This window comes from Oncorhynchus mykiss, chromosome 15 (genome assembly GCF_013265735.2).
Source record: "Oncorhynchus mykiss isolate Arlee chromosome 15, USDA_OmykA_1.1, whole genome shotgun sequence".
NCBI lineage: Eukaryota > Metazoa > Chordata > Actinopteri > Salmoniformes > Salmonidae > Oncorhynchus > Oncorhynchus mykiss.
Window position 1 is genome coordinate 35,701,974 of NC_048579.1, and position 132,588 is coordinate 35,834,561.

The 132,588-nt window shown below is 42.3% G+C and overlaps 1 protein-coding gene across 3 annotated transcripts; it reads left to right on the forward strand.

Moving 5' to 3' along the window:
* Positions 1 to 34,408: 34,408 nt before the first annotated feature.
* On the forward strand, positions 34,409 to 113,642 carry LOC110490019 (enhancer of polycomb homolog 1). Of its 3 annotated transcripts, XM_021563098.2 has the most exons (15): positions 34,409 to 34,677; positions 50,618 to 50,725; positions 76,292 to 76,451; positions 88,953 to 89,098; positions 89,271 to 89,477; positions 89,787 to 89,935; positions 91,261 to 91,417; positions 94,795 to 94,953; positions 98,923 to 99,012; positions 99,211 to 99,359; positions 103,452 to 103,876; positions 110,596 to 110,750; positions 110,978 to 111,113; positions 111,320 to 111,743; positions 111,981 to 113,642. In XM_021563098.2, the coding sequence occupies exons 2-15, from the start codon at positions 50,657 to 50,659 to the stop codon at positions 112,051 to 112,053; spliced, it is 2,499 nt and encodes an 832-aa protein (XP_021418773.2). In that variant the 5' UTR covers positions 34,409 to 34,677; positions 50,618 to 50,656; the 3' UTR covers positions 112,054 to 113,642. The 3 variants fall into 3 exon arrangements, with proteins under 3 accessions (XP_021418773.2, XP_021418772.2, XP_021418774.2); XM_021563097.2 differs by lacking the exons at positions 34,409 to 34,677; positions 50,618 to 50,725 and adding an exon at positions 63,124 to 63,568; XM_021563099.2 differs by lacking the exons at positions 34,409 to 34,677; positions 50,618 to 50,725; positions 76,292 to 76,451 and adding an exon at positions 83,725 to 83,914.
* Positions 113,643 to 132,588: the final 18,946 nt, after the last annotated feature.

Here is a 132,588-nt window from a genome sequence, read left to right on the forward strand (position 1 = left end):
CAGGTAGGGGCGAGGAGAGGGACGGAAGCTATACTGTTACACTGGCAATGCTAAAGTGCCTATAAGAACATCCAATAGTCAAAGGTATATGAAATACAAATCGTATAGAGAGAAATAGTCCTATAATTCCTATAATAACTACAACCTAAAACTTCTTACCTGGGAATATTGAAGTCTCATGTTAAAAGGAACTACCAGCTTTCATATGTTCTCATTCCTTCCTGAGCAAGGAACTGAAACGTTAGCTTTCTTACATGGCACATATTGCAATTCAGCCTTCTTCTCCAACACTTTGTTTTTGCATTATTTAAACCAAATTGAACATGTTTCATAATTTATTTGAGGCTTAATTGATTTTTATTGATGTATTATATTACGTTAAAATAAGAGTTCATTCAGTATTGTTGTAATTGTCATTATTACAAATAAAATGTAAGGCCAATTAATCGGTATCAGCTTTTTTTGGTCCTCCAATAATCGGTATCGTTATTGCCGTTGAAAAATCATAATCGGTCGACCTCTAGTATAAACTATGGCATAAGGGGACGACAAGCGTATAAGAGGCAATCCGTAATTTCGATTAAGACAATGAGCGAGCTAGGACAGACGTAACGTTTCTCAATATAACTATTTGTTTAGCACTTTTGAAATGTACAGCGACAGAATTCAGAACATGGGCTGATGTTACTGTGCTCTCCCTGTATACCATGTTAGAAACGTAGGATAAATAAAGGGGGCATATAGAAGCAGACAATGAGAGCTTGTACAATATTCAATGATTGCATTTTTCTTAAACAGGTTATAGTCTACAATAGAACAGTCAGAACAGTAGGCAAAATTATGAGGGGTAAATAGACCAAATTATTAGGGTGAGGCACATGGGCTACTAACATTTTACTACACAACATACACTTAGTACCTTTCTTAGCTACAGTATACATATCTCCCTGGCATATTACGTAATTTATGAAGGAGCATGCAATACATTTTTGGACTCCCGTTGTTGTGATCAGCTCACTTGAACAGGAAGGTGGCTCAGCGGTCCTCTGAGTTGAGCGCGGCACAAATCATGGTTCATTGACAGCATGGCCAATGTTGAATGTTGATCATTTTAAACTTGGAAAACAGCCCCTTAATCCCAGATTTGGGACCACACAGCCACCGTCACTGATTTCTTTCAAACTACTGATTGAATTAGCGATTTCCAACTTCTTGTGTAATGTTTATGTCCAATGGCCGATGAGCACCGATACGTTTTATCTATTATTTCTCTTCATATAATAAGGATTAAAAATGATTTTACAGTAGATTGTTGACTTGATTGATGATGGTGACTGCTAGCTAATATTGTGAAAGTATGATGTTGACATGATCAGCCTTATCAAAGCTACTGTACATATAACGTGATTTGATGTATTTACAGTGCCTTGCGAAAGTATTCGGCCCCCTTGAACTTTGCGACCTTTTGCCACATTTCAGGCTTCAAACATAAAGATATAAAACTGTATTTTTTTGTGAAGAATCAACAACAAGTGGGACACAATCATGAAGTGGAACGACATTTATTGGATATTTCAAACTTTTTTAACAAATCAAAAACTGAAAAATTGGGCGTGCAAAATTATTCATCCCCCTTAAGTTAATACTTTGTAGCGCCACCTTTTGCTGCGATTACAGCTGTAAGTCGCTTGGGGTATGTCTCTATCAGTTTTGCACATCGAGAGACTGAAATTTTTTCCCATTCCTCCTTGCAAAACAGCTCGAGCTCAGTGAGGTTGGATGGAGAGCATTTGTGAACAGCAGTTTTCAGTTCTTTCCACAGATTCTCGATTGGATTCAGGTCTGGACTTTGACTTGGCCATTCTAACACCTGGATATGTTTATTTTTTAACCATTCCATTGTAGATTTTGCTTTATGTTTTGGATCATTGTCTTGTTGGAAGACAAATCTCCGTCCCAGTCTCAGGTCTTTTGCAGACTCCATCAGGTTTTCTTCCAGAATGGTCCTGTATTTGGCTCCATCCATCTTCCCATCAATTTGAACCATCTTCCCTGTCCCTGCTGAAGAAAAGCAGGCCCAAACCATGATGCTGCCACCACCATGTTTGACAGTGGGGATGGTGTGTTCAGCTGTGTTGCTTTTACGCCAAACATAACGTTTTGCATTGTTGCCAAAAAGTTCAATTTTGGTTTCATCTGACCAGAGCACCTTCTTCCACATGTTTGGTGTGTCTCCCAGGTGGCTTGTGGCAAACTTTAAACGACACTTTTTATGGATATCTTTAAGAAATGGCTTTCTTCTTGCCACTCTTCCATAAAGGCCAGAATTGTGCAATATACGACTGATTGTTGTCCTATGGACAGAGTCTCCCACCTCAGCTGTAGATCTCTGCAGTTCATCCAGAGTGATCATGGGCCTCTTGGCTGCATCTCTGATCAGTCTTCTCCTTGTATGGGCTGAAAGTTTAGAGGGACGGCCAGGTCTTGGTAGATTTGCAGTGGTCTGATACTCCTTCCATTTCAATATTATCGCTTGCACAGTGCTCCTTGGGATGTTTAAAGCTTGGGAAATCTTTTTGTATCCAAATCCGGCTTTAAACTTCTTCACAACAGTATCTCAGACCTGCCTGGTGTGTTCCTTGTTCTTCATGATGCTCTCTGCGCTTTTAACGGACCTCTGAGACTATCACAGTGCAGGTGCATTTATACGGAGACTTGATTACACACAGGTGGATTGTATTTATCATCATTAGTCATTTAGGTCAACATTGGATCATTCAGAGATCCTCACTGAACTTCTGGAGAGAGTTTGCTGCACTGAAAGTAAAGGGGCTGAATAATTTTGCACGCCCAATTTTTCAGTTTTTGATTTGTTAAAAATGTTTGAAATATCCAGTAAATGTTGTTCCACTTCATGATTGTGTCCCACTTGTTGTTGATTCTTCACAAAAAAATACAGTTTTATATCTTTATGTTTGAAGCCTGAAATGTGGCAAAAGGTCGCAAAGTTCAAGGGGGCCGAATACTTTCGCAAGGCACTGTATCTGTGTCCGATGACCTTGAGCCTTCTTGGATGGGCACGTCTATGGCAGCAGCCGAAGGGCTAGAATTTTCAATGTCTACTCTTACACTTGGCAGTGACCTAAAGTCCCCATGAGTGACAGAACACTGAGCCAATCACTGCGCAACACTCCGTATTTTCTGCTGGCTTGCCCCAACACCACAGAAAGCACTGAGCTAGGCTTTAACACATGCATTTTGGAGCTGCCTTAACTCAAGAAAACAAACTAAAAAGACCATGTTTGTATGCGGCTTTATTAACTCAATGGTATGTATAGGTTATTTTACATTATTTGCAAACTGATATGTGACACGTACACAAACTCACACACCTTAGCCAAATTCCTGACATTTAATCTTAGTAAAAATCCCCTGTCTTAGGTCAGTTAGGATCACCACTTTATTTTCAGAATGTGAAATGTCAGAATAATAGAAGAGAGAATGATTTATTTCTGCTTTTATTTCTCACATCACATTCCCATTGGGTCAGAAGTTTACATACACTCAATTAGTACTTGGTAGCATTGCCTTTAAATTGTTTCACTTGGGACAAATGTTTCGGGTAGCCTTCCACAAGCTTCCCTCGATAAGTTGGGTGAATTTTGGTCCATTCCTCCTGACAGAACTTGTGTAACTGAGTTAGGTTTGTAGGCCTCCTTGCTCGCACACGCTATTTCAGTTCTGCCCACAAATTTTCTACAGGATTGAGGTCAGGGCTTTGTGCCACTCCAATACCTTGACTTTGTTGTCCTTAAGCCATTTTGACACAACTTTGGAAGTGTGCTTGAGGGCATTGTCCATTTGTAAGACCCATTTGCGACCAAGCTTTAACTTCCTAACTGATGTCTTGAGATGTTGCTTCAATATATCCACACCATTTTCCTCCCTCACGATGCCATCTATTTTTAAAGTGTACCAGTCCCTCTTGCAGAAAAACACCCCCACAACATGATGTTGCCTCCCCCGTGCTTCACGGTTGGGATGGTGTTCTTCGGCTTGCAAGCCTCCCCCTTTATCCTCCAAACATAATGATGGTCATTATGGCCAAACAGTTCTATTTTTGTTTCATCGGACCAGAGGACATTTTTCCATAAAGTACAATCTTTGTCCCCATGTGCAATTGCAAACCGTAGTCTGGCTTTTTCATGGCGGTTTTGGAGTCGTTTTACTGTGGATATAGATACTTTTGTACCTGTTTCCTCCAGCATCTTCACAAGGTCCTTTGCTGTTGTTCTGGGATTGATTTGCACTTTTCGCACCAAAGTACACTCTAGGAGACAGAACGCGTCTCCTTCCTGAGCGGTATGATGGCTGCGTGTTCCTATGGTGTTTATACTTGCGTACTATTGTTTGTAGAGATGAACGTGGTACCTTCAGACGTTTGAAAATTGCTCCCAAGGATGAACCAGACTCTCCATTTTTCTCTGAGGTCTTGGCTGATTTCTTTTTATTTTCCCATGATGTCAAACAAAGAGGCACTGAGTTTGAAGGTAGGCCTTGAAATAGATCCATAGGTACATCTCCAATTGACTCAAATGATCTCAGTTAGCCTATCGGAAGCTTCTAAAGCCATTACATAATTTTCTGGAATTTTCCAAGCTGTTTAAAGGCACAGTCAACTTAGTGTATGTAAACTTCTGACCAATTGTGATACAATGAATTGTAAGAGAAATAATCTGTCTATAAACAATTGTTGGAAAAATTACTTGTGTCATGCACAAAGTAGATGTCTTAAACGACTTGCCAAAACTATAGCTTGTTAACAAGAAATTTGTGGAGTGGTTGAAAAACAAGTTTTAATGACTCCAACCTAAGTGTATGTAAATTTCCGACTTCAACTGTATTAATGCCAAAATAACATGCAAAACAGGTAAGTCCTACCTGACCTGAATGACGGCTCACCACTGGATCTAAGCATCATGAAACCTATAACACAGTAAATTCATATTACTCTGTGAAAATCAGTTTTTTGGGACCTAAATTGCTTAGCATTTCCACTTATTCCTTCACAGACTCCATGAAATGAGGACCTCTTCCTGAACATTTGGTCATAAACATTTGTGCATAGTTTTCTAGAAACAATGGGTGGTTCATCTAACCCTTTGGCACGACTTACCCCACTCTCCCCTACAGTAAATGGTGAGGAGAGAGGGCTAGAAAGGGAGAGAGAGAGGCAGAGGTAGAGAGTGAAACACAGAGAGAAATGGAGACAGAGAGAGTAAGATAGCAGGGGAGAGACAGAACGAGAGAAGGAGAGAGAAAGAAAGAGAAAGAAGGGAGACAGAGAGGAGGAGAGAGAAAAAGCTGGGCAGGAAATGGTGGATAGCCCAGGTGTCACCCAGGGGGCAAACAGTGAATAAAAGGTGAGACCTGCTGGGTTCTGTGCAAACAGCCTATAGTCACCTGGCCTGAACCCCAGTCCTCCTTCACACACACACACACACACACACACACACACACACACACACACACACACACACACACACACACACACACACACACACACACACACACACACACATAGTGTGCAGGTTATCGCCTGGCTCTGTAGTAGAAACTCACATGTACTATATACCCTACTGAACTGTAGAAGGGAAGGAGGATGCAATGAGGGATTGAGGACAGAGGCATGGGGGGGAAGTTGCCTCTGGGCTTTTTTGCACCTTATCACTCATGCAAGATGGAGTGTTACTCATGCCTAACCTGAGCATCTTTTGTGTGTGTGTGTGTGTGTGTGTGTGTGTGTGTGTGTGTGTGTGTGTGTGTGTGTGTGTGTGTGTGTGTGTGTGTGTGTGTGTGTGTGTGTGTGTGTGTGTGTGTGTGTGTGTGTGTGTGTGTGTGTGTGTGCAATAAAGCATGAAGTAAAGCACGAGTTTGACAAAAGCCACACAATACTGACCCAAACATCAGTATGGTAGATTTAGCAGCAAGAGCTATGCATGCTTCTAATGGTTAGCCCAGACTGCCACCTAGTGAGGGGACTGTAAATTAATTCAGCAGTCTATACCAGGACCAAGCTCCGCACCTTGGGGGATCGGGCTTTCAGCTCGACTGCCCCCAGACTCTGGAACGTTCTGCCTGACCAGCTGAAGGCACCACAGACGCTGGGCTCCCTTAAAATGGTCTTAAAGACCTTTCTCTTTAGGAAGGCTTTCTGTTGATAGCTGTACACTTTGGTGTCCTTGTCCCATCAGCTGTGTTCTTTGTGAAAGTTGCCTGTCTAGTTGTGTCCATTTATTTTATTATTTTTTTATTGTATGCAAATTATTCTGTATAATGAAAATCGCTTTACAAATGTAATACACTATTATATATAAAATCAATCTCCTCTCTATATTGCACGATAGTCATGACATTAAAAAAAAATACCACCCAAAAATGCTATTTCGTTTTTAATGGTAATGTATGTTTGGCATTAGCAATGGTGGGCAATTCCAGTTCTCGAGGGCCTGATTGGTGTCACAGTTTTGCCCTAGCCCCAACTAACGCACCTGACTCCAATAATCACCTAATCATGATCTTCAGTTAAGAATGCAGTTTGATTAATCAGCTGTGTTTGCTAGGTATGGCCCCCGAGGACTGGAGTTTCCCACCCCTGCATTAGAGTATACATGCAGGCTAGTTAGATAGTTGATTTAAAACACCAGGCTACATAATTCCAATGGCCTTAAATTACAGTGCTATTATAGTGGTATATACAGTATTTACTAATGTGGTATATATATGGTATAAATGTACTAATGTTATATAAGGTTGTCTTTGTTGCTATGGGAAAACCCTGCTTGGCTTCGACTTCCCGTAACAGCAGCTAATAAATCTTTAGCAGTGAGTGTCTGAGAGGCTTGCATGCAGTTTTACATTATTCAGAGTGTATTATCCACACATTCACATCAGAGCTGTAATCCTAGCCTCTAGCGTTTCCTTCATTTGTTGTAATTATATGTTTGTCAGGTGAGAATATATCCTGGTGCTAACAAAGCTAGCTTGAAGTGAGCAACTGACACTCCACATCCTCCTCTCGCTCTTTAACAGCTAGATGTTGCTCAATAAACCTTTCTCCGTAGTTTTTTCTCCTATTAGGTCACCTCCCAAATGGCACTCTATTTCCTATGTAGAGCACTACTTCTGACCAGGGCCTATAAGGCTCTGGTCAAAAGTAGTGCATTATGTAGGTAGGGAGTAGCGTGCAATTTGGAGTGTAGGCTTATTGTCCCTTTCTCTCCTCAACTGACTTTCTCCTAAGCAATGATATATGGTTCAGGCTCTTGCCCCTTCCACCAAACCTAATAAAGCAAAAAAAAAATTACATGGAAAATGTACAAAATAAAACAAGAAATCAACTTCTACTTCAGGTGGCGGTAGCCCACTTCCAAAGATAAGTTGACACGATTTTTCTCTCTGAACAGTGTATTTATTGTATTGATGTTGGGAGACAATACTTGGAGAAAGTATAAAGATCCATCATTTTGTACAGTATATAGACCCTCGGTCATATTAGTTGGTTCATGTTGTTTTAACTTTAAACCCATGTGTGAGTTACTAATATTGTATGTGTTGATAATGTAGCTTTCACCTCCATTTTTAGTTAGAAACCCTGTTTTGACCAAGACATATTGAATGTATACAAGACATTAACAATAAATTATCAGAACAACACATTGATTAGGAGGAACAAACAGTGGTCTTTAGTTGTGACTGAGCTCAATCAAATCCTGTTTCTCCCTCCAGGCAAAGTGACTATGACTGACTTCTCTGCCTCCCAGGTGTGAAATAACATAATAAAAGGAGTCTGTGAGGAACATGTGTAAGTTGCTGCTTTGTGCGCAGTAGACTACTCTGCTCAGATACAGACAGACTTCTCTCTCTGCTCTCTCTAGTTTAGTACACTGTGTCTATGTGAGACCTGCTTCTCTTTGAATTCCTCTTGCTGGCAACACTCACGATTGTCAATTTCATGGTTGATTAATTGTCATTACTGGGTGAGAGACAAAAAAGGAGAAATGCATTTATGGATAAAAATGGGGAGGAGCGAGACCTTCCCTGAAGAGTGATGTTTAGAAAGAGAAACAATAATTCAAAGGTGTTCCTTGGGTTGTTGGCGTTGACCCTATTCTAGTCAGCTAGTCTACTTGATACAGTTCTTTTTTTTTTTATATTGTGGAAATTGTGAGTGAGATGAAGTTGATTAAAGTCATCATTCTCAACTTAGCAATAAAGTTAGTGAGGGCTGGGCAAGCAAACCATATTTTATATTTTCACTTAAGTTTGCTAAATGTAAAATTTGGTTTGTTAAATTTAACAAAAATATAATAACTGAGTGATGAAACTTGAAAAATTATGTCAATCATCCTTTCTTACCACCAGACATTTTTTTTGGTACCCTTCCACAGATATGTGCCTCGACACAATCCTGTCTCAGAGCTCCACAGACAACTCCTTCAACCTCACGGCTTGGTTTTTGCTCTGACATGCACTGTCAACTGTGGGACCTTATATAAACATGTGTGTGCCTTTACAAATCATGTCCAATCAACTGAATTTACCACAGGTGGACTCCAATCAAGTTGTAGAAACAGCTCAAGGATGATCAATGGAAACAGGATGCACCTGAGCTCAATTACGAGTCTCAAAGCAAAGGCTCTGAATACTTATGTAAATAAGGTATTTCTTTATTACATTTTTTTTTTATTTGCACAAAAATTATTTTATCCATTTTAGAATAAGGCTGTAACGTAACAACATGTGGAAGAAGTCAAGGGGTCTGAATACTTTCCGAAGGCATTGCATAGAGAAACTAGTGGAGGCTGCTGAGGGAAGGACGGCTCACAATAATGGCAGGAACAAAGCAAATGGAATGGCATCAAACACATAGAGGCCATGGGTTTGTTATATTTAAAACCATTCCTCTTATTCTGCTCCAGCCATTACCACAAGTCTGTCCTCCCCAATTAAGGTACCACCAACCTTCTGTGATAGAGGTTAGTGGGAGATAAATTACAGTCATCATTTTTTTTCTCCTCCCTCTTCGTTGAATGACATTGACATAAGTTTGTTCTGTCGTGGTTGTTAAGGAAACAAGTCGATTGTGTTCTTAAAGTATTTCTAAAGTATTATAATCAGTCTACTGTACAGTGGCGTGTCGTGGGCCTGAGGCCTGGGCCTTCAGTGAGGTCCTACACAGTCCCACCCGAATTAATCCACCTCTTATTACCATCTTTATGATGCCATGGCTCTAGACACTATACATTTAGACAGAAACGCAGTATAACCAGGCGTCACCCAAAAACATGACACAATCAATGAGTCTTTTAAATATTTCCCTATTTTTCTTCACCTTTTCATTGTGCGGCTCCGTTGCCCTGAGCGCTTGTTCGTTGAGCTGTAGATCCACTCGGGTGTCCCCAAAAGTTTTCAAAAGCACCATTGCTTGTAAGTGCCCAGCCGTACTTTGGTGTCTCGTTACTGCCTTGGTTAGACAACTCAAGTTTGCAAAGCCAGTGTGGCTCCAAACACCAAATCCATCACTTGCAAATAATAGGCATTCCCAGCAGTACAATTTACAGTGCTTCTCGGAGCCTGTGAGCCATTGATAGCGCTCGTAGTTGGAACTTTGAAAGTGGCGAACGAACCCCTTTCCCACCTGTGACAGGCTTTGAATTAATTAGTTTATCAAATTCAGTTTCCTAGTTCTGAAGTTCTGCATAGACATGCCCATAGGACCTGCCTCTCAATATTGGTAATCCAATCAAAAGACGTGCACGCACTACGCCTGCTAGCTGGCTCCTGTGTAACACTGGAGCCAGCCAGCAGGCGTACAATAGCCAACTCTAAAGCTGATTGGTTGACACAAAATTTTCATTTCCATTCACTTCAAGCTACAAGCGCCCGCACTGTTGATTCTGAAGGCCTGAGGGCAGATTTTAGACCCCTGGCAACTCATGATGGCTGAATATGATTGGATAAAATATCTAACATAAAGACCAGCCCTCCAAATCTCAACCTGGGGCTGGAAGCAGTGCATTTGAATTGAAGGTAGTAGAGTTTAATTCAAACCAATTCAAACCAATTCAACTGAGAAGTGAAACTTAACATTTTCATTAATTTGACAAATCTTTTATCAAAAGGATATGCCACCTATTAATGCAAAGAATACAAATATTATACCACTCAAATGTCAAACAGTATTTTTCTTTGTCGTGAGATGGGTTGATCCACAAAATAAGTGCCTTTTGCGTCCATTTGATATTTTAAGTAGAAATTGTGCACCAATATTACATTTAAAAAGTATGTTATATAAAATGAAGTGCCCTTTAAAACCTCTTAACGATCGGACCATTTTTGTTTTTCAATTTTCGCCTAAAATGACATACCCAAATCTAACTGCCTGCAGCTCAGGACTTGAAGCAAGGATATGCATATTCTTAATTTGAAAGGAAACACTTTGAAGTTTATGGAAATGTCAAATTAATGTAGGAGAATATAACACATTAGATCTGGTAAAAGATAACACCAAGAAAAAAACGTGTTTATATATAATAAACAAAAAATTGTCATCTTTGAAATGCAAGAGAAAGGCCACACTGTATTATTCCAGTTCAGAAGCAATTTAGATTTTGGCCACCAGATGGCAGCGTTGTATGTGCAATGCTTTAGACTTATCTAACGAACCATTGCATTTCTGTTCAAAATGTTGTATCAATGTCACAAATATTACCGAAGGTGACTCCCCTTCTTGTTCGGGTGGCGCTCGGTGGTCGTCGTCGCCGGTCTACTAGCTGCCACCGATCCTTTGTTCTGTGTTTGTTTGTTTTTGTCTATTGGTTTCACCTGTTTCTTGTTTGGTTATTAGGGTGGGGTTATATAAGTTAGTTCAGCCCGCTTCTGTTTGTGCGGGCTTGTTCGTATGTATGTGTTCGAGTGGTTTGTGTTTGCTTTTCGGGTTCTCGCTGTCCTTTATTTTTTCACATTATTTGTTCCTGTGATTTATTTCTGGACATTAAAGCGTGTTTTTCCCGCATCCTTTTGCTCTCTGCGCCTGACTCCACACCTATACACTCATTGAGCGTTACAATCAAGTCTGCCCAAATGTGCCTAATTGGTTAATTGATACATTTTCAAGTAAATGTGCACTCTCCTCAAGTAACTGTGCGTGGTATTCTTTCACTGTAATAGCTCCTGTAAATTGGACAGTGCAGTTAGATTAACAAGAATGTAAGCTTTCTGCCCATATCAGATATGTCTGTGTCCTGGTAAATGTTCTTGTTACTTACAACCGCATGCTAATCACATACGTACGTTAGCTCAACCGTCCCATGGGGGGGGGGGGTCACTGATCCCAAAGAGGTTAGTATAGACCATGTGGAGAATTCAATGAATCATATTTTCTACATGAATAAAGGCTTGATAAAGTGCGAAAATTCAGCATTTTGACATATAGGAACATTTTAACCAACTTAAAGATAGAATCCTCAGTAGTGGGAAACAGAGCCACTATCCGCCCCACAGTTGTTTTTGTTGACACGCTGAGGTGAGGAGCACTAGGGGAGCGTAGCGTAGTACACATGCTGCTGTTCTATTGTGTGCGCAATGATGTCCGAAGGAAAAACGTCTTTGTTGTTGTAATATTGCAAACCGACGTTGTGATTTCACTATTAAGGATTCCAGCTTTAGCCCCAAAATGTCTCCAAGTTTTCACCGTCATTGTAAAGCCCTAGTTATTTTGTTGCGTTGACAAAGTCATTTCTGAAGAGCACTTTTTGCCAGTCCTGTCTGGTCCAGCGACGGTGGGTTTGTGCCCATAGGCGACGTTGTTGCTAGTGATGTCTGTGACCTACCTTACAACAAGCCTACAAGCCCTCAGTCCATCCTCTCTCAGCCTATTGTGGACAGTCTGAGCACTGATGAAGGGATTGTGCGTTCCTGTGTACGCTGTGTAACTCGGGCAGTTTTGTTGACATCCTGTACCTGTCCCGCAGGTGTGATGTTCAGATCTACCGATCCTGTTCAGATGTTGTTACACGTGGTCTGCCACTGCAAGGACGATCAGCTCTCCGTCCTCTCTCCCTGTAGCACTGTCATTGCACTGACATTGCAATTTATTGCCCTGGCCACATCTGCAGTCCTCATGCCTCCTTGCAGCATGCCTAAGACACGTTTACGCAGATGAGCAGGGACCCTGGGAATCTTTCTTTTTGTGTTTTTCAGAGTCAGTAGAAAGGCCTCTTTAGTATCCTAAGTTTTCATAACTGTGACCTTCATTGCCTACCATCTGTAAGCTGTTCGTGTCTTAATGGCCATTACACAGGTGCATGTTCATTAATTGTTTATGGTTCATTGAACAAGCATGGGAAACAGTGTTTAAACACTTTACAATGAAGATCTGTGAAGTTATTTGGAATTTATTTAATTATCTTTGAAAGACAGTGTCCTGAAAAAGGGACATTTCTTTTTTTTTTGCTGAGTTTGTCATTAGTGATTAATTTACCTCTGTCCCTCATTTTAAGGTCAACCCTTTTACATTAACTGAACTTTCATTTTAATATGGTGGAACTATTCCTTTTTAAATCTATTTTTTAAAAGTAAATCTAATAGTCAAATCGTATTGGCTCTCTTCATTGAGAGCCTCTTAGAGGTGGATCCTTCATCTCGCCTCACTGCCACCCAGTCCCTCCGCCATCCCTGGGTGGTCACCATGGCAGCAAGCTCCTCCTCCATGACCAACCTGCACCGCTCCATCTCCCAGAACCTCTGGCGAAGGTTGTCTCGGGCCTCAGTCCCCTCATCCTCCTCATCCTCCCAATGCCCCAGCAGCATGGGCTCCGAGGCTAGCCACAGTCGATTTCAATCTACGGGAGAGAGAGCTGCTGGAGAGGAACCAGACCCAGAGACCCACCACCCAGAACCAGAGACGACAGCCAGGGAATCAGGGAATTAGGACAGTCTCTGAAGCCCACCTCCCAGCCCCAGAAGCCCCCTGAGCAGGTTCAGCCAGCGGGCTCCTCCCCCACCAACACCACCCGGCCAGGGCTGCTCTGCCAAAGACCCAGTCAGAGTAACATCAGCAGCACAACAGCTGTTCAGGCTAAGTCTTCTGTCTTACTGCTGCAGACATCGGAGTGTCTCCATCCCCAGTCTGAATCATAGGCTTTGTCCCAAACGGCACCCTATTCCCTATTAAGTGCACCACTTTTGACCAGAGGGGGTGCCATTTGGGACGCAGATATAGTCTCCAGCTGTGTCTGTGGGTCAGGCTGAGGCCTTAGCCTGTTCTGTCGCTGCCACTCTGTCTTAGTTACAGACCCATGCTCAGCTAGAAGACTTTGATCCCTCTATGGCTCATTCAACACCTGCTTGCTCACACCACAGACTGATATGAGGGTCAGAGGCTTTTTCTAAGACTTAACCCTCTCCAACCCCAATAGGGATGATCAGACTTTGCCTTGAAAAAAATAGGCAAAACAACAGATTGTTTTTCAGGTGTAGTATAAATGAAACTTTAGTACAGGCCCTATGTTCCTCCAGGAACGAAAAGGATGAAGTAAGTATAAGTGAAACTTTGGGGGGGGTGAGGCTTAACAGACAGTGACATCTCTTGACACACCCTGCTCTGTGACAATGTAATAAGCCATCATAAATATTTAAATTGAGATCCTGAAAAATGTTATTTCAAATCAAAACAGTTCAAGGAGTAGGCTAAAGGGAGATGAAAACAAAAAGAAAATCAAAGTTTGAAAGTGCATTAAAATGCAAATAGGATGGGAAGAAAAATTGCCAGTAAAGCTTCATTTCATCTGGCATTATCACAAATTACATTCATGATATGTTGTTTTGCATTAATATTGATGATTATTTTTTTCAGTTGAGATTACTTGGATTGCATCCAAAATGGCATCCTATTCCTGCACTACTTTCGACCAGAGCCCTAAATGGGCCTACTAAAGTAGTGCACTATTAAGGGAATAGGGTTTAGGGACAGCCTTGCTGTCTAGCTCACCTTGCTAGTTTCCACTGTGGAGAGGAAAATGTACAGAGGACATTGGGTCCTTATCACTGACGCTGGTCCAGTAATGGAGTCAGATGTAACTGATAGCCTATTTGTGTGGAAAGACCTCACTGGATCACCTCTCTACGCCATTGATTGGCTGTAAATATAAATATTAAATGTAATCTGCCTGACACCTGTATGTTTGTTTTCCACCCCCCTTCCCCTTCCTCCAATTCTGACCTAAAGGTGAAATGTCACTCCAATAGGTTAATGCAACAAAAGTGTTTAATCAAATTAATATTTGATATAATTCTACGTCATCATGTTTTGAGGACATATAATGTTCTGTTTTATTTGTCCACAAGGTGCCACTAGAGGGTAAGAACCCTGTGCCAGTGGGTGAATGAATGCATTAAAATAAATTATGAGAGGAAATAATGTTAATTTTTACATTGCCCACTTGAATTTTTTCTGAGAATGAGTACATTTTTCTTGAGTTGGTGGCAACACGTCCATCATTAAGCTTTATACTTGGGATTGGCAACAATTATGGCACTCTTGTAGAGCGGGTTGTCACCTTGCAATGGAACAGAGGAAGAACAATATCAGTAGGTCTACATACGATTCCCAATGATTTATCTCATCACAATCCTAAATCAGACAGTGAAGAGACAAACATAACTACTGTACTGTACTGTATATTCTCCACAAGTAAGTTCCCTTGAGTCTGGTGAGACACTTGTCCTGATACGGCTGTAGCCTTCATGGCATCTACACAACAGCCATATCAGGGAAAGCCAAACCCTGTCTGTGTCCCAAATGGCACCCAATTCCCTATATAGTGCACTTCTTCTGACCAGGTTCCATAGTGTCAAAGGTGAGCCAGAGCACCCGCACCCTGTCCCAGGTCATCGCTCCCAGTTCTTTATGGAAGTGGCTGAACTCCATCCAGTCGTGGCTGGGAGGTAAATAGTTTCCAGAGCAGTAGAGAGACCACATCCAGGACCATCATGGAGCCAGACACCACTGCAGTCACCAGAACCACATCAGGACCTGACGGGCACTCCGGGAGGAAGAGAACAATGTCAAAGTTTAAAGCCACAATCTGCCATTTCAACAGCCTGACTTTTCCATTATGAACAATCATTGGGTCGTATGTCAATAATTCAAATGGTCTTTAAACAGCAGGAATATGACAGAGTGTGGTTAGAGGGTTAATCTGGGATTCAAACAGCAACAAACTGGTTACCCACCACTCTTTTGGTAAACAACTGAGGATTGTAGCTGGAGAAATGTAGACACTTTCAAATGACTGACCATTCATGAGATTAAAATGATAATTATAATTTTTTGACAAAAAAATTGTTCCCACATACAGCAGCTTAATGGTTGAGTGAATGTGGGCAGCGCCCCGTCTCTGTCTGGCCAGATACAGGAAATTAACTAAGCACCCGTCTGTGTCCCTCTCATTACACCTGTGGAAGCCATGCCCAACAATGAGTATGCAAACCAGGTATTGAAAAAGTTAGGTCCGAAGAGTTGGTTAGTAGACTATTTGTGTTGTGAAATTGTCATCATGGCTGTTTGCATCAGGGGCCTAGGCATGGGTTGGCCTGTGTGGACACAGCCCCACCCACTGGGGAGCCAGTCCTTGACAGGCCCACCCAATCAGGTTGATGTGGTTTAAGCATTTTTGTGGACTTAGAACATCACATTTGTATTTTTGTTTTTTCAATGGGAAAACATTTAATTTTTAACACAGGTTGGGGACTTTTTGCCAAAATTAGAGTACACCCACTTCTCCAGGCACCACTACACAACTGCATAGGGCCGATAGAAAGACACCAGTCACAGACAGTATGATGTTAAAGCGTAAGCATTCACTCGGACATAATAAGTCAGTAGGTCCCAATCATAAGAATACAAAAACACAACCATTAAGCATTTCCCGATGGAAATATACAACCATTACTTCCCATTGCAAAAAGCATTTCACGTTTAATATACAAAGTAAATGTTGACCTAAAGTTGAAATGTTTTATTTTATTTAATTTATTTTATTTCACCTTTATTTAACCAGGTAGGCAAGTTGAGAACAAGTTCCCATTTACAATTGTGACCTGGCCAAGATAAAGCATATGTAACAATGTTTCACACAAGTAAGTAATTTTAAAGAGTTAGTGAGCTGCAATAAAAAATACAGTTCCACTCACCATGCTCAGCAGTTGTACATTTGGTTTGCTAATTTAGTAGCTAGTTATCTAGCTAAGTGGCTAGCTTCTTGCAAAATCAAGCTTCTCTTGGTAACAGCAGAGAATCCCCTCCTGGATCAAGAGCCTTGTTGTATAACATTTGCTTTGTGTGTGCAGCACATTTTTGAGTTACTTATATAACTTTAGGAGCTGGGATGTCTGTCCAGCAAATAGTTTATGTCAGACACTGTATAAAATATTTGCAATGCGCTCTTAAGCATTTAGCTAGCATTCGCTATGGGATTTTACATGTACTTTTTAGCATTGCTAACATTCGGATTACAACGTTCCTAGACGACCAGCAGGGTCAAATAATAATAATCACAGAGGTTGTAGAGGGTGCAACAGGTCAGCACCTGAGGAGTAAATGTCAGAGTTAGAGACGGCAGGTGCAGTAGAGCGCGAGAGTCGAAAACAGCAGGTCCGGTAAACAGGTCAGGGTTCCATAGCCGCAGCAGAACAGTTGAAACTGGAGCAGCAGCACGACCAGGTCGACTGTTGTAATTCTACTGCTTTAAATGGGCAGGTCAAGACAAGGGGCGCTATTTAACTGTGTAAATAGTGCCACTTGTCTTGACCTGCCCATGTAAAGCAGTAGAACTGTTATAATCTCCACCCGGCACAGCCAGAAGAGGACTGGCCAAGGACTCCGAGCCTGGTTCCTCTCAAGGTTTCTTCCTAGGTTCCTGCATTTCTAGGGAGTTTTTCCTAGACACTGTGCTTCTACATCTGCATTGCTTGCTGTTTGGAGTTTTAGTCTGGGTTTCTGTATAGCACTTTGTGACATCGGCTGATGTTAAAAGGGCTTTATAAATACATTTGATTGATTGATTGATTGATTGATTGATTGATTAAACAATATGCCAGATGTCAGAAAGAGAGCACAGACCTATCTCCACATGGTAAGCCCCGGTACTGGTCATAGTGGAAGTCACTGCACTCACAGAACTGCCCATAGTAAGCATGCAGGGTGGGATTTCTGTGGCTTTTATGGAACACACACTTTCCTGAAACACACACGCCATGCCCACTGCACTCCTCTGAGGTGTTGTCATGGCGACAAAGGTGTCTCCCATGATTCTTCATGCTCGGCTTTACTTTCTCACACAACGCTCTGACATGCCACACAACTTTTCTATCCCTCTGACATGGACAGTCACATATGTTCTTCAGCATGGTCTCCACCTCCTCACTGTAGCCCTGGGGCTTGATGACCACCCGGGACTATCCCGTACTGGTGCCAGACCCACATTGAGGGGCAGTGATGATTACGTTAAAATTCACATCAAGCATCCAGGCTCCCCTCTGTTGAGTCCAGTTTTCCTGAGATCGGCTGTCCCCCCATCAGCTCAATGAACAGGCTTATATTTGCCGTGAGGCCCAGGAGGTCATGGTAAGTGAAAGGAAGAACTACCCTACGCCTTGACCTCTTTCTCCCCTCTCTCTCCAGATGACATCCTGCAACTAGTGGTCTGGCCGACCTACAACCTGGTCGCTCGACCGCATCCCCTCCTCCAGACCATCTCTGGACATTCTCCCATTCCTCACTTTCCTCATCGCTGACCACTGGCTGCATCCCCTCTGACTTCAAAATGGCCCAAGTTGCTCCCTCCTTAATAAACCAACACTCAACTTATCTGACGTCAAAAACTACAGACCTGTATCCCTTCTTTCTTTTCTTTCCAAAACACTTGAGTGTGCTGTCTCTGATTAACTTTCTCGTTATCTCTCACAGAATGATCTTCTTGACACTAACCAGTCAGGCTTCAAGACGGGTAAGTCAACCGAGACTGCTCTTCTCTGTTTCACGGGGGCTCTCTGCAATGACAAAGCTGACTCTCTCTCTCCTCTGTTCTCATCCTCCTAGATCTATCCACTGCATTCGACATCGTAAACAATCAGATCCTCCTCTCCACCCTCTCAGGGCTGGGCATCTTAGGCCCTGCACATTCTTGGATTGCATCCTACCTGGCAGACCGCTCCTACCTTGTGACTTGGAGAGGATCTGTGTCTGCACCACGTACTCTCACCACGTACTCTCACAAGTCTAGGTCCAAAAGGCTTCTTAACAGCTTCTACCCCAAGTCATAAGACTCCTGAAAAGCTAACCAAATGGCTACTCGGACTATTTGCATTGACCCCCTTCCCTTTTTACGCTGCTGCTACTCTCTTGTTATGATCTATACATCGTCACTTTACCTCTACCTACATGTACATATTACCTCAATTACCTTGACTAACCTGTGCCCACACACGTTGACTCTCGGAACCCCCTGTATATAGCCTTGTTACTGTTATTTTATTGTTGCCTTTTAAAACCTCTTAGAGATCTCTTCACACGCCAATCCCTTCAGCGGGATCGATTTGACAACATCCAGTGAAATTGTAGTGTGCCAAATTCAAACTACAGGAATATAAATATTCAACATTCACGAAAATATAAGTGTAATACATCAAAATAAAGCTTAACTTCTTGTTAATCCAGCTGCTGTGTTAGATTTCAAAAAGGCTTTACGGCGAAAGCATACCATGCGATTATCTGAGGACAGCGCCAGGAACACAAAACCATACAAACATTTACCAGCCAAGTAGAGGAGTAACAAAAGTCAGAAATAGCTATAAAATTTATCAATTACCTTTACCTTTGATTACAATTACCTTAGATTTTTTTGAGGTTGATCTTGAAGATCATATGAAGATCATCTAACTGCTCTTCCTCCTGTGGAAGGCCTTCTCGCTCACCTATCCATCACAGCTGATAGCTTCACAGTGTCACCCTCCCAGAGTGCAAAGAACCTTGGCGTGACCCTGGACAACACCCTGTCATTCTCTGCAAACATCAAAGCAGTGACCTACGGAACAGCAAGAGGAACTGTCCCTCCCTACCTTCAGGTTATGCTCAAACCCTACATCCCAACGGGGCACTACATTCTGCCACCTCAGGTCTCTTGGCCCTCCCACCCCTATGGGAGGGCAGCTCCCGCTCAGCCCAGTCCAAGCTCTTCTCTGTCCTGGCACCCCGATGTTGGAACCAGCTTCCACAAGAAGCTAGAACAGCAGAGTCCCTGCCCAACTTCCGAAAATATCTGAAACCATACATCTTCAAACAGTATGTTAAATAATCCTCCTCCTCACCTCGACCCCCCCCCTTCTATCGCTGACTCTACTGATAGCTACGTTATTGAGGCTGTGATATGTGGTTGGCCTACCTAGCTATCTTAAGATGAATGCTGTAAGTCGCTCTGTATAAGAACGTCTGCTAAATGACTAAAATGTCAATGTAAAATGGAAGTGAGCAGGGCCAGGGCTCAGTCCTTTTGCATGGGTTCTGGAGCATCCCCTCTGTGGTTCTATTTTGTGTCTTGTCCACAAATGCTCCAGAGCCTTCAGGGAAATAATGCAAAATACTGTTTAGCAGTAATGATTACACAAATCTGGGCCAATCAGCACAGCCAGGCAGGCAGCCAGGCAAGCAGGCAGGCACGCAAACACACACATACCCATTTTGAAGTCGCTGGTGGTGCTCCTCATCTCCTCAATCAGGTGTGTCCCCAGCCTCTTGACATTGGGTAGGTCATCCTCCATGAAGAAGCAGATGTCCATGGTGGTACAGGTCTATGGGGTAGTCCCCCATGTGCTTGAACTTCAACTCAAAAGTCTGTACTAAGAGGTAACCACTCACCTTTGCTGACATATTGGGGGGGGGGGGGGGGGGGGGATACCTAGTCAGTTGTACAGCTGTTTTCCTTCAACTGAAATATGTCTTCCCGCATTTAACTCAACCCCTCTGAATCAGAGAGGTGTGGGGGACTGCCTTAATTGACATCCACGTCTTCAGCGCCTGGGGAACAGTGCTTTGCTCAGGCGCAGAACAACAGATTTTTACCTTGAGGGATTCAATCCAGCAACCTTTCAGTTACTGGCCCAGTGCTCTAACCACTAGGCTACCTGCAGCCCCACAGTGCCAGTCAAAAGTTTGGAGACATTCAAGGGTTTTTCTTTATTTTACTCTTTTCTACCATCGTGGAATTATTCTAATCATAAGGAGATACTTTTAGATTTCTTCAAAACAATCCAACTTTATTATTTAATTACTGCAGAAAGGAGCTTGTCAACGAGCCTCCTGTAGGTAATTAGTTGAGAGCCCCAGCAAGCGGATATGACCCACAGCATGTTATAGCAAAGTCCATGACAAACAACAGATGTATGGAATGGGTCACAAGGTTGCTAATAATTCACTGCAAACAGTATATGCTGTAAATGCTGTTCTCATTGTGTAGAGACCAGGGTCTGGCCCTGGAGCCATCTAACCCCTGGTACCCCAGTACAGAAACATTAATGCATGCTATGGAATGCAGTCTTGTTAGGCTTATCACCCAAAGACAACGTAAATCTTCTGTCAGTGTTACATCTCCCAAAGGTCCACTTTCAGTCCACACAGACACAATAGAGTTATAAGAACACTTTATTATGTTGCATAAAACAACCATTTGATGCAATTACAGTATTATAACATAATCTTGCAATTTTCTCCACCATACTACATTGTAGAATAATAGTGAATATATCAAAACTATGAAATAACACATATGGAATCATGTAGTAACCAAGTGTTAAACAAATCCAAATATATTTTAGATTGTTCAAAGTAGCCACCCTTTGCCTTGATGACAGCTTTGCATACTATTGGCATTATTAGCAAAAGTTTCAGTCTTCCAGAGATTTGAGACTGGGACTGAGGTTCACCTTCCAGCAGGACAATGACCCTAAGCTTACTGCTAAAGCAACACTTGAGTGGTTTAAGGGGAAACATTTAAATGTATTGGAATGGCCTAGTCAAAGCCCAGACCTCAATCCAATTGAGAATATGTGGTATGATTTAAAGATTGCTGTACACCAGCAGAACCCATCCAACTTGAAGGAACTGGAGCAGTTTTGCCTTGAATAATGGTCAAAATTCCCAGCGGCTAGATGTGCCCAGCTTATAGAGACATACCCCAAGAGACTTGCAGTCGTAATTGCTGCAAAAGGTGTCTCTACAAAGTATTGACTTTGGGGGGGGGGGGGGGGGGGGGGGGGGTGAATAGTTATGCACGCTCAAGTTTCTAGTTTTTTTTGTCTTATTTCTTGTTTGTTTCACAATAAAAAAATATGTTGCATCTTCAAAGTGGTATGCATGTTGTTTAAATCAAATGACACAAACCTCCCAAAAATCCATTTTAATTCCAGGATTTTAATTACTTTCTTAAGCCGCTCTTTATATGTCACTCCCTTTGGTTTCTTCTCCAGTCGTCATTGTTCCTGTTTCTGTTCCTGTGTCATGTCTAAGCGTTGCTCGTGTTTCTTATTTTGTGTTATATTTTGTTTATTTATCAAAACACTCACTCCCTGAACTGCTTCCCGACTCTCAGCGCACATCGTTACAGAATGACGATTCAACAAAGACAAGCATCAGGGAGTGGTTTTTTTTGTGTGTTGGGGGTGATGTCGGGTGTTGGAGTCGAAGCTACCTGGGAGGCCTCAGCCGGTTTGTAGGCTCCCATGCCTCAGCGGGTTCGATAGGCTCCCATGCCGAAGCAACCAGGGAGGTCTAAGCTGGCTCGCTCTAAGTCGTCATCCTCCCGTGCCTCAGCCAGATCGACAGGCTCCCGCGCCTTAGCAGAGGTAATCGGTCTGCTCCTGATCCCTGGGATCGTCATCTTGGTCGGCGTCCTGCGACTGGAGCAGCGCGTCGGGTGGGGGTACTGTCATGTGTGCTCCCTTTCTGGCCTCTAGGTCACCAGGCTGCTCGTTAGGGCGCACACCTGTCACCAGCGTTAGGCGCATAATGACACTCACCTGGACTCCATCACCTCCTTGATTACCTGCCCTATATATGTGTTGATGGAATTTATATGAATGACTATAATCGTATGAGTATGAAATTGATTAGAATTATGTATGACCATAGTCTGTACAATATGTCTATAAACCGTGCCTCTGATACATCAGAGAGTGTATTTTGTTACAAAATACAGCACTGAAGCAGAGAACATTAAAATAATAATGACAAATTATTGGGGAATAATCCAAAGTGATACGCTACTACGCCAAGTCTTTCCTGAGCCACCAGTAGTAAGATTTAAGAGATGTCCTACCCTATATGACAAATTAGTCCACAGTTAAACTTGGCTTGACCACAAACCCAAGGGCTCCTTTAAATGTAACCATTGCAACCATTGCAGTAATATTGCACAGAATAAGTATTTTGTTGACACAGCTTCCAAAATGGAGTATTACGTCAAGCATTTCATTAACTGTAAAACCACTCATGTCATCTATAGATTGGAATGTCCACAGATTTCTCACCCTTCCTGTAAGTTTGTGATGGGTCCATTTGCTGTCATCCAGTGAACATTTTGCTTAATTTGCCCTCAGCTATGGTTAGACTGTTGTTGTTCATGTTTTGCTGTGTTCTAGTGTACTATGGAATATATTGCTTTCTTATTCTTGACACTTCTCCCAGTCATATTTATGGTTAGAACTACCTTGTAGTCTTCTGATACTTCTAGCTTGGAGTTGTATTTTTAAGATAACTTAGCTACAGTATTTCACCTTTTAATGTGTATAGTATTTTTTGTACTCCCTTACGAAGGCCATGCAGCCGAAACGCGTCGGTTTAAAAAAAACGTTGTTTCTATTGAACATTCCATACTAATAAAGGCATTTTAATTCATTATATGAAGAGTTCCTTGGTCCTCCTTTCTTTTGATGTTTATAAACCTTATTTGAATAACAGACAGACTCTCTGAGCAAGATTCAGTGCCGACCTTGACTGGGGCCACTGACAGTACTTCCAAGTCTCCCTATCTTGAGGGAGGAGGGGGAGTAAGTCTCACAGAATCCCCTAATCTTTGTCGGCTGGGTAGCAGGACATTGTGTGCGTATGTTAGTGTGAATATGTGTGCGTATGTTTGTGTGAATGGGTGTGTGTGAGAAGCCAGTGTAAAATTAATTGTTTTGAACAATAGAGCAGCGCGCTCTCGGAAATAAATGTTCTGACTATCGTAGCTGGGCCTCCGTCTGATTCATTTCAACCAGTTTCTCACAAATTCTGGGTTTCAGGCTGAGTAGTTAATTGAATTGGGTTTATGAACATTGAGAACATAATTCTCGTGACATTATGTCACTCCCTTTGGTTTCATCCCCACTCGTTATTGTTCCTGTTTCTGTTCCTGTGTCATGTCTGTGCGTTGCTCGTGTTTCTTTTGTTGTATTGTGTTGTGTTTATTTTGTAAAACACTCACTCCCTGAACTTGCTCCCCACATCTCAGTGCACATCGTTGCACAAGTGGTCACCAAAATAATGATTTTATAATATTAGCCTTACGTTGTTGTTGTTTTTTAAATTAATACTAATGCTGTTTTCCATGCTTGTTTTCACTTAAAACTTTGGGATACTGATGCACTTGTAGTCAGAAAGGCCCTTTTTTCGTGTAGGAGTAGGCCTACACGATTTTATTTCGTGGACCCTACATTACACAATTTTCTTCATAATGCATTTAATACAAGGCCCCACTTTTTTTGTGTACATTACACCATTTATTTCCTAATGCATTTTATTCAAGGCTATGTCAAATTTTATGAGGGTTGCCAGATTGGAGAAAAAAGTACAGAATTTTTGTTTTTGAAGTTGATGAAGGTATTTGATTGGGTAATGGGGATACATTTTATGATGGGAAATTATTATACACACCATAATACACACACACACACCATAGGCGGCATTCCCAGGGGGGACGGGGGACACACAACCCCCCCATCCTGGGAAAAATATGACTTGTCCCCCCCAACATATCACTGTAAACATAACTATGTAATTTAAATAATATTAATAATACGCAATGAGAGCAGTTGTGCTGATTATAGACACTTAACAGCGCGTTTTTAAGTTTCAAAAGATTGCGTCCCCCCGCCCTTTGCCTCACAATGGTTTGATCCACTGCCTCCCACCCTCACCAGCCATCAGCAGTGGCACATGATGCAGGTACTGTGCATGTGTGGGAATCTGACAGAGTCTATCGTTGATGGCTGACCTCCAGTAAGTAGTTCAAACAAAGGATATGTTAGACATTTCTTTACTTCTACCACTCAATACAAGAAAACACATTTATAACCGTCACCAGTCTCCTCCTACATTTATGACCAAAGCCCATCTCCTACTGTAAATAACCTGCACACTGTGTGTGTGTGTGTGTGTGTGTGTGTGTGTGTGTGTGTGTGTGTGTGTGTAGCCAGCCAGACAGGTAACAAAATGGCAGAAAAAAAAAAGCAGAGCTGTCACGTTCTGACCCTAGTTATTGTGTTAATTGTTTGTTTTAGTTGGTCAGGACGTGTGTTGGGTGGGCATTCTATGTTTTGTGTGTCTAGGTTGTTTTTCTGTGTTCGGCCTCGTATGGTTCTCAATCAGAGGCAGGTGTCGTTAGTTGTCTCTGATTGAGAATCATACTTAGGTAGCCTGGGTTTCACTGTTGTTTTGTGGGTGATTGTTTCCGTGTCTGTGTTTGTTTCACCACACAGGACTGTTTCAGTTTTCACATTTATTGTTTTGTATTTTTGTAGTGTTCTCGGGTTATCGTCTATATTAAAGATGTTTAACACTAACCACGCTGCATTTTGGTCCTCCTCTCCTTCAGCGGAAGAAAACCGTTACAGAATCACCCACCACAAAAGGACCAAGCGGCGTGGTAAGCAGCAGCAGCAGGAGAGGCAGCAGCAGCAGCAGCAGGAGAGGCAGGAGAGGCAGCAGCAGCAGAAGGAGAGGAAGCAGCAGCAGGAGAGGAAGCAGCAGCAGCAGCAGTGGGAGAGGCAGCACTATTTGGAGAAATGGACTTGGGAGGAGATCTTAGACGGGAAAGGACCCTGGGCAGAGCCAGGGGAATATTGCCGCCCCAAAGCAGAGCTGGAGGCAGCGAAAGCAGAGAGGCGGCATTATGAGGAGCTAGCACGGCAGAGCGGCTGGAATCCCGAGAGGCAGCCCCAAAAATGTATTGGGCGAGGAGGGGGGGGTGGCACAGGGAGAGTGTGGCAGAGACAGGAGTCAGACCTGAGCAAACTCCCCCTGTTTACTGTAAGGAGCCATGGATGGAATCAGAGCAGTCGGCGAAGTTGAGGTGTGCGTCTGGGAATGTTGAGGAGGTATTGGATAGAGTAGAGAGAGAGCTGTTGGTTTGGCGTAGTATGCACGGCATTCGCCCTGAGGAGAGTGTTAGCTGTCTGATGCCACCTGTGTCAGTTCCTCGTACTCAGCCTGAAACTTGTGTTAGAGTTCCGGAAGATTTGATTCTGGCTATACAACCAGGTCTCCAGTACACCTTCACAACCCGGTGTGTCCTGTTCCTTGCACTCACCCTGAGGTGCGTGTCCCCAGCCCGGTATCACCAGTGCCGGCACCCCGCACCAGGCTGTCTCTCTGTTCCATCAATACAGGTGCTCCCGCCTGTCTCTCTGTCCCATCAATACAGGTGCTCCCGCCTGTCCGGCGCTACAAGAGTTTCCGCCCCTCAGGCCAGATGCGCTAGAGCCCCTCAACCAGCCTGAGCTACCCCTCAGTCCTGAGTTACCCCTCAGTCCTGAGCTACCTATCAGTCCTGAGTTACCTCTCAGTCCTGAGTTACCTCTCAGTCCTGAGCTACCCCTCAGTCCTGAGTTACCCCTCAGTCCTGAGCTACCTGTAAGTCCTGAGCTACCCCTTAAGTCCTGAGGTGTCCCTCAGTCCGTTGGGCCTGTTGTTTAGGGTTCCCAGGTCAGGGTTGGCGGCAAGGGTCGCCGTTCCTAGGAGACCACAGAGACGGACTAAGACTATGGTGGAGTGGGGTCCACGTCCAGCACTAGAGCCGCCACCGCGGACAGATGCCCACCCAGACCCTCCCCTATAGGTTCAGGTTTTGCGGCCGGAGTCCGCACCTTGGGAGGGGGGTACTGTCACGTTCTGACCCTAGTTATTGTGTTAATTGTTTGTTTTAGTTGGTCAGGACGTGAGTTGTGTGTCTATGTTTTGTGTGTCTAGGTTGTTTTCTGTGTTCGGCCTAGTATGGTTCTCAATCAGAGGCAGGTGTCTTTAGTTGTCTCTGATTGAGAATCATACTTAGGTAGCCTGGGTTTCACTGTTGTTTTGTGGGTGATTGTTTCCGTGTGTGTGTTTGTTTCACCACACAGGACTGTTTCGGTTTTCACATGTATTGTTTTGTATTTTTGTAGTGTTCCCGGTTATCGTCTATATTAAAGCTGTTTAACACTAACCACGCTGCATTTTGGTCCTCCTCTCCTTCAGCGGAAGAAAACCGTTACAAGAGCATTTGTCAGTACACCAAAACGCAAAGTAAGAACACTAGTAGCCTAATATCTCAAAGACTAGTTGATAAAATGTTCATAGGAAATAAGTGAAATGCTAATGGAAAACTGTCATAATGATGTAATTAGGCAGAGCAGGCAACAGCTGGCACACAGACAGCAGAGCTGGTGACAGATAGGCAGGGACAGACTGGAAGAGACAGTGAGTTTCAGGTAAGTTTGTTGAGTCTTTGTTTGGCAACATTGTGAAAGGTTCTCTCTTTTTTAGACTTGTAAAATAGGGACATCATTTGAAAAGGCCATGGATATCCCCCACTCTCAACTTAAACTGGTGACTGAACTAAGATTTGTTTAAGGCAATGGTATTAGTGTTGTGATTAATTGTGTAGTTTTGGGTACCAGTAGTTAAGAGTATGGCAAAAAACGTATTTATTTTCTAGGTGACAGACTGTGTGTCAGTGAGGGTGGTGAATGGGAAAGAGCCAAGGAGAGAGACTTCAGAGGACAGTGTCACAGCTACGGCAGGACCAGATGTCAACTTTGTTGGCAGCAGCACCAGTATAGGGGACAGTGGCACAGCATTGTGGCACAGTGGCACAGCCTTTAGAGGCCACACGGATGACAGTGGGAATTTATACCAGCTTTTGAAACTTAGGGCAGAAGAGGATGATCCCATTTTATTGACATGGTTAACAGAGCGTACCACAATGTACACAGGCCCCAAAGCACAGAAGGAAATTCTGAACATCATGGCCAATACAGTCATTCGAGGCATTGCAGCTGAGATTTGGTCTCTTCCGATTGTACAATTTTCAGTAATTGTTGATGGTACTCAATATGTCTCTGGTGCTGAACAGGAGAGTGTCTGCCTGCGTTATGTTGACCATGACCTTGTCCCTCAATAGGAGTTTATTGGGCTATACAGGGTGTCAAGAGGCAACAGGCGAGTGCATTGCAAAAGTGGCAACTAAATGTGTTGTTGAGGCTCAATTTGCCAATGTCTGGCTTCGTGGGCAGGGTTACGATGGTGCCTCAAAAATGGCAGGAAAATACACAGGTGCACGGGCAATTGTGAGGAGGCTGCAGCCATTAGCCCTCTATGGGCATTGTGGAGCATACTGTGTAAATCTGATTACACAGGCTGGCTACTCAGCCTCCACTGATCCCGGATCCCTTTCTTGGGTCCATCAGTTAGGTGTCCTCTATGGCCAGTGAGGAAATTTTAAGAGCATGTTTGAACCAATTGCCACGTCCAAAGATACACATCTGGCCACCCTGAAACCCCTATGTCCAACAAGGTGGACTGTGCGGAATACTGCTTTTAGAGCTGTGGTAGGGCAGTATGAGCGGGTACTAAGCAGCCTGCATTATCTTGGCCATGTGCTTAGGGTTGTTGTCCTGTTGGAAGGTGAACCTTCACCCCAGTCTGAGATCCTGAGCTCTCTGGAGCAGGTTTTCATCAATGATCTCTCTGTACCTTGCTCCGTTCATCCATCCTGACTAGACTCCCAGTTCCCTGTCAGTGAAAAACATACCCACAGCATGATGCTGTCACCACCATGCTTTACCGTAGGGATGGTGTCAGGTTTCCTCCAGACATGACACTTGGGATTCAGGCCAAAGAGTTCAATTTTGGTTTCATCAGACCAGAGAATCTTGTTTCTCATGGTCTAAGAATCTTTAGGTGCCTGGCCGGGCGGCCAGCTTTGGGAAGTCTTGGTGGTTCCAAACATCTTCCATTTAAGAACGATGGAGGCCAAGGTGTCCTTGGGGACCTTCAATGCTGCAGAAATGTTTTGGTACCCTTCCTCAGATCTGTGCCTTGACACGATCCTTTCTCTGAGCTCTACGGATAATTCTTTCGACATGGCTTGGTTTTTGCTCTGACATATACTATCAACTGCTGGACCTTAAATAGACAGGTGTGTGCCTTTCCAAATCCTGTCCAATCAATTGAATTTACCACAGGTGGACTCCAATCAAGTTGTAGAAACATCTCAAGGATGATCAATGTGTCAAGACTTCTAGAAGTAGTGGGTGGAGGAGTCAGGTGCAGAGAGCAGGGTAGTTAGATACGTGGATATATTTATTCCCAAAGCAACAGAGTGTCGATCAACGCCACACACACGGGCGCTAAAAGACCCAGTCCAAAACAAACAGCACGAAACGGTTCGGGAAATAAAATCCACCAAAATCACACACACCAATAACAGAAAAACAAGCCGCACAAAAGCCGCCGGGCCTACCGGGTTTAAATAGCCCAAAACCTAAACAAGAAACAGGTGCAACTATTCAGACAACACTAAATGAAACATAAAAGCGGATCGGTGGCAGCTAGTAGGCCGGCAACGACAGACGCCGAGCGCCGCCCGAACAGGAAGAGGCACCATCTTCGGCGGGATTCGCGACATTGCCATTGCCATGAAAGCCTAGTAGGCCATGAAAGCCTAGTAGGGTTCTGGGCAGAGGCAGTAGGCCTATTATACCTTGTTACAATAGCCTGATTGACGCGACCAATGCCATTGCCATTGCCATGAAAGCCTAGTAGGCCATGAAAGCCTAGTAGGGTTCTGGGCAGAGGCAGTAGGCCTAATATACCTTGTTACAATAGCCTGATTGACGCGACCGTAATAATAATCATGAAACGGCCTTGGAAGTGCCATAAGTGTAAGCCAACATAACTCATTATTTTGCATTAACCTGTTTAACTGCATTGATATAGCTTAATTGATCATAGTCCAGACTCGTTATAGTTGCAAATACCATGCAGTAGCACCGGCGGAATATAAAGCAAACAGATTTTATTGGCAGGTCCTCTGATTCCCCACATTTGTTGATTAATGAATTCCCCATTGTGAAAATGTATCCCCATTCCCCAATCAAATACCTTCATCGATACCACAAATGAAAATAAGAAAAATGCAGCTTTTTACTCCAATCTGGCAACCCTCATTAAATCTGACAAAAACAAGCATAGGATACAGCATTGACATTACTACAAAAAAAAAAAAAAAAAAATACATGAGGCTCCTCTTACAAGTATTTCTGTGACAACTTGGTTGATTATCAATATTGGGTTGTTAACGTGTTTTTTATATATATAAATAAATGTGGGAGACAAAAAAAGGCAGTGTAGAACACCATTGCCTGAAATGCATTGCTCCCATAACTTTCAATTATATTGTTCCGAAGTTTGCTCGCCCAAAATGTATTTTCCTATGAAATAATAACAAGTCTCTTTAGAAATAGAATGGCAAAAGTCTTACCACAATTGATACATATCAATGAAACAGGGTTTATTAAAAATAGACACTTACAAATACAAGAACATGTTTCAGTTTAATACGATATGCTAAAGAACTAGATATAGATCTTTCAATAATGACCGTTGATGCCGAAATTATGTCTTGAATGACCTTTTCTTGTCAGAAGGTGGGTGTAGCTGGTGCATGAAGTCAGGCGCAGGAGAGCAGAATGAGTGAGCAATGTACTTTCTCAAAATAAAGGCACAAGGTAACAATACACTTCACCAACAAAAAACGGTAATCAATTACGCATGGGTGAAAACAGTACCCATCGAAAACCAGCCAATAACGTACCAAAAGAAACAATCACGCACAAAAACATGGGGGAAACAGAGTGTTAAATACATGAACAGTGCCTTGCGAAAGTATTCGCCCCCCTTGAACTTTGCGACCTTTTGCCACATTTCAGGCTTCAAACATAAAGATATAAAACTGTATTTTTTTGTGAAGAATCAACAACAAGTGGGACACAATCATGAAGTGGAACGACATTTACTGGATATTTCAAACTTTTTTAACAAATCAAAAACTGAAAAATTGGGAGTGCAAAATTATTCAGCCCCTTTACTTTCAGTGCAGCAAACTCTCTCCAGAAGTTCAGTGAGGATCTCTGAATGATCCAATGTTGACCTAAATGACTAATGATGATAAACACAATCCACCTGTGTGTAATCAAGTCTCCGTATAAATGCACCTGCACTGTGATAGTCTCAGAGGTCCGTTAAAAGCGCAGAGAGCATCATGAAGAACAAGGAACACACCAGGCAGGTCCGAGATACTGTTGTGAAGAAGTTTAAAGCCGGATTTGGATACAAAAAGATTTCCCAAGCTTTAAACATCCCAAGGAGCACTGTGCAAGCGATAATATTGAAATGGAAGGAGTATCAGACCACTGCAAATCTACCAAGACCTGGCCTTCCCTCTAAACTTTCAGCTCATACAAGGAGAAGACTGATCAGAGATGCAGCCAAGAGGCCCATGATCACTCTGGATGAACTGCAGAGATCTACAGCTGAGGTGGGAGACTCTGTCCATAGGACAACAATCAGTTGTATATTGCACAAATCTGGCCTTTATGGAAGAGTGGCAAGAAGAAAGCCATTTCTTAAAGATATCCATAAAAAGTGTCAGTTAAAGTTTGCCACAAGCCACCTGGGAGACACACCAAACATGTGGAAGAAGGTGCTCTGGTCAGATGAAACCAAAATTGGCAACAATGCAAAACATTATGTTTGGCGTAAAAGCAACACAGCTGAACACACCATCCCCACTGTCAAACATGGTGGTGGCAGCATCATGGTTTGGGCCTGCTTTTCTTCAGCAGGGACAGGGAAGATGGTTAAAATTGATGGGAAGATGGATGGAGCCAAATACAGGACCATTCTGGAAGAAAACCTGATGGAGTCTTCAAAAGACCTGAGACTGGGACGGAGATTTGTCTTCCAACAAGACAATGATCCAAAACATAAAGCAAAATCTACAATGGAATGGTTCAAAAATAAACATATCCAGGTGTTAGAATGGCCAAGTCAAAGTCCAGACCTGAATCCAATCGAGAATCTGTGGAAAGAACTGAAAACTGCTGTTCACAAATGCTCTCCATCCAGCCTCACTGAGCTCGAGCTGTTTTGCAAGGAGGAATGGGGAAAAAATGTCAGTCTCTCGATGTGCAAAACTGATAGAGACATACCCCAAGCGACTTACAGCTGTAATCGCAGCAAAAGGTGGCGCTACAAAGTATTAACTTAAGGGGGCTGAATAATTTTGCACGCCCAATTTTTCCGTTTTTGATTTGTTAAAAAAGTTTGACATATCCAATAAATGTCGTTCCACTTCATGATTGTGTCCCACTTGTTGTCGATTCTTCACAAAAAAATACAGTTTTATATCTTTATGTTTGAAGCCTGAAATGTGGCAAAAGGTTGCAAAGTTCAAGGGGGCCGAATACTTTCGCAAGGCACTGTAATTGGGGAATGAAACCAGGTGTGTAGAAAACAAAGACAAAACAAATGGAAAATGAAAGGTGGATCAGTGATGGCTAGAGTCCGGTGACATCGACCGCTGAACGCCGCCCGAACAAGGAGAGGGATCGACTTCGGCGGAAGTCATGACATTTCTATTTAAAACTTTGGAAGCTTTCAACTTTCCAGCTAAAATAATACATTTAGTAAAAATGCTATATAAATGTTATGATGTTAAAATGTTAAATGCTATATAAATGTTATAATATATTATTTGATGAAACTGCTTTAGAAAGTGGCACAGGACAGGAATGTCATCTCTCCCCCCTCCTGTTTGCACTGGCAATTGAACCGCTTGCAGAAAGAATTAGACAGGACCCAAATGTAACAGGTAGCAGTATTGGTAAACATTCATATAAACTAAACTTATTTGCAGATTTATTTTTTTTAACCTTTATTTAACTAGGCAAGTCAGTTAAGAACAAATTCTTATTTACAATGACAGCCTACCGGGGAACAATGGGTTAACTGCCTTTCTCAGGGGCAGAAAGCCAGATTTTTACCTTGTCAGCTCAGGGATTCAATCCAGCAACCTTTCGGTTACTAACCCAATGCTCTAACAACTAGGCTACCTGCTGCCCCAAAATTTCCTGATATACCTGAACAATATTGAAAACTCACTGCCCCTCTTGCTAAAAATATTTTCAGAATACTGTAAAGTCTCAGGATATAAGGGCCTCCCGAGTGGCGCAGTGGTCTAAGGCACTGCATCGCAGTGCTAGCTGTGCCACTATGGACTCTGGGTTTGAGTCCAGGCTCTGTCGCAGCCGTCCGCGACCGGGAGACCGGGGAGGTGCACAATTGGCCTAGTGTCATCTGGGTTAGGGGAGGGTTTGACCGACATTGTCCCATCGCACACTAGTGACTCCAGTGGTGGGCCGGGTGCATTGCATGCTGACACGGTAGCCAGGTGTATGGTGTTTCCTCCAACACATTGGTGCGGCTGTCTTCCGGGTTAAGTGGGCATTGTGTCAAGAAGCAGTGCGACTTGGCTGGGTTGTGTTACAGAGGACGCACGGCTCTTGACCTTCGCCTCTCCCTAGTCCGTACTGGAGTTGCAGCAATGAGAGAAGACTGTAACTACCAATTGAGGAGAAAAATGTACTGGAAAAAATTTATATTGGGCAACAGGAAAAAGAAAAGTAATAACTCATGATCTACAGTGGACGACAAAAAATATAAAGTACTTAGGATGCTTAATAAGTGACAACCAACAACAAATATGTAAAGATAAGTTTACTCAACAATATGAAAGCAGATCTAATTAAATGGAACAATCTTCCCATAAATATTACAGGTAAAATAAACCTCTTCAGAATAGCTTGGCTCCCAAAGTTTTTATATTCATTCTCGGTAATAACAATTACCACACTGAAGATATTCTTTATAAAAGTACACCAGAGCAATCTTGAAATAATTATATTTGAGAACAGTCTAGGAGAGATGATTGTGGCTGAGACAGGTCAATGGGTTTGTAAAGGAGAGACTAAATCTGTGTCCCAAATGGTATGTAAGAAATAGAAATAGGGTGCCATTTGGGACATAGTTTAGTGTCTCCTTTACAAACCCATTGACCTGTCTCAGCCACAATCATCTCTCCTAGACTGTCTCACTGTAAACCACAGGGCAGTGCTAAAGAGGGATCTCTTTGTGATCACATGACACAGAATTGTTACAGTAAATTTCTCATAAACATTTGTATAAACCCAGATGGCTGCTGAAGACATTGCTGAGAATGTGATATTAATCACTATGTTCTACCCTCCCTCTGTGACACGGTGCAAACATCTAGCTAGCACAGAACTCTGTAACATGCAAAGTTTTTTACAGTCAAGAGGAGGTTTATTTCTAGATAATTCCATAGGCTTCCTCTGACTCTCTCTCTCTCATCTGTGTCTGATGGGCAATATGGGCTGCAGCATTAGCCCATCCCAGAAGCAGCTGAAAGCAGGACAGATCTTTGCACAAAAAAAGCTGTGAAGGGAAAGGGAGAGAGGGGATGGGGGTGGGGTAGGAATTTGCAAAACACTCCTTTACCTTGAGTGGGGAAGGAAAATGTTGCATCTCATTGCAACAATGTATTTCATATGGAATATTGTCACTGTGTCTGTCTGCGTGGTAAATGAATGTGTCTACACTACTGCTCCAGCAATACATTTCCACACTAAATTCATATTATCAGGTCAGATTAAATGTTCCATGTATATTGTCTGGCTGCAGGGAATTTACATCAAATGAGCCATACGTGTACACAATTCAATTTTAGTACAATACATGCACACATTTCACAGTCTTACTATTGGCCTTCATCAATAATTAATGAAGTATAATATAATATTAATCTAGTTCAGTGATGTTTTTACTAGGTCCACTGGAGTAAACCAACAGTGAGCTCATCGTCGCCACAGGTGATTGGTGCCACTCAAACTGTCCAATCACAAACCGTCTGTTTGACAATGCAAATTTTGGCTTGGTCAGCTGAGCTGTAATCTTTTTGGACATATTTTTCGCAACAGCTATGATATCCCTTCAAGTTCTGATGTTGGACAGCAAAATATTGATCCAACACACAATTTACAATGACAACCGATAGAAATGTTCTAAATACTGCATAGTGTTTGTGGATTGCTGAGCTAAAGCTAGCAACTAATAATGCGGACGGTTTCCTATGGCTAACGTTAGCTGGGATATTCGACTCATCGTCCTCCCTGGTGGTTTCTCTGGTAAGTTCATTTTCTAGTGTGGGGTTTGTCTCTCTTAGACTATATACTAGAATAAATATTGTAATGTACATTTGACAAGTTTTTGAATGTAACTAGCCAAAGAAAAGGAAGACATTGGCTAATGTTAGCAAGCTAACGACGTTGGCTATCGACGCCCATGTCTTAATTCACAACTCTCGTTTTTAAAAACGCTGGTGTAAAAGTAACTTGGATATAAAATGCCCTTCCCCACAAGCTAGGCTGCTAGATACGCACATTTCTTATTCATCTATACATTTGTAAAGTTATTTAACTTAGCTGTTAACATTAACTGTCCTCGTTCTTGGAAAAAAACGAACGTTAGCTAACTAAGTTAGCTCCGCAACATCTGCCTGGACTGTGTGACCAAACATTCGCTAAGGTCAAGAATTGAAAAGCTGTTATTAAATGTAGATTTAAAAAAAAAATGTATCGTGGGCGTAACGTTAACTCGACAAGTTGGTTAGCTAACTTACCTAGCCAGTCAACTAGCTAACGGCGCTAGTTACGTACTTTTTTTATAACTGCAAATTATTCGACATTCTTAACCAAGTCAAGTGACCACCAAGCAAATCTCGCTAACGTACGATATTTTTGTACCATTTTGTGTCTCTGAACACTGCATTCTCTACCAGAAAGTTGGTTGGCCCTCTTTGATGTCACGTAGTTTGATGGATACTTCTGTGTATATATAGTTTAGTAATATATGTGGACACGCCTTCAAATTAGTACATTCGGATATTTCAGCCACACCGGTTGCTGACAGGTGTATAGAATTGTGCACACCGCCATGAATTCTCCATAGACAAACATTGGCAGTAGAATGGCCTTACTGAAGAGCTCAGTGACTTCCAACGTGGCACCGTCATAGGATTTCTTCTTTCCAACAAGTCAGTTCCTAAAAAATTCTGCCCTACTAGAGCTGCCCCCGTTGACTGTAAGTGCTGTTATTGTGAAGTAGAAACGTCTAGGAGCAACAATGGCTCAGCCACAAAGTGGTATACCACACAAGCTCACAGAACAGGACTGCCGAGTGCTGTAGCGCGTAAAAGTAGTCTGTCCTCGGTTGCAACACTCGCTTCCGAGTACCAAGCTGTCTCTGGATGCAACGTCAGAACAAGAACTGTTCGTTGGGAGCATCATGAAATTGGTTTCCATATCCGAGCAACCGCGCACAAGCCTAAGATCAACACGTTCTCTGGAGTGATGAATCACGCTTCACCATCTGGCAGTCCGACAGAGTAATCTGGGTTTGGTGGATGCCAGGAGAACTCTACATTCCCCAATGCATGCATAGTGCCAGCTGTAAAGTTTGGGGGATTTTTTTCATGGTTCGGACTTGGCCCCTTAGTTCCAGTGAAGGGAATTCTTAACTTTACAGTGTACAATGACGTTCTAGAGGATTCTGTGCTTCCAGCCTTGTGGCAACAGTTTGGGGAAGACCCTTTTCTGTTTCAGCATGACAATGCCCCCCGTGCACAAAGTGTGGTCCATACAGAAATGGTTTGTCGAGATCGGTGTGGAAGAACTTGACTGGCCTGCACAGATCCTCGACCCCATCGAACACCTTTGGGATGAATTGGAATGCCTACTTTGAGTCAGGCCTAATCGCCGACACCCGTGCCCGACTTCAGTAATGCTCTTGTGGCTGAATGGAAGCAAGTTCCCGCAGTAATGTTCCAACATCGAGTGTGGGGGGGTTGTTATAGCAGCAAAGGGGGACTCTATATTAAGGCCCATGATTTTTGAATGAGAGTTTTGACAAGCATGTTTCAACATACTTTTGGTCATTTAGTGTGTTTTCATTTATAAAGCCCTTTTACAAAAAAGTCCCACTTTACCTAACATCTTTACTAAACATTTGGACATACGAGTAACACACGTGGTCTCGGGTATCTATCGAAATCTTGATATTCCAGTTGTCTCTACTGAATTAAGTAAATCAGCTTTTTGTTCCACAACTAAGGTCCAAAAAAACCATCTTAAATGTTCTTACATTTGATGTTTTAGTACCTTAAGGACAATTCAGAAAGCTAATAGAGGATCTTATTACTGATGAATGTGTTTGTATTTTATGACAGTGTTTGTCTTTCTGCATGCATTTTATATTTTGTGTGTATCTTTTGTAATTGATGTAATTCAGGGCCCATCTGTAAGAGACCTTGGTATCAGTATGACTCCCTGAACCTTTATTGTAAATCAAAAATAACTAGCTAGCTACTAGCTGAAACGTTTAATACTTCTGATTCTACTTATCTATCAAAAAAAAATTGTACTTTGTAAACAAAAGGTGTAGACTAACAGCGAAATGCTTACTTACTGGTTCTTTTCCAACAATGCAGAGTTGTACAATGCAGAAATATATACACTCACTACTGTAAGTCGCTCTGAATAAGCGCATCTGCTAAATGACAAAAAAAAGTTACAGATAAGAAATGTTTTAATAGTGACAGTGAATAACGACAAAAAATAACCACATATGGTTCGTTTTTCAGGGGGACTGATTATTTCCCACCCCACTTTAGCTGAGATGGGTAGAAAAGTTCTCTCTCTACATGCCAATATGTATAAATCTATTACAATGTATTGCATTGGGGGCTATGGAGGGGTTGGAGATAGGGATATGTATGACACAGTCCCCTTCAAACTACCCATATTTGGTTGGTAGAGACCCCACTGAGTATTTCCCACCCAATTTTAGCTACAAGCCAATATGTATTCTATGTACAGTCTATAGTGTAATGCATTGGGGGCTATGGGGGTGGAGTGAAAAGCCAGCAGCAGGCTGTGCAACAGTACCCTTCAAAAACAAACAATATTTGTTGAGTAGAGACTAGTGTTGTCACGATGCCAACATTTTACTTACGATACCAAGTGAAGTATCGCAATACCACGGGGGGAAATTCAGTGGTCTCGTGTCCTGTTTTCTAAACGTAATGCTCATGTGCTACACATCTGGCACTGATATTCATACTTCTACTCAATACAACACATTAACTTCATACTGTTAACTGTGTAATATATTGAACAAAAATATAAACGCAACATGTAACATGTTAGTCCCATGTTTTATGAACTGAAATAAAATATCCCAGAAATTTTCCATATGCACAAAAAGCTTATTTCTCTCAAATTTTGTACAGAAATTAGTTTATATCCCTGTTAGTGAGCATTTCTACTTTGCCAAGATAATCCATCCACCTGAAAGGTGTTGCATATAAATACGCTGATTAAACAGCATGATCGTTACGCAGGTGCACCCTGTGTTGGGGACAATACAAGGCCACTCTAAAATGTGCAGTTTTGTCACACAACACACTGCCACAGATGTTTTGAGGGAGTGTGCTATTGATGTGCTGACTGCAGGCATGTCCACCAGAGCTGTTGCCAGAGAATTTATTGTTAATTTCTCTACCATAAGCTGCCTCCAATGTCATTTGAGAGAATTTGGCAGTATGTTCAACCGGTCTCACATCTGCAGACCACGTGTAACCACGCAAGCTCAGGACCTCCACATCTGGCTTCTTCACCTGCGGGATCGTCTGAGACCAGTCATCTGGACAGCTGATGGAACAGGAGTATTTCTGTCTGCAATAAAGCCTTTTTGTGGGGGAAACTAATTGTGAATGGCTGGGCCTGTCTCCCCAGTGCCCAGTTATGTGAAATCCATAGGTTAGTGCCTAATTTATTTCAATTGACTAAAATCCTTATGTGAACTGAAATTGTTGCGTTTTATTTTTGTTCAGTATGGAATACTACATAGAATGGCTACTTTGCTAATATTTGCTGAGGCCTACCTGTGATTTGGTTGGAGGAAGGAATATATATGATGATCTGCATGTCACTGTGGCAGTAGGGGGGAAACACTGCATGAAACTTACTCTAAAGTTAACACACTCCCTAAATCACACACTCTGTCTCCCAAAACAAACAAACACACGCCGGCGCCGACAGAGATGGCCGCCTCGCTACGCGCTCTTATTTTTTTAATGTATTATTTCTTACACTGTTACCCCAGGAAATCTTAAGTCTTATTACATACAGCCGGGAGGAACTATAAGAGCAACGTCAACTTACCAACATTACGACCAGGAATACGACTTTCCCAAAGCGGATCCTCTGTTTGGTCCACCACCCAGGACAATGGATCGGATCCCAGCAGGCGTCCCAAAACAACGGCGCCGCAGAAGGGGTAGACGGAGCGGTCTTCTGGTCAGGCTCCGTAGACGGGCACATCGCCCACCGCTCCTGAGTATACTACTAGCCAATGTCCAGTCTCTTGACAACAAGGTAGACAAAATCCAAGCAAGGGTTGCCTTCCAGAGAGACTTCAGAGATTGTAACATTCTCTCTTTCACGGAAACATGGCTTACTCGGGATACGTTATCAGTCGGTACAGCCACCTGGTTTCTTCACGCACTGCGCAGCCAGAAACAAACATCTCTCTGGTAAGAAGAAGGGCGGGTATATGCCTTATGATTAACGAGTGTGGTGTGATCATAACAACATACAGGAACTCAAGTCCTTTTGTTCACCTGACCTAGAATTTCTTACAATCAAATGCCGACCGCATTATCGACCAAGAGAATTCTCTTCGATTTATAATCAGTCGTGTACACCCCAGCAGCCACCTCAACGACCCTGAAAGAACTTCATTGGGCTCTATGTAAACTGGAAACAACATCCCGAGGCTGGGGATTTTAACAAGGCTAATCTGAAAACAAGGCTCCCTAAATTTTTATCACCATTTCAAATGTGCGACCCGGGCTGGAAAAATTCTGGATCATTGTTACTATAACTTCCGCAGCGCTTGCTAAGCCCTCCCTCGCCCTTCTTTCAGCAAATCTGACCACGACTCCATTTTGTTGCTCCCAGCCTATTGACAGAAACGCCCATACTCAGGTCTGGTCGGACCAGCGTTGAATAATCTGATTCCACGCTTCAAGATTGCTTCAATCACGTGGACTGGGATATGTTCCGGATAGCATCGAACAACAACATTGATGTACAGTGGGGAGAACAAGTATTTGATACACTGCCGATTTTGCAGGTTTTCCTACTTACAAAGCATGTAGAGGTCTGTAATTTTTATCATAGGAACACTTCAACTGTGAGAGACGGAATCTAAAACAAAACTCCAGAAAATCATATTTGTATGATTTTTAAGTAATCAATTTGCATTTTATTGCATGACATAAGTATTTGATACATCAGAAAAGCAGAACTTAATATTTTGGTACAGAAAGCTTTGTTTGCAATTACAGAGATCATACGTTTCCTGTCGTTATTGCACACACTGCAGCAGGGATTTTGGCCCACTCCTCCATACAGACCTTCTCCAGATCCTTCAGGTTTTGAGGCTGTCGCTGGGCAATGTGGACTTTCAGCTCCCTCCAAAGATTTTCTATTGGGTTCAGGTCTGGAGACTGGCTAGGCCACTCCAGGACCTTGAGATGCTTCTTGCGGAGCCACTCCTTAGTTGCCCTGGCTGTGTGTTTCGGGTCGTTGTCATGCTGGAAGACCCATCTTCAATGCTCTTACTGAGGGAAGGAGGTTGTTGGCCAAGATCTCGTGATACATGGCCCCATCCATCCTTCCCTCAATACAGTGCAGTCATCCTGTCCCTTTTGCAGAAAAGCTTCCCCAAAGAATGATGTTTCCACTTCCATGCTTCACGGTTGGGATGGTGTTCTTGGGGTTGTACTCATCCTTCTTCTTCCTCCAAACACGGCGAGTGGAGTTTAGACCAAAAAGCTCTATTTTTGTCTCATCAGACCACATGACCTTCTCCCATTCCTCCTCTGGATCATCCAGATGGTCATTGGCAGACTTCAGACGGGCCTGGACATGTGCTGGTTTGAGCAGGGGGACCTTGCGTGCACTGCAGGATTTTAATCCATGGTGGCGTAGTGTGTTACTAATGGTTCTTTGAGACTGTGGTCCCAGCTCTCTTCAGGTCATTGACCAGGTTATGCTGTGTAGTTCTGGGCTGATCCCTCACCTTCCTCATGATCATTGATGCCCCACAAGGTGAGATCTTGCATGGAGCCCCAGACCGAGGGTGATTGACCGTCATCTTGAACTTCTTCCATTTTTTTAAAAGAATTGCGCCAACAGTTGTTGCCTTCTCACCAAGCTACTTGCCTATTGTCCTGTAGCCCATCCCAGCCTTTCGCAGGTCTACAAGTTTATCCCTGATGTCCTTACACAGCTCTCTGGTCTTGGCCATTGTGGAGAGGTTGGCGTCTGTTTGATTGAGTGTGTGGACAGGTGTCTTTTATACAGGTAATGAGTGGAGAACAAGAGGGGTTCTTAAAGACTCTTAAAGAAAAACTAACAGATCTGTGAGAGCTGGAATTCGTACTGGTTGGTAGGTGATCAAATACTAATGTCATGCAATAAAATGCTAATTAATTACTTAAAAATCATACAATGTGATTTTCTGGATTTTTGTTTTAGATTCCGTCTCTCACAGTTGAAGTGTACCTATGATAAAAATTACAGACCTCTACATGCTTTGTAAGTAGGAAAACCTGCAAAATCGACAGTGTATCAAATACTTGTTCTCCCCACTGTATAAGCTAGAGGTCGACCGATTTTATAATTTTTCAACGCCGATACCGATTATTGGAGGACCAAAAAAGCCTATACCAATTAATTGGCCATTAAAATATATATATATTTATTTGTAATAATGACAATTACAACAATACTGAATGAACACTTATTTTAAGTTAATATAATACATCAATAAAAATCCATTTAGCCTCAAATAAATAATGAAACCTGTTCAATTTGATTTAAATAATGCAAAAACAAAGTGTTGGAGATGAATGTAAAAGTGCAATATGTGTCATGTAAGAAAGCTAACGTTTAAGTTCCTTGCTCAGAACATGAGAACATATGAAAGCTGGTGGTTCCTTTTAACATGAGACTTCAATATTCCCAGGTAAGAAGTTTTAGGTTGTAGTTATTATAGTATTTATAGGACTATTTCTCTCTATACCATTTGTATTTCATATATTTTTTGACTATTGGATGTTCTTATAGGCACTTTAGTATTACCAGTGTAACAGTATAGCTTCCGTCCCTCTCGCCTCTACCTGGACTTGAAGCAGGAACACATGGACAACATCCACCCTCGAAGCATCGTTACCCATCGCTCCACAAAATCACAGCCCTTGCAGAACAACCACTCCAAGTCTCAGAGCGAGTGATGTCTGAAATGCTATTAGCGCGCACCCCGCTAACTAGCTAGCCATTTCACATCGGTTACACCAGCCTAATCTCGGGAGTTGATAGGCTTGAAGTCATAAACAGCGCAATGCTTGAAGCACAGCGAAGAGCTGCTGGCAAAACGCACAAAAGTGCTATTTGAATGAATGCTTACGAGCCTGCTGCTGCCTACCATCGCTCAGTCAGATTGCTCTATCAAATATCAAATCATAGACTTAATTATAACATAACACACAGAAATACGAGCCTTTGGTCATTAATATGGCCGAATCCGGAAACTATCATTTCTAAAACAAAATGTTTATTCTTTCAGTGAAATACGGAACCGTTTTGTATTTTATCTAACGGGTGGCATCCATAAGTCTAAATATTGCTGTTACACTGTACAAATTAGTTTGCAACGAGCCAGGCGGCCCAAACTGTTGCATATACCCTGACTCTGCGTGCCATGAACGCAAGAGAAGTGACACCATTTCACCTGGTTAATATTGCCTGTTAACCTGGATTTCTTTTAGATAAATATGCAGTTTAAAAATATATACACTGCTCAAAAAAATAAAGGGAACACTTAAACAACACAATGTAACTCCCAAGTCAATCACACTAATGTGAAATCAAACTGTCCACTTAGGAAGCAACACTGATTGACAATAAATTGCACATGCTGTTGTGCAAATGGATTAGACAACAGGTGGCAATTATAGGCAATTAGCAAGACACCCCCAATAAAGGAGTGGTTCTGCAGGTGGTGACCACAGACCACTTCTCAGGTCCTATGCTTCCTGGCTGATGTTTTGGTCACTTTTGAATGCTGGTGGTGCTTTCACTCTAGTGGTAGCATGAGAGTCTACAACCCACACAAGTGGCTCAGGTAGTGCAGCTCATCCAGGATGCATGCTGTGGCAAGAAGGTTTGCTGTGTCTGTCAGCGTAGTATCCAGAGCATGGAGGCGCTACCAGGAGACAGGCCAGTACATCAGGAGACGTGGAGGAGGCCGTAGGAGGGCAACAACCCAGCAGCAGGACCGCTACCTCCGCCTTTGTGCAAGGAGGAGCAGGAGGAGCACTGCCCTGCAAAATGACCTCCAGCAGGCCACAAATGTGCATGTGTCTGCTCAAACGGTCAGAAACAGACTCCATGAGGGTGGTATGAGGGCCCGACGTCCACAGGTGGGGGTTGTGCTTACAGCCCAAAACCGTGCAGGACGTTTGGCATTTGCCAGAGAACACCATGATTGGCAAATTTGCCACTGGCGCCCTGTGCTCTTCACAGATGAAAGCAGGTTCACACTGAGCACATGTGACAGACATGACAGAGTCTGGAGACGCCGTGGAGAATGTTCTGCTGCCTGCAACATCCTCCAGCATGACCGGTTTGGTGGTGGGTTAGTCATGGTGTGGGGTGGTATTTCTTTGGGGGGCCGCACAGCCCTCCATGTCCTCGCCAGAGGTAGCCTGACTGCCATTAGGTACCGAGATGAGTTCCTCAGACCCCTTGTGAGACCATATGCTGGTGCGGTTGGCCCTGGGTTCCTCCTAATGCAAGACAATGCTAGACCTCATGTGGCTGGAGTGTGTCAGCAGTTCCTGCAAGAGGAAGGCATTGATGCTATGGACTGGCCCGCCCGTTCCCCAGACCTGAATCCAATTGAGCACATCTGGGACACCATGTCTCGCTCCATCCACCAACGCAATTTCCCTAGTTAAAATAAATTCATGTTAGCGGACAATATTAACTAAATATGCAGGTTTAAAAATATAGTATTGTGCATTGATTTTAAGAACGGCATTGGTGTTTATTGTAAGGTACACGTTTTAGCAACAGTCCTTTTTCGCGAATGTGCACCTCATCTATTATATGCAGCGCAGGACACGCTAGATAAACTAGTAATATCATCAACCATGTGTAGTTAACTTGTGATTATGATTGATTGATAGATTTTATAAGATAAGTTTAATGCTAGCTAGCAACTTACCATGGCTTCTTACTGCATTCGCATAACAGACAGGCTCCTCGTGGAGTGCAATGGGAGGCAGGTGGTTAGGGCGTTGGACTAGTTAACTACAAGATTGAATCCGAACTGACAAGGTAAAAATCTGTCGTTCAGCCTCTGAACAAGGCAGTTAACCCACCGTTCCTAGCCTTCATTTAAAATAAGGATGTGTTCTTAATTGACTTGCCTAGTTAAATAAAGGTGTAAAAAAAAATCTGATTTGTTATGAAAACTTGAAATTGGCCCTAATTAAATCGGCCATTCCGATTAATCGGAAGTATAAGCTGATTTGGTGAGCGAGTTTATTAGCAAGTGCATTGGTGGTGATGTACCCACGGCGACAATTAAAACCTTCCCCAACCAGAAACCGTGGATTGATGGGAGCATTCGTGCAAAACTGAAAGCGCAAACCACTGCTTTTAATCAGGGCGAGGTGACTGGAAACATGGCCAAATACAAACTGTGTAGCAATTCCCTCCGCGGGAATCAAACAAGCTAAGCGTCAGTATAGAGACAAAGTAGAGTCGCAATTCAACGGCTCAGACACGAGAGGTATGTGGCAGGGTCTACAGTCAAATCACAGACTACAAAAAGAAGCGGGCCACCGACACGGGCCGCTACCAAAACCTGCTGACTCTCCTTCACCGCAGCCAACGTATGTAAAACATTTAAACGTGTTAACCCTCGCAAGGCCGCCGGCCCAGACTACATCCCCAGCCGCATCCTCAGAGCATGCGCAGACCAGCTGGCTGGTGTGTTTAGGGACATATTCAGTCAATCCCTATCCCAGTCTGCTGTTCCCACATGCTTCAAGAGGGCCACCATTGTTCATGTCCCCAAGACAGCTAAGGTAAATGAGCTAAATGACTATCGCCCCGTAGCACTCACTTCCGTCATCATGAAGTGCTTTGAGAGACTAGTCAAGGATCACATCACCTCCACCCTAGACCCACTCCAATTTGCTTACCGCACCAATAGGTCCACAGACGACGCAATCACACTGCACACTGCCCTAACCCATCTGGACAAGAGGAATACCTATGTAAGAATGCTGTTCATCGACTACAGCTCAGCATTTAACACCATAGTACCCTCCAAACTCATCATTAAGCTTGAGACCCTGGGTCTCGACCCTGTCCTGTGCAACTGGGTCCTGGACTTTCTGACGGGCCGCCCCCAGGTGGTGAGGATCAGCGGGGTGGAGATGTTGTTTCCTACCCTCAACACTGGGGCCCCACAAGTGTGCATTCTTAGCCCTCTCCTGTACTCCCTCTTCACCCATGACTGTGTGGCCATGCACACCTCCAACTCAATCATCAAGTTTGCAGACGACACTACAGTGGTATGCTTGATTACCAACAACGACGAGGCTGTCTACAGAGAGGAGGTGAGGGCCCTTGGAGTGTGGTGTCAGGAAAATAACCGCACACTCAATGTCAACAAAACAAAGGGGATGATCGTGGACTTCAGGAAACAGCTTCGGTTTTAAGTTCCTCTGCGTACACATCATGGACAAACTGAAATGGTCCACCCACACAGACAGGGTGGTGAAGAAGGCGCAACAGCGCCTCCTCAACTTAAGGGGGCTGAAGAAATTTGGCTTGTCACCAATAACACTCACAAAATTTTACAGATGCACAATCGAGAGCATCCTGTCGCCCACTACCCCAAGGCTCTCCAGAGGGTAGTGAGGTCTGCGCAACGTATCACCGGGGGCAAACTACCTGCCCTCCAGGACACCGACGCCACCCGATGTCACAGGAAGGCCAAAAAAAAAATAATCAAGGACAACAACCACGCGAGCCACTGCCCGTTCACCCCACTATCATCCTGAAGGCAAGGCAAGACAAGGTCAGTACAGGTGCATCAAAGCTGGGACCGAGAGACTGAAAAACAGCTTCTATTTCAAGGCCATCAGACTGTTAACCTCTCTGGGATATTCGGGACGGTAGCGTCCCATCCCAACAACAGCCAGGGAAAGTGCAGGGCGCCAAATTCAAAACAACAAATCTCATAATTAAAATTCCTCAAGCATACAAGTATTTTACACCATTTTAATGATAGACTTCTCGTTAATCCAGCCACAGTGTCCGATTTCAAAAGGGCTTTACAGAGAAAGCAAACCAAACGATTGTTAGGTCAGAGCCAAGTCACAGAAAAACACAGCCATTTTTCCAGCCAGAGAGAGGAGTCACAAAAAGCACAAAGAGATAAAATTAATCACTAACCTTTGATCTTCATCAGATGACACTCATAGGACTTCATGTTACACAATGCATGTATGTTTTGTTTGGCGCGTTATGTTCAGTGGTTCCAAAACATCCAGTGATTTTGCAGAGAGCCACATCAATCATTTAGTACACAATCCAAAATCACGTCCCGGCAAGTCCATGCTAAAGTTCAGATGAAAAGTTATATTACAGTTCGTAGAAACATGTCAAACGAAGTATAGAATCAATCTTTAGGATGTTTTTATCATAAATCTTCAATAATGTTCCAACCGTAGAATTCTTTTGTCTTCAGAAATGCAATGGAACAGAGCTCGCTCTCTACCGTGAACGAGCTCATGGCAGTCTGCCAGACTCTGCTCAAACAGCCCTTTATGAGCCCCCACTTCACAGTAGAAGCTTCAAACAAGGTTCTAAAGACTGTTGACATCTAGTGGAAGCCTTGGGAAGTGCAACATGACCAATATCCCACTATCTTCAATAGGGCATGAGTTGGAAAAACTACAAACCTCAGGTTTCCCACTTCCTGGTTGGATTTTCTTTCTCTGGTTTTTGCCGCCATAGGAGTTCTGTTATACTCAGACATCATTCAAACAGTTTTAGAAACTTCAGAGTGTTTTCTATCCAAATATACTAATAATATGCATAAATTAGCAACTGAGCCTGAGTAGCAGGCAGTTTACTCTGGGCACCTTATTCATCCAAGATACTCAATACTGCCCCCCAGTCCCAAAGAAGTTAAACAGCCATCACTAACATTTAGTGGCTTCTGCCAACATACTAACTCAAATCTCTAGCCACTTTAATAGTTACAAATTGGATGTAATAAATGTATCACTAGCCACTTTAAACAATGCCACTTTATATAATGTTTATATACCCTACATTACTCATCTCATATGTATATACTGTACTCTATACTGTCTACTGCATCCTGTCTATGCCGTTCGGCCATCGCTCATACATATATTTATGTACATATACTTGTTCATTCCTCATAAGGTAGGTGTTGTGAAATTGTTAGATTACTTGTTAGATATTACTGCATGTTCAGAACTAGAAGCACAAGCATTTCGCTAACGTCTGCTAACCGTGCGTATGTGACCAATAAAATCTTATTTTGACACCACCCTCTCGCCCACAAACATACACACACACACTGCTCCCAACTAAAATGTTTGGCACCAGAAATATATTTTTAAATATAATTTAGGCCTATATGAATCCTACCTTTTTTTTATCATTCATGAGTGGCAGACACTTTTCCTTTTAATTCCTGTGCAATAAAAAAGAACCTAATGTGACATGGTTTGTGAAATTCTATCAAATGCGTGCAACATCCTGCAGGAAGAAAATAGGTGGCTCTGGTTATGATTCATTTATTTATTTTGAGCTAGAGACAAGCCGTTTGCTATGCTGTAACGCTGCAAGCATGTCTGTTGCGAAGCTGTTTTTCTTCTCTGGCACTGCTGCTTGACAGTGAACTTGCAAAGCCTATACTCAGACTGGCTTGTGCTCTTGGTTATACCAGGCATTCAATTATATACTGTATCACAGTATCACAATATATATTGTATCACTTTAGCTCGTGCTGCTCTAATGTAACAGCAGAAGACTGATCAGGGTCTCCATCCTCGCTCTCCATCACCGCTAAATTATATATATATTTAAAAACTGATGGCGGAATAGATGCGGACGGAGAGGAGCAAGTGAGTGAGGGCTGGTACTGGATGCAGCTGGCTGTTCACAGCTGCCACACATGATATGTGCGTGAAAGTGAAGTGGACATTATTGGAGCGGTGCATACGAGACTAGTTGCTGTTCCTTCAACAATTTTATAACAGGCGCCAGCGGGTTCTTTAGATGGATAGGGACACGTTATTTTATAAAAACATTTTATATAAAGTTTTGGTACCGTGATACAAACGTGGGATTGGTATACCGTGCAACACTAGTAGAGACCCTACTGAGTATTTTCCACACCTCTTTAGCTGAGACAGGTAGACCAGTTCTCACTACAAGCCAATATATCCCATTTAAAGTCTATTAGCTTATTGCATTGAGGCTATGGAGAGGGTGGCGAACAAAGTGCTGCTGGATATGTACGACACAGTCCCCCTCCAAAACTACACATTTGGTCAGTAAAGACTGCTGAGTATTTCCCACCCCACTTTAGCTGAGACGAGTAAAGTGTTTTTTTCTTTCCTCTACAACCCAATATGTATAATGTGTATTGTATTGCATTGCAGTAGGGTTGGGCAATATGGTTTAAAAATCATCTCAACTGTTAGTTTTTTTTTTTTTTGTTTTAAACGTAGAACTTAAAGGTCAAATACACAGCAATAGTCGAATGAATTGAGGGCTTGTGAAGTTATACCTAGGCTAAATATAGGCCTTCCACAACCACAAGAACCCCTAATAATAAAATTATTTGAACTTGCTTTTTTTTGCAATAATCACTGATCTGGCTTTTAAGTTTGAAAATGTTTTTTTTTTGTTCCAAATTTAACTAGAGCCATGCATAATGCACATTCACTAATGATGACTAACTTATTGTAGCAGGCATTAGGCTATAGACAATTAATATAGATCTCATGAACAACCTCTCAAGCCCACGTGCTGGTGATTAGCCAGCTAGTCTTTATATTTCAAGTTTAGCCAACTTGGATCTATTTGCTAGCTAACAAGGTTGAACAGTTGTTGTTATGAACACATCCTGTCTCCAACTGTTTGGAAAGCATGTTAGCCTGTCCACTTTGTTCAGATGTTGAAATCAAGAGGCCTGCCTTATTTGTAAAAATGAGAACAAGTTGCCAATTTCTTAAATTGTTGTATGCTTATTGCACTTTCATATAACAGAATAGACAGCTAGTAAAACTTTCTTTGGCTAAAATGCGTCTAGCTGTAAACCGAGCATTCATTTTCAGCAATTCATGTAAATTGATACTATCATTTTAGTTGTCTGTACTGCGTGTAATTTGAGTAGGTGAGACTTAAAAAGTGTATTGTTTAAAACAATTAACTTCTCTATTTCTGTCAAATAATGTCTCAATGCGTTTTGGTGTCCATATTAGAGATTATTTTGGACCAAGCCTCAAATGGAAATAGTGAGTTGAAACTGCTTGCCAGAGAGAAAGATGTGGTCTCAACTTTGTTGGAGTGAGAGACAGGGGGATGGGCTTTGTGTATAAACCGAAGAGGTGAAGCGAGAGGTTTCCCTTGCTAAAATATGTTCAAAATAAGGGCAGTGTGTTTCTATTGGCTTATTTTGGAATAATCTTGTCGCTTTGGGACAACTTAAATTGTAAGTGCGGAGACGTACATCTCTCGAGTAGTGCAGCGTTCTAAGGCATTACATCTCAGTGCTAGAGGCGTCACTACAGACCCTGGTTCGATTCCAGGCTGTATCACAACCGGCCGTGATTGGGTGGCGCAGAATTGGCCTTGCATCGTTATGGTTTGACCGGAGTAGGCAGTCATTGTAAATAAGATTTTGTTCTTAACTGACTAAGGTTACATAAATAAATAAAAAATCTTGTCATTATATAAACATCTCTGGTGTGAATGGGGACACACAGCATGGAGAAGCAAATGAGACGAGACCAAAAATACAACATGAGAACAAGCAGACACAAACTCTCATAAAAAGGGAAAATAACACAACCTTGATTCTTGCGATACAGGCTTTTGAAATATCACACAAATATAAATTCAAATTAATTTGAACAATTGCCCAGCCCTACATTGCAGTGGGTGGAGTAAGGAGTCACCAGTACTCTGTATTAAACCCGTTGCCCAGCACGAGACAAATGTGAAGTTTTCAAGTCTATTGAGTAATTCCAGTAACTTATATTTTATTAAGTGTATTTCTTCAAATACAGCCTACACTATCTGTAGTATAATTTGACGAATTTCATTTATCAATAGATTTTTTTCGAAGGTGGTTGCAATACTGGGGAAAACTATTTGTTTTTGATATTCCCAACATTTAGCATGTCTTTGCAGGGGGACTCTTAAATCTGTTATCGTGCTCCCAGCATAATATCATACTGCTAAGTGAAATGGTTGACTGGCTAGTAGCCACACATGCTGATGCTCTTGCTGGCTACATTAAATCAAATGTTATTAGTCACATACTCATATTTAGCAGATATTATTGTGGGTGTAACAAAATGCTTGTGACTTGAATCTAGATAGTGACAATACATCATCTACAGTACAACTCCAAACATGGGTATATCCCTGGGACAACTCTTACCCTACGAGGTCGGAAAACTGCTTGTTTTCTGTTCTACCTAATGAATTGCACTGACTATTAGTCCCTAATAGTGGGGAATAATGGGGGGGGGAGAAGCAGTGGAACTTTCTTTAAGATCCAGATTTTGAATTTGAGGGTATAGGTTTAACGTCCTTTGGACAACATGTACACAATGACATCAGTTTCATTTCGGTCTCTGCTTTCCAGGCCACTATCCCATTCCCAAATGGATGATAAGCATGGAGTATGTTCTTCTCGTGTGGACTACACACCCCCACTCTACAGGCAGGAGACCACACCCTCCTATCAGTACAGGTGAGATTAAGCTATATGCATTCATACAGTGCCTTCGGAAAGTATTCAAACCCCTTCCCTTTTCCCACATTTTGTTATGTTACAGCTGGGGATGCATGATATCGGAATCTATTTCAACGCCGAAGTTAAAAACCGATGTCAAAGCTACCGTGCATACCTATATAACGTGATGTAATGACACCACATACATTTTTGCTCTACAAGTGCCACACAGCATTCCTAACCTAGTCCACAATGTCTGCTGTGTGGATCGAGCAGTCAACAAGTCGAGCAGTCATTTGAAAGAGTAAGAACATTTCAGCGAGACAACTCAAAAGATAAAATCCATTAAGGTCAAGATAATGTAATTCATTGCCCTTGACAATCAACCGTTCTCTCGTGGGTGATGTTGGCTTTCGCCCACTGGTCGAGCTCCGGTACACACTACCCAAGTGCGCTATTTTTCAGATGTTGCCCTACTGGAGTTACACAGTAATAGCGTCACTGCTATTGGCTTCTCAGCATACAGTACATACTATGGAACGCTGTTTGGGTCTTTGCGTGTAAAAAGATACAGTTGCACTGTCAAGGCTGTACAAAAAAGTCTGCAAACAAGCAAACCCCGGACACGAACAATGTGTACACAATACCGTGTTGGTAATAAAGCATAATTTGTTTGACCGCAACTTCTAGGGGAGATAGCTACAGTGCCTTACTTTCGCAAGGCACTGTATATACCAAGCTAAAGCTAGCACCAATACAACCAGCCTGAAAACAATGACCAGTAGAAACTGCAGTCATTTGCTGCTGGTGATTCTCTGATCCACCTTTACGCAGATGACACCATTCTGTATACTTCTGGCCCTTCTTTGGACACTGTGTTAACAAACCTCCAAACGAGCTTCAATGCCATACACCACTCCTTCCGTGGCCTCCAACTGCTCTTAAACACTAGTTAATGCATGCTCTTCAACCGATTGCTGCCCGCCCGACTAGCATCACTACTCTCATCACTACTCTACATATTCTGACTTAGAATATGTGGACAACTACAAATACCTAGGTCTCTGGCTAGACTAGAGACCTAGGTCTCTGGCCAATCTCCAAAACAAAGCCTCCTTCACTCATGCTGCTAAACACCCTCGTAAAACTGACTATCCTTGACTTCTGCGATGTAATTTACAAAATAGCCTCCAACACTACTCAGCAAATTGGATGCAGTCTATCACAGTGCCATCTGTTTCATCACCAAAGCCCCATGTACTACCCACCACTGCGACCTGTATGCACTCGTTGGCTGGCCCTCGCTTCATATGCGTCACCAGACCCACTGGCATCAGGTCATCTATAAGTCTTTGCTAGGTAAAGCCCAGCCTTATCTCAGCTCACTGGTCACCATAACAACACCCACTCGTAGCACACGCTCCAGCAGGTATATTTCACTGGTGATCCCCAAAGCCTCCTTTGGCTGCCTTTCCTTCCAGTTCTCTGCTGCCAATGACTGGAATGAATTGCAAAAATCACCGAAGCTGGAGACTCATATCTCCCTCACTAACTTTAAGCATCAGCTGTCAGAGCAGCTTACCAATCACTGCACCTGTACACAGCCCATCTGTAAATAGCCCACCCAACTACCTCATCCCCATATTATTTATTTTTACTCTTTTGCACCCTAGTATCTCTACTTGCACACAGGAGGAAACCTGGCACCATATTGAAATTGAACTTCAGTTCATGAAGATAAATAGCTAGCCAGCTACTTAACCCTGTTGCCCAAATCTAACGTTGTAAGCAGCCACCGAGCTTCATCTGGCTACTAAGGCTCGACCTGACCGGGTTATGTGTTGTTAAGCTAGCTACAATAAGGATTAGGCACAATAGTGGAATTTGCAGTTTGTCTTCAAAATAAAAGTGTCATTGACAGTAATACAAATAGTGGAATTATGCCATACTTTTATTTTGAAGGCTAACCGCAAAGTCCACTACAGGGACTGGGAGACTTGTCAGGATTGAGGCAAAGATGAATGGAGCAAAGTACAGAGATCCTTGAAGAAAACCTGCTCCAGAGCGCTCAGGACCTCGGACTGGGGCGAATGTTCATCTTCCAACAGGACAATGACCCTAAGCACACAGCGAAGCCAACCCAGGAGTGACTTCGGGACAAGTGTCTGAATGTCCTTTATTGGCCCTGCCAGAGCCTGGACTTGAACGTCATCGAACATCTCTGGAGAGACCTGAAAATAGCTGTGCAGCGACGCTCCCCATCCAACCTGACAGCGCTTGAGAGGATCTGCAGAGACAAACTCTCCAAGTGTGCCAAGCCTGTAGCGTCATGCCCAATAAGACTCGAGGCTGTAATTGCTGCCAAAGGTTAAAGTACTGAGTTATGTAAATGGGATCTGTTTTTTTATTCTTAATACATTTGCAAAAAAAACAAACCTCTTTCTGCTTAGTCATTATGGGATATTGTTTGTCAATTGATGTTTTTTTTTATTTTATTCATTTTAGAATAAGGCTGTAACAAAATGTGGAAAAAGTCAAGGGGTCTGAATACTTTCCGAATGCACTGTATATACTTTGTGGTGACTTTATAAACTAATGAATGTGTTCTTGACAAGTATTCCCATACCATCTATTGTCTAATTTGGAGATCTGGAGTGCAGGTAATTGTTTTAAAAGCCTTATGACGTGATAGTGTGTTATCCCTAGTAACGAGAACCATGTAACCATGACACATTCCTACACGATTTCCTTATTTCACAGATGGACCACTTAGAAGTTAAATCATGGGGGAAATTATTTTACCCACTGATAGAACTAAGGCTTTCACCAAATTGACAAGCGTTGCATGATTTTTTATTTCTGGGGGTGGATTATCCCTTTTAAGGAGCAAATATCCACACCTGATTCTATCAATCAGCATAGGCATACATGGTTACCAGCATTAGGTCATAGAGAGAGATCGAGGACTCGTCTTTGTATCTGTGCCATTATAGCATCTGTGATTGAGGCTATCTCCATTTGGAAGTAGCACATTTTCTTGCTTACAATTGGCTGATCTCTCCTGAAGAACCAGTTGGACATGACTCCAACAGGGTCACCAGGAGTGATCAGCCAATGAAGTTGGAAGTCCCACCCAGTTGACTAAATTAAAATGGTGGAAGCCCACAATGGTGCTGAAAATGTTAATCAAAATAAAAACTTTTTTTAAATAACTAACCCAAGATGGACCACAACCTGTCGTTTCCAATGGGAGCAAATTAATCAGTGCCAGAACAAGCAGAGAGGTGGACAGAGCCAAGAACGAGCTAGCGAGACCATATTTGCGCGTTCTAGCATGTATTTCAATCAAATGTATTTATAAAGCCCTTCTTACATCAGCTGATGTCACAAAGTGCTGTGTAGAAACCCAGCTTAAAACCCCAAACGGCAAGCAATGCAGGTGTAGAAGCACGGTGGCAAGGAAAAACTCCCTAGAAAGGCCAGAACTTAGGAAGAAACCTACAGAGGAACCAGGCTATGAGGGGTGGCCAGTCCTCTTCTGGCTGTGCCAGGTGGAGATTATAACAGAACATGGCCAAGATGTTAAAATGTTCATAGATGACCAGAAGGGTCAAATAATAATAATCACAGTGCTCGTCGAGGGTGCAACCTCAGGAGTAAATGTCAGATGGCTTTTCATAGCCGATCATTCAGAGTATCTCTACCGCCTTGTTGTCTCTAGAGAGTTGAAAACAGTTGGTCTGAGACAGGTAGCACGTCCAGTGAACAGGTCAGGGTTCCATAGCCGCAGGCTGAACAGTTGAAACTGGAGCAGCAGCACGACGAGGTCGACTGGGGACAGCAAGGAGTCATCAGGCCAGGTAGTCCTGAGGCATGGTCCTATGGCTCAGGGCCAGAGTGAGAGAGAGCATACTTAAATTCACACAGGGCACCGGATAAGACAGGAGAAATATTCCAGATTTAACAGACTAACCCCAGCCCCCCGACACACAAACTACTGCAGCATAAATGAGCATATTTCCATTTGGGAACGCCTACTCTCTGAAATGTGCATGCGCAATAACTCGATTTGCGCTAGCACTGTTTCTCAACAATGCAATAAATTGGCCCATTCTGTTCGTAACAGATTCAAGTTTTGTGAACAGAAAGCTGTATTGAAATCAAGTGTTTCATCAATAGGAAAATTAGCATAATGTCGGCCAAAACCTATCTTCTCCCACTGCCGGCCACTGGGCTTCCTCTCATCACCATATTTGGTGGTGAGTGGTAATGTCAAACGGATGCTTCAGATTTAAACATCCTGTGAAACATTTGGGGCCTCCTTTTATAACCGTTGTGTAAAATTTACACAATCTACTTACACCATTTCTGTAAATACTTAGCAAGCACAAACATATTGATTTACTAACTTGGCGCACGCCATATACACATTGTTCCGGTTATAAATCAAACCTGTCGTAAAACCGCTTGTGAACGAGCATTGTCGCCCGTCATTCACCTTTTATGGTGACAATAACACCCTTTTATTTTCTGTATATTTTGGAAGTAGGCAAAGACACAGTATCTAATGGAAATATCAATGGGGAACATCAAATGTTTTTGGGGATGCATACAGAATATTTTATTTTTCAGGCTACAGCAAATGTCACTCACTGACTGTTTCTGAAAGACAAAATGATTGCAAATTGTTGTGGACCTGTAAACAGTTTAAATTCATGTTTTGTATTTACTTTTCCCCAACCTAAATAGGCTGCACTGCCTGTGAATTCTGAAACTTTGTCTACTCAAAAAATAATTAAACTACAGTACTCAATATTTGGAAGGTGTTCTTAATGTTTTGTACACTCATTGTAGATGCCTGTTAATAATTATTTTAGAATGCAAAGATTAAACAAATGACCAGGACCAACTCCAGGCTTTTTCACCTGGTTTTACTGATTTTCCTTATGAACTGTAACTCATAACTTTTGATATTGTTGCATGTTGCGTTTTTTAAATATTTTTGTTCAATATAGAAGACCAGTTGAAGTATGACAAAACCAACGCTTTGCAGTACTTAGGGAATGCCACAAGAGGGTGACATTGACTAACATATAGGTCCCCTAAAATTACAGTACACTGAGTCGTGGTTTGCGTTTCAAATTTGGTTAGCAAATAATTTGGGGAGGTGCGTATATTTGTCCTGTTACAAGTGTCAGTAAGACCAAGGAGCTGATCGTGAACTATAGGAGAAAGAGGGGAGAGCACATCCACATCGACTAGGCTGTTGTGAAATAGGTTGAGAGCTTCAAGTTCCTTGGGGTTTACATCACTAAGGACTTAACATGGTCCACACACACCTGCACGGCAGTGTCTTTTCCCCCCCAGGAGGCTGAAAATATTTATGGACCCTTGGATCCTCAAAGTTCTACAGCTGCACCATCGAGAGCATCTTGACTGGCCGCATCACTGCTTGGTATGGCAAATGCACGCCCTTGACCGCAAAGCGTTAGAGGGTGGTGCGGACAGCCAAGTACACCACTGGGGCTGAGCTCCCTGCCATCCAGGACCTCTATATCAGGTGGTGTCAGAGGGCCTGAAAAATTGCAGAAGACTCCAGCCACCCAAGCCATAGACTTCGCTCTGCAACTCTCCGGCAAACAGGTTCTGAAACAGCTTCTACCCCCAAGCCATAGGACTGCTAAATAGCCAGACTGGTGAATAGTCAATTAATGGTACCCAAACTATCTGCACTGACCCTACCTACACACACACTCACTAGACCATATTATATATCTACATATCGCCATCTACACACACACACACACACTACATTGACACATTCACAGACACTACATACACACACGCATACCAACAACACAAACACACATTACACACTTTTTACACATCATTTGCAGCTGCTACTCTCTTATTTGACTCTTATCAACCCTGATACCTAGTCACTTTACCCTGCCGTCATGTACATATCTATCTCAAATACCTTGTACCTCTGCACATTGATCTGGTACTGGTATTCCCTTTTATATATAGCTCCATTCTTGTATTTTATTTTATTCCTCTTGTGTTACCATTTTATTTTTAAACTCTGTATTGTTGGGAAGGGCTCTTAAGCAAGCATTTCACGGTAAGGTCTACATCAGTTTTATTAGGCGCATCTGACAAATACAATTAGATTTCTTGCCTAACCCAACTTCCCCTGAGACACCCGCAGGGAGTGAGGTCACGGCCAGGGTCATCATTTCTCACACCAGTCTGCTGCACTTGTGTTCAACTTCTCAAGTAGCCCATCTAGAGTTTGTGCATTCCTTGTAACGTGTAGAAACTTTTGTTTGTTTTACACTACATGACCAAGTATGTGGACCCCTGCTCGTCGAACAACTCATAAAAAATCATGGGCATTAATATGGAGTTAGTCCCCTCCTTTGCTGCTATAACAGCCCCACTCTTCTGGGAAGGATTTCCACTAGGTGTTGGGACATTTGCTGCGGGGGGACTAACTTCCATTAAGCCATTAGCATTAGTGAGGTTGGGCACTGGCTTGCGTCGGCGTTCCAATTCATCCCAAAGGTGTAAGATAGGGTTGAGGTCAGGGCTCTGTGTAGGCCAGTCAAGTTCTTTCACACAGATCTCGACAAACCATTTCTATATGGACCTCACTTTTTGCACATGGGCATTGTCATGCTGAAACAGGAAAGGGCCTTCCACAAACTGTTGCCACAAAGTTGGAAGCACAGAATCGCCTAGATAGAATGTCATTGTATGCTTTAGCGTTACGATTTCCCTTCACTAGAACTAAGGGGCCATGCCCAAACTATATATATATAAAAATTAAAAAAATGACCCAGCCCATTATTCTTCCTCCACCAAACTTTACAGTTGGCACTATGCATTGGGGCAGGTACCGTTCTCTTGGCAATCGCCAAACCCAAATTTGGCCATCGGACTGCCAGATGGTGAGCGTGATTCATCACTCCAGAAAATGCGTTTCCACTGCTCCAGAGTCCAATGGAAGCAAGCTTTACACCACACCAGCGAACTCTTGGCATTGCGCATGGTGATCTTAGGCTTGTGTGCGGCTGCTCAGTCATGGAAACCAAGTTTGTGAAACTAACGACAAACGGTTATTTTGCTGATGTTGCTTCCAGAGGCAGTTTGGAACTCTGTAGTGACTCTTGCAACCGAGGACAGACTTTTTTACACGCTTCAGCGGCCCCGGTCTGTGAGCTTGTGTGGCCTACCACTTCGCGGCTAAGCCGTTGTTGCTCCTAGACATTTCAACTTCATAATAACCGCATTTACAGTTGACCAGGGCAGCTCCAGCAGCACAGAACTTTGATGAACTGACTTGATAGCCAGACTGGCTATTTGATAAGTCTGACCATAATTATATCCTCCTGATAACTGCTTTCAAGCAAGAAGCACCAGTGACTCGATCAATAAAAAAGTGGTCAGATGGAAAGCAACAGGACTGTTTTGATAGCACAGACTGGAATATGTTCCGTGACTCTTCCGATGGCATTGGAGTACACCACATCAGACACTGGCTTCATCAATATGTGCATCAACGATGTCGTCCCCACAGAGACTGTACGTACATATCCCAACCAGAAGCCATGGATTACAGCCAACATCTGCACTGAGCTAAAGGCTCGAGCTGCTGCTTTCAAGGAACGGGACTAACACGGAAGCTTATAAGAAATCCTGCGATGTCCTCCGACGAACCATCAAACAGGCAAAGCGTCAACACAGGACTAAGATCGAATCATATCACACTGGCTCCGACGGATGTGGCAGGGCTTGCAAACTATTACAGACTACACAGGGAAGCACAGCCGAGAGCTGCCCAAGTGACACGAGCCTACGAGATGAGCTAAATTACTTCGATGCTCGCTTCGAGGCAAGTAACACTGAAACATGCATAAGATCAGCTGTTCCAGACGACTGTGTGATCACGCTCTCCGCAGCTGAAGTGAGTAAGACCTTTTAAACAGGTCAGCATTCACAAGGCAGCAGGGCCAGACAGATTACCAGGACGTGTACTAAGAGCATGCGCTGACCAACTGGCAAGTGTCTTCACTGACATTTTCAACCCCTCCCTGTCAGTCTGTAATACCAACATGTTTCAAGTAGACCACCATAGTCTCTATACCAAATAATACTAAGGTAACCTACTTAAATGACTACCAACCCGTAGCACTCAGGTCTGTAGCCGTGAAATGCTTTGAAAGGCTGGTATGGCTCACATCAACACCATTATCCCAGAAACCCTAGACCCACTCCAACTTGCATACCGCCCTAAAAGATCCACAGATGATGCAAGCTCTATTGCACTCCACACTGCCCTTTCACACCTGGACAAAAGGAACACCTATGTGAGAATGCTATTCATTGACTATAGCTCAGCGTTCAACACCATAGTGCCCTCAAAGCTCATCACTAAGCAGAGAACCCTGGGACTAAACGCCTCCCTCTGCAACTGGATCCTGGACTTCCTGACAGGCCGCCCCCAGGTGGTAGGGGTGGGCAACACGTCTGCCACGCTGATTCTCAACACGGGGGCCCCTCAGGGGTGTGTGCTGAGGCCCCTCCTGTACTCCCTGTTCACTCATGATTGCATGGCCAGGCACGACTCCATCACCATCATTAAGTTTGCTGATGACACAACAGTGGTAGGCCTGATTACTGACAACGACGAGACGGCCTATAGGGAGGAAGTAAGAGAACTGGCATTGTGCCAGGACAACAACCTCTACCTCAATGTGAGCAAGACTAAGGAGCTCATCGTGGACTACAGGAAAAGGCGGGGCAGAACGAGCTCCCATTAACGGGGCTGTAGTGGAGAAGGTTGAGAGTTTCAAGTTCCTTGGTGTCCACATCACCAACAAACTATCATGGTCCAAACATACCAAGACAGTCGTGAAGAGGGCTCGACAAAACCTTTTTCCCCTCGGGAGACAGAAAAGATGGAAAGATTTGGCATGGTCACCAGATCCTCAAGAAGTTCTACAGCTGCACCATTGAGAGAATCCTGACCGGTTGCATCACCGCCTGGTATGGCAACAGCTCGACATCTGACCATAAGGCGCTACGGGGGTAGTGCGTATGGCCCAGTACATCACTGGGGCCAAGCTTCCTGCCACCCAGGACTGAGATCATGGGCAGTGTCAGAGGAATGCAGGTAAAATTGTCAGACTCCAGTCACCCAAGTTATAGACTGTTTCTCTGCTACCTCACAGCAAATCACCACCGGTGATAAAGGTAACAAAAAAACAATGCCACTTAATATAATGTTTACATACCCAACATTACTCATCTCATATGTATATACTGTACTCGATACCATCTAATGCATCTTGCCTATGCCGTTCTGTACCATCACTCATTCATATGGGGCGGCAGCGGCAGCCTAGTGGTTAGAGCGTTGTGTGGACTAGTAACCGAAAGGTTGCAAGTTCAAATCCATGAGCTGACAAGGTACAAATTGTCGTTCTGTCCCTGAACAAGGCAGGGGCTGTTCCTAGGCCATCATTGAAAATAAGAATTTGTTCTTAACTGACTTGCCTGGTTAAATAAAGGTAAAAAAATAAATATGCTATGCTATATATACTGCTCAAAAAAATAAAGGGAACACTAAAATTACACATCCTAGATCTGAATGAATTAAATATTCTTATTAAATACTTTTTTCTTTACATAGTTGAATATGCTGTCAACAAAATCACACAAAAATGATCAATGGAAATCAAATTTATCAACCCATAGAGGTCTGGATTTGGAGTGACACTCAAAATTTAAGTGGAAAACCACACTACAGGCTGATCCAACTTTGATGTAATGTCCTTAAAACAAGTCAAAATGAGGCTCAGTAGTGTGTGTGGCCTCCACATGCCTGTATGACCTCCCTACAATGCCTGGGCATGCTCCTGATGAGGTGGTGGATGGTCTCCTGAGGGATCTCCTCCCAGACCTGGACTAAAGCATTCCCCAACTCCTGGACAGTCTGTGGTGGATGGAGCGAGACATGATGTCCCAGATGTGCTCAATTGGATTCAGGTCTGGGGAACGGACGGGCCAGTCCATAGCATCAATGCCTTCCTCTTGCAGGAACTGCTGACACACTCCAGCCACATGAGGTCTAGCATTGTCTTGCATTAGGAGGAACCCAGGGCCAACCGCACCAGCATATGGTCTCACAAGGGGTCTTAGGATCTCATCTCGGTACCTAATGGCAGTCAGGCTACCTCTGGCGAGGACATGGAGGGCTGTGCGGCCCCCCAAAGAAATGCCACCCCACACCATGAGTGACCCACCGCCAAACCGGTCATGCTGGAGGATGTTGCAGGCAGCAGAACATTCTCCACGGCGTCTCCAGACTCTGTCACATGTGCTCAGTGTGAACCTGCTTTCATCTGTGAAGAGCACAGGGCGCCAGTGGCGAATTTGCCAATCTTGGTGTTCTCTGGCAAATGCCAAACGTCCTGCACGGTGTTGGGCTGTAAGCACAACCCCCACCTGTGGACGTCGGGCCCTCATACCACCCTCATGGAGTCTGTTTCTGACCGTTTGAGCAGACACATGCACATTTGTGGCCTGCTGGAGGTCATTTTGCAGGGCTCTGGCAGTGCTCCTCCTTGCACAAAGGCGGAGGTAGCGGTCCTGCTGCTGGGTTGTTGCCCTCCTACGGCCTCCTCCACGTCTCCTGATGTACTGGCCTGTCTCCTGGTAGCGCCTCCATGCTCTGGACACTACGCTGACAGACACAGCAAACCTTCTTGCCACAGCATGCATTGATGTGCCATCCTGGATGAGCTGCACTACCTGAGCCACTTGTGTGGGTTGTAGACTCCGTCTCATGCTACCACTAGAGTGAAAGCACCGCCAGCATTCAAAAGTGACCAAAACATCAGCCAGGAAGCATAGGAACTGAGAAGTGGTCTGTGGTTATCACCTGCAGAACCACTCCTTTATTGGGGGTGTCTTGCTAATTGCCTATAATTTCCACCTGTTGTCTATTCCATTTGCACAACAGCATGTGAAATTTATTGTCAATCAGTGTTGCTTCCTAAGTGGACAGTTTGATTTCACAGAAGTGTGATTGACTTGGAGTTACATTGTGTTGTTTAAGTGTTCACTTTATTTTTTTGAGCAGTGTATATTATGTACATATTCTTCATCCCTTTACACTTGTAAAGGTAGTTGTTGTGAAATTGTTAGGTTAGATTACTCTTTGGTTATTACTGCATTGTCAGAACTAGAAGCACAAACTAGCTACACTCACATTAACATCTGCTAAACATGTGTATGTGATTTGGAACGGTTGATTGTCAAGGGGAATGAATTCCATTATCTTGCCGTTAATGGATTTCGCCTTTTTGAGTTGTCTCGCTGAAATGTTCTTAATCTTTCAAATGACTGCTCGACTTGTTGACTGCTCGATCCACACAGCAGACATTGGTCTAGGTTAGGAATGCTGTGTGGCACGTGTAGCGCTAGATTTTTTTGTGGTTCATTACATCATGTACCTACGTTATATAGGTATGCATTGACATCTGCTTTGACATCGGTTTTGCAAATCGTTTGTTAAACGAGACATCGGGCCAATGTTGGCATTTTTAGCTAATATCGTACGATTCTGATGTGCTTGCCGATGCATCGGGCATCCCTGGTGGGAACTCTTCAAGACTGTTGGAAAAGCATTCAATGTGAAGCTGGTTGATAGGATGCTAAGAATTTGCAAAGCTGTCATAATGGGTGGCAACTTTGAAGAATCTCACATATAAAATATATTTTGATTTGTTTAACACGATTTTGCTTACTACATGAGTCCATATGTGTTATTTCATAGTTTTGATGTCTTCACTTTTATTCTACGATGTGGGAAATAGTAAAAAATAAAGAAAACCCCTTGAATGAGTAGGTGTGTCCAAACTTTTGACTGGTACGGTGTATTGCATTTTTTTTTCTTCTGATACACGTTTTGTGCAAAATATTAATTATCACTGCAGGGCTGTCTGTCTCTGTACTGTTGAATAAAAAGTACATTAGTACTGCAAGTGATTTCGTTCCCCGGTATCGCACAGTGGTTTTCAGCTGCCTATACTAATATGTGAATATCAGTCCGTTCTACGGAGAGAGCTCTCCTTTCACCAGGTTTCCACTAGTTACCACAACCACAAAGTAAAAATTGACTGTCGTAAAAGTTCATGAAAACATATCGTTTTTTGGTCTTAATTTAAGTGTAGGGGTGTGGTTTAGTTTTTTTGATATCACATTTGAGAAGAAATTGTAGAAATAGGCGGGGGTTGACTTTCTGGCTGTGGTAACTAGTGATATCCCCTTCCCCTAGTGTTCCCGCCCCTCGGGGTTCCGCGAGCACGCATGCGCGCGATACCGTAAGGGAATGGCTGTTGTGTGATCGGGGGTTGGGCCGCCAGGAGCGAAGGGACAGCTGCAAGAATTTGTAATGTCCGCCATGTTGGCTATGGCGTATTGAACCAGGGAGGGAGAGTGGAGCCTCGGAAAAAAAGAGACCGATAGTAGTAATCGACCAAAATCCGGGCCTTCCCGGCTCCCGTTCGTATCGCCCTGGTACCAAGCGAACGGTTGACTTCTGATGAACATCACAGATCCATCCATGAGAACTCAAACCAGTACTGCTGTGAACATTATTAGATCGGTAGATTTATGCTGCATCTCACATTATAAAAAATGAGTAAATTGTCGTTTCGGGCACGGGCGCTGGACGCTACCAAGCTTCTACCTGTTTTCCGCTGCGAGGACTTGCCTGACCTGCACGAATATGCCTCTATCAATCGGGCAGTGCCGCAAATGCCAACTGGGATGGAGAAAGAGGAGGAATCGGTATGTTTTATTATCTCTGTCAGATTCATATTTTAGATGTTTGCACTATGTTCACAATATCGGGGTCGCCCCTATCTTGCCTGCGCAAGTTTGCACAAAATGGCTGCCGTGTCGGTTTTCTGTTAAGTGTAAATTGCGACGAAATGTGCGTGTAACACCGACATTTTACCGTCAACATGATCCCAGCCGTGTATTGTTTCGAATGTAGGTTAGTAAGCCTTGTTGCATCCACTTATTTCACTTGGATTTACATTGGAAAACACAAAGGGGTCACGTGATTCTTTTCGCATCCGCCATTTTGTTTACGTTGTCTTTGCCAAAAACACAGTTGGGGATGGGCTTTGAAGTGGTGCCATTACCACGAACAAATACCAGGGGGAGACACTGAGTCGACATGTCTTTCCTATGCATGTTTTGAATGGGCTACACATTTGGACAGATCGGTAAAACAACCATCACACGCACGACGTTCTGCGACTGGCACTACCAGTCAATAACTGAACAGAAACGTGCGAACTCTACGGCGCTGATACCTCTTGCCAGACTGCACAGGCTTTTTTTCTAATACATATGTGTGCACAAAAGCTATGCTTAGCCAAGTGTCTCAAATTGACAGGGACATTGATTCTGTTGGAATGTATACCCATAGTAAAATTATTTCAAGCTTGAACTACAACTGACAGAATCTGCAATTTAGAAGCCAGTCCAGGTATTCATAAAGCACCTCAGAGTAGGAGGCTGTAGTAAACTAGTTATGGAAGTAAAGAGCACCTGCCTAAGGGTAATGAAGCACATGATCTCCTGAATATAATATGGCAGATCTGAGTGCTGATGTGGTGTGCATATTTTTTGCCTGTCGGGGTGAGGCAAAACAACCCCGTTCTGGGTTATAATCCAAAACAACCCCCGTGACCAATTTTGAGCATTTTGGTGTGATGATCGGCAATGTCTCAACTAGAGCATCGGAGGGATGGGGGAGCAGTAGTGCAGTCAATTTAACTACCAGAAGAATACCACCAGGCCCCATCTCCCTTCCTGTGCTCTCTGTTATGTAACCTCCTGGAGTGACAGAGGAGAGAGGTGTTTTACTACAGGGGCTCAAGTGATATGCAGCATGGCTTCTTTGCTGTCTGACCTTCATCTACCCCGGTGGGAACTGGATGGAAAACCTGGACTATTCTCTTTATAGTGCATTACTTGTGTCTTACTGTACATTGGGTTAGTGGTCCAGAAGTTGTGACATCTGGGACGCAGTCTTGGGGCTGGTTGACTGGGGCAGACTGAATGGATGAACTGCTAGCTAGCTTCCCCTGACCAGGTTGTTTTAAATCTGGAAAGCAAAACTCTGTGGCTGGCTGTCTATAGTGAAACCATATAGGAATCAACAGCATATATATTTTATACGTCTCACTGTTTTATGGAATGTTGGAAGTGTTGTTTCCCCATCATGCTTTGCTCTAGGACATGGGTAGGCAACCCTATTTTTGATTTAACCAACTTGGAAGACCAGGTGTGTTGAATTTTATGCAATAACTGAACTGATCAATTAGCCCAGTTGGGCAGGTGTTGTCCCTAGTTTAAACTAAATCATGCAGCACTCCAGGAACAGGGTTGCTTACCCCTCTAAGAAATTGAAGACTGTTTGGCTTGACCTATGTCTTTTTCCTCGACTGTCCTCTAGTTCCATTAAGTCCAAAATTATTATTTGTCTTGGTGGATTTCTCTTTGCACAATTAAGTTACTTGGTTACTGAATGGACTGTGCCAAACCTGTATGAGGTCTTGGATGGGTGAGCACTAGGCCAGGGGTTCTCAAAGTGAGGTCCATGAAGGTACTGCAGTGGGTCCCCAGCCTCCATTTTTGTTTTAATTGATTAAACATTTTGGCGAAAGGATCCTTGGAATATGATGAGGCTGTAAAACAATACAATGTGATATTAATCTACAACAGGGATGGGCTACTCCAGTCCTCGGGGGCCTGATTGGTGTAACCCTTTTGTCCCAGCTAACACACTAAACTAATCTTCTGTTTAGAATGCAGTTTGTTTAATCAGCTGTGTTTTTCTAGGGCTGGGGGGGGAAAGCTCCAGCCCTCGGACTAGTTTCCCATCCCTGATCTACAATTGATTTTGTTAACCCTGCACAACATGGGCCTGGGAGGCTCACAGGAATATATTTTTATTAGCAGTTCTCTACTTTTCAACTCAATATTTCTTGTTCCCCCAAAATGTTTTATTTTATTTAAAGTAACTGTCTAGTCAATCTCACCTTTAAAGTTAATATTCTAACTCGTACCCAAATAATGTTGACACATCCTATACCTGTATTTGTGGCCAAAGCATACATTGCAGGAAATTAACTTCAAAACTGCAACATTCTCTTCAATGCCAAGAGGTGGGCCTTTAAAATGTTATTTTCCAAGATCTGAGAATTAGTCCGTCCAGCAATTCACTGCTGAAGTCATGGTAAAACTCGGTATGCTATTCAAGTTGTTTTGAGGGCGTTCCGGATGAGTTTCCTGTGACAGAAAAGGGTTCCCGGCCCCAAAAAGTTTGAGAATGCATGCGCTAAGCTGTGTCCCATGTAGTGAACACAGCTTGCCTCTCCCAGTTTGAGTTTTGTAATCCTTCAAGAGGAACATGAGTCAGACTGAGCCAGTGTTTCATAATCTTCCACGCTGACAATACACCTAGCCTAATAGCTAACATCCCTGCTGAAACCATACAGTACACCTAGCTAATGTCCCTGCTGAAATGTTGACATATGCTGCATGATTTGAGTGCAGTGCTGTTGCATCTGCTACTTTACTAGAATTTACTATACACACTAGGCTACTTCTTCAATTTGTCAATCAAAACAGAATCTGCACTAAGGTCGTAATTATAAAACCTACTTGAATACTGAACTCGGTCTTGAACAGGCCTGTGACGACCGTTTTTAATTTAATTGAATATACGAGAAAATTGGCCTACTTCTACCTTTGATTACACAACTCTTACCTTTAGCAGATGCCATTGTCTGACTGAACAGACTGGCTAAAAAGTCATTGTTTATATCCCAAATGGCACCCTATTCCCTATATGCCTCGCCCAGTTTGGGGCGGCAGGTGGTTAGAGCGTTGGACTTATAACGAAAGGTTGCAAGATCGAATCCCCGAGCTGACAAGGTAAAAAAGCTGCCATTCTGCCCCTGAACAAGGCAGTTAACCCACTGTTCCTAGGCCGTCATTGAAAATAAGTATTTGTTCTTAACTGGCTTGCCAAGTAAAATAATATCAGGGCTGCCCAACCCTCTTCCTGGAGATCTACAGTTCTGTGGGTTTTCAGTCAACCCTAATTAACACACCTGATTCTACTAATTAGCTGCTCAACAAGACCTAAATTAGCTGAATCAGCGATGCTAAATTAGGGTTGGACTGAACCGGAGATCTCCAGGAAGAGGGTTGGTATAATTTTCTGGAATTTTCCAGGCTGTTTAAAGGCAGTCAACTTAGTGTATGTAAACTTCTGACCCACTGGAATTGTGATACAGTGAATTATATGTGAAATAATCTGTCTGGAAACAATTGTTGGAGAAATTACTTGTCATGCACAAAGTAGATGTCCTAACCGACTTGCCAATACTATAGTTTGTTAACAAGAAATTTGTGGAGTGGTTGAAAAACTAGTTTTAATGACTCCAACGGAAGTGTATGTAAACCGCCGACTTCAACTGTATATAGTACACTTATTTTGACTAGGGCCCAGGCAATCAGCTTGTCTAATGAACACCTGCTGGAGGCCACACTTTTTTTTTTATTGGGGTCTACATCCTGTTCCTCGGGAACATTGAGGGAAATGCATGTCTCTGTGAAAATAGGCTGCAAAACTTTCCCACCTGTGTTTCTGTTTTAGCCCAGGTGTCCTAGCTGTGTGTATCAGGTAGTCTAATGGTATCAGATGTTTCTGCTCTTGACATTGTCATGTCAAAACATGGAGTTGGCATGATGGCACAAATATGAGCATTAAGACAAGTAAGCTGATGCTTATAGCGAGGTTTCTGTATCATGGATTTTCATGACAGGGTACTTTTCTATTTATCACCCACCCTACATGTTGCACCGGCCTTAGCTAATGCTGCTAGGCCATAAGAAGGTAGGCTACCTGAGCTAAGGATAAGCTAGCTAAATGATCTAATGTATGATCCTTCTCCCTGCGGTGACTATTTTGTTCATTAGTTGTTTCATTCACAGACATCCTTTATCACTACCATGTGCGTACACATTAATAGAGGAAGGTCCCCAACTTCACTAAGCTCAGTCAAGCAGCTGTGAGTAATTTTGCTATCGTCAGGTCAGCTGTGATTCAGGTTAGTGGGTCGCTGCCTGGCGTTCTCCAGAGGAGCGTGCAAAGGAGTCTGGCTTAGGCCTGCTTCCAATTGGTTCCTTATGCAAGTTTTCACCCTGCCCGGAGTTCAGCGGTGTGTGTGCTGCCTTAGGCCTCATGGGGGTGATTTGGGGCCATGCTGAGACATTCATAAACGGCTCATTGAGAGTTTAATTCTTTATTTACTTTATATGCTATCATATCTGATATGAACATCCTGTCAGTGACATGGTCACATTACTAAAGCAACAGTCTATCCTTCCAATATGGTTGTCTGGAGTGTATTATTTTATAAATTAGTGAGTGCCGCAACGGTTGCCAGGATTCAGCTATAAGCCCACTGTGCCACCATCGGGACAAATTGGAAACATTGCGCAAAGATGAGCTACTTCTGTACTGTTTACCACACTTACCAAATATCAGAACAACACATTGAACAAATTATCCAATAAATATTATGCTTATGAGGTATTTTGGACTATTTTCAAAGATGGACCGATTTGGCACCAAATTTGTTATGTCATCTCTGTACCCATGTCTTAAATGCAACTTTTTACAGGACTCTAGCGCAAACAGTATGGCTGATATGAGCCAATGAGTTTGCATGACTGTTTTTTCATGTCTAACAGTGCCACCATGCGGCATAACTGAACCATACTTTACAGGTTAGCTAGACTCATATCCCTGAACGTGTGTGCCAAATTTCATCACATGGAATCAACAGATTAAGCTATATTAACATGGGTGCGTTATAGCGCCACCGCGTGGTCGATCTGACCGTGCTTGAATATGTTGAGTCTCCAGTGTTTGGAACGGGTACCAAGTTTTGTTACAATACGAATATCCGTGACTGATTTGTGCCAGATCACGCGAATGCGTGTTCGTCAATAGCGGCCATGTTTTATGTACTATGTGCCTTAAAGCTGCAATATGTAACTTTATGGATGACCAATTTCACAATTTTATTTTAGATCTGTCATTCTCATTGAAAGCAAGTCTAAGCGGTAGATCTGTTCTGTGTTCTAATTTTATGCTTCCCGTTAAGTTTGGCTTTTACTTTCTGTTTTCTACACTAGCTTCAAACTGCTGAAAATACAATATTTTTGATGATGAAAAACATATTTCGTAGTGGTTTACCGTTGAAGTTGGAATTTTACGTACACTTAGGTTGGAGTCATTAAAACTCGTTTTACAACCACTCCACAAATGTCTTGTTAACAAATTATAGTTTTGGCAAGTCGGTTAGGACATCTGCTTTGTGCATGACACAAGTAATTTTTCCAACAACCTTACAGTTAACTAGTCCAATGCAATAACGACCTGCCCCTCTCTCGTTGCACTCCGTAAGGAGACTGCCTGTTAGCCAAGGTAAGTTGCTAGCTAGCATTAAAAAAACAATCATAATCATAATCACTAGTTAACTACACATGGTTTATGATATTATCTAGCGTGTCCTGCGCTGCATATAATCTGACTGAGCATACAAGTATCTAAGTATCTGACTGAGCGGTGCTAGGCAGAAGCAGGTGCGTAAACATGAATTCAAACGGCACTGTCGTGCGTTTTGCCAGCAGCTCTTCGTTGTGCGTCAAGCATTGCGCTGTTTATGACTTCAAACCTATCAACTCCCGAGATGAGGCTGGTGTAAACGCTGTGAAATGGCTAGCTAGTTAGCGCGCGCTAATAGCGTTGCGAACGCCACTCGCTCTGAGCCTTGAGGTGGTTGTTTCCCTTGCTCTGCATGGGTAACGCTGCCTCGATGGTGGCTGTTGTTGTTGTGTTGCTGGTTCGAGCCCAGGGAGGAGCGAGGAGAGGAACGGAAGCTAAACTGTTACACTGACAATACTAAAGTGCCTATAAGAACATCCAATAGTCAAAGGTTAATGAAATACAAATGGTATAGAGGGAAATAGTCCTATAACCACAACCTAAAACTTCTTACCCGGGAAAATTGAAGACTCGTGTTAAAAGGAACCACCAGCTTTCATATGTTCTGAGCAAGGAACTGAAACGTTCGCTTTCTTACATAGCACAAATTGCACTTTTACTGTCTTCTCCAACACTTTGTTTTTGCATTATTTAAACCAAATTGTACATTTTTCATTATTTACTTGACGCTAAATTGATTTTATTTATGTATTATATTAAGTTAAAATAAGTGTTCATTCAGTATTGTTGTAATTGTCATTATTACAAATAAGAAAATATAAAAAAATTGGTCGATTTTAATCGGTATCTGCCTTTTTGGTCCTCCAATAATTGGTATCGGCGGTGAAAAATCATAATCGGTCAACCTCTAGCTTGCAAGCCAAAGACCGCCATACCAACTGTGAAGCACGGGGGTGGCAGCGTAATGTTGTGGGGCTGCTTTGTTGCAGGAGGGACTGGTGCACTTCACAAAATAGATGGCATCGTGAGGAAGGAAAATTCTTAAAATAAAGTTGTGATCCTAACTTACCTAAGACGGAGAATTTTTACTTGGATTAAATGTCAGGAGTAGTGAAACTGAGGTTAAATGTATTTGGATTTCAACTGTAGATGTTGTTTTGTCACAAACTGAAATTAGGCAAACAATACAAATTTTGGCAACCAGGAAATGTAGCTTACTAATTGCTAGGTGTGGCCTTTACCACGTTTGCGCCATTATCGTTATGCACACTTGCTACTCCTCATTCAGGCCCCAGGCGGCTAAAGCGTCTCAACCCCAGAGCAATGTTTTCTCCTGTGCGATCTCCGGGGAAGTAGTCTATAATGTTTGCAAGTACCGCCCTCTCAGTTGAAACTCATTAATAAAGTGTTCTGTCAAACTAATGTATCTTACTGTAGGGCTCAGTTGATCTTGTAAACTAAAGGTCTGTTGTAGGCGTGTAATCAACGTGTGAGCTCTGTTTCAACTTCTCCTTAAATTTTGTTATGTAGTGTTGGGATGGCGGCTTGGGAGAAACGTACTAGGTGGAGTCTTGTATCTCCTGTCAAGCTTGTTTATCTTCTTGAAGCTGTCTTTGCTTACTGTGTAAATAGGAGCCATGTCTTTGGCTATGTGGTAGGTTACGGCCTTTGTCTTTATTTTTTTCCCCAATTGGTAGTTAGTGTTGTTTCATCTCCAACTCCCGTACGGACTGGGGAGAGGCGAAGGTTGAGAGCCGTAACGCAACCCAGCCAAGCCGCACTGCTTCTTGACACAATGTCCGCTTAACCCGGAAGCCAGCCGCACCAATGTGTCGTATCAGCGTGCATTGCGCCCGGCCCGCCACAAGAGTCGCTAGAGTGCAATGGGATAAGAACATCCCTGCCGGCCAAACCCTTCCCACCAGCAATCCATCCCTGTTTAACATAGGTGGCTGGCTGTAGCTGAGGGGCTTTGCTGCTGTCGAGAGCTTTTTTCACCTTGCAATTGTCGTAAAGTAGGGGATGGTTCTATAAATTATTTGAAAACGTTAGTCGCCACAACACTGAAGGAAGCACATTTTGCGCAACACTTGCATTTGGTTGATATTGGTTTGTCTGTAGCATAAATACTGCCATACCACTGAAGACGCCTTTCTTTGGCACCAAATCAATCTCGTTAGCACTCGCAGCTCTCATATTTCCGAGGTTTACTGAGGTAAAGCCCTTTCTCTCATCACCAGCGTCTAACTGTACACGGGGACGTTTGTGATTGGCCAGCATGTACATGCCATGCCACGTGAGAGCCTGCTTGTGATTAGTCAGCATCCTCTATGCATGTAGAGAGTGAATGAATAGAGTCTAGCGCATCTCATTGGCGGTATCTTAAGTCTATTTTTTTGTTGTATTAATGGATTGTAAAAAAAAAAAAATAATAATAATTACATTTCCTGCCATTTCTTGCTATTTATGGATATATTGCACATGTCAATATCAAATATTTGTTCTGAATTTGATTAATCGTGCCTTGTGTTGAAGGGAATGTGAGCTGGGTGTTGCATCATGATTTGCTTCAACTGCTAACAGAAGACCTAAGACTGGCCTGTTTAATGTTTGTAGACTAGCTTCAGATACTAGCTTATCTCTGTTAATATTGTAGTTGTAATAGGATGTTCAGTCTTGCTCTGATGCACTGTTTGCATTGTTTGTTATAAAAAATAAACAACATTAACTGTTTTCGGCAGCAAGCTGCCTTAACCTGTCTGGGAACGGGGTTTCGCTAGCCAACAGCCAATGAAATTGCAGGGCGCCAAATACAAATCAACAGAAATCTCATAAATCAAATTTCTCAAACAAACAAGCATTTTACACCATTTTAAAGATACAATTCTCGTTAATCCAGCCAGTGTCTGATTTCAAAAATGCTTTACAGTGAAAGCTCCACAAACAATTGTTAGGTCACAGGAAAAACCCTGCCATTTTTCCAGCCAAAGAGAGGAGTCACAAAAAGCACAAATAGAGCGAAAGTTAATCACTAATCTTTGATCTTCATCAGATGACACTCATAGGACTTCATGTTACACAATACATGTAGTTTTGTTCGCTAAAGGGCATATTTATATCCAAAAAATCTCATTTTACATTGGCGCGTTATGTTCAGTAGTTCCAAAACATGCAGTGATTTTGCAGAGAGCCACATCAATTTGCAGAAATACTCATTATAAATGTTGATGAAAATACAAGTGTTTTGCATGGAACTTTAGATAAACTTCTCCTTAATGCAACCGCTGTGTCAGATTTAAAAAAACTTTACGGAAAAACATAATCTGAGTACGGCGCTCAGAGCCCAAAACAGCCAAAAGAAATATCCGCCGTATTGCGCTGTCAACATTAGTCAGAAATAGCATTATAAATATTCACTTACCTTTGATCTTCATCAGAATGCACTCTCAGGAATCCCAGTTCGACGACAAATGTTTGATTTGTTCCATCAAGTCCATCATTTATGTTCAAATAGCTTCTTTTGTTAGGGCGTTTGGTAAACAAATCCAAACGTGCGTTCGGGTCCAGCCGAACATCGGACGAAAAGTTCAAAAAGTTATATTACAGGTGGTAGAAACTTGTCAAACTAAGTATAGAATCAATCTTTAATATGTTTTTATCATAAATGTTCAATAATGTTCCGACCGGAGAATTCCTATGTCTGTAGAAAAGCAATGGAACGTAGCTACCTTTCACGTGAGTGCGCCAGACCGAGGCTGTGGCACTCTGCCAGACCACTCACTCAAAGAGCTCTTATGAGCCCCTCCTTTAGAGTAGAATCCTCAAAACAGGTTCTAAATACTGTGGAATCTAGTGGAAGCCTTGGGAAGTGAAACACAACTAATATCACGCTGTATCTTCAATGGGGGCTGAGTTGAAAAACTACAAACTTCAGATTTTCCACTTCCTGGTTGGATTTTTTTCTCAGGTTTTTGCCTGCCATATGAGTTCTGTTATACTCAGACATCATTCAAACAGTTTTAGAAACTTCAGTGTTTTCTATCCAAATGTACTAATTATATGCATATTCTAGCTTTTACGGCTGAGTAGCAGGCAGCTTAATTTGGGCACGTTTTTCATCCAAGCCACCCAATACTGCCCCCTACCCCAAAGAAGTTAATGTAGTTGTGCACAAGCACAAATCGCCACATCCGTAATTTTTGTACTGTCCGACTCTGCCATCTTGGTAATTTTTACTTGGCAAGAAAGTTATCCCAGCCCTAAAAACCTACTGTTTTTCAGCAAACTCTCAGGTCCTCTGATAATACTTATCCCGTGTGAATCGTCATCCCTGTGTTTTGAGTGATATTAGAGTTTAACAGGTGCTGCACCCAGTTTGGATAAGAACATGGGAACAAATTGATGCTTAAAACAAAGTTCTATGCACGTAGCCTACAGATGAAGGAACTGTTTTGTCACACATCAACTTTCCTAGTGCCATACTTCTTCAGTTAATTAAATGTCTACATGGGTTACGTGGTTACATGGTTCTTATTGATATGCGTTATTATTTTGACTTTCTCGGAACTGAAGGCCCGTTAGGCCAATAGTAGGCTATCCATACTCCTTTGAAATGTCTTCACGTCTAGAAGAGCCTCCAGGCTGACGTCATAACAGGTAATTTTGAATGAGGAAAAAAAAAATATTACAGGGGTAAAACTAATCCCGCCCGAATCGTCCACTGTAAAAACAACGGACATGCTGGGGTGATAATTACATAACCGATGTCCAATAGTATTACTATTCCCTGCGAATAGGGCTAAAGTAACCAACAGGGTGTGTCTGTGTGGAAAAATACATGTTTTAAATTTTCTACCAATCAATTGATCTAAAAAACACTTGCGGTTGAACAAGATTTTTTTTAAAGTCTGGGACAGCCCAACTGTTTCTAGCTACTCAACCAACCTAATGAGAACTTGAGTGCGTGTACATGAATCCCAAAGTTTTTAGACTCGCCTGTACTGATATTGTTTTGAGTTGATCTGAGGATGCTCAACGTCAGACCTCGAATTCCCCTGAATTGATTTCCCCCATAATGTGAATTAAAATTTGATGAGTACTGTGAATGTGACCTCAGATGGGGACAATGGACCTACTGCTGGATAGTCGGGGGTGTAAGCCTATATGTTGAATTGCTGGGGGGCTTAACCTTTTCACAGGTACCAACAAACATGTGTGAACCTTCTACAGTGGTCCCTGCCACGCATGCTTAAACCGGTTGGATTAGAAAGCTCACCAAGAACGTCCAGTTTCGATTGACGCAACAGTAAGCGTTTGAGCTAGCCACATTTTTTTTAGAACCATTTTGCACAAACACAGTCCTTACAAAGTTATGTCCTGAATGTGACAAGTTTATTTTGGAATGCAATGTTAAGGTATTCACAGAAATAGCAACAGCATACATAATCATCCAAACCAGAAAATGTGGACTACATTCGTCCAAGCGCTAACTGAGGAGACATTGATGTAACACAAGCATATTAGGAAACTTTAGGCTGACAGAGACCACAATATGAATGATCTAATACCAACATTGATCTAAATATTTGAGAAAGTAATCCATCGATGGGTAGTTTGTGTGTGCCGCCATGTATAAGAGACCAGATTAGTTTGGTCTGTTTACAGTATGCATTTTGAAGGGGGTGTGTCGTCTACGATCAGTTACTTACCTTCATTCACTTCCGGAAGTTTACTCGAAAGATGAGTGATCCATTCCTTGACCTCAACGTCTGACAGACGTTTACGTGACACCCAGAATGCATTATATTATGTCAACAAACATGGCGCCACGCATAGCTGGCAAATAGCTTAGCATTAGCTCATTATAATTAGTACGACCTTCAAAAAAGTATTTTACACACATAGGTGTCCATTATAATTTATGCAATAATCGGAATGCATTATTTGTCACCAGTACATGAAAAGGTGAATAAAACTGTACATACATACATGCAAGCATGCATACATACATATTTCATGCTACAGTAGAAACGACAACACGATATACAGATAATAAGGCACTTACTTTGATAGGAATGCACACATCCACACACATTTGTTTGTAAGGAAAACAACAATGGAGGCAATGTGAGCTTCAGCCAGAAAATAAACGTAAAATGCCTATTGTAGTTGGAAACGCCAGCAAATTAATGGAATATCTACATATGCGTACAGAGGCCCATTATCAGAAACCATCACTCCTATGTTCCAATGGCACGTTGTGTTAGCTAATCCAATTTTGTCATTTTAAAAGGCTAATTGGTCACTAGAAAACACTTTTGAAATTATGTTAGCACAGCTGAAAACTGTTGTGCTTGTTAAAGAAGCAATAAAACTGTCCTTTAGACTCGTTGAGTATCTGGAGCATCATAATTTGTGTTTTCGATTACAGGCTTAAAATGGCTAGAAACACAACTTAATTCTGAAACTCATCAGTCTATTCTTGTTCTGAGAAATGAAGGCTATTCCTTGAATAGAATGGAATAGCCTTAATTTCTCAGAACAAGAATAGACCGACGAGTATCAGAAGAAAGTTCTTTGTTGCCTACATTTTATTTGTGTGCTTCTACTTAGGCGTACATCATGTACTCGATTGTAAAAAAAATTTGGCGTAGATACCTGAACTATAATAATAAATACGCAATATCACTCAGCATTTTGTGGCAGGACAGGCACTTTGTTGATGCTTAATGTTCAGTTGTAGATATGTTTGTTTTTATTATTGTATCTAAATTATTTATTTTAACATTGGTTAGAAGACGCAGGTCACAAAAATGAAATTAAGCAGTTATACCCCATTATTACTTACTGTTAATCATTGTTTTTGAAACATTAGAAAGCGTGCTCAGTTTGATTTTTGGTGTAATTACGTGTAATTTATTTTTTAACTGTTGTAGTGTAGGCCTACTGACCTTTACCTTCCTCCCCCACAGGAGCACCATCTACAGCGGGCTATCTCGGCACAGCAGGTGTATGGGGAGAAACGGGACAACATGGTCATCCCCGTCCCCGAAGCTGGGAGCAACATCGCCTACTACGAGTCCCTATACCCTGGGGACTTCAAGATGCCAAAGCAGCTCATTCACATACAACGTAAGGAGTATTACTGTTCATGTAGCCTGTTTGTCAGCGGTCTTTATTTTTCTGTTGTCTCTTTGGTCAGTCGGTAGATGTTTGTTTTTCTTCTCTTGAGTGTGCTTTGCGTGTGTGCACATACTGCAGTTTGTGTTCATGCTGCTGTGTGTTTGCAGTGCATGTGTGCTCTGTCTGGGGTATGTTTAAAGCCCCAGTGCAGTCAAAATGTGGTGTTGCTATGTTATATACACTGCTCAAAAAAATAAAGGGAACACTAAAATAACACATCCTAGATCTGAATGAATGAAATATTCGTATTAAATACTTTTTTCTTTACATAGTGGAATGTGCTGACAACAATCACACACAAATTATCAATGGAAATCTAATTTATCAACCCATGGAGGTCTGGATTTGGAGTGACACTCAAAATTTAAGTGGAAAACCACACTACAGGCTGATCCAACTTTGATGTAATGTCCTTAAAACAAGTCAAAATGAGGCTCAGTAGTGTGTGTGGCCTCCGCGTGCCTGTATGACCTCCCTACAATGCCTGGGCATGCTCCTGATGAGGTGGTGGATGGTCTCCTGAGGGATCTCCTCCCAGACCTGGACTAAAGCATCCGCCAACTCCTGGACAGTCTGTGGTGCAACGTGGCGTTGGTGGATGGAGCGAGACATGATGTCCCAGATGTGCTCAATTGGATTCAGGTCTGGGGAACGGGCGGGGCATCAATGCCTTCCTCTTGCAGGAACTGCTGACACACTCCAGCCACATGAGGTCTAGCATTGTCTTGCATTAGGAGGAACCCAGGGCCAACCGCACCAGCATATGTTTTTTATAATGGGTCTGATGATCTCATCTCGGTACCTAATGGCAGTCAGGCTACCTCTGGTGAGCACATGGAGGGCTTTGCGGCCCCCCAAAGAAATGCCACCCCACACCATGACTGACCCACTGCCAAACCGGTCATGCTGAAGGATGTTGCAGGCAGCAGAACGTTCTCCACAGCGTCTCCAGACTCACGTCTGTCACATGTGTTCAGTGTAAACCTGCTTTCATCTGTGAAGAGCACAGGGCGCCAGTGGCGAATTTGCCAATCTTGGTGTTCTCTGGCAAATGAAAAACGTGCTTACAAGCCCAACACCGTGCAGGACAACTCCGACCTGTGGACGTCGTGCCCTCATACCACCCTCATGGAGTCTGTTTCTGACCGTTTGAGCAGACACATGCACATTTGTGGCCTGCTGGAGGTCATTTTGCAGGGCTCTGGCAGTGCTCCTCCTTGCACAAAGGTGGAGGTAGCGGTCCTGCTGCTGGGTTGTTGCCCTCCTACGGCCTCCTCCACGTCTCCTGATGTACTGGCCTGTCTCCTGGTAGCGCCTCCATTGTGTGGGTTGTAGACTCCGTCTCATGCTACCACTAGAGTGAAAGCACCGCCAGCATTCAAGTGACCAAAACATCAGCCAGGAAGCATAGGAACTGAGAAGTGGTCTGTGGTCCCCACCTGCAGAACCACTCCTTTATTGGGGGTGTCTTGCTAATGGCCTATAATTTCCACCTGTTATCTATTCCATTTGCACAACAGCATGTGAAATTTATTGTCAATCAGTGTTGCTTCCTAAGTGGACAGTTTGATTTCACAGAAGTGTGATTGACTTGGAGTTACTTTGTTGTTTAAGTGTTCCCTTTATTTTTTGAGCAGTGTATATTTTTCCACACTACGGTTGGAGTAATAGTGTGAAATTGTGAAAATTATGGTAATGTAGTTTTAGTTTAAGAGTAGTTTCAAAAGATCCTGAAATGTATTTTTTGGTGGGATGGAGTTTTGTCCTTCAATGTTGACGTCACCATGCGGTAAATTAGTTAGGTGCAATACTTCAATAAGATAGCCTTTATTGGCAGAGAGGTTTGAAACACTATTTTCTTTTAGTTTTCCCCTTCCAACTCAGACCACTAACAGACAGTCGTTGTAAAATTATTGTTTGAGAAATTGCCCTTTAAAAACCTGTTTTTTGTTTCTGTTTTCAATAAAAAATTAAGGTTGTACGGTACTTAATTGTTACTCAAAGAATTTGATATTGAGATTAAATTGACTGCATTGGTCCTTTTAAGTGATTGTCAGCCCCTGGGGTTTCTCTCTAATGGCAGCACTGTGATCCAGAGGTGTCCTGTGGTCTGAAAACATTTGAGCACACTCGCACAGTGAGAGAGGGCACATATGGGAAGGTAGATGGGCACAGGCTAGGCAGGGGGTGTGGGACACTGAATAGTCTAATCCCAGGGGACCCCCTCTCAGCCCCAGCTCACAAACACTCCTGTCAGCTCTGTTTTTTTTCTAAGGGGCTTTCATGTCGAACCAAAGGCAAAGGGAGGGCAGGCTTTTTGCAAGCTTAGTGTATTTCTGGAGTTCGCCGCATTAAGCTGCTGATTGTGATCTGCGCTAAATTTAGAGACGTGTGTTTTTACCAGAGTTCCTATGGTCATCTTTCTGTAACCCCTATTCACTATTAGTACACTGTTTTTCTAGGGTCCTGGTGATCTGTTAAAAAGTAGTGCACTATATAGGGAATTGGGTGCCATTTGGGAAGTACTACCACTTGGGAAGTGTTGGAACATGTTCTTGGGCTAAAAGGCACGAGTATGGACTGATGATGGCAGTGCAGAATGCCTTGTAAAAAAGCGTAGAAATTAATGTGCTTTATCGCTGATCTGCGCACTCCTGGACAAAATCATCCAAACTGGATAATAACTCAAAACAACTTGTAAGGTTAGAGAATTTTATTAACATACTACTGACGCAGTCAACACCAAAACATGGCATAGAGTTAACACAGACAAAATGAAAAACCAAACTCTAAAAGAAAACTAGACTATAAGACTAAATTCACTTTTCTAGTTAGGGAATTTTGTTAAATAATTCCTTCTATTTTTTTTTACATATACTATTTTATAAATATACTGAACAAAAAATATATAAATGCAACATAGAATTGTAATGAAGTCATTAGGCCCTAATCTATGGATTCCACATGGCTGGGAATACAGATATGCATCTGTTGGTTACAATACATTAAAAAAAAAAGTTTTTTTTAAAATAGTGGCGTGGATCACAATCTGGTGTGACCACCATTTGCCTCGCGCAGCGCGTCACATTTCCTTCGCATAGAGTTGATCAGGCTGTTGATTGTGACCTGTGATTGGACATACTGCCAAATTCTCTAAAATGATGTTGGAGGCTTATGGTAGAGAAATTATCATTCAATTATCTGGCTACAGCTCTGATGGACATTACTGCGATCAGCATGCTAATTGTTCGCTGTGGCATTGCGTTTTGTCAAAACCGCACATTTTAAAACTCTATCTTATTGTCCCCAGCACAAGATGCATCTGTGTAATGATTGTGCTGTTGAATCAGCTTCTTGATATACCACCCTGTTAGGTGGATAGATTATCTTGGCAAATAAGAAATGCTCACTAACAGGGATGTAAACAAATTTGTGCACAATTTGAGACGATTTTTTCACGTTTGGAAAATTTCAGGGTTTTTTCCCCCCTAGCTCAATAAACATGGGACCAACACTTTACATATTGTGTTGTATATTTTTCTTCGGTGTAGAAAGCTGGTCAAATTGTTAAAGATTTTGCTACCGTGGAAAGGACAATACCTGTGTATTTGTGGAAAAATCACCTTGATTCATTCTTTAGTCATATCCTAGTTTACCTATTTACTTATGGCCCTGCCTACTTCTGACAACTTTTTTTTATTAATTACATGAGCACAAAATATTCTGCTTTATTTGAAACCGCAAGCCAGACACAATTGAAATGGGCCTATGTGCCCTCAGAAAGTATTCATAGCCCTTGACGTATTCCACATTTTGTTACAGCAGGAATTAAACAATTATAAATACTGACTTGTTTTTTCTTCTCACCAATTTACTAACACTACCCTATAATGACAATGTAAAAACACCTTTTAAGACGTTTTTGCAAACATATTGAAAATGAAATACGGATATCTAATTTACTTAATTATTCATACCCCTGAGTAAGTACTAATCAAATCAAACTTTTATTAGTCACTTACACATGGTTAGCCGATATTAATGTGAGTGTAGCGAAATGCTTGTGGTTCTAGTTGTGTGCAGTAATATCTAACAATTCCCCAACTACCGAATACACACATCTAAAGGGATGAATGAGAATATGTACATATAAGTATATGGATGAGCCATGGCGGCATAGGCAAGGTCCAGTAGATGGTATAAAATACAGTATATGGGTCAAAGACGTGTAAGATTTTCAAAGTAGCAAAATAAATGTCACCTAATCCCTTATTAGTTATATTCAAGAATAAAGCCAATTCATTTTTATTGTGATTCAGTATAACATAGTGTTTAAAAAATATATAACTATGGCCATTTTTTTTGTAATCACAAGGTTATTATATCCATGCTTGGCAGAAATATAACTACCCAGAAAAAATAACATTTTATTTTGAGTACCACATACAGTTGAAGTCAGAAGTTTACATACACCTTAGCCAACTACATTTCAACTCGGTTTTTCACGGTTCCTGACATTTAATCCTAGTAAATATTCCCAGTCTTAGGTCAGTTAGGATCAACACTTTTTTATTTTAAGAATGTGAACTGTCAGAATAATAGTGATTTATTTCAGCTTTTATTTCTTTCATCACATTCCCACTAGTCAGAAGTTTACATACACTCAATTAGTATTCGGTAGCATTGCCTGCAGCAAAGCACCCCCACAACATGATGCTGCCACCCCCGTGCTTCACGGTTGGGATGGTGTTCTTCGGCTTGCAAGCCTCCTATTTCCTCCAAACATAACAATGGTCATTATGGCCAAACAGTTCTATTTTTGTTTCACCAGACCAGAGGACATTTGTCCAAAAAGTACAATCTTTGTCCCCATGTGCAGTTGCAAACCGTAGTCTGGCTTTTTTATGGCGATTTTAGAGCAGTGGCTTCTTCCTTGCTGAGCGGCCTTTCAGGATATGTTGATATAGGACTCGTTTTACTGTGGATATAGATACTTTTGTACCTGTTTTCCTCCAGCATCTTCACCTGGTCCTTTGCTTTTGTTCTGGGATTGATTTGCACTTTTCGTACCAAAGTACATTCATCTCTAGGAGACAGAACGCGTCTCCTTCCTGAACGGTATGACAGCTGCGTGGTCCCATTGTGTTTATACTTGCGTGCTATTGTTTGTACAGATGAACGTGTTACCTTCAGGCATTTGGAAATTGCTCCCAAGGATGAACCAGATGTGGAGGCCAACAAAAAAAAAATCTGAAGTCTTGGCTGATTTCTTAAGATTTTCCCATGATTTCAAGCAAAGAGACACTGAGTTTGAAGGCCTTGAAACCATCCATAGGTTCAACTCCGATTGACTCAAATTAGTTTCATGACTACCATCATGTGATATGCTTTAAAATGGCTTTTTACTTTTGTTATACTTAAGACATTGAAGCGCAGAAGTCCGGACAAAAGTTAAAATATTTTTTTAGATAAAGTATATCGCCCATTATTCTATATATTGTTGCAAACACTAACACAATTATGCCATGGGAGTTCATTTATATTTTTAGGACGAATTTCTCAATTTTAAAATTGCACAGGGTGGGGTTGACACCCAGGGCCTCCAGCTTGATGAAGAGCTTGGAGGGTACTATGGTGTTGAATGCTGAGCTGTAGTCATTGAACAGCATTCTTACATAGGTTTTCTTTTTGTCCAGATGGGATAGTGCAATGTGATGGTGATTCTGTCATCTGTGGACCAGTTGGGGCAGTATGCAAACTGAAGTGGATCTAGGGTGGCCGTTAAGGTGGGTGCGATATGATCCTTGACTAGCCTCTCAAAGCACTTTATGTTGACAGAAGTGAGTGCTCCAGGACGGTAGTAGTTCAGTTCTTTGCCTTCTTTGGTACAGGAACAATGGTAGCCGCCTTGAAGCATGTGGCGACAACAGCCTGAGATAGTTAGCGATTGAATACGTCTGTAAACACACCAGCTAGCTGGTCTGCGCATGCTCTGAGGATGTGGCCAGGGATGCCGTCTGGGCCAGCAGCCTTGCGAGGGTTAACACATTTAAATGTTTTACTCACGTCAGCCATGGAGGAAGAGAGGGGAGACGCAGTCTTTTTGTTTTAAGCTGTTACGGTGGCACAGTATTATCCTCAAAGCGGGCAAAGAATGTGTTTTAGTTTGTCTGGAAGCGTGACGTCAGTGTCTGTGACGTGGCTGTTTTTGTAGTCCGTGATTTCCTGTGGACCCTGCCACATACGTCTCGTGTCTGAGCCATTGAATTACAATTCCACCTTGTCCCTGTACCGGCATTTTGCCTGTTTGATTGCTTTGCAGAGGGAATAACTACACTGTTTATATTCATCCATATTCCCAGACCCCTTTCCATGGTTAAATGCAGTGCATCGCACTTTCAGTTTAGTGCGAATGCGTCCATCCATCCACGTTTTCTGCTTAGGGTAGGTTTTAATAGTCACAATGGTTAGCGCCAATGCATTTCTTTATAAACGCACTCACCAAGTCAGCGTATAGGTCAATGTTGTTCTGAGGTTGACCAACATATTCCAGTCCGCGTGATCAAAACAATTTTGAAGCGTTGTTTCCTATTGGTCAGACCAGGGTTGAATGGTTCTCGTCACTGGTACATCCAGTTTGAGTTTCTGCCTATAAGACGGAACGAGCAAGATGACGTCGTGGTCAGATTTGCCGAATGGGAGAGCAGGGGAGGGCTTTGTATGCAGAGTTAGAGTAGCAGTGGTCGAGAGAATAATCCCTGCGTGTCGTGCAATCAATATGCTGATAGAATGTAGGTAGCCTTGTTCTCAAATTTGCTTTGTTAAAAGCCCCAGCAACAAATGCAGCCTCCGGATATATAGTTTACATAGAGTCCAGTGAAGTTGCTTGAGGGCCGATCACTTGTGGGGGAACGTACACAGCTGTGACTATAAAGACGAGAATTCTCTTGTTAGGTAAAATGGCCGGCATTTGATTGTAAGGAATTCTAGATCGGGTGAGCAGAAGGACTTGAGTTCCTGTATGTTGTTATGATTACACCATGAGTTGTTAATCATAAAGCATACACCCCGCCCTTCCTCTTCCTAGAGATGTTTATTTCTGTCGGCGCGATGCATGGAGAAGCCCGCTGGCTGAACCGATTCCGACAACATATCCCGAGAGAGCCATGTTTCTGTCTCTCTGGAAGGCAACCCTTGCTCGTATTTCGTCTACCTGGAGACTGGACATTGGCGAGTAGTATACTCTGGAACGATGTGCATGTCTACGGAGCCTGACCAGAAGGCCGCTCCGTCTGCCCCTTCTGCTGCGGCGGTGTTTTGGGTCGGCTACTGGGGATCAGATCCATTGTCCTGGGTGGTGTTCCGAACAGAGGATCCGCTTCGGGAAAGTCGTATTCCTGGTCGTAATGTTGGTAAGTTGACGTTGCTCTTATCCAATAGTTCTTCCCGGCTGTATGTAATCATCTTTGGCAGCGATTTTTAAAGCTGTGAATGTTTATGTAAGTCTCTTAGTGCTTTCCACACCTGGATTGTGCAGCATTTGCCCATTTTATTATTATTTTTTAATTCCTCAAGGTCTGTCAAATTGGTTGTTGATCATTGCTAGACAACCATTTCAGGTTTTGCCAGGATATTTAAGTCAACTGTAACTTGACCACACGTCTTGGTAAGCAACTGCGGTGTAGATTTGACCTTTTAGGTTATTGCCCTGCAGAAAGGTGAATTCATCTCCCAGTGTCTGTTGGAAAGCAGACCGAATCAGGTTTTCCGCTTGGATTTTACCTGTGTTTTGAGCTCTATTGCTTTCTCTTTTTTTATCTTGAAAAACTCAAGTCCTTTACGATTACAAGCACACCCATAACATGATTCAGCCACCACTATGCTTGAAAATATGTAGAGTGGTACTCTGTAAAGTGTTGTTTTGGATTTTCCCTAAACACAACTCTTTGTATTCGGAACAAAAAGTGAATTGCTGTGCCACATTTTTTGCATTATTACTTGAGTGCCTTGTTGCAAACAGAATGCATGTTTTGGAATATTTTTATTCTGTGCAGGCTTTGTTCTTTTCACACTGTCAATTAGGTTAGTATTATGGAGAAATGTTGTTAATCCATCCTCAGTTTTCTCCTATCACAGCCATTTAAACTGTAACTGTTTTAAAGTCACCATTGGCCTTATGGTGAAATCCCTGAGCTGTTTCCTTCCTCTCCGGCAAGTGAGGAAGGACACCCGTTTCTTTTGGGTGTGTTGATACACCATCCAAAGTGTAATTAATAACTTCAACATGCTCAAAGGGATATTGAATGCCTGTTTTTTTTTTTTTTTTTTAACAACCAATTGGAAAACCTCCCTGGTCTTTGTAGTTGAATCTGTTTGAAATCCACTGCTCGACTTAGGGACCTTACAGAGAATTGTATGTGTGGGGTACCGAGATGAGGCAGTCATTCAAAATCATGTTAAACACCATAATTGCACACAGTCCATGAAACGTATTATGTGACTTGTTAAGCACATTTTTACTCCTGAACAAATTTAGGCTTGCAATAACAAAGGGGTTGAATACTTACTGACTCAAGACATTTCAGCTTAAAATGTTTATTTGGCAAATAATTTGGATAACATGGTAACAATTTGACATTATGGGGGTATTGTGTAGGCCAGTGACGAAAAAAATCTTAATTTAATCAATTTTAAATTCAGGCTGCAACACAAAGTACGTAAAGTCGAGGGGTGTGAATACTTTCTGAAGCACTGTATATAATGAATTCGGAGGAGAGAAATTATTTTAAATATTAAAACATTGGATCTCTTACTAAAGGCTCTAGTCATACTATACTTAAATCTGAACTGGTTCTCAAGCAGATTAGTAAGAATGTCTCATCTCGTGTTCAAAAATGACCTTTCCCCTTCATTCAGATAGCCTCTCACTTTTGGTTATTGGAAGATAACTTAATCTCCAAAATATGTCTATTTTTTATAACAAGCCATAGAAAGCTGGTTGCAATTTCAGTTTGAGCCACAAGAAAAGGCAGAACAGTGCCTGTGCCATACAGGTTGCAAAACAGTTAGGAGATTTTCAATGTACCGATTCTATGGCACATTGTTTATGAATTATACACAAAACAACGGCAGATTCAAAACTTAGTTTTTCAACTACCTTGAAACCAATAGAATTTGTATTTATTTATTTATTTGACCTTTATTTAACTAGGCAAGTCAGTTAAGAACAAATTCTTATTTTCAATGACGGCCTAGGAACAGTGGGTTAACTGACTGTTCAGGGGCAGAACGACAGATTTGTACCTTGTCAGCTCGGGGGTTTGAACTTGCAACCTTCCAGTTACTAGTCCAACCACTAGGCTACTCTGCCGCCCCAGAATGTTATTTGTATGGGGGATACATCTGCACATTTTTTCTGAGAAGAGACAGTCTCATTAGATTCAACTACAGGTATGTGGTGGCTTGTTTTTGGTCGCAAGTTCAGGAATGGCAAAATTGCAACATTTACTTGGAGCTAACGCTGCAAATAGCATTGCTGGGTGATTTTGAAAAGTCCTAGTCAATTGATCAGTAATAGAATACTCACAGCAAAAATGTTTCTTTAATTTACAATCTGTAGAAACTATTAGAATGGAAAAGTTAACAACTTTAGTGGAACAGCACAGTGGAAAAAGTGTCAGTAAGAAATCAAACTGGATGGTCTTCAGAGATAGATGGGAGGAGTTGAGGGTAGCTGAACGCTGGGACTAAAAACAAAATATAACTAATGTAAAATATACTGCTGTAAAATGTATATATTATGTACTCTGTAAATAAAAATGTCCCTTTTTCAGCACCTTGTCTTTCAAAGATACAGTACCTTGCGAAAGTATTCGGCCCCCTTGAACTTTGCGACCTTTTGCCACATTTCAGGCTTCAAACATAAAGATATAAAACTGTATGTTTTTGTGAAGAATCAACAACAAGTGAGACACAATCATGAAGTGGAATGACATTTATTGGATATTTCAAACTTTTTTAACAAATCAAAAACTGAAAAATTGGGCGTGCAAAATTATTCAGCCCCTTTACTTTCAGCGCAGCAAACTCTCTCCAGAAGTTCAGTGAGGATCTCTGAATGATCTAATGTTGACCTAAATGACTAATGATGATAAATACAATCCACCTGTGTGTAATCAAGTCTCCGTATAAATGCACCTGCACTGTGATAGTCTCAGAGGTCCGTTAAAAGCGCATAGAGCATCATGAAGAACAAGGAACACACCAGGCAGGTCCGAGATACTGTTGTGAAGAAGTTTAAAGCCGGATTTGGATACAAAAAGATTTCCCAAGCGTTAAACATCCCAAGGAGCACTGTGCAAGCGATAATATTGAAATGGAAGGAGTATCAGACCACTGCAAATCTACCAAGACCTGGCCGTCCCTCTAAACTTTCAGCTCATATAAGGAGAAGACTGATCAGAGATGCAGCCAAGAGGCCCATGATCACTCTGGATGAACTGCAGAGATCTACAGCTGAGGTGGGAGACTCTGTCCATAGGGCAACAATCAGTCGTATATTGCACAAATCTGGCCTTTATGGAAGAGTGGCAAGAAGAAAGCCATTTCTTAAAGATATCCATAAAAAGTGTTGTTTAAAGTTTGCCACAAGCCACCTGGGAGACACACCAAACATGTGGAAGAAGGTGCTCTGGTCAGATGAAACCAAAATTGAACTTTTTGGCGACAATGCAAAACGTTATGTTTGGCGTAAAAGCAACACAGCTGAACACACCATCCCCACTGTCAAACATGGTGGTGGCAGCATCATGGTCTGGGCCTGCTTTTCTTCAGCTGGGACAGGGAAGATGGTTAAAATTGATGGGAAGATGGATGGAGCCAAATACAGGACCATTGTGGAAGAAAACCTGATGGAGTCTGCAAAAGACCTGAGACTGGGACGGAGATTTGTCTTCCAACAAGACAATGATCCAAAACATAAAGCAAAATCTACAATGGAATGGTTAAAAAATAAACATATCCAGGTGTTAGAATGGCCAAGTCAAAGTCCAGACCTGAATCCAATCGAGAATCTGTGGAAAGAACTGAAAACTGCTGTTCACAAATGCTCTCCATCCAACCTCACTGAGCTCGAGCTGTTTTGCAAGGAGGAATGGGAAAAAATGTCAGTCTCTCGATGTGCAAAACTGATAGAGACATACCCCAAGCGACTTACAGCTATAATCGCAGCAAAAGGTGGCGCTACAACGTATTAACTTAAGGGGGCTGAATAATTTTGCACGCCCAATTTTTCGATTTTTGATTTGTTAAAAAAGTTTGAAATTTCCAATAAATGTCGTTCCACTTCATGATTGTGTCCCACTTGTTGTTGATTCTTCACAAAAAAATACAGTTTTATATCTTTATGTTTGAAGCCTGAAATGTGGCAAAAGGTCGCAAAGTTCAAGGGGGCCGAATACTTTCGCAAGGCACTGTAATTAGTGAAAATCCAAAACTTCAGATCTTCATTGTAAAAGGGGTTAAACACCATTTCCCATGCTTGTTCAGTGAACCATAAACAGTTAATGAACATGCGCCCGTGGGGCGGTCATTAAGACACTAACAGCTTACACACGGTAGGCAATTAAGGTCAGGTATGAAAACTTAGGACACTAAAGAGGCCTTTCTACTGCCTCTGAAAAACGCCAAAAGAAAGATGCCCAGAGTCCCTGCTCACCTGCGTGAATGTGCCTTAGGCATGCTGCAAGGAAGCATGAGGACTAAACTGAAATGTCAGTGTTCTGCCATGGCCAGCGAAGAGCCCAGATCTCCATCCCATTGAGCACATCTGGGACATGTTGGATCGAAGGGTGAGGGCTAGGGCCATTCCCCCAGAAACGTCCGGGAACTTGCCTTAGAAGAATGGGGTAACAACTCACAGCAAGACCTGGCAAATCTGGTGCAGTCCGTGAGGAGAAGATGCACTGAAGTACTTAATGCAGCTAGTGGCCACACCAGATACTGACTGACATTTGTTTTTGACTCCCCTCCTTTGTTCAGGGACAGACACATTGTTCAATTTCTGTTAGTCACATGTCTGTAGAACTTGTTCAGCTTGTCTGAGTTGTTGAATCTTATGTTCATTAAAATATTTACACATGTTAAGTTTGCTGAAAACAAATGTAGTCAACAGATGGAGGATGTTTCTTAAGCTGGAAGTAGAAGCCTACGTGTTGTTGTCCATTTAGTTTACTCCAATTAGGGGAGAGGTGGTAAGGTCAGGGAGAAATAATAAAGGAACATATTTATTACAAAAAATAATATGGGGAGTTTGAAAGGATACATGTAATTACATTGTTAGATTGCACAATGTATCTGCAATATATTAAAGCTGGTCTACCACCTAAAACAATATATTTTAAAAAACAAGTTGGTTATTTTTTGTTTACTTCAACCTGTCTTCTCTCACAGCTTTCAGTTTGGATACAGAGCAGCCGGACTACGACCTGGATTCAGAGGATGAGGTGTTTGTGAATAAGCTGAAGAAGAAGATGGAGATCACCTCTCTGCAGTTTGAGGACATGATCGACCGGCTGGAGAAAGGCAGTGGCACGCAGGTACTTTACCAAACGACAATGCTGATGAAGGCAGTTCTCTCAGAAAATGGGACGTATGCCAGTGTTTATCAAACCTTTTGTCGACTACCTTTCTGCTTATTTGATAATAAAAAAGTTGAAAGGCTTGAGTACTAGAAAGAACAGTGTGATTAAATGTGTGTTGTCTGCTCAGCTGGTGAACCTGCAGGAGGCAAAGCTGCTGCTGAAGGAGGATGACGAGCTGATCAAGGAGGTGTTTGACTACTGGACCAGGAAGAGGAAAAGCTGTAAAAGCAGTTCTCTCATCCCCACGGTGAAGCAGGAGAAGAGGGACGGATCTAGCACCTCAGACCCCTACGTGGCCTTCCGCAGGAGGACCGAGAAGATGCAGACTAGAAAGGTGAGCCACGTCCTAGGTAGGATGACGGAACCGAACAAGGGCTGCATGCAAGTATAATAAACCATTTCACTTTCAGGAAGGTGGCCTTTTCACAGGGCATTGCAACCCAGGGCATGGTTGAGGGAATTTTCTTACCTACCTTTCTGTATTCACTAGTGTGTAATTTAGCTATGAACTATTCTCAGGAAGTGACAGTATAGCAGAGAACCCAGTTAACATTTTAAAGTAGGAAAATGCCTAACTTAAATGCTGCTCCCATGCTTTATTCCTGCACCAACATAGATGTTAACATCTAACTTGTGTCTGCAGAACCGTAAGAACGACGAGGCTGGGTATGAGAAGATGCTGAAACTGCGGAGGGATCTGAGCCGAGCCGTCACTATTCTGGAGATGATTAAGAGGAGGGAGAAGAGCAAGAGAGAGCTGCTCCACCTCACCCTGGAGATTGTAGAGAAGAGGTGATACATATTTGATATTTTTACATTTTATTCATATGAATAAGGGAGACTGAGGTCATCACCGTGAGAAAAGAATGGATAACTTTGTAATCAAAACCCCACCATTTCTCTCTGGGATTTAGTTCATGGATTTTTCTGCTGTTGTGGATTATGAATGAATTGTCCCCGAAATCAATGAAACAGTTTTTTTTTCTCCGTGATTGTAGCAGACTATTAACTGAACGTTTTGTTTTTGACAAACCGGCCATTTTGTATCTGTGGCAATCTGCAGTAGCCTGTCTGGTTGATTAAAACTGCTATGTTTGTTCAAAAAAAGACGTGCTAATACCCATCATACAGGATGCGTCCCAAATGGCACCTTATTCCCTAGTACCCTATGGGCCCTGGTCAAAAGTAGTGCACAGGATAGGGAATATGGGAAGCATCCTGTATGATGGTATTAGCATGTTTTTTTTTTTTTAAGAAGCCAGGCTCTGCTGCTCATTAATTGGCAGCATCGTTCAGTGCTCTCTTTTGCATGCATTATCAAATAGAGTTCACCTTATTTTTGCAGTAAGGTCGAAGCAATGAGCTCATTGACTTTGACTCGTTACACTGCTGCCCATTAAAAAAAATGGCATTGTCAGCACAGAATGGAATAGAATAAGCTGGGCTTACTGTTGGTTAGTTGCCTATTATATTTCTTAATACTTATTTTGGGGCTTGTTGTTCCCTTGTGGAGCAGTCTATAATGCGTCCCAAATGGCAGCCTATTTCCTATATAGTGCACTACTTTTGAAGAGGGCACATTGGGCTCGGGACAAAAGTAGTGCACTATATCGGAAATAGGGTGCCATTTGGGACTTAACTATCCAAATATCACTTATTAGAATGGAATAGATTTCATCTGAAAGTAGCTGTCACTGACTTCAGACTTTCTGATTTGTAGTGCTTCTGATTTGTAGTGACATTGCAATTTCCGCCTGTTATCAGCCTACCCTGCGCTGGTGGCTCCCTTTATTCCTATGGTTTTATTTTGACTTAGTTATATTGGGATATTCTATTTTTGATGGGAGATGTTTTGCACTCATATGCTAAAAGGTGTGTCAGTGGCGTGGCAGAGACACAGGTAGCTAACTTCCTTCACTGTACTTTCCTGGTCATTTTCTCAAATGTAGAAATGGTGTAGCCTATCCGCATCCAGAAACCTGCAGGTGCAGAGTACGAAAAGTGAAGTCATAAAAAAAGATGGCACACTGTTTTATTGTGCAATGTTTTGACCCAAAACGGTCTTTCTCAGAGTCTTTCTTAATCAAGCCCCCTTTTTCTCCGTATGTCTTTCCCAGGAACGGAATGCCTGACTACGGCAGTGAGGTGATGGCTGAGGCCCTGGCCCAGAGGGCTCTGGTGAAGCCCATCTACACGATACCCATCATTCCTCTCTCCAACAGCAACCAGTACCGCCACCAAGACCACATGGACATGAAGGACTACAAAACGAAGGTAAGAGACACAGGGCATAAAATGTACTTTTTTGTCCACCAGCCAAGTAAATTAGAACAACTGTTTAGCCTGTGTGCAACGCTTCTAAAAATGAATTTTTCACTCAGCTCTAGGTAGAGCTCATGTCTGAAGGAGACGACACCTGCGAGGGTATTAAAAAAAAACACGCCCTGTTAAGAACTCTTTTTATTTTTTTAAATATTTTTTTATATATATAAACCGTTTTATAAACAGTAGATCCACTGTAGATTATTTCACATTGGAAATCAGTGTTGCAGCTCAAGGAAGGCTATATAGTATTTGAAGTTTAACGTTGTGCAATTATTTTACCAGCTATGAAACAAAACTGAAAATTATATAAAAACAGCAACTGCAGCATTTTTATTTTACTATATACAGTTGAAGTCGGAGGTTTACGTACACTTAGGTTGGAGTCATTAAAACTAGTTTTTCAAACAGTCCACAAGTTTCTTGTTAACAAACTATAGTTTTGGCAAGTCGTTTAGGACATCTACTTTGTGCATGACACAAGCAATTTTTCCAACAATTGTTTACAGATTATTTCACTTATAATTCAATGTATCACAATTCCAGTGGGTCAGAAGTTTACATACACTAAGTTGACTGTGCCTTTAAACAGCTTGGAAAATTCCAGAAAATGTAATGGCTTTAGAAGCTTCTGATAGGCTAATTGACATAATTTGAGTCAATTGGAGGTGTACCTGTAGATGTATTTCAAGGCCTAACTTCAAACTCAGTGCCTCTTTGCTTGATATCATGGGAAAATCAAAAGAAATCACGCCAAAAAATTGTAGACCTCCACAAGTCTGGTTCATCTTTGGGAACAATTTCCAAAAGCCTGAAGGTACCACGTTCATCTGTGCAAACAATTGCACTGAAGTATAAACACAATGGGACCATGCAGCCGTCATAGCATTCAGGAAGGAGACATGTTCTGTCTCCTAGAGATGAACGTACTTTGGTGCTAATAGTGCAAATCAATCCCAGAACAACAGCAACGTATCTATATCCACAGTAAAACAAGTTTTATATCGACATAACCTGAAAGGCCGCTCAGCAAGGAAGAAGCGTCTGCTCCAAAAGCACCATAAAAAAGCCAGACTACGGTTTGCAACTGCACATGGGGACAAAAGATCTTGCTTTTTGGACAAATGTCCGCTGGTCTGATGAAACAAAATAGAACTGTTTGGCCATAATGACCATTGTTATGTTTGGAGGAAAACAGGAGGCGGCTTGCAAGCCGACGAACGCCATCCCAACCGTGAAGCACGGGGTTGGCAGCATCGTGTTGTGGGGGTGCTTTGCTGCAGGAGGGACTGGTGCACTTCACAAAATAGATGGCATGAGGAGGAAGGGAAAGTATGTGGATATATATTGAAGCAACATCTCAAGACATCAGTTAAAGTTAAAGCTTGGTCGCAAATGGGTCTTCCAAATGGACAATGAAGTTGTGTCAAAATGGCTTAAGGACAACAAAACCAAGGTATTGGTGTGGCCATCACAAAGCCCTGATCTAATCCCATAGAAAATTTGTGGGCAGAACTGAAAAAGCATGTGCGAGCAAGGAGGCCTACAAACCAGACTGTTACACCAGCTCTGTCAGTAGGAATGGGCCAAAATTCACCCAACTTATTGTGGTTAGCTTGTGGAAGGTCTACCTGAAACGTTTGACCGAAGTTAAATAATTTAAAGGCAATGCTACTAAGTACTAATTGAGTGTACGTACACTTCTGACCCACTGGGAAAGTGATGAAAGAAATAAAAGCTGAAATCATTCTCTACTTTTATTCTGACATTTCACATTCTTAAAATAAAGTGGTGATCCTAACTGACCCAAGACAAGGAATTTTTACAAGGATTACATTTCAGGAATTGTGATAAACCGAGTAAATGTATTTGGCTAAGGTGTATGTAAACTTCTGACTTCAACTGTAAATGTGGTCATACTTGACTACTTTTATTCACAAATGCTTTTATTCACAAATTACTCACACGGTGGAGCCCTGACCACCCAACAGAGTGGCTGGTGAAATAGACATCTTACCTGCCAATGCCAAAATTCACCCGGAGGTGGCCGTGTTAATTTTAGGCCCTCAAGATGCAGATGTTCCCATAGCTGTTGTATTGAAAAGGAGACTGAAAAGCGTTATGGCATCTTCAGTAACAGCTTTACTATTCTGAACAAAAATATAAATGCATCCATGTCAGATTTCTGACATTTGCCTTATTTCATACAAGGAAATCAGTCAATTGAAATGCATAAATTAGGCCCTAATCTATGAATTTCACATGACTGGGATTGCAGATATGCATCTGTTGGTCACAGATATCTTAACATCAGAGGTAGGGGTTTGGCTCGTTTGGTTTGGCTATCGGTACGTGGTTCCGCAATGCCGCACGAGACAAACTAAGCATTACGTTTCCATAATCAATGTTCATTTGTGCTTCCGTTTCCTGTTTTTGTAGCATTTGCTCTGCGTACAATTTGAGGAGTTGAGACATGGTATTGTTAGAAAAGTTAACTTCTCTATTTCAGTAAAATAATGTATCAACGTATTCCACTTTCCATATGACCGAGACTGTTGGACCAAACCTCGAATGCAAATAGCTACTTTGAAACCACTTGTCAGAGGAAGAATTAATCTCAGCTTTGTTTTTGTGAGTCACATGGGTAGGGGCTTTGTGTGTGTGTGTGTAAAAGGGAAGGTGCACACAGCACTGAAGATTAGAAGGAGAAGATACCAAAAAGACAACATGAGAACAAGAGGATGTAAACGCTTATAAAAAAATACTTGCTTCATGCGATAGACATTTTGGAAATAATTCAATATATTGCCCAGCCCCGAGGTACATATCGAATCATCTTGAAATTGAAAGATGCGCATCCCTACTACTTATCACTGGGTGATGAGCGACTCTATTGTTTCTCTCCCACCCTCATCCGTTGATGTAACGCTGACCCTCCACACTCCGAGTCCAAACCCTGCTGTCCCTTTGCTTTCGTTCCTTCCATTGTTTAGACTTATTACACACCCTGCTCCCCCGTATTGTAGCATTTCTCCCTGCCTTTTCCCCCTGGGGCCTTGGGTTGAAGGGGAGTTCAGTTCACTAACCCTCAGCAGTGTGTGTGTGGGTGGGTCTGGTCAGGGAGCGGCACCATCTGTCTGGGCAAAAGGATATGGCACATGCCTCGCCCACCATCTGCATATCAATGAGTCTTAACTCACTACACTTCTGTTTCTAAATGGTTCTCCCCATCACAGTACCACCTCCATAAGAAATTCTACAGGGCTCAGACACATTTCTGTTGCTCGTGAAGTAAATGGACCATTAATTAGTCTTCTATATTCTTCCAGCCAGAGAAAACTGAAGTGGTCCGAATGAAGAGGAAGTACGAGAAGAAGCCTAAGATTCCTCCTCTCTCTGCACCCCAACACTCTGGCCCCTCTGTGTTCAACCCCAAGGACCTCAACCAGTACGACTTCCCCAGCTCTGACGACGAACCCTTTTCCCAGGTGAACTCATAACACTGCTGGTGGCGATGAGATATGCATCCTAAATGGCACCCTATACCTTATTTATCTACTGTTTACGAAATGGGATGCCATTTAGGGCATAGGTGATGGTAGTGATGGTGTTAAGTATCGGTTTGTATTTGGTGGTAGTAGTAACTGCTGCAGTAGTAGTAGTAGTAGCTGCAGTTGTAGAACTAGTAGTGGTAGAAGAAGAAGAATAATTAGTAGTGGTAGAAGAAGAATAATTAGTAGTGGTAGAAGAAGAATAATTAGTAGTGGTAGAAGAAGAATAATTAGTAGTGGTAGAAGAAGAAGAACTAGTAGTGGTAGAAGAAGAAGAACTAGTAGTGGTAGAAGAAGAAGAACTAGTAGTGGTAGAAGAAGAAGAACTAGTAGTGGTAGAAGAAGAAGAACTAGTAGTGGTAGAAGAAGAAGAACTAGTAGTGGTAGAAGAAGAAGAACTAGTAGTGGTAGAAGAAGAAGAACTAGTAGTGGTAGAAGAAGAAGAACTAGTAGTGGTAGAAGAAGAAGAAGAACTAGTAGTGGTAGAAGAAGAAGAAGAACTAGTAGTGGTAGAAGAAGAAGAAGAACTAGTAGTGGTAGAAGAAGAAGAAGAACTAGTAGTGGTAGAAGAAGAAGAAGAAGAACTAGTAGTGGTAGAAGAAGAAGAAGAAGAAGAACTAGTAGTGGTAGAAGAAGAAGAAGAAGAACTAGTAGTGGTAGAAGAAGAAGAAGAAGAACTAGTAGTGGTAGAAGAAGAAGAACTAGTAGTGGTAGAAGAAGAAGAACTAGTAGTGGTAGAAGAAGAAGAAGAACTAGTAGTGGTAGAAGAAGAAGAAGAACTAGTAGTGGTAGAAGAAGAAGAAGAACTAGTAGTGGTAGAAGAAGAAGAACTAGTAGTGGTAGAAGAAGAAGAACTAGTAGTGGTAGAAGAAGAAGAACTAGTAGTGGTAGAAGAAGAAGAAGAAGAACTAGTAGTGGTAGAAGAAGAAGAATTAGTAGTGGTAGAAGAAGAAGAACTAGTAGTGGTAGAAGAAGAAGAACTAGTAGTGGTAGAAGAAGAAGAACTAGTAGTGGTAGAAGAAGAAGAACTAGTAGTGGTAGAAGAAGAAGAAGAACTAGTAGTGGTAGAAGAAGAAGAAGAACTAGTAGTGGTAGAAGAAGAACTAGTAGTGGTAGAAGAAGAAGAACTAGTAGTGGTAGAAGAAGAAGAACTAGTAGTGGTAGAAGAAGAAGAACTAGTAGTGGTAGAAGAAGAAGAACTAGTAGTGGTAGAAGAAGAAGAACTAGTAGTGGTAGAAGAAGAAGAACTAGTAGTGGTAGAAGAAGAAGAACTAGTAGTGGTAGAAGAAGAAGAACTAGTAGTGGTAGAAGAAGAAGAACTAGTAGTGGAAGAAGAACTAGTAGTGGAAGAAGAAGAAGAACTAGTGGAACTAGTAGGGGTAGAACAAGAAGAAGAACTAATAGAAGAATAACTAGTAGTGGTAGAACAAGAACTAGAAGAACTAGTAGTGGTAGAAGAAGAATAATTAGTAGTGGTAGAAGAAGAAGAATTAGTAGTGGTAGAAGAAGAAGAACTAGTAGTGGTAGAAGAAGAAGAACTAGTAGTGGTAGAAGAAGAAGAACTAGTAGTGGTAGAAGAAGAAGAACTAGTAGTGGTAGAAGAAGAAGAACTAGTAGTGGTAGAAGAAGAATTAGTAGTGGTAGAAGAAGAAGAATTAGTAGTGGTAGAAGAAGAAGAATTAGTAGTGGTAGAAGAAGAAGAATTAGTAGTGGTAGAAGAAGAAGAACTAGTAGTGGAAGAAGAAGAAGAACTAGTAGTGGAAGAAGAAGAAGAACTAGTAGTGGAAGAAGAACTAGTAGTGGAAGAAGAAGAACTAGTGGAACTAGTAGGGGTAGAACAAGAAGAAGAACTAATAGAAGAATAACTAGTAGGGTTAGAACTAGTAGTGGTAGAACAAGAACTAGTAGTGGTAGAACAAGAACTAGTAGTGGAAGAAGAAGAAGAACTAGTAGTGGTAGAAGAAGAAGAATTAGTAGTGGTAGAAGAAGAAGAATTAGTAGTGGTAGAAGAAGAATAATTAGTAGTGGTAGAAGAAGAAGAACTAGTAGTGGTAGAAGAAGAACTAGTAGTGGTAGAAGAAGAAGAACTAGTGGAACTAGTAGGGGTAGAACAAGAAGAAGAACTAATAGAAGAATAACTAGTAGTGGTAGAACAAGAACTAGAAGAACTAGTAGTGGTAGAACAACTAGAAGTAGTAGTGGTAGAAGAAGAAGAACTAGTAGTGGTAGAACTAGTAGTGGTAGAACAAGAACTAGAAGAACTAGTAGTGGTAGAATAACTAGTAGTGGTAGAAGAAGAATAATTAGTAGTGGTAGAAGAAGAAGAATTAGTAGTGGTAGAAGAAGAAGAACTAGTAGTGGTAGAAGAAGAAGAACTAGTACTGGTAGAAGAAGAAGAACTAGTAGTGGTAGAATAAGAATAATTAGTAGTGGTAGAAGAAGAAGAATTAGTAGTGGTAGAAGAAGAACTAGTAGTGGAAGAAGAAGAAGAACTAGTAGTGGAAGAAGAACTAGTAGTGGAAGAAGAAGAAGAACTAGTGGAACTAATAGGGGTAGAACAAGAAGAAGAACTAATAGAAGAATAACTAGTAGTGGTAGAACAAGAACTAGAAGAACTAGTAGTGGTAGAACAACTAGAAGTAGTAGTGGTAGAAGAAGAAGAACTAGTAGTGGTAGAAGAAGAACTAGTAGTGGTAGAAGAAGAAGAACTAGTAGTGGTAGAATAATAATTAGTAGTGGTAGAAGAAGAACTAGTAGGGGAAGAAGAACTAGTAGTGGAAGAAGAAGAAGAACTAGTAGTGGAAGAAGAAGAAGAACTAGTAGTGGTAGAAGAAGAACTAGTAGTGGTAGAAGAAGAAGAATTAGTAGTGGTAGAAGAAGAAGAATTAGTAGTGGTAGAAGAAGAACTAGTAGTGGTAGAAGAAGAAGAACTAGTAGTGGTAGAAGAAGAAGAACTAGTAGTGGTAGAAGAAGAATAACTAGTAGTGGTAGAAGAAGAACTAGTAGTGGTAGAAGAAGAACTAGTAGTGGTAGAAGAAGAACTAGTAGTGGTAGAAGAAGAAGAATTAGTAGTGGTAGAAGAAGAACTAGTAGTGGTAGAAGAAGAAGAATTAGTAGTGGTAGAAGAAGAAGAACTAGTAGTGGTAGAAGAAGAAGAACTAGTAGTGGTAGAAGAAGAAGAACTAGTAGTGGTAGAAGAAGAAGAACTAGTAGTGGTAGAAGAAGAATTAGTAGTGGTAGAAGAATAATTAGTAGTGGTAGAAGAAGAACTAGTAGTGGAAGAAGAAGAATAACTAGTAGTGGAAGAAGAACTAGTAGTGGAAGAAGAAGAAGAAGAAGAACTAGTAGTGGAAGAAGAACTAGTGGAACTAGTAGGGGTAGAACAAGAAGAAGAACTAATAGAAGAATAACTAGTAGTGGTAGAAGAAGAAGAACTAGTAGTGGTAGAACAAGAAGAACTAGTAGTGGTAGAAGAAGAAGAATTAGTAGTGGTAGAAGAAGAAGAATTAGTAGTGGTAGAAGAAGAAGAATTAGTAGTGGTAGAAGAAGAAGAATTAGTAGTGGTAGAAGAAGAAGAATTATTAGTGGAAGAAGAAGAAGAACTAGTAGTGGCAGAGCAAGCACTAGTAGAAGAAACTCATAGAAGAATAACTAGTAGTGGTAGAACTAGTAGTGGTAGAACAAGAACTAGAAGAACTAGTAGTGGTAGAAGAACTAGAAGTAGTCGAACTAGAAGTAGAATAACTAGTGGTAGAAGATCTAGTAGAACTAGTAGTAGAAGTAGAACTAGTAGTAGTTGGGGACATGATCACAATCGTGGCTGTTGTCTAGGTAGCCATCCACGGTTGTTCTTATGGTCTCTGCCTCTTAATGTAACTCACCCATTCCCCCTCTGCGTTTGTTTAGATCCATTCAGGTTCCTCGGAGGCAGAGGAGGAGAATGACCCAGATGGCTGCTTTGTGTTCCGGAGGAAGGCCGGCTGTCAGTACTATGCTGTGAGTAGAGTAGCTGCCTGCCCTCCTGTGACTCAACTGCTCTATTTATAGCCCTTACGGCGCTCTCTCGGACGGCCAGTCACACACAGCCAGGGTTGCCACTGGTCCTGCTGCTTTTTTATCTTCAACATTCTGACGGAGCTTTCCTCCTTTGTCTCGAACTATCTTCTCTCGCTCTCCTCTCTCTCCCTGTCTCAGTCTCGCCTGGACCAGAGTGGTAACTGGCCATGGGTCAGCCCGTCGGAGGGCGGTTTGGGGGACCCTCGTTTCCGCTACTGTCTCACGTCTCTAACGGTGCCCCGGCGCTGCGTAGGGTTGGCACGGCGGCGCACGGGCAGAGGGGGCAGGTGAGTTCAGGCGCCCTTATTGCTCCCTAAGGCTGTGTCCTAGATGGCACCCTATTCCATATGTAATGCTGTACTTTTGGGCTCAGGTCTAAAGGTAATAGGATTCCATTTGGGACACATCCCAAATCTCACCTACTAGCCTGGTATAGTAGCCGTTCGTTTGACAGGATCCTATTTCTGTGCTTGATGGCGTTTAGGACAGGGAGTTCCCAACCTTTTTTCCTCTAGGGCCCCAACTTGTTGTTTGAAACACATTTGCTGCAATTCTATGTAATTTAACAAGACTCTTTACACTTTTTTGATTTAATTATGATGATAATAATATACATGGATAAAGAAATTAAAATCTGGACCCTATTTCCTCGAACATTATTCCGCTATCAAATGTTTTATGGTCTTTTACATGAACCTTCTTTGTAACTATACGTATTCTCTTGTACAGAAAGCGATTTGAACAATTGACGGCGACAGTCACACATTGTATAAGATTACTTTCCAAGCAAAGTCCAAAAGTCCAAATTTGTAGCTCGGCTTCTGAATTTTAGAGGTATTCCGAGGTGCATCAGTTGAATCTTCCTCTGTTTTTTACTGCTTGTTTCTAGCCTAAACCATCGTGGTTTAATGCGTCGTTTTAGATTGTTTATTTCAATCATTTTTAAATGTATTTTTACAATTATTATTACCCTTCAAATCAAGGGAAGTCTCTCCCTTGATTTCGGAACCTCTGGTTTAGGAGATTACGTTTAGCTGGCGACTGTTTCTCGCGCGTGCCCACGCGAGAGATATTGGAATCAACTATCAGGTCTTTGAGGAAGGCTAGAACTATAGTACCCTCATAGTGTGATATGCAATTACAGCTGCAAAATGTAATCACACTTATACCACCGGCCTGGGGTTCTGAATATATATCCAGAACTTACCGTCTTGTGTTTTAGGAAGATTAGTCTATAACTGCATCCCAAATGTAACACTATTCCCTATTCAGTGTACTACTTTTGACCAAATGGCACCCTATTTTCCACCAATGGGCCTTTCTCAAAAGTAATGCACTATGTAGGGAATAGGGTGCCGCATCAGTCTTATCAATAAAGTGATTTAGGGTATGTTAACAGTTAGCCGCCAAAAGATATTTGTCCAGTCATGCATATGTTTATAGGTTGATTTGCGTTATTTCGTTTAATTAAATACTGTAGGTGTCAGAATTTAACATCTGGTCAGTCATAAAACCGGAACAGTGTCACGTTCCAAAAAATGTACAATGAGTGTTTAGTTAGAAAGTGACTTGCGTTTAACGTCAACTAATGGCTTAGTGTCTAGTAGAGTGGTTCCCAAACTGAGGGGATCCACCACCATCAGTCTGCTGCTCTCTCCCTCCACTGAGACCAACCATCAGATGCAGGCACCATCAGCCCAGTAAAATTAAAGGCGCTTTAAAAAAAATACAAAAATAACCTTGTAAATAAAAATAACCGGTAGTTCTCGGCTTTGTTGGACTCCGTGATCTTGACTCAAAAGATTGGTGACCAGTGTTCTAGAGTTTTCTCTGTTAACACTGTCAACGCTTCCCTTTACTGTGGCAATTGTGATCGAATCCATGCAATATTAGCCACTTTCAATGCAACATACTGAAACAAAACAAACTATGCAAGAGATTTTGTCGGCAGAACGCATTGGAGTTGGATTCTACACAGACCTTTGCGGCATGAACAACCTGCAGTTGGCCTATATGCAAATATACCATTGCCATATGTAGATCTGTGCCATTTACTCTGAACTGGACTGTTTACGACATGAGTAGATGCTACTGTTTTGAGGTTAAAGCGAGTGCTGCGTGTAGCCATTTGTGCACATTTTGTTCATATCCTTTGCTAGTTAGTGAGTTATTAGCCAGGTAATTTATAGTTGGCTATAGGGGAGTAAGTGATTTCCCAAGAAAGCACAACATGTGTACCTTTCTAGACATCTTTGAAACGCAAGTCAGGTAAAGAGCTTTATTTATTTTTATATGGGTCAGTGTTGTATTTTGAGACGGGCTTGAATAAGCTAAGTAGCCAATAGGGAGAGAGTAGTATAATTTCTGATTCTCTGTAATAATAGTATGGGAATAATGTGCTTTATTTTAAGTGGTTTCTTGCATCAAACACAACCTATTCAGTTGTCCCCTTTTCTGAAGCACAAGTGGATAAACAGGTTTATGTCAAGCCCTGCATGTTTTTTTATTTTTATTCAAAAGCCTGATGGAATGTAAGCCTACATTGAAAACCACACATTGGCTGCTACTGTAGGTTGAATGATATAACAGCTATTTCCATGTTACTATGTAATGGGATTCATTTTCTCCAGAATTTGATGGTAGGCCTACATTATGATGAAATAGCCACAGTAGCCTACATGGCCACTGTAAAAACTGTAACTTAAAGTGGGTATAGCCACAGTGATCATAGTAAATGTGCGTTGCAAGTTGCACAGAATTTTCACAAGCTCAAGTTTGTGCTCAGCAGACCTGAAATTTGCTCAGTGCCAGAAACAATTAGATGGATACATTGCTACTCCCCCAGACAAAAAATACACTACATGACCAAAGGTATGTGGACACTTCCTCGCCGAACATCTCATTCCAAAATCATGGGCGTTAATATGGAATTGGTCCCCCTTTTGCTGCCGTGTAGCATACTTTTAGCCATGTAGAGTATATATTTTTTTTAAGAAACTCAGTCCGGCTTTCAACTTACTCTTGAAAGTTGTAATAGTAGGATGCACAAGGTGCAATTTTGAAATTGGGTAGACCATAATCAGTTTCCTCTTGCCATGTCAGTCAGTGCACACCTTAGCGAGCTATTTATAACTTGTCAGAAATGTCCAGATCAACTGGCCCATGTCAGATAACGTTTTTAGCTAGGTTTTTTAGCCCATAGATTTTTTTATGTTTGAGTCGCTTAAATATCACATGAATACACATTAGACATGACTCTCCACCAACAAGAGGTGTTGTTCATTAACAGTACTTGTGCCTATAGACATAGATGTGGTGTCCGCGCAGGCGTGATATGTTCCCTGTTGCTGGAGGGGGGCCTGGGGGAAAGTTTGAACACCTGGTCTCTACGAGCAAACCAGAGCGGAGACATGTTACTAAGCGACGCAGACTGTAGCAGCCAGTGTTGCAGACTATTTTTCAGATAATCACTAAATGACGTTTTGCCGTTGCCCCGACGATGCCACAGCACCAATTTGCCTTGCTGAAGCCCAACTGCGGTCCCCTCACCTGGCACACACCCCCTCAGCTTGTGCTTCTTTACCTGTGTGTGCCGTTGCTGTGACATCTGTTTCATAGACAGCTTTTCCCACTCTCGTTTGAAGCAGAATTGAGTGGGGAAACTTGCTACATGTTTTCAAAACCATAGAAATCCTCTGTCAAAACTCCCCAAAGGCAGCCTGAAAAGTAGCTGAATTTGACGCTAGCCTCCTCTACCAAGAAAAGTTGTTGGAGGGGTCTGAAAACTCGCTAAATTTGCAACACTGGCTGCTGCAGAGGGAGAAACAGAGAAGCAGCATGCAGCAGCGAACAATGGCTAAGCTAGCAACCGAAAAGCTTCTTAGCATTACTCTCCTGTTCTACTGGTTTTCATAAACTTCCTTTCATTGTCATCATTTTAACAACCTATCCTAGTTCTTGCATATTTAGATTTCCTATCTTTCTCTTGCATGTTCAGATTTCCCCACTAAGTTTCTAACGGAGATGTTTATCTCTGTCACATGAACCTGCTTGCACCAGGTGCGTCTTTTTTAGAACACTGTTTTCCCACACTGTCGGAAATGCAATGTATTACATTGTCTACTTCATAACAGTAGTTTAGTTGCATGTTCAATAATGAGAAGATAGACTTACTATTGTCACATTTTTTAAGCTAGTTATGAAAAATGTTCATTCCTTGTACCCATGCGTAGTTTTTTGGGGTTGTCGCGTAATTTTACTGGAACTGGTTTAACCGTTTGTTAACCCGTCAATGGGGGTCGCTTAGTAGGTAGCAAAATTGACTGGAATTTGCGTCCCTACTGTGATTTGTAAAGAGTGTCTTTCTGATTATCTTTCAGGCTGTTACTGGACAGAGCACACACAGACCTGGACAGCATTTTCCACAGCCTGGACTCGGACCCCGAAACCGAACCACTTCAAGACTCATCTTCCACAAGCTCTCCTCTCCGCAACGTAGAGCCAGCCAGTACCTCAGACGTCAATACCTCGGACCGAACCAATACTTCCAACAACAACCACCACCCCTCCTCCTCCATCCCCTCTTTGTCGTCATCTGTGGACCTCAGTGAGATTCTTTTGAACATTAAGTCGTGCCGCTGGAGGCACTTTAGGCCGCGGACACTATCCCATCACCCCCTGGGTGGAGGCGACATCTCACGCTATAGAGGATTTAACCGGACTACGTCCTCGGGACATAGCAAGCTCCTTGGGAGTGGAATTAACACCCGACCCTGCACTGGCCCTGGAGCTACCCCCATCACTGGTGAGTTAGTCCACTGTCCTGTGCTGGAGCACTCATCCCTACCTAAGGAGGTTTATGCTAGTATTCAGGCATCAGATAGCCTGCTTGAGAGTACTGAGTACTTTGTTTCTGTCACTAACTACTTTGCTTTACGCAATGCAGGTATAGGCCTAGCGGTGCATGCTAATTTGCTTCTGATTCCTGAATGTAAATGGGATTGACCCCAGCCCTGTGATGGGGTGTGTTTCTGACATTCTGTTTTGACTTTTAAATATAACAAATAGTAGAGAGAACCTGATCCTAGATTAGCGCTCCTACTCTGAGATGCTTTTGACCCAGGGCCCATAGGACTGTGCACTATAAGGGGAAAGGGGTGCCGCATTCCACCCTCTTGCATTAGGGCACTATGTCGATGTTATGCAGGATACCCATTCTCTTTTTAGAAATTATCTTTAGAGATTGTAAAGAGTTTGTCAGGCAGGTAAAGGAGGTGGTCGTTTTGATCTTGTTACGCGATCATAATCTCTTGAATAGTTTTCCTGTTCTGGAAGAGCTATGAAGGTTTAGTGGGAAAATCTGAATTCAGCAGGCTTTGAGTGTGTGTGGGGAGGGGTGTAATTGTACATTTTTTCCATGACTTGAATTGTGAGCTGCCATATTTTCATTGACCGTGTGTGTACGCGTGCGTGTGCGCATGTCTGTTGCTGTGACCGTAGGGCTGTTGCGGTGACCTTATTACTGTTACAGCACCAGCGGTCATGAGTCATGACCGTAATCTCCTTTTGTGCACTCTGGTTGTGTTGGGAATACGCAAATCGCTAAAGACCATCAATTCGCTAATGGCCTGGTTCTCAGAGCTCTATTTATCCCACTAACCACTGACATCAATGCACATGCAATCGAAAATCACATCTAACTTTAAAACGCACTGATTGATCAATTTGAAGAAAGAGAAGTTCAACAGGTTGTAACTGAGTGTATAACATGGTTTTGGGGGATGTTTCGAAGCCTAACACAACAAAATGGACATCACTTCATAAGTTGATTGATTTAATTCCAAACATCCATAGGCATGTTGGAGCATAGGCCTATATATGAGCCCAAGCCTGGGGGGAAACACTTTTTTAAACATTTTTTTTATAATGATTGAGACATACAATATATTTGTATTTAGCTGCACCAGACAGGATGCTCTTGCCAGCATACTTGGCGTGCAACATCTATGCTGTGGCGTGTATGGGCTTCAGGCTTTTTGATGTATTTCAGAACTACAGTTTCCTCTGCTTGGCGCAACAGTGAAGTGGGCAGGGCAGTACAGATTTATTCTGTTACATCTGCAAGCAGAGTCTGAACATCAGACAGGATGGCATTGTCTCCCTCAATCCGTGCAAAGATTACTGCTATGGGTTTCAGGAGTTTCTGGCTGCTTACCACTCTCCCAAAATACATCATCCAGGAGGATCCTCTTGATGGGGCTGTCCATATAGGCAGATTGTGATATGGCCATTTCTGAGAAACTCAGGTGTTGCTGGGCAGCTTCAATGTGGTGCTCTTATTCTTCTCACTTTGCTTGGTGAGGTAGATTGCTGCTTTAACTTGATGACCCTTCACATACCTAACCATTTCCTTGGCTCTCTTGTAGTGTATCCATGGTTTTCAGTGCCATGATGTCCTTGAGGAGCAGATTCAATGCATGAGCAGCATAGCCAATGGGTGTGATGTGAGGGTAGGACTCCATCCACTTTAGACCAAGCAACCTTCATGTTCACAGCAGTGCAAGTGCCTTCTGTGGTCCAAGGGCATTGACTGCCTTCAGCTTATCAGCTTATCTGCAATGTAGAGACCGTCCATGTCTGTCCCTTGTGTCTATGCTCTTGTAGAATACTGGTTGAGGGGTGGAGATGATGTAGTTAATTATTCCTTGCCCGCAAACATTCAACTCCCCATCAGAGATGATTGCAATACAGTCTGCATTCTCTATGATTTGCTTGACATTCACTTGAACTCTGTTGAACTCTGCATCCAGCAAATTAGTCGATAGAGTATGTCTGGTTGAAGGGGTGTATGTTGGACGATGAACATTGTGATATCTCTTCCAATACACATTGCCTGTGAGCATCAGCAGAGCATTTCTCTGACTACGTTCCTCTATTGAGTCAAAAATTCTTCTGATTCCAGGAGGACCATGAGCTGTTGCTATCGATAAGGTGTCTGATTCATAATTTTTACCTTGATTAGGAGGAGGGACTTATGTCAGGTTGCTTGTTGTGAGCGCTGAGGGGACTTTATGCACTAAGCCAGATGATTCTGCGTCTCTGTTGCGTTCTAAACATATGACTTGACACAGTATTTGCAAATGTACACAGCTTTTCCCTATACCTTAGCTGCAGTGAAATGTCGCCACACATCAGATAGTGCCCGTGGCATTTTCCTGTGAAGATTAGGGGGGGAAATTGTTTAAAAAACACCTACAATTCCATGTACAGATAAATAGTTAAGCAGTTAGATTAAACAACTTCTTTGTAAGATAAATGTTTTAAAATTAAACGTATGGAAACGGGTGAATTAACACTCAGTTCGCAGGCTGAAGCAAGCTAAAAACCCACATGGTAGCAAAAACTAACTAGCAGAAATTGTTAACAAGTTAGAAATTATTTAACCTGTCTAGGACTGGGGTTTCGTTAGCGGAATGAATGAAATTGCTGGGCGCCAAATACAAATCAACAGAAATCTCATTAATCAAATTTCTCAAACATACAAGTATTAGACATCATTTTAAAGAAAAAGTTATCGGTAATCCAGCCACGGTGTCTGATTTCAAAAATGCTTTACAGCGAAAGCTACACAAACGATTTATGTTAGGTCACCACCAAGTCAAGTCACCTCCATGCTGTGCCCCTTTGGCCCTGAGGCACAGTCATGCCTGCAGTAATGAACTGTGGCATATGAACACCACTGGGGGCAGAGGTAAAGCGGGCAGCTTGGCACCGGGGGCTCCGAGTCGGAGTCGCTATCACTGAAAGAAAACATTAAAAAAATATTTGTATTCTATGAGCCTTTTATCATCACATAAAATAAACATATGTATTGTATAGAGCAGAGGGAACAGTCACTAAGGTGAAGTGCTGTTCCATTCAACTCCGGCCATTGTTGTGGGCCTGCACTCGCCCCCAGCACCCAATGGCTATTTCATATGGACATGAAGAGGAGTAGCAGGTGCAGTGGCCATGTGTGTGTTCGCTGTTCTACTCCATTCCACTTGAATAAAAAAATTGAAAATATAATCTGACATGGGGGGGGAATATATATATACACACACACACACACACACTCAAACAAACCAACACACACACAAACAAACCACACATTTCATTGCATTTTTTTTATTTTTATATATAATATATATATATTTTTATATTTCATAAAACGGCATTAGCACTTACTCGTCCAGAAGTACGTCCTGTCCTTGCAGAAACAGCTCCTCAGTTCGTTTGAATCATAACACTCCAAGATTCCTCAAACAAAAAAAAATCTGTCTCACTTTCACTTTTTCACTTTCACTTTACATGATTTATTCGTCATCTTCAATGAAATCGTTGAAACTACAGCTTTCCGAAATACAGCTGCGCATAAAAAGCCTTACAGCAACTCCTCTGATCGTCAAGGCGAGAATGGAGTTCCCTGCGCGTGCGATTACAACCAAGGAATTGTGGTCCAACCCAAAACCATTACATACTGGCGTTTACCTCAGCTCATTGGCTATCTACCCAGCTAGATTTCAAGAAGATCAGTGGTCATTGGGCAGAAATATAGTCAATCAATGAAGCTTCGCTAAAATTATTGGTGCGTAAGGTAGTCTTTGCTCGTTGTCTTCAAATCAGTTCACATCGGTCAATACTCCCAGCAAAAAAAACAATGACGTTTGGCTGTGTTGCAAACATCCAGAGGAATGCACTGAAACCAACCATGACTAGATAAACTATTGTTTACGGTGGGTAATCACGCCGAATGCGCCGTAAAAAATTGATAGAGATGGAATTCACGGCACAAACGGTTTACAAAATGTTTCGATTTTAGGCTATAAAAATTGATTTTATCAAAGAAAACGGCACTTCATTTGATCACTGGGACCCTCAGGAAGAGAAATAAGAGCAAGATATCAGAATGTAAGTCATAGTTTTACCTTCAGATGTGAATGTGTAAAAAGTGTCATGGCGGAAAATTTTTCTGTTGTTGAATGCTCTTCTCAAACAAAAGCATGGTCATTGTTCTATGTAATAGCTATTTCAAATTGGAAAACATAGTTTGATTACCAAGATTCTAATCTTTTGAAGGGTGTAAGACACTTGCATTTTCAAGAATGTTTAATGTTACGAAGTTGTATTTTTAGTTGTCACTCAAATTTCCCCTGATGTTGGTCCCTGTACGGGATCGCAGCCATATTAATGCAACCGCCATGTCAGATTTTTTTTTTACTTTACGGAAAAAGCATAATCTGAGTACGGCGCTCAGAGCCCAATCCAGCCAAAGAAACCTCAGATTTTCCACTTCCTGGTTGGATTTTTCTCAGGTTTTCACCTGCCATATGAGTTCTGTTATACTCAGACATCATTCAAACAGTTTAGAAACTTCAGTGTTTTTTTTATCCAAATCTACTAATAATATGCATATCCTAGCTTCTGGGCCTGAGTAGCAGGCAGTTTACTTTGGGCACACTTTTCAACCGGACGTGAAAATAGCGCCCCCAAGCCATAAAAAGTTCATATGAAGTGGAAAATGCCAATGGAAAACACTGCTAGAAGTTAGGCCAGGTATCCCAGGCCTATGTATAAATGTGCCCAACTGGGGTTGTCTGATTTTAGTTTTAACTCCCCATCACTAATGAGCTGTGGCGCTTCTCAGTAATTCAGATCTGCAAAGGGGAGGAGGAGGGTCGCTAAGTTTGTCATTTTTTCTTGATCTCTGGCTCCCTCAACTCATTTGTCTTAATTATTTCATCAGAAATAATTGTTTTTTACCCTAGCACTACACAGCTCATTCAAATAATCAACTAATCATCAAGCTTTGGGGAAACGCTGACAGATGGTGTCTATATATGAAAAATGCATGCTTAAAAATATCTACCAATCATTTGGTTGAAAGGACAGACTACTCTTGGTCAACAGATGTGTTTTAAAGTTGGGGACAGCCCTAATTCATACAATGAATGCTTCCTTATTAGAATACATTAATTCCTGAGAATACATACATTCCTGTTCTCCTGGCTCAGGTGTTGTATAAATGTTGTTGTGTAAATAGATTCAGAAGAGGTGCTGGGGTGTCAGGGTCATTGGCCATAGAGTAGAGGGGGAGTCTGCTGCATACTGCAGTGTCTCAAGCTAGAATATTGGCTTGATTGGAGTTTAACCGTGATAGTCATGTTAGTGTCTAAAGGTCAGAATATACCTCACAGGAATGTACGTTTTAGAATGCTGTTTGATGTCAGAACGCTCAAATGTGTGTTTTCTTTTCATACCCCCTTGTGTTGTGCTAGGCCAGGCATTAAACTGCATTACAATTTTGGGGAGGCATTTTTTGCCATGCGAGCGTTTATGTTCACCTTGTCGGCTTTTGATGTCACTAGGCGGATTTGTGTTCGAGTAGGGTATGTTCTGGCAATTCAGTGGCTTTGACACCTGTTTTGCTTAGATCAAAGGATAACCATAGGAGGTAGTTCATAGCTAACCTGGGTTTTCTCCTGATAAAGCAATCTTCAGGCTCAATTGTTCTGAAGGATGTATTTGTATGGACTCCGTCAAGTCAAAGCTTTGACATAGTGACCTGATTAGAGGTTACATGCCCCATCTCAAACCCCACCTGGAATCTGGAAAGATTTACTCCCAAAGCAGAGCGGCTGGTTAAGTGTAGGATGTCTATTGAGAATATATTTTAGATAGAGTTTCTGTATCCCAAATTTTCCAGGCTGAAAATAGATATTTCTGAGCATTTTCTTTCCGTAGCCGAGTGCTCACTCCGCTGCCTATGTACCAGCTGTGTGGAGTGCTCTGCTGCCACTCCCCCCTCTGATTGCCTTCGTTCATGGGTTAGCCTACCAACTTCATGTTTTACACAAAACTGTTAGAACTATTGCATTCCGTGCCTCAGTAAGTATAAGCACCATTTCATGTTTTTTCTTCAGGAGGGGAGTAGGCTAAATGCAGCTATTTACATGTTTTACACAAAATACATTATTGACATGTTTGTATAAACAGGCAGTCGAGCGATTTCATGTTCTTCTTAGCTGATGAGTTACATGCAGCTATTTACTCTGGCCAGAATATCAGCATATATTGCGACGCAAAACAAACTCGTTGTCACACACTTTTTACCGGTCCGTATACACGCTCAGCTGCCTAGAACGTTCGGCTGCCCAGAGGTGGAAATCAGCAAGACACACACAGACCTGCTCTCACTTGGAGCCAAAGCCAGACCACTGGTACTTCACACCAGCTTGGTGAAGATATTGAATGTTGATCTAGATGACAAGCTACACGGTCAGTCAGCCTTGAAGGAGGCGATAAGCCTAAACGTTTTGTATTTGTGGGAGTGGCATATAGCCTACTGTGTGCACTGTGCAGGTATTTCTTTGCTTTATCTATGACTGGTGGAGATATATAGGATCTGCATATTACCTCAACTCTTCATTCTCCTGTGTGTATAACCCTTGTGTGTTATAACACTGTTATCCTGTATCTGTGTAGCGTTCACAGCAGAGCAGTACCAGCAGCACCAGGAGCAGCTGGCCCTGATGCAGAAACAGCAGCTGGAGCAGATTCAACATCAGCAACAGACACAGCCAAACACAGACCCATCCTCTACTACTACAACATCCACAGCAACACCACCTAACACACAGGTCAGACACCACTCCTTTACACACACCACACACAAAGCTCCAAAATAGCCCTGTCGATGTGTATTTCACCCAGCGTTTCCCCTACCATTGTAAAGGCATGGCAGGCCCCCCTCTAGCCCCTTCATAAAATATATTAGGGGAAACACTATCATTCCTTTTGAGCATTTTATTTCTTCAATGGTATGTAGAATGTCTGACTTGGTCTCTTTGTCCTCCCTCCCTTCCAGTGTATAATCTCTAAGACATTAGACTCGGCCAGCGCCCAGTTTGCTGCCTCTGCCCTGGTGACCACGGACCAGCTGATGGCCTTCAAGGAGGAGGGGGTTCTGGGAAGTGGAGTCAACGGGGTCCTCCCAGGCTCAGGTAAGCAGCACCGCTGATCTGTCGTTCACTTCATAGCAAATGAAATAAATGACACTGGGGAGTTAAATGTTAGTAATTTTAGCAGACACTCTTATCCAGAGTGACTTAGTCGGCCACTCATCAGTCATTGCAAGTCAAGTGTTCAATTGAGGAAGTGTTCAATGTATCTCTTGTAAATGTATTTTATCTTTCCCCATCTCTCTTAGGAGTGTACAAGAGCTTACACCTGGCCAGCACCACCCACCACCCTAACAGCAACCAGACTCTCACCCCTCCTCCATCAACCCCCACCTTCCCCCAGCCCTCGTCCAACCACTCCTCTACCTCTCTGTCCCCCGTCACGGCCTCTTCTCTCACATTCCCTCCCAATGCCCATCACACCCACCTGGGTAATAATGCTGCAAACACCTCCCCCACCACCACTCAGGTCCTGATTGCGAATAACATCCGTCTGAGCGTTCCCCCCTCATCCTCCTCCCCTGCCCTCCCCAGCCCTGGCGGCACCACCACACGCCACATACCCAGGGCCCTGGGAGCCGTGCCCTCCTCTGCCTTAAAGATGGCTGCCAACACCAACTGTCAGATGCCCAACAATGTCACCGGTGCTTCTACCATGGACATAGGATCCAGGTGAGATGAGTTGACATTTTCTGACTGATGTACTATGTATGTCTCGCAAATGGTACCCTATTCTCTGTAGTGCACTACATTTCACCACAGCCCTTTGGGAAATGGTCAAAAGTAGTGTACTTTTTATATTGAATCTGGTGCCATGTCTTGATTGCCTAATGTCATGCCTAAGCCATGTGTCTAGTGGGAGCTGTGTATTATAACAAAAGTTTGACACTGTTTGTATTCCTCCTCCAGAGATAATCACAATCAAGACAAGCCAGCTCTAAATAGTATAACTGACAACACAGTGGCCATGGAGGTGACGTAGCAGAGTGGTGGTGGTGCAGCTAGCTGCCACGACAGGCAGCCCCAACACTACCCGGCCCTCTGCTGCACAACCAGTTCTTTGCTTAGAGTCTGCTGCTACCCTCTGAGTTCACTCTTTAGGTGCTGTGCACCGTAGCATTGGGAATGCAAATACGGCAGCAGGTGGGACTCCACACACAAAACGGACTACATACGTAGTACGGACAGACACGTTTCCACGGCAACTGTGGGAATGTATTGTTGCAATTCTCATCTCATGCTTTTTTAATATTTGTTTTGTTTTTGTATTCGTTAATGAGTAAAAATTGACATCTTGTAAAATATGAATACGGAAAAATAGTATCTGTACTATAACTACATATTTGTAATACCCCCTTGTATATACGTTACTTGAATACAGAAACTTATTCATTTGTGATGTTTTGCACTTGGGAATGAAAAGAAAAAAGCGATAAACTATAGATGAAAGTTTCAAATTAAGACGTTTCATCACTTGCATGTTGCAGAGCCTGCTGTTATCTATTTATTGTGCTGTGTTTACAGTTTTTTTCTTTTGTTTATTTGTACACTGTACCTTCATTGGTTCCTGTGCTGTAGTAAATGTTAGGTAGCTACGGACTCCTGGGTATTTTGTATATTGTGAACACAAAGCAGGTTTTCCCCCTTTTGGGTCCCTGTACTTCTTTGGATCATATGGAATTCAATAGTGACATAAAGAGACTCTTTGGGGATGAGGTGAGCCAGAGGAGAAGGTCGGCTTTGGTTCACTTTACTTTGTGTGGTTATATCTCTTCCCGGTATCTTCCATTTACATTGCTATCCCGATACAAGTAACAAAACTAGGGATGAAGTCTCTTCCTGCTGCTTCTGATTCAAAGCACTATTTTTTTTCCTTTTTCTAATGATTTGATTGATATTCAATGCTGCTTTTGTATAATTTGTCCCTAGTTTTCATGCAATGGTATCTCTCCCCCCTCTCACAATTCATTTCTTTTGTAAACAGAATTGTTATTTTTGTATTTTTCTTGTGGTAAAAAATGATTAAGCTTCTTCGTATTGAAAGACTTCATTATTTTGTTAATTGTTCATGCATAGGTTATAAGGGCGGTGAATGACAGTTAAAATTGCTGTACGTGTATCATCATTCCAATTTCTGACCAGAAAAATCTTGAAGGGGGTTAGCTAATTGAGAAAGGGTGTGTTTCTCTTTTCTCCCCAGAAGGATGCAAGGCCAAAAACCACAAGTATCGGGTGCCTTCCCTTGGGGAACTATGTGTTCTCTTCTGTGAAGAGTAAGGCACAAAGACAGTGCTGCTAGTAGTACTTGTCTGTGTCGTCACAATCTGAATACCCAGTCCAATGGCAGGATTTATCCTTGAAGTTTTCTTGTCCCACCTGGAGGCTGAAAAAATATATATTTTTGTGTGAAAAAAAGTGACCGAACTCTCGCGATAAAATCAGACAATAAAGCCCAGGGCATTATGTGGATTATGTGGCTCGCTGTCTTTTGTTGGTTGAATGTCATGGTCTAGTGTGGGTGTGTAAGCTAAAAATCTACATCTGAATAAAAAATGTGTCATTTTGAAACTACTCATGTCATACAGTGTTGTGTGTGTATATTGGTATTGGAGTAATGGTATTGTTTGGAGGTGCCATGCGGTTTGGAGGTGCTCTCAGGTGTATGAAATCGAACACACCCATGCCATCTCCTTAGACAAACATTGGCAGTAGAATGGCCTTACTGAAGTGGCACCGTCATAGGATGCCACTTTTCCGACAAGTCAGTTTGTCAAAATTCTGCCCTGCTAGAGCTGCCCCTGTCGACTGTATGTGCTGTTATTGTGAAGTAGAAACGTCTAGGAGCAACAACGGCTCAGCCACAAAGTTGTTGGCCACACAAGCTCACAGAATGGGACCGCCGAGTGCTCTAGCGCGTAAAAATCATCTGTCCTCTGCAATACTCACGACCAAGTTCCGAAATCCCCTGGAAGCAACTTCAGCACAATAACTGTCATGAGCTGGGTTTCCATGGCCGAGCAGCCTAAGAACACGATGCGCGATGCTAAGCATCGGCTGGAGTGGTGTAAAGTTCGCTGCCATTGGACTCTGGAGCAGTGGAAAAGCGTTTTCTGGAGTGATGAATCAGCTTCACCAAAGGATGAATCTGGGTTTGGCGAATGCCAGGAGAACACTACCTGCCCGAAAGTGTAGTGCCAACTAAAGTTTGGTGGATGAGGAATAATTGTCTGGGGCTGTTCATGGTTTGGGCTAGAGCATACAATGACATTCTAGACAATTCTGTGCTTCCAACTTCGTGGCAACCGTTTGGGGAAAACACTTTCCTGTTTTAGCATGACAATGCCCCTGTGCACACATACAGAAATGGGTTCTATCGATCTGTGTGGAAGAACTTGACTGGCCTGCTCAGAGCCCTGACCCCAACCCCATCGAAACCTTTGGGATGAATTGGAATATGAACTGTGAGCCAGGCCAAATCGCCCAACATCAGTGCCCGACCTCACTAATGCTCTGGTGGCTGAATGGAAGCAAGTCTCAACATCTTGAAGAATGCCTTCGCAGAAGAGTGGAGCAGCAAAGGGGGGACAAACTCCATATTAATGCCCATGATTTTGTAATGAGATGTTAGACAAACAGGTGTCCACATGCTTTGTTTGTAAATTATGCATTTTCGAGTGTGCCCATCTGTAAAAAAAAAAAAAAAAAAGACTTCTGGTTAATAAAAATAATTTGAAATTATTTTTTTAGTTTTACCCCCTTTTCTCCCCAATTTTGTGGTATCCAATTGTTAGTAGTTACTATCTTGTCTCATCACTACAACTCCCGTACAGGCTCGGGAGAGACGCAGGTCGAAAGCCATATGTCCACCGAAACACTACCCAACCAAGCCACACTGCTTCTTAACACAGTGCGGCTCATGTGCATCCAACCTGGAAGCCAGCCGCACCAATGTGTCGGAGGAAACACCGTGCACTTGGTGACCTGGTTAGCACGCACTGTGCTCGGCCCGCCACAGGAGTCGCTAGTGCACTTTGAGACAAGGATATCCCTACCGGCAGACGACGCTCAGCCAATTGTGCGTCGCCCCATGGACATCCTGGTCACAGCTGGCTGCGACAGAGCCTGGGCGCAAACCCAGAGTCTCTGGTGGCACAGCCCTAGACCACTGCGCCACCTGAGAGGCCAAGATTTATACTTTTACTTTTGATACTTTTTTTTTTATAAATACATTTTTGATACTTTAGAACTTTTACTTAAGTAGTATTTTACTGGGTGACTTTCACTTCATTTTCTATAAAGGCATCTTTACTTTTAGTATGACAATTGGGTACTTTTTCCACCACTTGGTGTGATCACACGGTGACTGAATTCAAATTCTATTTGCGGCACGGTTGCTTTTAAGGAGAAAACCCTCCACCGCTGGCGCCTCAATTATGTCTTCACTTTTAAGTCTTTGTTAACATGTCATTTGTGACTACATTTCCCAATTGAGTCTTGTGTACCATTTATAAATGGGCTTTTTTTGTACATTTTATAAAATGACGGACTCAGAGCTTCAAATGGTATATCATACACTGCAGTTGGGGGAAACTTGTGAAAGTTCTGTTTATTTGAATAGGACAACTTGTTATTCCACACTTGCTCTCTAGCTCTTTTTGTAGTACGCCCATTAAGCATTGTTCGCACCCTCTTAAGCCTTACCCCAACCCATCTCTAAGTATTCACATGAGGCCATGAGCTAAACTGAATGGTTAAGGTAGTATGGTGTAAGTAGAAGTCTTCAAGGTTTAAGGTTGGCTAGCTGGCCTTTAACTAGCAATACAAATGGATTTCTGACTAAATGAGATACGATTTATAACATTAGCTGGATTGGATACCAAGCAATTTAACATTAGCTAGCTAGTTAAGTGGCTAACTAGCTAACAGTAGGCATTAACTAGCAATGCAAACAACTTTCTAACAAAATGAGATATGAATAATATATGTACATGAAGCTAACGTTAGACTTACCCGTCCGTATACATGAATAAATGCTTCACAGCAGACTGGGACTCCTTTGATTAAGTAAAATGTCCTCTGCAGTTTGCGTTTTGTCTGCTCAGCTTTTTTCGGAAGTTGTGTCATGTCGCTCCAGTTCACACTGACAATTAGTTGCTCTCAAGGCCTGTTCAAAAGTAGTGCACTATGTAGGGAATAGGGTGCCATTTGGGACGTGCCCTAAGAACATTGTAATGAGAAAGCTTGACTGGTGGTTAAAGAGGGACTGAATTACCTTGGCTGGGCTGAGGGGGTCCGCTCCGCTTGTGTGGAATCAGTGATGAACTTACTGCGTGTGTCCCAAATGGTAACCTGTAACCCCCTATATAGTGCACTGTTTTGGGTGCGATTTGGCATACCTCCAACACAATGCAGGGCGCTCGGCTGCTCCACGCTCATGTGTGAAGAAAAAAAAACAGCACACACGCAAACATTTAGCTCTTAGAACAACTTACACTAGAGTGCTTACATTTTCATACTGGTCCCCCATGGGAATGGAACCCCTCAACTCTGATGTTGCAAGCGCCATGCACTACCAACTGAGCCACACGTGACCTACCCTCCCAGCAACACACACACACACACTGCTCCCAGGGAAGATTCACCATGACAATGCTGTGCTGTCAACATACATCCATGTAGCACATGGTAGAATTACTCTGCTTTACATTAACTCTTCGACGCAAACAGCTTAAATATAAAACTCTCTCTCTCCTTGGCATGGGTTTAGCATTCAGGGTATAGGAAAAAATGTAAAGCGCTGCCCAAAATAACCCTAATGGCAACACAAGATCCAGCTGTTTACCACCACTGGATCAGATGTCTTCATCAGGGAGGGGATTGGAAGGGCTGATGGCCAAGCAGGTTTAACCCCTCTCTCTTTTTCTCCCCCTCTTTTCCTCTTTCTCTCTACCCCCTCGCTGTCCCACTCTCGGCCCCCTCTCTCTCTCTGTCCCCCCTCACCCTGGCCAATAGGTGGAGAGTAGTCTGAAAAGGAGTCAGGACGTTATTGATTCATACCATGGTGCTCTCTATGATATGACTTCCCTGTCAATGCAATGGAAACATCTGTGGTCCCTCTTTAACTCAGAAATAATTTTACATCTGGAGAGAGATAGCCTTTCCTGTATAACATGATCGTGTTACTCAAGGATTAATTATGATTCCTGTCTCAGTAGGGTAGATGCTGAGAGAGATGGAGGAACATAAAACCCTCTTGGACCCTGGTCAAAAGTAATGCACTATAAAAGGAATAGGGTGCCATTTGGGATAAAATCCTATTTCATTCTAGTGAGGTGATGTAGTCAGACTCCGGTCTGATTTCAAGCTGGTTCTGTCTTCACCTTGACATGCATTATGCATTGTTTGAAGCTGTCAACATGATGCCGTGGTAAACAGAATCTGCGTTCCAACGGTATGAGCGGTGAGTAGTTTTGGGCCCTGAATGATTCTGTGGTTATGTCACAAATGGCACTCTTTTCCCTTTGTAGTGCACTACTTTTAACTGGGGTCCATAGGGCTCTGGTCAAAAGGAGTGCACTCTATAGGGAAACGGGTGCCACTTGTTACGTAGCTACAGAATAATTCAGAGCCAGAACTACTCTCCCCTGTTGTCACCATGGACACAGTTGTGGTGTGAGATCAATCTGTATTAAAATGTTCCTTTTCACTGGATGTCTACTCTGCAACACCCACTCACCTTTGCTAGGCTGAAACAAACTTGATTCTCCTCCATGTGAGGAGTTTGGGGCCAGCCAGGCTAGATGTAGCAGCCAGCCGGTGCTATTGTGCTTGTGCCATCCTTGAGAGAAAATTGCACTCAATATAGAGAGAGGCCATTCTCTTTGCTTGGTACCATGAGTGTTACTCTGCTCAAGAGGAGAAAACACATTTGAAAACAATTATGTCAGCCTTTTACAGAGTTATCAGTAACATTGGGTTTTTAACAGGAACACTGGGTTTTTATTGGCCGGTCTAAGAGTGTTCACTGTTGGATATTTTTCTAGTACTGTTTATTCCAGCAAGAGAGCTCAATCAGTAATTGATGTGTATGTTTGTGTTTCCGTATGTGTATAGATGTTTTATCTGCAAGCTGAAAATGTTTTCGAATCTAAACTGGGTATTTCTGCACACGTGTGTTTGTGCGTTTGTGAGCCACTGAGTTTTCTCAGTGTCATGTGAACCTGATGAAGATGGGCTGCAGTGACACAGGCAATTAGTCAGTCTGGGCTGCCCTGGGGACACAAACCATAGGACAGAATGATCAAATCAAAGTTTATTTGTCACGTGCACCGAATACAACAGGTGTAGTAGACCTTACAGTGAAATGCTTACTTACACGCTCTAACCAATAGTATAAAAAAGGTATTAGGTGAACAATAGGTAAGTAAAGAAATAAAAACAACAGTAAAAAGACAGTGAAAAATAACAGTAACGAGGCTATAAAAGTAGCGAGGCTACATGCAGACACCGGTTAGCCAGGCTGATTGAGGTGGTATGTACATGTAGATATGGTTAAAGTGACTATGCATATATGATGAACAGAGAGTAGCAGTAGCGTAAAAGAGGGGTTGGTGGGTGGCGGGACACAATGCAGATAGCCCGGTTAGCCAATGTGCAGGAGCACTGGTTGGTCAGGCCAATTGAGGTAGTATGTACATGAATGTATGGTTAAAGTGACTATGCATATATGATAAACAGAGAGTAGCAGCAGTGTAAAAGAGGGGTTGGGGGCACACAATGTAAATAGTCCGGGTAACCATTTGACTACCTGTTCAGGAGTCTGATGGCTTGGGGGTAAAAACTGTTGAGAAGCCTTTTTGTCCTAGACTTGGCACTCCGGTACCGCTTGCCATGCGGTAGTAGAGTGAACAGTCTATGACTAGGGTGTCTGGGGTCTTTGACAATTTTTAGGGCCTTCCTCTGACACTGGTTGGTGTAGAGGTCCTGGATGAGGTAAGGTGTGTGTGTGTGTGTGTGTGTGTGTGTGTGTGTGTGTGTGTGTGTGTGTGTGTGTGTGTGTGTGTGCGTGCGCGTTTGTGAGAGAGACAGAGAGAGGGGGACAGAGAGATAGATAGAGGTAAGTTAGGTGGTATGTAGGGGCCTCGGAAGAACAATCAGAGGCACATGTATAATAGGCAATAATAAATTGTTCCTCCATCTTGATACTTTCTGGATGATTAGATTAGCAATTTTCCAATCATTTTGTACTAGTGAGGAAGATTGCACATGCTTGATTATTCTTGCAAGCAATAGTTAGGGATAGCAATTTAATTCCTGTGTCATTCAGTTTCAACTCTATGTGAGCGCAGTTGCCACAGCAACGTGTTACCCTCATCTTCAAGATCCATACTTTTCTGATTCAGTTTTCTTAGAAATGAGTAAGGAGGGTTTGATACAGTACTATGTATAGAGCAGCAGAGAGTTATATGAGTGGGACTGGTACTGAATGTACAGATAGAGTTTATGGTACAATACGTAGCTTTGTAATCAGTGTGTGTGTGTGTGTCAGTCATTTAGGCAGTCAGACAGCTCTCCCGTGAAGCAGAGAGTGGTGATGCTGTCCTGTCACTTCAGAAGAGGTACTTACTGACTGGGAGAGAGGCGGATGGTCGGTTAGTTGTGTGATTGAATAACAGCCTCCAGTATTGTACTGTACAGCCTCTCACAACACATCCCCCTCAGGCCAACTCCCCTGTTGCATCTCAAATGGCACCCATATTCTCTATATAGTGCACTACATTTGACCAGAGCCTATGTCAAAAGTAAGCGCACTCTAAAGGGAATAGGGAGCTAATTGGGAGGCACACCCATTTCATCATTTTATCTATCACGCCGCTTATCACTTGGCACAAAAGCCCTAGAATTATTATAACATTTTATGTGCACTACTCCATCAATAATGCCTTTAATGGAAAAGGGCTGTTCAGAATGACTAGCAGTGAATAGCATGCTAATTCAGACTTAGACATGGCCTGTGTTCCAAATGTCACCCTATTCCCTATATAGTGCTCTACTTTTGACCAGGACCCATAGGGCCTATGTAGGGAATAGGGTGCCATTTGGGGGGGGGGGGGGGGGCTTTCACATTCACACTGGGCTTCTGCAGTGTGTGTTCGGCCTGCTTTAAATGAGCTGCTTTATTGATAAACCATTACATTTACGAAAGTCAAAGGGACGGAAAACCATCCTGGTCCTGATTGCTTCGTCTGGGAGAATGCATGAATGTATGAGCTGTGTGTTGGGTGAGAGGAATCACAATAAGGTGACGATGGAGGACTGAAACTCTCGTCCCTGAAATGTCAAATTAGATGCCTTTTCAAAAAGATGTTAGGATTTATTATATTTATTTAATACTTTTCTGTTGTAGCCAAACATAAAGTTAATTTAAGTAAAATGTTACCAATTTCCCTTCTGGGATTAATAAAGTATATTTATTGTCATGTTATTTTCCTTTGGCAGAGGATCGTTTAAAAACTAGTTCAGAGGAGGACTCTAGATCGGAAATCCAATAGACACTGGGACACTCTACAAAGTAAAATATGTGTCCCAAATAGCAGAATAGAGTGACATTTGGGACGCACACAAACAATAGTGAAACAGAGCGATATTCAGTGTGGATATCAGTGCCAGGTTACATGGATGTATGGATGCTTTTCCCATTGTCCCAAAATGGATGTTTTGTGCCAACAGACAGACAGGCAATGGCAAACACTCCTCCTTCCTCTGTAGTGACAGACAGGTATTTGAGTACATCTTCTGTGGATAGACTAGTGGATGAGTGATGTGACCTTTCCATCTATCCCAGGGGACAGGAAGAGGATTGTCTTTCCCTGACAAAAGTTTGAAAAACAGCAGCCGGCAGGCTTCTGTTGCTAAGCAGCAAGGCTTCAGAGTGTCAGTGTGTCAACAATAAAAGACAAATTAAAAATACATTGCATTTGAGTCCGTCGGAGAATGGACGCTTAGGATTGTATACAGCGACACCTGTTCCACCAATTATGAAGACATGGTCTGCATCCCAAATAGCCCCTTATTCCCAATGTAGTGCACTACTTTTGACCAGGGCCCATGCACTACTTTTGGCCAGATCCATATGGGCCCTGGTCAAAAGTAGTGCACTACATTGGGAATAAGGTGCTATTTGGGACGTATGATTGTTTTACCAACAGTATGAACATAGCTCAACACATTATGTAATGAGAGTAGCCAATTGTCACATTATCTGTGTCAATAGACAGCTCAGCCTTGCGTCTATCTATGATTGATCCATCCAAAAGTCAAAGGCAATGTGAGGGTGGGGATCAAAGATTACGGTGGCATCCCAAATGGCACCCTTTTCCTTATATCATGCACTATATAGGGAATGGGGTGCCATTTAGGACGCAACCTAGGCCTACTTCACATTGACACACTGAAATGATAACATTACGCCTTAAATTAGAAATGTGTTCATGTTATTATTGGTGGATTGTACTCTGCCTCTGTGCTGTGGTGACCTCAGCAGAGCAGCATGAATGAATAAATTCAGCATTATCGCCATGTGCTAGTCATCAACGCCAACCCAAATGGAAGGTGATTGCTGTTTAATTGACTTTTATGGCTCCTATCAGAACACATTACCTTTGACGATGTTGTTATGACGATGTTGTCACATTGACGATGTTGTCACGCACGCAGGGTTCCAAGGGGTTGATGAGCTCATGTTCAGGTGATAAAGGAACGTGGGCGTCCCAAATGGCACCCTGTCTCCTCTATAGTCCAGGGTCTGATAGACTCAGGGGATTCAGAATTTGTGTGTGACAGAAAGAGACCTTGAAGATGACGAGAATATAATACACAAAAATATATTTTGTCAATAAACTGCATTCTAAAACAGCATGCATGAGAGAGAGAGAGAGAGAGAGAGTGCGAGAGAGAGGGATGGAGGGAGGGAGGGAGGGGGGGAGAGGGGGGGGAGAGGGAGGGAGGGAGAGAGAGAGAGAGAGGGAGAGAGAGAGGGGAGAGAGAGAGAGAGAGAGAAAGAGAGAGAAAGAGAGAGAGAGAGGGTGGGATAGAGGCAGAGAGTTGACAGACAGGGAGGCAGGGATTCACACCCACCTGTTTCCTGGTGATGGTGGGAGTGAGAGATGGAGAGAGGGATGAGAGTAGAGAGACTGAGAGGACCCACAACAGAGTCACTGTTCCTCAGCACCTGCCTCTCCTCCCTAGCTACATCCCTCCCTTCCCTCTACCACCCACCAAAGAGGGCCCCTCTCAGAACAGGCTTCAGTGGCTTTAAGGGGGATGGTATGTCCTCTCTCTCTCTCTCTCTCTCTCTCTGCTGCATTTGAAGCTCTGATCCAGACAAACAAAGAGGGCTTTTTACGGTTCAGTCTAAAGCCAAAAACATCTCTATATATGCCAGGTAGGCTACTTCCTCCCAACAGTGGTTTTTGAAGTTGTTTTTCTTCCCGTTCATAAAATGCTACCTGCATGTGGCCATTATCTAGCATCTCAGCTAGATACCAGCTCCACTAGTCTACTAGAGATGGCATCTACTTTTTTACTAGAGATGGCATCTACTTTTTCTGAGACTGACAGTAAAATGTAATTTCTGGTAAATCCACCTTCCTTCCTCATCTTAGGATAACATTTTAAAAACTGGAACATTTTGAAAAGCAATTTTCTACAAGGACATACATTCTTCCCGTCAATGGTCAATCGATGGTACTTCATCTTGAACTACAGAATGCAGTTTGAACATAATAATTACCGTGATTGCAATGGTTTATCTGCTGTCTTTGCTGGTATTTTCTATTTATTTGCCTACGTAGACAAATATTGTAGAAGTGCTTTGCATCACCTTTTGTCCTCCTGTTCAAGAGTCCTTACATACTGTAACAAGAATATACAGTGTCTTCAGAAAGTATTCATACCCCTTGACTTATTCCACATTTTGTTGTTTTTTGACTGAATTCAAAATGTATTAAATAGCTTTTTTTCTCACCCATCTACATGCAATACCCCCATAATGACAAATTGAAAACATGTTTTTAGAATTTGTTTGCATTTTGTTTTTCATGAAATAGAGAAATATCTCATTTACATACGTTTTCACACCACTGAGTCAATACATGTTAGAATCACATTTGGCAGTGATTACAGCTGTGAGTCTTTCTGGGTAAGTCTCTAAGAGCTTTGCACACCTGGATTGTACAATATTTGCACATTATTATTTTTAAAACATTCTTCAAGCTCTGTCAAATTAGTTGTTGATCATTGCTACACAGCCATTTTCTAGTCTTGCTGTAGATTTACAAGCCAATTTAACTAAAAACTGTAACTAGGCCACTAAAGAACATTCAATGTCATCTTGGTAAGCAACTCCAGTGTATATTTGGTCCTGTGTTTTAAGTAATTGTCCTGCTGAAAGGTGAATTTGTCTCCCAGTGTCTGTTGGAAGGAGGTCTGAACCAGGTTTTCTCTCAGATTTTGCCTGTGCTTAGCTCTATCCCCCCCCCCCCCCCCCCCCCCCCCCCCCCCCCCCCCCCCCCCCCCTTACCGATGACAAGCATACTCATAACATGATGCAGCCACCCAAGGTCATCATTAAGGTGGGGAAAACATGAATGATTCATGGAGCCCTAGCCTGGTAGGGCCCCCTAAATGTTTAGAGAATTATTTGTTTATAATTTTAAAGGTGTTTTGAAAATCTGTGATGAAAATTAAAACGTAAAACCATAATCAGATCAGGCTTCTCTATCCAATCACCCCAACGTGTGTCTACTACATGAAGTTGAAACAGTGGATCTTGGAGGTGAGGCAGTTGTTTTGTAGCAGCAGCATAACTAGACCATTTTTAACTTGTAAAGTTAGGCACATGATGACTTAGACACACTTAAATACGTATCCTATTTGATATGTCTACTATTAAAACTTTTTTTCTTTCAGTAGTAGATTTTTAGTATGGTAACCTTTGTAGGAGAGAACATTAACCCAAACATGCCCTTTGTTTACCCACTTCCTAGTGCCTAGAGTGACCCAGGTAGGCAGAACCTCAGCAAAAAGTTGTCAGACAGACTCTGATGCAGGGAGGAGGAAGAGGAATTAAAGAATAGCAGTAGTGCCAGTGAAGGAGTGACAGAAGAGATTGAACAAGCAAGTAATAAGGGAAATGAAGAGTATGGACAGATTCAAAGTGAGGAAGATGAGGTTTTAGATGATCCAGCACTGTGGCCAGAGAAAGTACAAGACCATGAAAGAGAAGCTATTGTTTGCAGACTAGCCAACAGGTGTGGTGAGGAGAACTGTTAAAAAAAAGTCATGCCCCCAGACTCAGAAGGCAAGCTATTCCCCAACTATTTACAGTACAGTAAGTCAGCAAACGGAAGAGAAAAGGTGCGGAGAGACTGGCTTATTTATAGTAAGAGTGTAAAGGCATTATATTGCATTCCATGTGTTATTTTTTCTCATGAGCTAAGTAAACCATCACCCAGTTCTCTGAATAGTAAGAATGGCTATAAGATATCATCAGTGAAATGGCAGAGAATGTCTGACACACTACCAGAGCATGAGGATGGTGTGTCTCACAAGAACTGTTACTGGAAATGGAAAAAAATCTGCAGCATACCGTAACAACAGCTACAGGTATAGACAGTCAGCTGCAGAAACAAATCCAGTCAGGAATGTATAAAAACAAGGCACTTCTAGAAAGGATTGCGGATGTGACACTGTTTATCTCCTGTTGAACTTACTCAGGAATGCTCACATAAGGTCTTGACACCACAGTTGCAGTTTCACAGATGCTTGTTCTCTGCAGGTACCACATTTATGCCTGCAGTCCACATAGTTCTGGATTTTGTATTATTTTGGGGATGTAATTTAGGCATATATTTAGGAATTATGCATTGGGCAGAAGAGGTTTAGCCTTGTTCATAAGAGTTGGTAATCAATTATTTCATCTGAAACATGGATCATTGGTAATTTCTTCATTAAAACTGACTACAATACCATATATTAAAAATAAGTCACCAATTGTGTAGTTATTTATAATAAAGCATCATAAAAATCTCATGACACAGACAGCTTTTGTGAATGTTTGCAATACTGTTAATATAGGAAAATGATGAGGGTGGAAACTAGAATCTGCACAATTGTAGTAGAGAGCAGCAGAAGCTTATAGTTAGTACATTTCATTAAACTTACTGTTCAGTACGTTATTTTAATCTGAAACATTCTGATTTCTATGTTAGGGGCCCGGCAGGTTTTTTTCATGGGCCCCAAAAATTCTGTCAACACTCTTGCCGCCACGACCATTCTTGAAAATATGAAGAGTGGTACTCAGTGATGGAATTTCCCCAAACATAACGCTTTGTATTCAGGACATAAAGTACATTTCTTTGACACTTTTTGGGGCAGTTTTACTTAAGTGCCTTGTTGCAAACAGGATGCACATTTTGGAGTAATTGTATTCTGTAGAGGCTTCCTTCTTTCCACACTGTCATTTAGGTTAGTATTGTGGAGTAACTGCAGTGTTGTTGATCCATCACAGCCATAAAACTCTGTAATTGTTTGAAAGTCACCATTGGCTTCGTGGTGAAATCACTAAGGTTTCCTTCCTCTCTGGCAAAAAAGGACGCCTGTATCTTTGTAGTGACTGGGTATATTGATACACCATACAAAGTGTAATTAATAACTTCACCATGCTCAAAGGGATATTCAATGTTGTTGTTTTTTTACCCATCTACCAATAGGTGCCCATCTTTCCGAAGCATTGGAAAACCTTCACTGTCTTTGTGGTTTAATCTGTGCTTGAAATTCACTGCTCGACTAAGGGGCCTTACAGATAATTGTATGTGTGGGGTACAGAGATGAGGTAGTCATTCAGAAATCATGTTAGACACTGTTATTGCACACTGAGTGAGTCCATGCAACTTATTGTGACTTGTTAAGCATATTTTTACTCCTGAATGTTTTAGGCTTGCCTTAACAAAAGGGTTGAATACTTATTGACTCAAGACATTTCAGCTTTAATTTTTTTTACAATTTGTAAACATTTCTAAGTACATAATTCCACTTTGACATGATGGGTTATTGCGTGTAGGCCAGTGACCCATAATCTAAATGAAATACATTTAAAATCAGACTGAAACACAACAAAATGTGGAAAAAGTCAAGGGGTGTGAATACTTTATGAAGGCACTGTAACTAATCCCACTGTATGTTACTCTATATACTGTGCATACATCAGACTACTTGGGCTCAACCTAAACTCTGGACACCTGATATAACATGTGTCCCAAAAGACACCCTATTCGCACTACTTTTGACCTATGGTATCGGCACTAAATAGGAAATAGGGTGTCATTTAGAAAGTGGTGGACCATGGTATGTGTCAAGATGCAGGGAAGAGAGAGCCATTAGCACACACAGATCTGGGGCATGGTGTGTGGCTAGATAGGCAGCCACGTGTCAACATGGACCACCTGGTCTGTAGTCCATGGAGACACATTGATCATTTAGGTTACAAAGGTTGCATTGTTCTGCTTGGTTGTATCGGTCCAACGTCTTCTAAACATCAGAGAGCTAAATGGATGATAAAAAAATCTGAGTTACTATTCAATTAAACTGTTATATCTACGAAGCAGTTTGTTATTGCTGTTTTTTGCCAATATGGAATAGACAGCATAAATAAATAGGCAGCTTATGTCAAAAGTATGAATTCTGCCAAACCGCTTAAAGATTTACACAGAAACAATATTTATAGATTGTAACACAAAGGTTTTGTGTGTGTGTGTGTGTTACACCCACACAGTTTGGCACAGGATCTGAGGAGTGTGTGTCCCATATAGAGCCTATTGCTGTGTCACTAAACCTTTCTGGCTTTACTCAACATTCTATTCTATTCCTTCGCAACATTCCATTCTATTTCCTCTATTTCTTATGCATCTTTACAGATAGTTACTGGCAGCTATGAATATACACTGAGTATACAAAACATAAGAACACCTGCTCTTTCCATTGCATAGACTGACCAGGTGAATCCAGGTGAAATCTATGATCCCTTATTGATATCACTTGTTAAATCCACTGCAATCAGTGTAGATGAAGGAGAGGAGAAAGGTTAAAGAAGGATTTTTAAAGCCTTGAGACAATTGAGACATGGATTGTGTATGTATGCCATTCAGAGGGTGAATGGGAAAGTCAAAATATTTAAGTGCCTTTGAACGGGGTATGGTAGTTGGTGCCAAGTGCACTGGTTTGTGTCAAGAACTGCAATGCTGCTGGGTTTCTCACGTTTAACAGTTTGCCGTGTGTATGAAGAATGGTCCACCAGCTAAAGGACATCCAACCAACTTAACACAACTGTGCGAAGCATTGGAGTCTACATGAGCCAGAGCATCCCTGTGGAACTCTTTCGACACCTTGTAGAGTCCATGCTCCAATGAACTGATGCTGTTCTGAGGGCAAAAGGGGAATTAATATTAGGAAGGTGTTCCTAGTGTTTGGTATAGTCAGTGCATTATAATAAAAAATAGGCTGTTTTATTTGTTATTTATACATGATGCAAGCATTGATATATTTGTGTGTTAGAATTAATGAATGCCTGTTTGTTCATCAGAGTGTGTATGCTATGCAAATAGGCATATACAAACGAGCTGTGTGTGTCTATCTAATGATCGCTCTAGTGTGTGTGGTTAATGACGTGGATTAGGATTGCCTCCAGTCCTGGGGGAGAATCCCTCCTCCAACACACACACACACACACACACACACACAGCCACACACAGCCAGCTAGTGCATCTCACACTCACCTAATCCCTACCCTCACCCCTTCAAATCACATTCAGCTGACTTCCTATCCATTGTGTGTGGTGGGCTATTTGTTCAACTCTCCTCTCTCCCACTACTCTCAGTTCATTGCTTATTTGCTGTGGAACCTTCGAGTAAACCCCAAATGGAAACCTATTCCCTATATAGTGCACTACTTTTTGTGAGGGCCCATAGGGCTCTGGTCAAAAGTAATGCACTATAAATGGAATATGGTACCATTTGGGACACAATCTTTGACTCCGTAGGCTACCTGACATGCAAATTGGACTGATTCAGTTCACTGGCAAACTGTGATCATGCTGATGTCCCGAGTGGCGCAGCAGTCTAAGGCGCAGCGGTCTAATGGTCTAATGCACTGCATCTCAGTGCTTGAGGCATCACTATAGACACCCTGGTTCAATTCCAGGCTGTATCACAACCGGCCGTGATTGGGAGTTCCATAAGGCGGCGCACAATTGTCCCAGCGTCGTCCTGTGTAGGCCGTCATTGTAAATAAGAATTAGTTTTTAACTGACTTGCCTAGTTAAATAAAGGTTACATTTACAATTGTAAAATGTACAGTTCATGACCAAAAGTACACTATACAGTGGGGCAAAAAAGTATTTAGTCAGCCACCAATTGTGCAAGTTCTCCCACTTAAAAAGATGAGAGAGGCCTGTAATTTTCATCATAGGTACATTTCAACTATGACAGACAAAATGAGGAAAAAAATCCAGAAAATCATATAGTGATGTTTTGGAGCTGTTGCTGGGCAACACGGACTTTCAACTCCCTCCAAAGATTTTCTATGGGGTTGAGAACTGGAGACTGGCTAGGCCACTCCAGGACCTTGAAATGCTTCTTACGAAGCCCCTCCTTCGTTGCCCGGGCGGTGTGTTTGGGATCATTGTCATGCTGAAAGACCCAGCCACGTTTCATCTTCAATGCCTTTGCTGATGGAAGGATGTTTTCACTCAAAATCTCACGATACATGGCCCCATTCATTCTTTCCTTTACACGGATCAGTCGTCCTGGTCCCTTTGCAGAAAAACAGCCCCAAAGCATGATGTTTCCACCCCCATGCTTCACATTAGGTATGGTGTTCTTTGGATGCAACTCAGCATTCTTTGTACTCCAAACACGACAAGTTGAGTTTTTACCAAAAAGTTATATTTTGGTTTCATCTGACTATATGACATTCTCCCAGTCTTCTTCTGGATCATCCAAATGCTCTCTAGCAAACTTCAGACGGGCCTGGACATGTACTGGCTTAAGCAGGGGGACACGTCTGGCACTGCAGGATTAGCTTATTATCTATACTGCTCTACCGTTGGAGACTCAACCATGGAGTTTTCCTCCTAAGGGATAAGGGGTTGGTTAAACATACACTATATATACAAATGTATGTGGACACCACTTCAAATGAATGGATTCAGGCATTTCAGCCACACACGTTGCTGACGGGTATATAAAACCAAGCACACCTCCATGCAATCTCCACAGACAAACATTGGTAATAGAATGGCCTCACTGAAGAGCTCAGTGACTTTCATCATTGGATGCCACCTTTCCAACAAGTCAATTCGTACAATTTCTGCCCTGCTAGACCTGCCCCGGTAAACTGTAAGCGCTGTTATTGTGAAGTGGAAATGTCTTGGAGAAACAACATGGTAGGTCACACAAGCTCACAGAACAGGACCGCTGTGTGCTGAAGCGCGTGCCGCATAAAAATAATCTGTCCTCGGTTGCAATACTCACTATCGAGTTCCAAACTGCATCAGCACAATAACTGTTTGTCTGGAGCTTCATGAAATGGATTTCCATGCCCGAGCAGCAGCACACAAGCCTAAGATCATCAAAATTTGGTGGAGGAATAATTGTCTGGAGCTGTTTTTCATGGTTCGGGCTTAGTTCCAGTGAAGGGAAATCTTAACGCTACAGCATACAATAACATTCTAGACGATTCTGTACTTCCAACTTTGTGGCAACAGCTTGAGGAAGGCCCTTTTGTGTTTCAGCATGACAATGCCCCATGCTCAATGCCAGGTCCATACAGAAATGGTTTATCGAGATCGATGTGGAAGGAGTTGACTGGCTGCACAGAGTCATGACCTCAACCCCACCGAACACCTTTGGGATGATTTGTAAAGCTGATTGCGAACCAGGCCTAATTGCCCAACATCAGTGCCTGACCTCTTGTGGCTGAATGGATGAATGGAAGCAAATCCCCGCAGCAATTTTTCAACATCTAGTGGAAAGACTTCCCAGAAGTGTGGAGGCTGTTGTTGCAGCAAAGGGGGGACCAACTTCATATTAATGCCCATGATGTTGGAATGAGATATTCGACAAGCAGGTGCCCACATACACTACATGACCAACAGTGTATGGACACCTACTCGTCGACCATCTCATTCCAAAATCATGGGCATTAATATGGAGTTGGTCCCCCCTTTGTTGCTATAACAGCCTCCATTCTTCTAACATAGCCAAATCCACTAATTATAAGGGGTGTCCACATAATTTTTTATACAGTGGGGCAAAAAAGTATTTAGTCAGCCACCAATTGTGCAAGTTCTCCCATATAAAAAGATGAGAGAGGCCTGTAATTTTCATCATAGGTACACTTTAACTATGACAGACAAAATGAAAAAAAAAATCCAGAAAACCACACTGTAGGATTTTTTATGAATTTATTTGCAAATTATGGTGGAAAATAAGTATTTGGTCAATAACAAAAGTTTATCTCAATACTTTGTTATATACCCTTTGTTGGCAATGACAGAGGTCAAACGTTTTCTGTAAGTCTTCACAAGGTTTTCACACACTTTATTTGGATAGTCTGGATTTGCCATCTCTAGATGCAACTGCTTGCTATGGTTACAGTTAGGGTTAGGTTAAGGGTTAAGTTTAGGATTAGGATAACGGTTAAGGTTAGGGTTAGAGCTAAGGTTAGTAGATAGTTGAAATGTTACTGATAGTCTCTAGAGCATCTGTTACGTTCCCCAGTTTATGTGTTGTAGTTTGTGTTTTATTTCAGGAAATGGCTTCCTGAAATCCCTCAAGCAGCTGATTGGTCGACTCCAGGGCTAATTGGAGAGCTGACCCCGCCCCCTCGTCAAGACACAGCTGTCTCCAGTTACACATTCCTTGTAAAGCTATATGAAAGCCAGTGTTCTGTTCAGGAGAGAGAGATTTTGGAGGTAGGGATTGCTGAGAGCGATTTGCTGGGAGGTCATTGCTGGGAGGTCATTGCTGGGAGGTCATTGCTGGGAGGTCATTGCTGGGAGGTCATTGCTGGGAGGTCATTGCTGGGAGGTCATTGCTGGGAGGTCATTGCTGGGAGGTCATTGCAGGGAGGTCATTGCAGGGAGGTCGTTGCAGGGAGGTCATTGCAGGGAGGTCATTGCAGGGAGGTCATTGCAGGGAGGTCATTGCAGAGTTTTTGCTAGAGAGATTTGCTGGGAGGTCATTGCAGAGCGATTGATTGTGATAGAGAGATTTGTAGGTAGGGATTGCTAAGAGAGATTTTTGCTGGGAGTTCGTTGTTGGTATGTTTTGTGAGTTTGTTGCTCAGGTAGAGCTTATTTGATGTCCTTTGTTAGTTTGTGAAATTGTTTAATATCCTGTTTCATTTGTTCCCAGGGGGGAAGGGGAAGGCACCTTGGGAGTGTTTAGGCAAGAGGCCCGCGGGCATACATATACCCGTAGTATATTCACTGTCTAGGCACACTAGGTAAGACCTGGGCGGACCACCCCCTGTATTTTGGTTAGGGCACCAGGTGGTGCTAAATTAGGTAAGTAGTGGGTAGGTAGGTAAGATAGGAGAGGGGGGGGGGCTTTGAGATTTACTTTCTTTGCTTTGGTTCCGTCCAGCCCCTTTTCCCCATATTACCGTGTAAAGGAATAAAGTCCTTGTAAACGGTACCATATTCTGTCTGTTGTCATCCTTACTCGCACCTACAGTCCATACCTCTTTCACTTCACAGAGAGTTTAGTTGTAGCAGGGTGTTGCATTCCCTCTTCATAGAGGTGTGCGTAACAGCATCTAAAGATGGACTATTCAAATAAAGTGTTACCTAAGCTGCCATTTGGGACATATCCCATCTGAAATGTATTCATGAGCAGGTATCACAGTCCCTAATCGCCCCTTGCTTTGGTTTGGGTGTTTGGCGTGCCTTAGGATTTGATTTGATTTGGATCTCTTTTAGTGACCATTTGGACTAATCTTCCAAGAGTCCTTAAACATTCAAATATAATTTATAATACAAACACATTTTCACATATAACACACTATTACAAACATACATAATATACTAGCATAATGACCCAATAAATACTCAATCTAAAAAAATATTGATTCTTCATCTATAGTCCCACAACATTTCTATGTATTATATTTAAATTGTTTTAAAATAATGTTTAAATGTGTATATATTGGAAGGTTTCTAGTTTGCTCAGTTGATTTATTCAATTTCTTTATTGCTCTAAATCGAAATGTTCTTTTACCTATTTCTCTTTTCTTTCTGGATAACGCATAGATGGTGGACAATCTATTCCTAGTATTTACGGAATGTCTGTCTCTTACCAACTGAATACCGTTGTGAATAGAACTTGGTTGTTTTAAATTATGTATATTATGAAATTTAAAAAAGCTTGCTATTTGCTGGAGAATTTTTCCTGGTAAATA

Bases quoted from the DNA above. Each gene is read 5' to 3' on its own strand.
- LOC110490019 (XM_021563097.2), top strand. From the start codon at position 63,416: ATGAGTAAATTGTCGTTTCGGGCACGGGCGCTGGACGCTACCAAGCTT. The intron at 89,936-91,260 runs GTGATACATATT...TGTCTTTCCCAG, and splicing joins CTGGAGATTGTAGAGAAGAG to GAACGGAATGCCTGACTACG. The intron at 111,114-111,319 runs GTAAGCAGCACC...CATCTCTCTTAG, and splicing joins CGGGGTCCTCCCAGGCTCAG to GAGTGTACAAGAGCTTACAC.